Below are 144,179 nucleotides of genomic sequence, written 5' to 3' on the forward strand. Positions count from 1 at the left end.
AATGTAACTCTTGCCAAGTGTGGGCGTATCCCTCTGACTCTGTGTTAGCAGATTTTTTTCCCTTAGTCTGTTTAACCCCTAAATTGCCTGCTACATCTTTGATCTCATTTCTGGACCCAATTACCCAATATCTCTTTCACTTAACAGATGAGTACCTCTGAAGTGCTGTAACCACAATGTTTACAAACATTGTAGGTCTGGTTTAGCTCAGTTGGCTAGATAGCTGGTTCATGTTGCACAGCTACGTCAGCAGCGCAGGTTAAATTTCCGTACTGCCGGAGGTTATTAATGAAGGCTCGCGTCCTCAACCTTGCCCTTCGCCTGAGATGTGGTGATCCTCGTGTTAAATCACCACCAGTCACCTCCCGCTCTCAAAGCAACCGATGGTCATCTGGGAATATGGCAAAGTTACCTTTTACCTTTATAAACATCAACCACTTCAAATATAGTTAAGTCCATTCAAATCACCCCTCTTCACACTTGAGTGATTTTGAAGTTCTGAGCTGGAAATTGACAGCATGGGGTCCACCGTGTCAGGGCCACGCTGGAAAATACCTGCACCAAACGACGCCCTCGTGTATCTCGGCTGAGGGTGTGGAGAATCGGACTTTCAGCCCGTTAATCGGATACAAATGACCCATTTGTATGCTCCCACCTGAGCGGGGCAGATAGCTCGCTGCTGCCTCCAGCGGGAGCCTGAGCATCGGAACAGCCGCTGATTCCATTTTAGCTCAATTCTGAGCTGGAACGGGAATTCCGCTACCGGCTGAGGGGAGCAAAAAACCAAGCCCTCTGAAAACAGTCGCGAAACATCTGTAATTTTGTAAAACCTTACAATCTCCAACTGAACTCCCTTTAACAACCACCATTACTTTCAAACACTGGTCAGACTTCCAAACCTCAGGTAGTGTTAGTTGCAAGCGCACTGACTTCAAATCCTTAAAATATCAATAACCTAACAGGCTCAGCAGTTGTTTCTGAATTTTTAAAATCATCATAGAGTGAATTTCTTATCAAACGATTTCTGATAAATTGCTTTAATTCTTCAACTGGCAAATAACACAGAAAACGTGGAGTGTTGGTGTAACCTTGGGCGGGATTCTCCGACCCCCCGCCGGGTCGGAGAATCGCCAGGGGCTGGCGTGAATCCCGCCCCCGCCGGTTGCCAAATTCTCTGGCACCGGATATTCGGCAGGAGCGGGAATCGCGCCGCGCCGGTCGGCGAGCCCCCCGCGGCGATTCTCCGGCCCGCGATGGGCCGAAGTCCCACTGCTGGAATGCCTGTCCCGCCGGCAAGGATCAAACCACCTCTCTTCCCGGCGGGACTAGGCGGCGCGGGCGGGCTCCGGGTTCCTGCGGGAGGGGGGGGGGCGCGGGGCGATCTAGCCAAGGGGGGGGGGTGTCCCCATGGTGGCCTGGCCCGCGATCGGGGCCCACCGATCCGCGGGCGGGCCTGTGCCGTGGGGGCACTCTTTTCCCTCCGCCTCGACCACAGTCTTCACCATGGCTGACATGGAAGAGGCACCCCCCCACTGCGCATGCGCGGGGATGACGTCAGAGGCCGCTGACGTTCCCGCGCATGCGCGGACTTCCGCCACCCGGTGAAATCCTTTCGGTCCTGTCTGGCGTGGCGCCAAAGGCCTTTCCCGCCGGCTGGCAGCACGCCAACCACTCCAGCGCGAGGCTAGCCCCTCAAGGTGAGGGCTTGGCCCCTAAAGGTGCAGATTTCTCCGCACCTTTGGGGCGGCCCGACGCCGGAGTGGTTCACGCCACTCCATCCCGCCGGAACCCGCCCCGCCGGGTAGGGGAGAATCCCGCCCCTTATCTCTGGAAATTATTTTGAATCTATCCCATTCCAAGTCACACATCGGGTGGACTCAAACCAGAATTTGGCAAAGTTTCAGACTCAGACAGAAAACTGTTGTGTAACTCTCCAGTTGCACAGACCAATTTCCTCGCCAAACCATGAGTCTCTTCGACAAAATAAATGGGTTGGCATGGTTTGCAGTGTCACTGGTGAGTTGGGATCTTCCGAGCCAGAAACCAGCTTCAAAGAGATCAGGACGACATCTTTAAATGGCATCCCGATCTGTGCGGCTGCCTAACGGCCCCAGCCCCCATCACGCAGGCATTGGGGGATTCCCCCTCGTCCCCCATGGTAATTTTTTCCGGCATTCCTCTCCGTCTGCACACACATCGCACCAGCCCCCGGACCCCCATGACATCCAGTGCCGGCATTGAACCTCCCTCACCAAAACCACAGAAGTAGAGTCAACACTCCACCTGCAGCCCACATCATGGGCCTCTCACTATGGTCTGGCGCTGCCCCAGCATGTCCCCTTACTCTAGGCTACACTTACCTCTGTGCCCTGGAGGGATCCTCTTGACTGCTTCAGTTCTGTCCAAACCTGTTGTAAGCAGTCATGTTGGCAAGGTATGAATATTTATTAATGAGGCTGATGTGGCGGGGGTGCTGCTAATAATATTTAATTCAATGCAGATGTAGTAAAATGGGTATCATGCACTGTGTGGATGTGAATCATTTTGAGTACCCAATTCATTTTTTCCAATTAAGGGGCAATTTAGCGTGGCCAATTCACCTAGCCTGCACATCTTTGGGTTGTGGGGGGCAGCACGGTGGCACAGAGGGTTAGCCCTGCTCCCTCACGGCACCGAGTTCCCAGGTTCAATCCCGCCTCGGAGTCACTGTCTGTGTGGAGTTTGCACATTCTCCCCATGTTTGTGTGGGTTTCGCCCCCACAAAGACCTTGGTCTTTGTTACCTCGTTTTCTATACAGCTGGTGCATTTACCTCCAGCAATGGAGATGAGGATGCCAATGACTCCCACCACGAGTCAGGTAACAGTCAGAACTCTGGAAATCTGGAGGTCATGAGGGAGGGCTAACAGGGAGTCATGCACCTTACATTGCATCTGCCCTGTGCTCTGAATAATGCTGTTCGTCCAGAGACCTTCCCAAATAATATATGCCACCACTATGTTGTTTCTAATGACAACTGTCACTCTCCACATGGACAGGACACAGGTGAGAAGAGCGCCCCGCCAGCCGAACACTCACAGTACAATGCACAGACTCTGGTATCCCATTGTTGCCACTCTTGTGGTTTTGTGGCTTCAATCAACGACATTTTGGGAGAAAGAATTTAGACTGCTTTCACAATCCCGAGCAGGCTGAGGACAAGTAGTAAAAGCGATGCACTTTTAGCCCCTGAGTAGTGGGCGGGCACTAGCTCTTCTTCTCAGCATCCTTAAACTGAAATCAGGGAGAGCCTGTTGAACCGGATTCCAGCCTAGTTTCAGGTACTTTTGGTAATTGGTGAGGCACATAACTGGGTTGGTCAACAAATATCTGTGTGCTTTTTGGCATATGGTTGCAGCTCAATAAATTTTTCCCTTGTAAAGAAGCCAAGCTTTATTAAAAAATGATATTGCCCAATGTAGCTTTAAGTAATCTGTCATTTGGAGGACAAGGGAACGTAACTTCCTCCGGTAACTCTTTTATTTTACAAATCTTCCGAGGCCTTTTCTGCTCTCTGTTCCTGCTGTCATTCTTATGATGGGAGGAGCTGATTAAAAGATAAACTTTGATACTTTCTTTATCTGATCTAGGAACCCTATGGGAAGGTAATGAATTGTTTCCAAAAGAGCATCAACAGACACCTGCTACATGAAGGAAGAACTCAGTATCTAGAGCAAAGGGTCAGTTCAAACCAAGATCAATATTAAATAATTAAAATGACAACCTGTCAATCCAATCTACAGGGATGTGATTGACACCATCACCTTACAAAATTATCACCGGCATGCAGCATTGTATTTGTGCCTGTTCTTTCACCTCACAATATTTGCTGTACCCCTTTATCGTCTCTATTATCCAGCTGGATGAGTCAACTCAAGCCTCCATCCATTCTTCTCCATCCAGTCTTAGCCAGAGAATCACTTGCATTTGCTTCTCTTCCTGCTCCTGCAACATTACCTCTGGTGTCCCTACAAGTATCTACCTTTGACCCTCCCCCTATATTTAATCTACATTGTCCTTCCGCAACATAACCGGACAGCACAACGTCTGATTTCCCATATTTGCTGATGTTACCCAGCCCTACGTCATTACCATCACTATTATTTCCCTGGCGTCTCTGATTTGTCACACTGCTTGATTGACCGCCAGTACTGGATGAACAGTAATTTCCTTCAACTAAATATTAGAAAGAACAAAGCCATCTTGATCCGCACCAGAAACTCCGTTCCCTAGTCACCAACTCGATCTCCCTCCCTGGCAACTCTCTGTGTCTGAACCAAACTGTTCACAAACCTGGTGTCATGTTTGACCCCAAAATGAGCTGCAAACCATATATCTGCTCTACCATCAAGATTAAACTGAGGAGGTGGCACGGTGACGCAGTGGTTAGCATTGCTGCCTCAAGGCGCCAAGGTCCCGGGTTCGATGTCGGCCCCGAGTCACTGTCCGTGTGGAGTTTACACATTCTCCCCATGTCTGTGTGGGTCTCACCCCCACAATCCAAAGATAATAATAATAATCGCTTATTGTCACAAGTAGGCTTCAATGAAGTTACTGTGAAAAGCCGCTAGTCGCCACATTCCAGCGCCTGTTCGGGGAGGCTGGTACGGGAATTGAACCCGCGCTGCTGACCTTGTTCTGCATTATAAGCCAGCTGTTTAGCCCACTGTGCTAAACCAGCCAGATATGCAGGGTAGGTGAACTGGCCACGCTAAATTGCCCCTTAATTGGAAAAGGTTTTTTAAAAACATTGGACTGAGGAATGGTGAACAAACAGTAAACAGGGGATATGAATAAACAGATCATTTTCAGGTTGGCAGTCGTAACTAGTGCCATACCTGAAAGGTCATTGACCTTTTTACAATCTATACCAATGCCTTAGATGAGAGGACTGAGTCATATATTCAAGTTCACTAGTGATACAAAGTTTCGTGGCAGTCAAGGAGATTGCTAAAGGGATACACAAAGTGGTTGAATGAGCGGGTAAGAGCATTTGATGAAAATGTGGAGATGTATGTAGTTATTCCCTTTGGGAGAAAAAAAAGAAAAGGAGAATGTATTTAATATGTTGAGAGACCGGGAAATCTGATATTCAGAGGAATCAGTGAGTCATTGTGTAGGAATCACAGAATGTTAGCATGCACGTGCAGAGGAACACAGGAAGTACAAATAGGGGTAGGCCATTTGGCACATTGAGACTACTCCATATTCAAATAGATTGTGGCTGTCCATCCAACTCTACACCATTTCCCCCATATTCCTTGATGTCATTAGTATCCAGAAACCTATCGATTTCTGTATTGAATATGCTCAATGATTGAACTTCCATAGCCTTTCGGGGGAAGGAATTCCAAGGATTCACCACCCCAGTCCTGGCTCTAGACTCAGCAGCCAGGGATATATCCTGTCCACACCAATCCTCTCATGCTCTCTCAGAATTTTATAAGTTTCCATGACATGACCTCTCGTTCTTTGAAACTGGAGAATACAGCCCCAGTTTCCTCAATTTCTCCTCATAAAACAATCCCACAAGTCCAAGGATTAGTCTGTTGAACCTCTGTTTCACTCTCTCTATGGCAAGTAGCATTTGGGCGGAGAATCAGTTTTGATGCCAAAATAGTGGAGGGCGCCAGGTTCACGCCAAATCACAATTCTCCGGTGCCTCGACAGCGGTATCAATGCGTTCCACTCCCCATGTACAATAAACACCGTTTGCAAATCATTAGCGGGCCTGACCCGGTATTTTCCCGGGTCTCCATGAATTTCTGTCTCCACGATGGCGAGGTTCACTTGTGCTTTTAAATTTGAGAAACAGGCGTTGCGACTTGTGATTGAGAAGGAGATAGGACATGCAGAGGTGTGACCGTTGGCTGCCGGTCCTGATACTGCAGGGCTAGCGGCCGCCGATCGGTGCAGCGCGATTCCCACCCCCGCCAAGGGGAGTGGGCCTCTGCCAGGGCAGGGGGAGGTGACGGGAGGAAGGGTCGTGGGGCCTGGGTAATTCCCCATGGTACTGGAGCGGTGTACAGGCATAGACCGCCATTGCTGCAGCCAGGGAGTTAGTTAGCTCAACTGACTGAACAGCTGGTTCATGATGCGGAGCAACACCAATACTGTGGGTGGCCTGGTAGCACAGTGGGTAGAACTGTTGCTTCACAGCCCTAGGATCCCAGGTTCGATCACTGTCTGTGCGGAGTCTGCACGTTCTCCCCGTGGCTGCATGTTTCCTCCGGATGCTCCGGTTTCCTCCCACAAGTCCCGAAAGACATAGAGCAGGATTCTCCGATCGCCCACCGGGTCGGAGAATCACCGGGGGGGCGGCGTGAATCCTGTCCCCATCGGCTGCCGAATTCTCCGGCGCCGGAGATTTGGCAGGGGCGGGAATCGCACTGCACCGATCGGCGGCCGCTAGCAGCGGCCCCTCCGGCGAATCTCCGGCCCGCGATGGTGCAAGTTGCCGCCCGTTTTCGGCCGGTCCCGCCGGCGTAAATTAGAGTAGGTACGTACCGACAGGACCTGGCTGCGCGGGCGGCCTCCGGGGTCCTCGGGGAGGCGCGGGGGGATCTAGCCCTGGGAGCTGCCCCCACAGTGGCCTGGCCCACGATCGGGGCCCACCGATCCACGGGCGGGCCTGTGCCGTGGGGGCACTCTATTCCTCCGCGTCAGCTGCTGTGGTCCTACGCGGAGATGATCCCCCCTGTGCATGCGCTGGGATGACGCCAGCACACGCTGGCACTCCCGCGCATGCGCCAACTTGCACTGGCCAGCGGTTGCCCTTCAGCGCCGGTTGGCATGGTGCTAAGCCCCTTCCCCGCCGGCTGGCGCGGCGCAAACCACTCCGGTGCCGGCCTAGCCACTGAAGGTGCGGAATTTGGGGCAGCCCAACGCTGGAGTGGTTCACGCCACTCCTTCGTGCTGGATTACCGCAGAATCCCGCCCATGCTGTTTGGTAATTTGGACATTCTGAATTCTCCCTCTGTGTACCCGAACAGGCACTGGAAAGTGGCGATTAGGGGATTTTCACAGTAACTTTATTGCAGTTTTAGGACCTGCCAGGCCATACATGCCATCAAAGACTCTAGCTGATCAGGGGGACCTTATGGTATATCCACCAGATCTTGGCTAACCTGGCACTGCGTGGGAATGGGGGAGAACGCTCGCTCCTGGTGGCCGTCAAGGTAACGGGCATAGTGGCCAGTATGCGTGTCAGCATGTGGTGCAGGGTGGGGGTTCAGCCGCCTTCCGAGTGTGGGTGGGGTTAAGGGTGTGTGGAACGGGGGTTGGTGTAAGGGGCACAGTGCTGCCTACTCATCTTGGCCGCCCTGATGAGGTTGTGCAGTTTCTTCCTGCACTGCTGGCCGGTCCTGACGATATTGCACATGGCACTGACCACCTTTGTCCAGGCATGGTGAATGGCAGCGGATGCCAGCCACCTTCCCAGGCCAGGGAACTCAAACTCGATGTCCATGAAATAGGATGCCACTCTCTTCACTGTCATCTTGTTGTCCGGGATGTGTGTGTGGGGATTGAAGTTTGTAAATGCGGCTGCAGCTTGTCAGCCTCCTGCATGTCAATGGCGAACCCGATGAATCCTGCACTGTTTCCCATTGGAATCGATTGTGTTCCACGTGGCACCGGTGCTAGCCTCTCAACAGTCACTGAATCAGTCCAGGTGTGGTGCCAGTTTTGCTGTCATGGAACTCCACGAATCCTGCCCCGGCATCAACACTTCGGGCGGAATTCTCCAGCTGCGCGATCCCGGCGACCGGAGAATCCCACCCGTAGTCAATGGACTTTTCCTTTGTCCGCATCTCGCGGGACGGAAGAATCCAATAGTCTCAGGAATGGAGAATCCCAATGTCTGTCAGACTATTGCCATTACTACAATTTTGGTCCAACCAATGTTATATTGAAATTCAACATAATTTATTTGCTTCCTAATCACCTGAATTCAGTGAATTGACTACCTTTAAATGCCCCTGCTAGCCCGAGTACTTTTAATCTGTTGTAGACCTGTACCCCTGCGTCCTTTTCTCTTTGTTTTTTTTTGCATCCGCACATAAATAGAGTAGACACAAAATTGTTACAAAGAAGTTTTTATTTTGGCTCTTGTGATTTACAAATATAATGAGTCCCCAGATCATTGAACAGACAGTGGTCTATATACAACAGTCTTGGAAAAGACGGGTTCAGACAATCTTTAAAATATACATGAATGGAAGTAACATTAAGAAAACAATAGAAAATGAAAAGTCATAACTTCAATCACGGATACATTTGAAATACAAATATGATTAGTATTAAGATCATTTGTTAAAACATCGAACCTATTCAGGTCAGGTAGAGATCCATTTCACAATTATCACTTTCTCACTTCATGTGAAATGGCGGCGGCTGATTCTTTCCAATTGGTCCAGATATTCCGAGTGCCAGGTAGATTTTCTCATTCCTGCACAGCTTTATAAAGCAAGTCTGCAGATAGGTGAATCGCCGACTAATTGCTAAACCAATTTCATTACAATACATTATATAAACAGCCGCTAAATATCGGTTGTTTTATAAAATCTTCCCATCTCCAACAGTATCTGCCTTTAACAAATACCTTTACTTTGCAACTCTGGCCAGATTTCCAAACTCTGTACCGGAGGTTGTGTTGGTTGCAAGCGCACTGACTTCAAATCCTTCCTGATATTGATAACTTCGGTAACAGACACGTACGGTTAAATAGTCACTGAACTTTAAAAAAAAAAAATCATTCAGCGAATTTCTTAACAGGCCCTTTATAGTAAATTGCTATAATTCTTCGATTGACAAATAATGTTGGCGTGTCTCTAGAATTAGTTCGGATCTATTCCATTCCAAGTTACACATAGTTCTTGTTGCTTGTAGCTGTAGATCTCGTCGCGGAATACTTCGCCGAGTAGTTATTCTCGTCTTTGGGAGGGCAGGTACAGCAGAGCAGAGCCCCTCCGAGGATCAGCAGACCCGAGGTCCCCCAGCCGATGTACAAAGAAGCTCCAAGTTCCCTCCTCTGGGCGTCCGTCACCAGCGGGTTGTAGAAATCCTTGATGATGGTGTTTGCTGACCAGGACACTGGGATCAGGGTCAAAACTCCAGCCAGGATGAAGGTAATTCCCGCTATAATTGTGACCTTGGCCTTTGTTGCCTCGTTTTCTATACAGTTGGTGCATTTACCTCCAACAATGGAGACGAGGATGCCGATGATCCCCACCACGAGTGAGATAACCGTTAGAGCTCTGGAAGCCTGCAGATCTTGGGAGAGGGCTAACAGGGAGTCGTACACCTTACATTGCATCTGCCCAGTGCTCTGAACGATGCAGTTCATCCAGAGACCTTCCCAAATGATCTGCGCCACCACGATGTTGTTTCCGATGAAAGCGGTCACTCTCCACATGGGCAGGACGCAGGTGAGAAGAGCGCCCAGCCAGCCGAATACACACAGAGCTATGCCCAGAATCTGGAGTCCCATTGATGCCATTCTTGTTATTTTATGGAAACAAACTGCGACGTTGCAAGAGAAACGATTTAGTCTGCTTTCACAATCCCGAACAAGCTGAGGATGAGCAGTAAAAGTGATGCTACTTATAGCCCCCGAATAATGGGCGGGCATTCGCTTATGTTCTCAGTTTACTAAAGCTGAAACCAGGGGAAACCTGTTGAACCAGATTCCAGCCTAGTTTCAGGTACTTTTGGCACTTGAATGGACGGTCAACAAATATCTGTGTGCTTCTTAGCATCTGTATTCACAGCTCAATAGATGATCTTGCAAATACATGAATCTTTATTAGAAAATGATATTTCCGAGTGTAGCTTAGACTAACATTTAGGGGTAAAAATAAGATAAGCCACAAACAGACCTTCCATGGGCAACTGTCTTTTTAAAAAAAGTTTGAGTACCCAATTCATGTTTTTTTAATGAAGGGACAATTTAGCTTGGCCAATCCACCACCCTGCTCACCTTTTGGGTTTTGGGTTGAAACCCACACAAACACGGGGAAAATGTGCAAACTGCACACGGACAGTGACCCAGAGCCGGGATCCAACCTGGGACCTCGGCGCCGTGAGGCAGCAGTGCTAACCATTGCGCCACCGTGCTGCCCTATGGGCAACTATTTTAGGGCAAATTACATTAATGCGATGAGTACAAATGATACAGGGACACCTTTAAAAATAGCCTTACAAACATTTGCAATACAGACCACCTCTCTTCGGAAAACATTGCTGGAGTCTGCCATTGAGCAACTCGTGGAGGCAAGCACGAAACTTGGTCCAGCAACCTCTGAGGATCATCGATGATCAAACTCACAACTTGCGATGTGCCCAAAGGAAGGCTACAAATGGCCCAGATGCTGAAGTTCCCTCAAGAACCAGCAACAACAGTATGAACTGCCAGTTCTGTGGATGTCTATGCTAATCCCGCATTGGACTCTTCAGTCCTTTTTAAAAAAAGGAGGTAGGCAGAAAGCAGGTAATTATAGGCCAGTTAGCGTAACTTCGGTAGTAGGGAAGATACTGGAATTTCTCATCAAGGAAGAAATAGCAAGGCATCTGAATGGAAATTGTCCCATTGGACAGATGCAGCATGGGTTCATAAAGGGCAGGTTGTGCCTAACTAATTTAGTGGAAATTTCTGAGGACATTACCAGTGCGGTAGATAATGGGGAGCCAATGGATGTGGTATATCTGGATTTCCAGAAAGGTTTTGACATGGTGCCACACAAAAGGTTGCTGCATAAGATAAGGGTGTATGGCGTAAAGGGTAAAGTAGTAGCATGGATAGAGGATTGGTTAATTAATAGAAAGCAAAGACTGGGGATTAATTGGTGTTTCTCAGGTTGGCAATCAGTAGCTAGCGGTGTCCCTCAGGGATCAGTGTTGGGGGCCTGATAATGGGGGGAGGCTTTAACACGGTGCTGGATCCGGCACTGGATTGCTCCAGGTCTAGGACGGGTAGGAAGCCGGCGGCGGCTAGAGTGCTGAGGGGGTTTATGGACCAGATGGGAGGGGTGGACGCTTGCAGATTTGCAAGGCCGGGGGCTAGGGAATTTTCATTCTTCTCACAGGTCCATAAGGCTTATTCCCAAATCAACTTTTAATTTTGAGCATGGCGCTGATAGCGAGAGTAGAGGATACCGAGTATTGGGTGGACTTAGAGCTGGGGGAGGAGAGGGACCAGCGCCCATTGTGGCGCTTGGAGGTGGGGCTGTTGGTGGACGAGGAGGTGAGCGAGCGGGTCTGAGGAAGTATAGAGAGGTACCTGGAGGCCAACGATAACGGGGAGGTCCGAGTGGGGATGGTATGGGAGGCGCTGAAGGCAGTGGTTAGGGGAGAGCTGATCTCCATTAGGGCCCACAAGGAGAGGAGGGAGCGGGGGGAGAGGGAGAGGCTGGTGGGGGAGATGGTGAGGGTAGACAGGAGATATGCGGAGGTGCCCGAGGAAGGATTGTTGAGGAAGAGGCGCAGCCTCCAGGCCGAATTCGACCTGGTGACCACCAGGAAGGCAGCGGTGCAGTGGAGGAAGGCCCAGGGGGTGAGTTACGAGTATGGGGAAGAGGCAAGCCGGATGCTGGCGCATCAGCTTCGGAAGCGGGACGCAGCTAGGGAGATCGGGGGAATTAAGGACAGGGGAGGGAGTGTGGTGCGGAGTGGGGTTGGCATCAATGGGGTCTTCAGGGACTTTTACGAGGAATTGTACCGATCCGAGCCCCCACGGGAGGAGGGAAGGATGGGCCGCTTCCTGGACCAATTGAGTTTTCCAAAGGTGGAGGAGGGACTGGTGGCGGGACTGGGGGCCCCGATTGGGCTGGAGGAGCTGACTAAAGGGATAGGAAGCATGCAGGCGGGGAAGGCACCAGGGCCGGAAGGTTTCTGGTCGAATTCTATAAAGAAATATATGGACCTGTTGGGTCCGTTGCTAGTTAGGACCTTCAATGAGGCAAGGGAGGGGGGGGGGGCTTTGCCCCCGACGATGTCCCGGGCACTGATCTCCTTGATCCTGAAGCGGGACAAGGATCCCCTGCAGTGTGGGTCTTACAGACCAATTTCCTTGCTAAATGTAGATGCCAAGGTGCTGGCGAAGGTCTTAGCCACGAGGATTGAGGATTGTGTGCGGCAGATCATTCACGAAGACCAGACGGGGTTCGTGAAGGGGAGGCAGTTGAACGCGAATGTGCGGAGGCCTTTGAACGTTATCATGATGCCGGCGAAGGAAGGGGAGGCGGAGATAGTGGTGGCGATGGACGCAGAGAAAGCCTTCGATAGGGTAGAGTGGGGGTACCTGTGGGAGGTGCTGAAGAGGTTTGGGTTTGGGGAGGGGTTTGTCAGGTGGGTTAGGCTGTTGTATGAGGTCCCGATGGTTAGTGTGGCCACAAACAGGAGGAGTCCGAGTACTTTCGGTTGCACTGAGGGACGAGGCAGGTGTGTCCCCTGTCCCCCCTGCTCTTTGCACTGGCGATTGAACCCCTGGCTATGGCACTGAGGGAGTCGAGGAACTGGAGGGGGTTGGTGCGGGGTGGGGAGGAGCATAGCGTGTCGCCCTATGCGAACGATTTGCTGCTATATGTGGCGGACCCGGTGGGGGGAATGCCGGAGGTAATGAGGATCCTTTGGGAATTCGGGGATTTCTCGGGGTACAAGCTCAACATGGGAAAGAGCGAGCTGTTCATGGTTCACCCAGGGAACCAGGAGAGGGGGATTGGCGAGCTCCCACTAAAAAAGGCAGAGAAGAGCTTCAGGTATTTGGGGGTCCAGGTGGCCAGGAGCTGGAGGGCCCTGAATAGGCTTAATTTCACAAGGCTGGTGGAGCAAATGGAGGAGGAGTTCAAGAGGTGGGACGCGTTGCCGCTGTCCTTGGCGGGTAGGGTGCAGTCAATCAAAATGACGGTGCTCCCAAGGTTTTTGTTGCTGTTCCAGTGCCTCCCCGTATTTATCCCAAAGGCCTTTTTTAGGCGGGTCGACAGGAGTATAATGGGGTTTGTGTGGGTGCGAGGGACTCCGAGGGTGAGAAGGGTGTTCCTGGAGCAGAGTAGAGATAGGGGGGGACTGGCACTGCCCAACGTCTATGGGTACTACTGGGCCGCCAATGCGACGATGGTGCACAAGTGGGTGATGGAGGGGGAGGGGGCTGCATAGAAGAGGCTGGAGACGGCGTCTTGTGTGGGTACATGTCTGGGGGCGCTGGCAACGGCGCGCTGCCGTTCCCTCCAAGGAGGTATACCTCGAGCCCGGTGGCGGCGGCTGCCCTCAAAATCTGGGGGCAGTGGAGGCGGCACAGGGGGGAAGTTGGGCCTCGGTGTGGACCCCAATACGGGGGAACCACCGGTTCGTCCCAGGGAGAACAGATTGAGGGTTTTCGAGGTGGCACAGGGCAGGGATACGAAGGTTGGGGGACCTGTTTGTGGACGGGAAGTTTACGAGCCTGGGTGAGCTGGAGGAGATTTACGGGCTCCCCCCGGGGAACACCTTCAGGTAAGGGCGTTTGTCAGGCGGCAGGTGGTGGAATTCCCGCGGCTGCTGCCATGTACAGTACAGGACAGGGTGCTCTCGGGGGGTGGGTGGGAGTGGGCGGCAGGTGGTGGAATTCCCGCGGCTGCTGCCATGTACAGTACAGGACAGGGTGCTCTCGGGGGGGTGGGTGGGAGTGGGGAAGATCTCGGAAACTTACCAGGTGATGCAGGAGGAGGAGGAGGCCTCAGTGGTGGAGGTGAAAGGTAAGTGAGAGGAGGAGTTGGGAGAGGAGATTGAGGAAGGGACGTGGGCAGATGCCCTAGGGAGGGTGAACTCTTCCTCTTCGTGTGCGAGGCTCAGCCTCATACAGTTTAAGGTACTGCACAGGGCACACATGACCGGAACAAGGATGAGCCGGTTCTTTGGGGGTGAGGACAGGTGTGTTAGATGCTCAGGGAGCCCAGCAAATCACACCCATATGTTCTGGGTGTGCCCAGCGCTGGAGGAATTTTGGAAGGGCGTAGCGAGGACGGTGTCGAGGGCGGTAGGATCCAGGGTCAAACTGGGCTGGGGGCTCGCAATATTTGGGGTGGCAGAGGAGCTGGGAGTGCAGGAGGCGAAAGAGGCCGGTATTCTGGCCTTTGCATCCCTGATAGCCCGGCGAAGGATTCTTCTTCAGTGGAAGGATGTGAGGCCCCCAAGCGTGGAATCCTGGATCAACGATATGCGGGTTTATTAAGTTGGAGAGGGTGAAATTCACTTTGAGAGGGTTGGTACAAGGGTCCTTTAGGTAGTGGCAACCGTTCTTAGACTTCCTGGCAGAGCGGTAGACATTGGTCAATGGCAGCAGCAATTCGGGCGGGGGGGGGGCGGGTGGGTTTACTTTAATTTTGTTTCTGTTATGCACACTGGAGGGTCTGAGGGGGTGTATATACCTGTTGTGTTAAGTCGGGGTGTTAATGTTAATTTATTATTTTGTACAGTGGGGAGTGGGGGAGGGTGGGTTGCTTTTCTAGACTCTGTTTTGTACTTAACCCTGTTGGGTTCCTTTTTCATTTTGTTATTGATATTTTATGAAAACCTTAATAAAAATTATTTTTTTCAAAAAAGGGATCAGTGTTGGGCCCACAATTATTCACAATTTATATAGATGATTTGGAATTGGGGACCAAGTGCAATGTGTCCAAGTTTGCAGACAACACTAAGATAAGTGGTAAAGCAAAAAGTGCAGAGAATACTGGAAGTCTGCAGAGGGATTTGGATAGGTTAAGTGAATGGGCTAAGGTCTGGCAGATGGAATACAATGTTGACAAATGTGAGGTTATCCATTTTGGTAGGAATAACAACAAAAGGAATTATTATCTAAATGATAAAATATTAAAACATGCTGCTGTGCAGAGGGATCTGGGTGTCCTAGTGCACAAGTCGCAAAAAGTTGGTTTACAGGTGCAACAGGTGATTAAGAAGGCAAATGGAGTTTTGTCCTTCATTGCTAGAGGGATGGAGTTTGAGACGAGGGAGGTTATGCTGCAATTGTATAAGGTGTTAGTGAGGCCACACCTGGAGTATTGTGTTCAGTTTTGGTCTCCTTACCTGAGAAAGGACATAATGGCACTGGATGGTGTGCAGAGGAGATTCACTAGTTTAATCCCAGAGTTGAGGGGGTTGGATTACGAGGAGAGGTTGAGTAGACTGGGACTGTATTCATTGGAATTTAGAAAGATGCGGGGGATCTTATAGAAACATGTAACATTATGAAGGGAGTAGACAGGGTAGATGCAGCGAGTTGGTTTCCACTGGCGGGTGAAAGCAGAACTAGGGGGCATAGCCTCAAAATAAGGGGAAGTAGATTTTGGACTGAGCTCAGGAGGAACTTCTTCACCCAAAGGGTTGTGAATCTATGGAATTCCCTGCCCAGTGAAGCAGTTGAGGCTCCTTCATTGAATGTTTTCAAGATAAAGATAAATAGTTTTTTGAAGAATAAAGGAATAAAGGGTTATGGTGTTCAGGCGGGAAAGTGGAGCTGAGTCCACAAAAGATAAGCCATGATTTCATTGAATTGCGGAGCAGACTCGAAGGGCCAGATGGCCTACTCCTGCTCCTAGTTCTTATGTTCTTATTTCTTATGTCATGAGAGGATCCACAAAAGGTAATACCTTTTGCTTGGATGTACTGGAAGAATGAGGCGTCTACCAAACAGATAAGCGAGAATCCTGTTGCGAATAGCATTTGCCTTTTACAAGATGTTTTCGCACAGGGGAAGGAAAGAATCTCCAAGTGGTCTCCTCCAGGCATCCATCACTATTTGAAGGTCATGAATTGTTTCCAAAAAGGTATCAACAGACACCTGCTGTAAGTATCACACACTGTGAAATCTTGTTTCATGAGATATTTGAAGTGCTGTCCCTAATGAGAGAGAATATCATGTCTGTTTATTAAGAGCTGATTAGCAGCTGCTGAAAGGATGGGTATTGCACCATTGGCTTTGGGGCCGTAGAGCGATTCTTGATAGAATTATTTTCAACAAGATTGTCATTCATCTTAAAGAGTAGATGTATCCAGAATCAAGGTGTGGCTTTCATGGTGGGAAATGATCGGTCAACCTGATCTCTTTGGAACATTAAATTCGAGAAAAGTCCCAAAAATAGAAAGAGACCTCTGTGTGGTGTTCAGTGATGTGACCACAGTCTTTGACACAGTAAACCATTAAGGCCTGTGGAAAGTCCTATTCAAATATAGCTGCCTTAAAAACATGATCAGGATCAGCCGCTCATTTCATGATACCATTGTGATTAATGTGATGCAGAATGATGCCTCTTCAGATGCATTTGCTGTCACCAATGACACCAGGTAAGGCTGTCTAATGGCTCCAGTTTTGTTTACAATCTAGTTTTCAGCCATGCTCTGGAAGCACCAAAAGATTTAGACATATGAGCACACATTCAGTTCAGCACTGACGGCAACCTTTTCATTCTGCAGAGGCTCAAGACTTGTATAACAATTACAGGACAGCTCCTAAGTGAACTCTTGTTTGCTGACAAGTGACTCTCAGAGGACACAATCTGGAGGACATGCGAGGGACGTGGTGGCATAGTGGTATTGTCACTGGACCAATAAACCAGGGACTCAGAGTAATGCTCTGGGGATCCAGGTTCAAATGGCACTATGGCAGATGGTGAAATTTGAATAAAAACCTGGAACTAAAAGTCGAATGATGACTATGAAACCATTGTCGGTTGTTCTATTTCACGAATGCCCTTTAGGGAAGGAACTCTGACGTCCTTACCTTGTCTGACCTACATGTGACTCCAGACCCACAGCAATGTGGTTGACTCTTAATTGCCCCCTCAAGAGCAATTAGGGATGGGCAATAAATGCTGGCACAGTCTTCAATGCTCACGTCCCATGAACGAATAAGAAAAGCTATTTGATGACTGCTTTACTCAAGCTTCAGAATGCTTCGGCCTAACAATAACTCTGCAAAACACAAAGATTTTGTACCTCCTTGCTCCTGGCCATAAACTCGAAGGCCCCATAGTCACAATCAACAATACACCCCTCAACACAGTTCAAAAGTTCTGCTAGCTTGGAAATGGGGAGGACAATTTTGAGCCTGCGTTAGCTGTGCACGGGACCACCTGCATGAGTGCAAAATCCGGAGAGAATCAGAAAATGCAAATCCAACAGCGGTACTTCGCGGGATCCTGGGAGTCTCATTTTAATATATTAGCATGTGATTAACGAGCATTCATTCTTGGACATCCCCCCTCACTGAATATTCAGTGGGCACCAGCATGACATCACACCAGTGCCATTTACAACAGCTTTATATAAAAGTGAAACTGGCGACTTTATCTCTGAAAGGAATATTGGAGGTCAGCACTCAGGCAGCCATCACCCTCCAGGGTGTAAATTGCAGAGGGGATACCAGAAAGGACACAGCAGACCCAGGTAGCTTCAACTCAGGGCTGGGGGTTTGGGGGCGGTGCCAGTCGCTCCATTTCAGGGGGAGGGATCGCTTGCAGTCCTTATCTTAGCTTCATGTTGGAACCCCCAAGGTTTAAAGGTGTCTGTCAACTGGCATACAGGCGGGTGTCTGTTGTTTAATCTTCAGCCCCTGTGCATGTCATCGGCATGGGGCCCAGCAGAGTCATGTGCTCTGACATCCCTTGAGTGTCAAATCCCTGGGATGTCCCTGTCTCTGTTGCTGTGGATCATCAGCTATAAGGTGTTCACCAGTGGGTGACCCAGAAGCCAGCATACTAGCTATTCCCACTGAGGTATAAGTATCTGTGCTGGACGGTGCGTGTGACAGATGTGATGCCTCTTCTATGCTGGTCTCCAAGATGTCTCCCTCAGAACTGCTCAGGTCTGTGGTGTCCAGAGGGCGCATGGATGGTCCGGGCGGGTCAACTGTTCGTTCTGCAAGGGAAGGGTGATGACATTAGTGCATCATGGGGGATAACTAATGGGAGAAAGCTTACTCACCTGATGCTTCTCCCACTTCATGTCTGCACATGTGCGGTTCGGCTCCTTGCTGTACAATTCAAGGGTTCTTTCCTCAAAGGGCGTGAGGCATCTGAGCTCAGGCATGACTCCGGCCGGCTGTACCCACTCATGGCAGTTATGCTCCGGTTTATCTTGCAAAGAAACAGATGGGGATAGCGTAGGCAGGGTCCTCCCCGTTCAGATGCTGATGAAGTCTGGCATGCGTAGGACTTAATTGTGAGCGGGGATGTGAGGAGCAATTTTGCTACTGGGGGAACATGGAGATTGGGCGGGAGAGGGCCTCAAGGTACTTGTTTGGAACATATTGGTGACTGGGTTGTAGATCACTATGGAAGTGTTAAAGGTGTGTGAAGGGGTGCAGCGGGAGATGTGAGGAGGCAGACTTACAAAATAGGTCATTCATTGTCTTGTAGCACCATGCCTTCTTCTGCAGCGACCTGGCACTCACTAAGGCTTCTACTGCCTCTCAGGCTGGGGTGGTGACCTTGGGGATGAACGTCTGCAGGGATGCGGGTATATGATGTGCACCACCCAGGAGTTTGGTCAGGGCTCCTTCGGAGAATCTTGGCAGTGGATTCCTGTCAATCATCCCTCAACTGGATCTGCAACAAGTGCTGGGGAGGGGTTTATATGGAGCGCCCCACCGGTGACAGAGATTATGTTTTCCCGGGGTGACCGAATCAGACGCAAGTGGGGAGCGATTCACATGGTTATCAATTTTTTTTTAAATGGCATTGAGGATCCATGTTCGCTCCGGGTCACTGTCCGTGTGGAGTTTGCACATTCTCCCCGTGTCTGCGTTGGTCTCACCCCCACAAACCTAAAGATGTGCAGGGTAGGTGTTTTGGCCACGGTAAATTGCCCCTTAATTGGAAAATAATAATTGGGTCCTCTAAATTAAAAAAAAGAAATTGTTTAAAAGGTTTGATTGGGGCCGCACGGTGGCGCAGTGGTTAGCACTGCTGCCTCACGGCACCGAGGTCCCAGGTTCGACCCCGGCTCTGGGTCACTGTCCAAGTGGAGTTCTCCCCGTGTTTGCGTTGGTTGCGCACCCACAACCCAAAGATGTGCAGGGTAGGTGGGTTAGCCACACTAAATTGTCCCTTAATTTTTGAAAAAATGAATTGTGTACTCCAAATTTATTTTTAAAAAGGTTCGATTTCCTGCCGCAAGCACCTTTTGTCTCAACCGGAACCGACACTTGGCCAAAATTTTGATGATCATCCTTCGCCTGGCAAAACAGTAACTTCATTGCAGTGTTAATGTAAGCCTACTTGTGACACTAATAAAGATTATTATTAAAAAGCAGCTCGGCTTTGGAAAAAGCATGGAGTTTGTCAAAACAAAGATCAAAGTTTACCAAGTGATGATTCTTCATGTATGTGAGGAATTATCAACCTTACAAAAGGCAATTAGATGCATTCCACCATTCCATCTGCAACATCAAGTAGCATGATAAACTGCCTAACAACAAAACTCACCACTGGTTGGAATCATGAAGAAGATGGTTATGGTTGCTGGAGGTCAATCACCTGAGTACCAGGACATTATTGCAAGAGTTCCTCAGGGTAGTGTCTTAGCCATTCATTTTCAAACTCAGGGTTGCAATCCAAGGGTAGGTCGCAGGTGGATGTCGGAGGGTCGTGGGCCATTGCGAGAAATAGTGTCTAACGGCCGTGACTGGCTTTTAAAAATGCCGGCTGCGATCTGCTTTCAGAATGTCTGCCGCATGTGTGCCACTTCAGCAGTGCACAGGCCTGGAGCCCAGTGAGATAGAACGCCTCCTCCTGACGTCAACGTGCTGATCCAGGAGTGGAGTTTTTTAACAGAAACACAGAGTTGTTTAAAAATCAATGGAGTCTTCCTGCCTGGAGCAGTGGCAGAGAGCAGGTCACGTGTCCCATACACTGACGTCATGTGCTCTAGGAGAGAGAAAGATTCCTTCATTTTCCAACTGCCAGCAGTGCAGGTGTGAACTCCAGGGCCTCTGGTGAACAACCCGTGAAGAAGAAGCTGAAATCAGGGACAAAGCAGCATAAAGATGATTACTTGAGATATGGGCTATTAATTGTGCCACTGGAAATCAGGATGCAAAGCCCACGTGTGTTATATGCAGGGTACAATTAGCAAATGAAAAATTAAAATCCTTAATACTTTAAAGGCATTTCAAGATTAAGCACAGCGAGTGCGAGGACAAAGCTCTTGGGCCAGGATTCTACATCGGCTGCCGCTGAATCGGAAAATGCAATTGGGCGGGGAATCGGTTCTGACACGAAATCACGGCGGGTGCCCATTTCACATCAAATCGCAATTCTCCATTGCCTTTACAGTGGTGTCAATGCATTCCGGAATGCACGTGCAGTAAACGCCGTTGGCAAATCATTAGCGGGCCTGACCCGGTATTCTCCAGGGCCTTCGTGATTCTCTGCCTCCAATGGGCCGAATTCCCGATGGTGAGGTTCACTTGTTCAAGATGACAGTCGCCCTGAACGTCTACGCAATGGGGTCCTTCCAGTCGCCGAATGGGGACCTGTCCAGGATCTCAGAGACCTCGGTGCACAGATGCATCCGTGCTGTCACGGAGGCCCTAGACGCCCAGGTGGATCATTACATCCATTTCCATGTGGACTGAGCCCACCAGGATACCCAAGCTGTGGATTTTGTTGCCATCACCGAGATGCCCCGTGTCCAGGGGGCGATAGACGGGATGCATGTCGCCCTACGGGCATCTTGGATAACAAGCCAATCTACAACTAACCGAAGGGGGTACCACTCGATGAACATCCAGCTGATCTGCGACCATCAGATGTGCATTATACATGTCTACGCCTGGTACCCGGGCAGTGTGCGCGACACCTTCATTCTGGCGCATTCGACAATTCTTGACATGTTCGAGACGCTCCTCCTGCTGGGAGGTTGGCTCCTGGGCGACAGGGTTTATAAACTGCGGTTGTGGCTGATGACACCTATCCGGAGGCCACAGACTGATGCCCAGACCTACTGCAATGATGCCCATACAGCAACCAGGAGCGTGATTGTGTGGTGTTTCGGCCTCCTGAAGATGCGGTTCAGGTGCCTGGACCGCTCCGGAGGAGCCCTCCAGTGTGATGCTGAGAAAATCCCCCCAATCTGGCAGCCTGCTGTGCCCTCCACAACATTGCGCAGGAGAGGGGTGGTGTGCTGGAGGAGGAACGTCAGGCCTCATCCGACGAGGTGGAAGTGGGGCGGGGTAGAGGACGGAGGAAGGGTAGGACATGGTGGCAAGGGAGGCCACATGACGTGTGCGCACGGTACACTCTGATTGCCTCCAGGTTCACCAACTAGGGGTGGGGGGGGGGGGGGTGGGGGGGTGGGGCACCTGGCCAGTGACACGGACACCGCATCTCACCCCCACACACATCCCCTCTCCTGTGATACATACCTGCTGCACTACGGGGTGTGGGCCCTGGGTTGGCAGTAACACTGGTCTGGTCCATGGGATGAAGACAACCCGCTCTGCAATGAGATCTGGTTCTCCACATCGTTTGACCGTCTGAGGGTCAACCAAGACGTAGCATTAGGTTCCGTAAACAGCGTCTGACTCCTGCCCAAAGTAGCATTTTCCACCGTCCACCTGGGTGATCCCTGCATGCAAGCTGGCCATTAGATCACATGGTCCCATAAAATCCCTGGATGACGGTGGTGAGAGCGATCTATGGAGGGGGTGAGGAGCCCAGGCCACCCAACCAACCACGTCCGCCCATTTCCACCCCATTCCCCCCCATCCCTGGCCAACCCAGACCAATCCACCCTTCACACCCATCTGACAGAGCACCGAGGCAGGTTGTAACAGTGTGAACACGTGTTTAATGTGACAACGTATATACAAATTTGCGCCCTAGCTCCTATAACTAAATTGTGCCCTGAACCCATACCAACATAACTAGTGTCTAACTTTCTGGCCTTGCGGTCCCTATCGCTGCAGCTTGGTTGATCCTCAGATGGTACAGCAAAAGTGGAGGCGACCTGCTGTGATTCCTGCCCTGCGACCTGTATCCCCTTTGGCGGCCATCTTCTGGGGTGCCCAGGCCTGAATGGGCCTCCTCGGATGTCTTGGGTGATGTGGTGCCGCCCTGTTCTGCCCACCAGATACACCAGGGACAGGATGGGGAGGGTCTGAGGAGCTGCAGTGTTCCTGCACCTCCTCTGCGGGAGTCACCGGCACAGGCCCAATCACCTCCTCCTCCCTCAAGGTGCCCGATGGCTCCCGGGCTACTCCATGGGACCAGGCTCCAAGCGGAGCTATCTCCTGAGACTCCCCCATCACCTGGCACTTCCAGTCCTGGTGGCCAGCTCTGGTCTCGCCAAGGTCTGTGTGCTCCCGGCAATGGAGCACAAGGAGTTGGCCATCTCCGCCTGGGACTGCGCCACATCACCCATTAACTGTGCCACCACCTTCTGTATTTCTGTCACATCAGCCAGTGACTGCGCCATGTCCTCCTGGGACTGGGCCACCTCCCTCTGTGTCTGCACCTGCAGGTGCTGGATGCTCGTGGACAACCCCTCATGTAGTCCCTGGCTCTGCGACTGCATTTCCACAATCGATGGGACTCTCCATTCCAGAAGCCTGAAACCCACTTGGATGGCAGCTAGTCCCTGGGTTTGGCCTGCCCTCCGACCGTCCGCCCCCTCGGATGTTCCTACCTCCACCTGTTGTACCGGATCAGCTGTGTGGTGCGCATCAGATAGTATCCCAGGAACCTCTTGTCATAAGAATGTCACTTTAAGAAATGTTTGTCTGCTCATGTTACTGCAGTGGTGTCAGAGTGTGGGTGGAGTTGGGCTGTCTGTCAGTTTTTAGTTTCACTTTGAGAAACGTTTCAGTGTTGGAACTGCAGTCAGCCAGAGAAGGTGTAATGTTGTTCTCTCTGCCATGTAAAGACTATCTCTTGATTATTTGGTGAATTCAGAGTGATAACTGTTCTCAGTAGTGAATTTAAACCTGATGTGCTTCTGTTAAAAGGTTTTTTAAAAATTCTTATGGATGTTAAAAGGAAAGTAAGGATTACTTAGTGTTGTATTCTTTGGGGGTTGTATTTGAATTGATGGTTGCTAAGATGTTCACTGTATGTTTTAAAAAGGTTAACTTGAGTTCATAGAATAAACATTGTTTTGCTTTAAAAAATACTTCTCGATTTCTGCTGTACCACACCTGTACAGTGGGCCATGTGCTCCCCATACCACAATCTAGTAAAAGCCATGGGTCAGGTGAACTCCATGATACACTTTGGTGTTCTCTAAACCCTGGCCCATAACAAATTGGGGGCTCGAGGAGGATTAAAGTCTATCTATTGGGTTGGCTTTGAGAACTGAAAGACAGTGAGGGGTGAGCATATCGTGGGTGCTTTTCAGGTGTGGTATTATAGTTTAGGTAGGGAGTGAGTTGTGGACAATGGCTCTTTCAGATGCTCTGATGTTTTTGGGGGTGGAGACAGTCATACGCAGTACCTTACGGACAACGAGACTAAAAGCAGACTGTTAGATTTGGCAAAAACATTGCAGTTAACATTACCTGACAAAATGTGAAAAGATGAGGTAATTATGGCCATGGCTAAGCATTTAAAGTTGCCTGAGATACAGTCTGACTCATTGGAAATGGCAAAAATTCAGTTACAAATTAAACAAATGGAACATGAGAAAGAATTAAAGCAGCTTGAATAAAAAAGAGATAGAGAGGAAAAAGAAAGAGAGAGACTTTAAACTTCGGAAAATGGCCATGAAACATGACAGTCAGTTAAGATTGGCAGATTTAAAGGGAAATGTACAGTTTGAGGATAGTGATGAGGATAGTGAGAAAGAGCGTCAAAGTCGAAGGCTTGGTGGGGATCTATTTAAATATGTCCAAGCATTGCCAAGGTTTGATGAGAAGGAGGTAGAAGCCTTTTTCATTTCATTTGAGAAGGTGGCTAAACAAATGAAATCGCCACAGGACATGTGGGTATTACTGATTCAAACAAAGCTGATAGGTAGGACTAGTGAAGTGTTTGCATCACAACCGGAGGAGGTATTTGGGACGTATGAGGAGGTGAAAAAAGCCATCTTAGGTGCATATGAACTGGTGCCTGAAGCCTACAGACAAAGGTTTAGAAAATTATGGAAAGAATTTGGTCAAACATCCATTGAGTTTGAAAGGCTCAAACAGTGTAATTTTGATAGGTGGATAAGGGCTTTGAAAATAGACCAAACGTATGAAGCTCTCAGAGAAATTATACTTTTGGAGGCATTTAAAAATTCAATTCCTGATGTAGTGAGAACTCATGTGGAAGAGAAGAGGGTTAAAACTGCGAGGTTAGCAGCAGAAATGGCAGATGATTATGAATTAGTTCATAAATCAGCTTGGTTTCCGACATCAGTTTCAGCCTGTGAGGGATAGAAACTGGGGACATGAGAAATACTCAAGTGGTAGAGGCAAAGGTGATCTGATGGGAGATAATAAGGATAGTGTACCTCAGATTAAAAAATAAATCCAGGAGGGTGGAAAAGAAATGAAACGTTTCAAATGTTTTCACTGTAATAAACTAGGCCATGTAAAGTCACAGTGTTGATGGTTGAAGAAAACCACTGGGAAGGCTGATGTGGTGAAACAGGATAAGACATTGAGATTTGTCAAAGTGGTAAAGGAAAGCCCAAGTGAAGCGAAGGAGCTGCAAAATACTTTACAGCCTGATCAAGAGGTGATTGATCAGAAGGTGCCAGATGTCTTTAAAGCATTTACTTGTGTGGGTAAAGTTTACTCATGTGTATCAGGAGGAGCAGGTAAAGAAGTCACAATTTTAAGAGATACGGGAGCTAGTCAATCTTTAATGGTAAGAGATGAGGTGTTCTGAGTTTGGGAAGAATGTTGCCAGAAAAGGTGGTAATATGTGGAATTAAGGGTGAGAAGAGTAGTGTTCCATTATATAAGGTAAGATTGGAAAGTCCAGAGAAGAGTGGTGAAGTGGTAGTAGGAGCAATAAAGAAACTATCCTGTCCAGGAATACAGTTTATCTTGGGTAATGATATCGCTGGATCGCAGGTGGGAGTGATGCCTACTGTGGTTGATAAGCCAGTGGAAAATCAGAGAACTGAAGTATTGAAGGACGAATATCCTGGGATTTTTCCAGATTGTGTAGTAACAAGGTCGCAAAGTCACAGGTTAAGACAAGAGGAGAAATCAGAGAGTGAAGATAAAGATGAAGTGCCATTATCAGAAACGATTTTGATCAGATGGTTGAAAAAGAACAAGAACAGGTGGAGGATGAGGCGGATATTTTTAGTTAAGGAAAATTGGCAGAGGTACAACATAAAGATGTAGAAATAGAATGGATGTATCAGAAAGCATATACGGAAGAGGAATCTGAGAGTATACCAGAGTGTTATTACCGTAAAAATTATGTCTTGATGAGAAAATGGAGACCTTTACATATGCAAGCGGATGAAAAGTGGGCAGAAGTTCATCAAGTAGTATTGCCGGTAGGGTATAGAAAGGAGGTGTTGCGAGTTGCACATGAGGTACCAGTGGGAGGTCATTTGGGAGTAAGGATAACTCAAGCTAAAATACAAAAACATTTTTATTGGCCTGGACTACATAAAGATGTAGTTAAATTTTGTCAATCATGTCATACATGTCAAGTGATGGGGAAACCTCAAGCAGTGATAAAACCAGCGTCCTTAATACCCATTCCAGCATTTGAGGAACCTTTCACAAGGGTCCTAATTGATTGCGCAGGACCGCTTCCTAAAACGAAAAGTGGGAATCAATATCTTTTGACTAGAATGGATGTGTCTACTAGGTTTCCAGAGGCCATTCCAGTTTGTAATATTACAGCTAAAAAGATTGTGGAGGAGTTACTTAAATTCTTTACTAGATATGGACTACCCACAGAAATACAATCGGATCAAGGATCACATTTTACCTCAAGGTTATTCAAAAAAGTTATGGATAGCTTAGGTATAAAACAATTTAAATCAACTGCGTACCATCCAGGATCGCAGGGAGCGTTAGAAAGGTGGCATCAGACATTAAAGACAATGTTGAGGGCTTATTGTCGAGATTATCCAGAGGATTGGGATAAAGGAATTCCATTCATACTGTTTGCAATTAGGGATGCACCTAATGAGTCAACCAAATTCAGTCCTTTTGAACTAATTTTTGGTCATGAGGTAAGAGGACCACTTAAATTGATTAAGGGAAAATTGGTGAGTGAGAAATTGGAAATTACATTATTGGATTACTTGTCAAATTTTAGGGAATGATTAAATAGAGCAGGTGAATTGGCCAGACAACATTTAAAAGTTGCACAAAATGTGATGAAACGGGTAGCGGACAAGAAATCCAAAGTTCGTAGTTTTGCCAGTGGAAATAAAGTTTTAGTATTGTTACCAGTGGTAGGTGTACCTTTAAAAACAAGGTTTTGTGGACCTTATCAGATCGAAAGAAAATTAAGTGAGGTGAATTATGTAGTACGAACGACGGATAGAAGTAAAACTCACCGAGTGTGTCATGTTAATATGCTAAAAAGGTACTTTGAAAGGGAAGGAGAGCAAAAGGAGGAGGTTTTAATGCTTCTAACTCAAAGTGACGAACCAAATCCAGATGATTTTGAATTTGACATACCTCAAATTACATTGGAAAATGAGGATGTTCTTAAAAATTGGGATAAATGGTTGTGTTACCTTCCAGAGGAAAAACGGTCTGACCTGAAAGAGTTATTGTTATCACATGGGCAAGTTTGTGGAGATCAGTTGGGAAGCACTAAAATGGCTATACATGATGTAGATGTGGGAAATGCTGTTCCAATCAAATAAAATCCATATAGACTTAACCCGTTAAAATTGGCACATGTTAACAAAGAGATTGAAAGTATGCTTAAAAATGGCATAATTGAAGTGGGTTGCAGCCAATGAAGCTCACCCATGGTGTTGGTACCAAATCCGGACAGTACCCAATGGTTGTGTGTGGACTATGGAAAGGTTAATACAGTTACAAGAACAGACTCTTATCCTATTGCTTGTTGTGTCTTTACTTAATTTGTTCTGTTTTATAACCTTTGCTCTAGAGTCACCAGATTGGGGGTGCCTGTTTACAGGTAAGGGGACAGCTGATAAGTGGGAGTCTTTCAAAAAGGTGTTAACTAGGGTACAAGGTGAGATGCAAAAGAGACCAGAGAGGAAATTTCTTCACACAGAGCATGGTGAGCATCTGGAACAGGCTGCCAGAGGCAGTGGTAGAGGCGGGTACAATTTTTTCCTTTAAAAAACAGTTAGACAGTTACATGGGCAGGGTGGGTATAGAGGGATATGGGCCAAATGCGGGCAAGTGGGACTAGCTTAGTGATACCACCACGAGGTTCAAGTTCAAGTGCTGATCAATAACTCAGTACACCAGTTAGTAAGTTTCAAATCAAAACACATTTATGATACACAGTCAATCACTACTCATGCATAAAACTCTACTTACTAGACTATCTCTAACACTAAGAGGCCTATACTTAGCTTTGGAACTGGCCCACCAGGTATGGGGAACAAATGGCCTTTCGTTCGATTCTGAGTCTGTAGGTTTCAAAGCTGGTATAGACTGGTAGCTAGGAGCGCCTATCTCGAAGCGTGCGTTGACTGGAGACTTACTTGGTTGGTGCAGCTACTAGGCAGGTCACGGTCAAGGGTTGTTTCGACCTGCTGAGAGGTCCTGCCAAGAATGACGAATTGAACTTGGGGACTCTATTTTATAGTCCCTAGGGGCGTTAGGGGCGGACTCCGTACCTGGTTCCAAGTGATTGGACTAAGTTCTGATCACTTGGATCGATTTCTCCAATACTGGAGCTGTTCCCTGATCGCTGGGCGGTTCCTAAGTGTCCGTTGGCCTTCCTTTGTCTTGGCTCCTGCTGGCGCTGAGGAGTCTGGCTTGGCCTTGTTTATCTTAATTGTTTCCAATTGTTCCCGGGGATCGCTCATCAATATGTAGATGGTTGTTAGTTTCAGTGCTGTCTGGGTTCCTGCAAGTTCTGATATACAGGAAACTTTGCACCTGTTTGTTTTTCCTGCGTTTGACTGAATTTCCCTGCATTCTTAGCGGATCTCCATTTTAAAGGCGGGAAGTGGGCAACGCAGGTGGCTACAATCCGATCCCACGTTTGGAGGATTGCATTGAGAAAGTATGGCAATCAGTTTTTATTTCCAAACTGGATTTACTTAAAGGTTACTGGCAGGTACCTTTATCCGAAAGGGCGAAGGAGATCTCAGCTTCTGTGACTCCAGATGGCATATACCAATTCAAAGTTATGCCATTTGACAAAGCCTGTTTTGTCCTCTGCGACCACCTCTGGTACGCAGCCCTTCAGTCTTTTGGCCAGAAACTTTGCGAGTATTTTCACATCCACGTTCAGCAGTGAAATGGGTCTGTATGATCCACATTCTGTCAGGTCTTTATCTTTTTTGGGTATCAGTGAAATTGTGGCCTGCGCTAGCTTGGGGGGCAGGGTGCCCCTTGGCAGTGAGTCTGCGAACATGTCCCTTAAGTGTGGGGCCAGGACTGGTGTTTTACCACCACATTCTTTCATAATGACATCTGATAATTCAATTTATGTAGAGAAATTTAGGAATAATTTTTGGTGTTGTATAATTAAAAGATGGCATGGATGACAATCATTTGCTAAATACTAGACCATACCTATTCATTATCCCATATTACCTGAGAAGACCCTCCTATTTTAATTAGGTTGCCCTATACAATTTGGAAGAAATGTTTTACTGAATTTACTTTTGAAAATCTAGGGTTGGGCTTATGTTGATCAAACTGCTTGGTCCACGTATTGTGTCCAGTAAGATAATAAGACTTGGGGCCTAGTGTTCCTTGATCAGAATGTGGTCTTATCGAAACTAGCATTGTACTTTAGTGGTAGTTGTCATTGTAAGGACCCTTAGGATAGTGGCTGCTAGATGTGTGCAATCTTTATCAGCAATGTCACATCAATGTGAAGGGAATTGAACCATGCATATGCTTGGTCAACTTTGCCCTTAGAAAATGCAACTTGCGATAGCTTACTGAAAAGTAATTTTGAAATGAATTTCTTGTACCTATCCCATATAATCCTTATTCCTTTACACAGTACCCCTTACAAAGGATAGAAATGATCATCGGGACAGGTCAAGGCGTGTGCACTAAAACTTTAATCAGTTAAAGAAGGAACTTGAAATAATTATTTTTTATAATTTTCTCGTGGGCTGGGCCAGCATTTGTTACCCATGCATAATTGCCCTTGAACTGAGTGGCTTGCTAGGCCAATTCAGAGAGTACTTAAGAGCCAACCAACTACAACGCTGTGGGTCTGGAGTCATATGGAGGCCAGAACGGTAAGGGCAGCATATTTCCTCCCCTAAAAGGCATTAATGAACCAGATTAGTTACTATTACAATCAACGACATCAGACTTTTAATCCCAGATTTTTATTGAATTCAAATTTCATCATCTGCCATGGTGGGATTTGAACCTGGGTCCCCAGAGCAATACCCTGGGTCTCTGGATTACTAGTTCAATGACAGTACCATTATGCCACTGTCTCCCCTGCATTGTTTGCGCCGGTTGGATCTTTCGGTCCTACCGATGGCGAACCCCTTTCATGGGTTTCCGGCGTGGGGTGGATTCAATGGGAAATCCCATTAACAGCAGCGGACTCAGAAGATCCTGCCATCAGCCATTGGCGGGCCGCCTCATGCCACTGAGAACCACGCCGAGGGGAGGCCAGAGAATCTTGCCCAGTGTGTTTCATGACAGCAAATGTGCAGTACTAGCAAAATGTGAAGTTATACACTTTGGTGTGAAAACAGAAAGGAAGAGCATTATTTCAATGGTGATATATTGGGATGTATGGATGTAAAATAGGATTTGGGTGTCCTTGTACACCAGTCAATGGAAGTGGAGGTGCAGCAAGCAATTAGGAAGGCAAATGGTATGTTGGTCTTTATTGCAAGAGGATTTGAGTTCAGAAGTAGGGATATCTTACTGTTGTTATAGAGGGCCTTGGTGAGACCACACCGGGAGTATTGTGGGCAGTTTTGGTCTCCTTACCGATGAAAGGATATACTTGCCATAGAGGGAGTGCACTCAGCTGATACCAGGGTTGGCAGGACTGTCCTATGAGGAGGGATTGGGTCGACTGGATCTGTAATCACTAGGGTTTAGAAGGATGAGAAGAGATCTGATTGAAATGTATAAAATTCTAACAGCTGATAGACTAGATGTCGGGAGGATGTTTTTCCTGGTTGGAGAGTCTAAAACTAGGTGACACAGTCTCAGAATACAAGGTTTATATTTAGGACTGAGATGAGAAAATATTTCTTCACTCAAAGGGTAGTGAACTACAGAAGGCCAAGTCACTAAATGTATTCAAGAAAGAGATAAATAATTTTTTAGTATTTAAACAAGGTGAAAGTGATAATATGGCATTTAGATAGAGGATCAGCCACAAACATTAAATGGCAGAGCAGGCTTGAAGAGCAAAATAGCCGACTCCTGCTCCTATTTTCTATGTTTGCAAAGTTAGTCACAATTGTAGCATAGGTTTACTACCATATAGCAAGGCTCCACAAGCAGCAATGAAACAAATTGGCAAATTGGCTAGCATTTGTTGCTCATCCGAAATTGCCCCTGAGAACGTGATGGTGAGCTGCCTTCTTGAATTGCTGCTGTCCATGTGGCGTAGGTACACCCAAGTGTTTTGAAGAAGTGAAACTCTGGGTCTCTGTCTCCTCTCCGGATTCCCTTCCAGCCTTTTGCGTCCCGCAGGGCTATCGGCAGGGGTTCGATCGCTGGTGCGAACAAGAGTGTGGACAGGGGGCAGCCCTGTCTTGTTCCTCTCTGTAGCTGGAAGTATTCAGAGCTGGTGGTGTTAATTCAGACGCTCGCTTTGGGAGCGTTGTACAGGAACCTCACCCACGCGGTGAACCCCACTCCTAGCTCAAACCGTTCCAGTAACTCGAGGAGGTATTTCCATTCGACTCTGTCGAAGGCCTTTTCTGCATCCAGGGAGATGATCACCTCTGGTGTTCTCTCCCCCAGAGGGGGTCATTATTACATTCAGCACCCGCCTGATGTTCGCTGTGAGCTGCCTACCCTTAACAAAGCCCGTTTGATCCTCTGCAACCACTTTTGGTAGACAGCCCTCCAGCCTTTTGGCCAGGACCTTTACGAGTATTTTCACATCCACGTTCAGCAGTGAAATGGGTCTGTATGATCCACATTCCGTCAGGTCTTTATCTTTTTTGGGTATCAGTGAAATTGTGGCCTGCGCTAGCTTGGGGGGCAGGGTGCCCCTTGGCAGTGAGTCTGCGAACATGTCCCTTACGTGTGGGGCCAGGACTGGTGCAAATGTTTTGTAGAAGTCCGCCGGGAACCCGTCGGGTCCCAGTGCCTTCCCCGCCTGCATGGAGCTGATGCTCTCCATGATTTCTCCCAGGGACGATCTGGTAATTTTCAGCCAGACATGGAAAGAACATTTAAAATATCTGATGGAGTTATTCGATCGACTTCAGGAGGCGGGTTTGGTGGTTAACCTAGCCAAAATTGAATTTGGAAAAGCCCAAGTCACTTTCCTTGGCCATACAAATGGACAGGTCGAATGGTCACATGGGATGGGAAGACAACAGTTATTGAGGAGTTTCCAATACCCTCGACACGGGAAATAATGCGATTTCTTGGCATGCGTGGATTTGATCGAATATTGGTACCAAAAGTTAGCAATGTGGTTGCTGCACTGATGGACGTGCTGAAGAAACGTCGATAATTTCAGTGGACAGCGGACTTTCAACAGGCATTTGACTGCCCGAAAGCTGTGATAGCCATTGCTCTTGTGTTGGAGAATTACAAGGGACTCTGATCAGATTGAACTATCGTATCTGACTTTGCGTAGAGAAATGGACGGATCGTGCAAAGACCTTCTTGTTCAAAGAGACTGTCAATCGAGAAGGATTCCAGTTGGAGGAAGAAGAACTAAAATGGACTGTTATTATAAACGTTTGCCTGTTTTGTTTCGTTAAAAAAAAATGTATATTCACTGTCCATATTTCTTTAAGGAAAGTGAAAAGGTGAAAAATGAAACCCATCTTGAAGTTGATGGTTTATTTATTTTTTCTTATGGATGTTAAAAGGAAAGTAAGGATTACTTAGTGTTGTATTCTTTGGGGGTTGTATTTGAATTGATGGTTGCTAAGATATTCACTGTATGTTTTAAAAAGGTTAACTTGAGTTCATAGAATAAACATTGTTTTGCTTTTCCTACTTTTTGATTTCTGCTGTACCACACCTGTAGAGTGGGCCGTGAGCTCCCCATACCACAATCTATTAAAAGTCGTAGGTCAGGTCGGAGAATCGCCGGGGGCTGGCGTGAATCCCACCCCCGCCGGTTGCCGAATTCTCCTGGGACGGATGGGGGGTCCGTGCCCGGGTGGAGGTTGGGGGGGGGGTCCGTGCCGGGGTGGAGGTTGGGGGGGGGGGTCCGTGCCGGGGTGGAGGTTGGGGGGGGTCTGTGCCGGGGTGGAGGTTGGGGGGGTCTGTGCCGGGGAGGGGGATGGGGGGTCCGTGCCGGGGTGGAGGTTGGGGGGGGGGGGTCCGTGCTGGGGAGGGGGATGGGGGGTCCGTGCCGGGGTGGAGGTTGGGGGGGGGTCCGTGCCGGGGTGGAGGTTGGGGGGTGTCCGTGCCGGGGTGGAGGTTGGGGGAGGGGTCCGTGCCGGGGAGAGGGATGGGGGGTCCGTGCCGGGGTGGAGGTTGGGGGGGGGGTCCGTGCCGGGTGGAGGTTGGGGGGGGTCCATGCCGGGGAGGGGGATGGGGGGTCCGTGCCGGGGTGGAGCTGGGGGGGGGGTCCGTACCGGGGAGGGGGATGCGAGGGCAAGTGAGTTGGTCCACCTGGCCAGGTGACAGCCTCCAACAGTTGGACCCATGCGGTCCATGCCACCTGGCTGGGGGGAGGAGGGGATATGGGCAATGATGACATGTCGTCGTTCCCCTCCCCCCCAACCAGGCCGTCATGTTTTCCGATCATCCAGCGATGTTGGCCACCGTGGCGGCAGCCGCTCATGTCTATGTTGCCCTGGAGGAGGAGGAGGAGGAGGAGCGTGCCAGAGAGGCGGCGCAGGCTGCCGCAGAGGGACAGGCGGCAGCCGCCCAGGCTGGAGGGACACCTGACCGACAGGACGAGGAGGGGGGGAGGACGTCGCGGCCCCACGGCAACGGAGGCACCCAAGGGCCCCGTGTGTACCGGCCCCGGCAGTCATACCAGGACCTCACGGACCGGGAATGCAGGAGGAGACTCCGGATGAGGCGGGAAACCGTGGCACACATCTGCCACCTGCTGGCACACCTGTCACCGCGTGGCACTGGCGGGGGACACCCTCTCCCCGTGTCCGTCAAGGTTACGGTGGCCCTGAACTTTTATGCAACGGGGTCATTCCAGGCACCGAGTGGGGACCTGTCCGGCATGTCGCAGACATCGGTGCATCGGTGCATCCGGGCAGTGACAGATGCCCTATATGCCATGGCGCACCGCTACATCCACTTCCCCGTGGACCGGGCCAGCCAAGATGCCCGGGCCATGGGCTTCTCTGCCGTGGCCAGGTTCCCCATGGTCCAGGGCGCGATCGATGGGATGCACGTCGCCATGCGGCCACCTGCAGATAACAGGGCCGTGTTCACCAATAGGAAGGGGACCTATTCGATGAACATACAGGTGGTCTGCGACCACCGCATGATGATCCTGCACGTCTGCACCCGTTACCCAGGCAGTGTACACGACTCATACGTGTTGTCGTGGTCATCCATCCCCGGCATGTTCGAGGGACGCCATCCCCGGCTGAGGGGCTGGTTGCTGGGCGACAGGGGCTACCCATTGCGATCGTGGCTGATGACGCCTATACGGAGGCCACGCAATGAGGCGGAGAACCGCTACAATGATGCCCATGTAGCGACAAGGGGAGTGATAGAGAGGTGCTTTGGCGTGCTGAAGATGCGTTTCAGGTGCCTGGACCTCTCTGGGGGCGCCCTCCAGTATCGGTCAGATAGGGTCGGCCGCATCATTGTGGTGTGCTGCGTCCTGCACAACATAGCCCAGCAGAGGGGCGATGTGCCGCAGGCAGAGGAGGGCGGAGTGGAGGAGCAGCAGGAAGAGGCGCAGTCCTCCCCAGATGAGGGGGATGGGGGTAATGGTCAGGGCAGACGGGGTAGACACAGGCGGGTGGCTGTCCACCGTTACCGGTTGGCCCAGCGGGCACGGGACAGAATGATAGCCGCCCGCTTCACTGACTAGATGGGCGTGGGAATCGGGTAGTATGGCCACAGACCACACACCATGGCAACAGCCGACCACCCACACCCCCACCCATCCACCCACCAAGCACCCTCACCCCCCTCCCCAACCCCACCCACCCCATCCGCATGCACACCACCCCCCCCCCATTGCCGATCCACCTGCGGCACAACGGGCCGGGCTCACACAGTTGCGGGTGGACGCGTGTCTATTGCAGGCCATGGAGGGTGATGACAACCCGCCCTGCGGTGAGCTCCTGGCTCTACATCGTTGGACTATGTCTGACCCATGGCCACAGTACCACCATCCACCCGGACCATCCCTGCATGCGGCTGTGACACTGCAGCACACGGTCCCGTCCTCTGCCCGGGGGATGTTGATGGCGGCCCAGGGGGAAGGGGGCAGACTCACCTGGGGCTGAGGTAAGACCACCCCTCACACACACACTTGCGCTCAACGTACATGACACCCCCGCACGCTTTGGACAGAGCACAAAGGCAGCTTCTGTAGGTGTAACATTGACTTTAATAACCAAAGGAGTTCATGCACGTGCCCTAGCCCCTAAAACTCATCTGTGCCCTGCACCCGTGCCAACTTAGTCAGTGTCTAATTGTTTGGCCTTACGGGCCCTTTGACTACGTCTACGTGGTTCCCCAGACGGTACAGCAGAACTGGAGGTGGACTCCTGTGATTCCTGCCCTCTGACACTGGATCCCTTTGGCGGCCGTTTCCTGGGGCGTCCTGGCCTAGATGGGCCAGGCTGCGGCCCGGGCGACTGGGATGGCGAGCTGCCAGCCTGTCCTGCCCGTTGCCCACCCGATGCACCTGGGACGGAAGGGGGGGAGTCCGAGGTGTCGCGGTGTACCGGGACCTCCCCTACGGGGGAGCCGGGACGGACCACACCACCTCCTTCTCCCTCGGGGTGCCCGATGGCCCCCAGGCCTCTACATGGGTGGGGGATGCGAACGGACTGGCCATCCGACGCCCCCCCCGACATCTGGCGCTGCCAGTCCTGGAGGCCCGTGCTGGTATCGACAGGGGTCTGCAGGTTTGCAGCCATGGAGCCCAGGGTGTTGGCAAACCCTGTCTGTGACAGTGCGACGCCGGCTCGCACATGGCCACTGGCGCCGATTCCCTCAGCGATGGCCTGCAGAGACTAGGCTATGGCCTGCTGAGACTGGGCCATGGCCTGCAGAGACTGGGCTATGGCGTTGAGCGCCTCTGCCATCTGGCGCTGGCACTGGCTCATGGCCTCCTGTGAGAGGGCAGCCATTTCCTGGGCCACAGGCGCCGCCTGCACGGAAAGCCCCAGGCCTCACAAACCGTTTCCCATGTCTGACACCGTCGCACCCATTGCCTCCACCGCGGACGCCACCCGTGCGGTGTCAGCTTGGGTGGCACGCATGACCGGCACCACTCCCAGCTCCTGGACGCGGGTGGACTCCTCCACCTGCGACTGCAGCCGCCGCAAGCCGCCCGTCACCCTCTTCGCTCGTCTCCGGGTCGGTGGTTGCATCGGATCTATGTGTGGGTGTGGTAACTCCAGGAACCCGGGATCCATCTGGGCGGCAGATGTTCGCTTGGGCTGGGCTGCCCTCCGACCGCCCGGCCCCTCTGCTGCTCCTACCTCCACCTGCTGTACCAGGACGGCTGTGTTGTGCGCACCAGTGAGTGTACCAGACGCCTCATCACTGAAGTGCCCAACCGAGGTGAGTGTTTCTGCGATGGTGGAGGGTGTTGGTGACAGCAGTGGCGTTGTGTCGTGCTCTTCGTCCCACTCTGAGTCCATGGCACTTTGGGGTGGGGGTTCGTCTCCACCCATCCACTCTGAGTCACTGTCCGGTATTTTGTCTTCCTGGGTAGTGCTGTCCCGGGTAGGGGTGTCCTGGGCAGTGCTGTCCCTGGTAGTGGTGTCCCGGGTAGTGGTGTCCCGGGTAGTGGTGTCCCGGGTAGTGGTGTCCTGGGTAGTGGTGTCCTGGGTAGTGGTGTCCTCGGTAGTGGTGTCCTGGGTAGTGGTGTCCTGGGTAGTGGTGTCCTGGCTCGGATGTGACGGGGGCCTGTGGCTGCCCCCCTCGTCGCTGGGTGGTCGCTCCCGCACGTGACGGGGGTGTCGTCTCCCTGTTGCTCCAGGTCTCTCCGTCTCCCGTGGCCTCCAAGGGGCATCCTGCGGGCGTTGCATGTTGGAGGGTCCGTGTCTCTCCGTCTCCCGTGGTGTGCGAGGGGCATCCTGCGGGTGTTGCATGCTGGAGGGTGCGGGTCTCTCCGTCTCCCGTGGTGTGCGAGGGGCATTCTGCGGACGTCGCATGCTGGAGGGTGCGGGTCTCTCCGTCTCCCGTGGCCTCCGAGGGGCATCCTGCGGGCGTCGCATGCTGGAGGGTTCATGTCTCTCCGTCTCCCGTGGCCTCCCAGGGGCATCCTGCGGGCGGTCTGCATCTGCGGGGATGGGTGCCTGGACGTTTGGTCCTGCGATACACAATGAAGCATGCATGGTTAGACATCAGGCAGTGATCAGGTGATATGGGGGAGGGGGAGATAGGGGAGGGGGGATATGGGGACGGGCTGTCGGTGGCTCACTTGCTACTACGCCCCCGACCTCTGCATCAGCAACCTCCCGGTCGTCAGGTCCGCCAGCCAGTTCCAGGGCCCTTTCCTCGTGTTCGGTCAGTGGCCTCTCATCAGCGGGGCCTCCTCCAGTCCTCACATGCTCCCTATTGTTGTGTGCGCGCTTATCCTGTGGGGGGGGGGGTGGCAGGGGTAAAAGGCAACACTGTTAGGCAGGTATATGAATGCACGCAATCGGTTGCGCGTGCATTGCAGAGGTTAAGGTTAGGGCTGGATTCACTTGGGGATATGTGGGATATGGGGGAGGGGGGATATGGGGGAGGGGGGATATGGGGGAGGGGGGATATGGGGGAGGGGGGATATGGGGAGGGGGGATATGGGGGAGGGGGGATATGGGGTAGGGGGGATATGGGGGAGGGGGGATATGGGGGAGGGGGGGATATGGGGGAGGGGGATATGGGGAGGGGGATATGGGGGAGGGGGGATATGGGGAGGGGGGATATGGGGGATATGGGGAGGGGGGATATGGGGGAGGGGATATGGGGGAAGGGGGATATGGGGAGGGGGGATATGGGGGAATATGGGGGTGGGGGGATATGGGGAGGGGGGAAATGGGGAAGGGGGGATATGGGGAGGGGGGATATGGGGGAGGGGGGATATGGGGGAGGGGGGATATAGGGAGGGGGGATATGGGGGAGGGGGGATATGGGGGAGCGGGGGATATGGGGGAAGGAGATATGGGGGAGGGGGGATATGGGGAAGGGGGATATGGGGGAATATGGGGGTGGGAGGATATGGGGAGGGGGGATATGGGGAAGGGGGATATGGGGGAGGGGGGATATGGGGGATATGGGGGAGGGGGATATGGGGGAGGGGGGATATGGGGAAGGGGGGATATAGGGGAGGGGGGATATGGGGGCGGCGGGATATGGGGAGGGGGGATATGGGGGAGGGGGGATATGGGGGATATGGGGGAGGGTGGATATGGGGGAAGGGGGTATATGGGGGGGATATGGCAGAAGGGGGATATGGGGAAGGGGGGATATGGGGAGGGGGGCCATGGGGGAGGGGGGATATGGGGAGGCTCACCCTGCCTGCTCTGACGAGGTCGTTCACCTTCTTGTGGCACTGGGTGCCTGTCCGTGGTGTCACGGCCGCAGCGGTGACGGCCTCTGCCACTTCCCTCCACAGATGCCGGCTGTGGCGTGGGGCAACTCTGCGGCCGTGCCCGGGATACAGGGCGTCCCTCCTCTGCTCCACCGCGTCCAGGAGCGCCTCCACATCCCGTGACTCGAACCTCGGGGCTGAGCGGCGGCCAGCCATCCAGTCGGGTGTTGCGGTCGGGTGTTCCGGTCGGGTGGGGGGGAGCAGCGCGGCCTTATGAGCCGTCACGCCTTGCGGCGCGTATGATGCTGCACGGCGTGAACCACTGCGCAAGCGCGGATCCCGTTACGTCGCTGCTAGCCCATTTCGGGCCGGAGACTTTCGACCCATTTTTCCGACGTGACGCAAGTCGGATTTGCGCCGTTTTTTGCGCCGATTGGCGGACTTTCCGCCGATAACGGAGAATTTCGCCCCTGGTCTCAGAAACGGAGAATTCCACCCAATGTATTCAAGTTTGCTGATGATGCAAAGTAGCTTGTGAGGAAGATGCAAAGAGGCAGCATAGGGATGTAGACAGGTTGAGTGAATGGGCAAGAATATGCAATATAATGTGTGAATGTACAAAGTTATCCATGTTGATTGAAGAATACAAAAGGGAAATATTTTTTAAATTGTGAGAGACTGAGAAATGTTGATACTCAGTTGAATGTGAGTATCAAAAGGTGGCAGGCAAGTAGAAAAAACAATTAATAGGGAAAATGGTAAATTACCTTTATTACATGGGAACTAGATTATAGATTTTAAAATCTTACCACAATTATATTGGACCTACCTGGAGCCCATAACAGGAATACTGTGTATAGTTTAGTCTCCTTACCTAAGGAAGGATATAATTTCTCTCAAGGGAGTGCACCAAAGGTGGATTTCTGGGAAGGGAGGATTATCCTATGATGACCTTTAATCCCTCAAATTTAGATGAACAATTGAAACACAGATAATTCTTATGGGGCTTGATAGGGTAGATGCTGGGAGGATTGTTCGCCTGTCTGGGGAGTCCAGAACCTAAGGATCACAGACTCAAACTATGGAGTTGACCACCTCATACTGAGATACAGAGAAACTTCACTCTGGACCTGTGAGTCTTTGAAATTCTCTGCGACAGTGAACTGTGGAAGCTCAATCATCGAGTATATTCAAGACAGTAATCAATAGATTTTTGACTATTTTCCAAAAGAACAAAGAGAAATGGGAATAGTATAGGAATGTGGAGTTGAGGTGGAAGATCAGTTATGATCTCATTGAATTGCAGTGTGGCTCAAAGGGCTAATTGGCCTACTCTTATTTCTTATGTTATGTTTGTAAGATCACCTATGTCCACTTCTGCCATATTACTGTATTCTGCTACTGCCTCAGCTACTGAAAACATCAACCATTCTTTTGTTTCCTTTATGCACGACTATTCCAATACACTGGTGGCCTGCCTCCCATCTTCCATCCTGCATAAAATTAAAACCATATCTAAAACCCAATCAAACAAAGTCCAGTCAACAATCACTACTATGCCTTCTCACGACTATGTTTTCTGGCCTACATTGGCTCCCAGTCTGGCAAATACTCTATTTTAAAATTCTCATCCTTGTTTTCAAATCTCTCATTGGTTTATTGTTCTTATCTCTGTAGCCTCGGCTAGCCCTCCAGCCCTCCAGGATCTCTCTCCAATCCTGGCTTCCTATTATTCTGATTCTAATTGCTCCATCATTGGTAGCTTCATCTTCAGATGTGTAGACCCTAAAGCTCTGGAATTTACTCCCTAAGCCTCTGTATGCCTTCTACCTTATTCAAGACATCATTTTCACCATGCAATCCTGCTCCTTCAGGACCTATAAAATAAACCTTTATAATAATAATCGTCATTGTCACAAGTAGGCTTACATTAACACTGCAATGAAGTTTCCGTGAAAAGCCCCGAGTCACCACATTTCTGTTCAGGTACACGGAGGGAGAATTCAGAATGTCCAAATCACCTAACAGCACGTCTTTCGGAACTTGTGTGAGGAAACCGGAGCACCCGGAGGAAACCCACGCAGTCACGGAGAGAACGTGCAGACTCCGCACAGACAGTGACCCAAGCTGGGAATCAAACCTGGGACCATGGTGCTGTGAAGCAACTGTGCTAACCACTGTGCTCTCTTGCTGCCTGACTTGAAGGGCTTTTTATGCGTTCAGACCAACTTCAGACCTGCTTCAGACTAAAATATACCGAGATGTTAAATATAACATTACAGAAATGGGTCATTTTGTTCAATTAATTCATCGAATCATAGGATCTTACAGAAATTAAGGAACTGATTCTTCTCATCACACCTGAGCTGGTTTATTGAAAAACCTATCCACTTAGTCCCACTGCCCTGCTCTTTCCTTCTTCCCCAGCATTTTTTACCTTTGAAGTATTCATCTAATTAATTTTGAAACAAACGATTAAATCTGCTTGCACAACCCTTTATAATCAGTGCAACCAGATCAAAATAAATCACTGTGCTACTGGAAACAGTTTTGCCATGTTTTTTCTACCAAAACCCTTTGTGGTTTTGACTATCTCTATTAAATAACCCCTTCACCTCCTCCTGTCTAAGGAGAATTATCCCCAGCTTCTCTCTCCTCTTCACACAAATGCCCTGCCCATGGCAACTTCCATGCAGAGGTCCCAGTTAAAATGTAATCATTGTCCTATTGACATACTAGCACTGCGATTTGAATAAATTCATGATCTCCATCTGCTTTTGATAGGGAAAGGCTGAAATAGTGGGGAGGGTGAGAATTTGGATGAGTAAGTCACAAGCTCAGTATTAACTGGCCACTCACTTGGCTTCTGCTAGAATTAAAATCGACATCGACATTGGTGAGATTAATTTAGGATAATATTCTCTAGATACCTGACAAATGAACAGCATTGAATAACCAATCTGTTGGTACAGACAGGAGAGGAATAATAACCTGAAACACTCAGGGCGTGATTCTCCGGAAACAATTCAAGTGTGGTAGTGAGCGGGAAATGCCGCGAGCTTCCTGGATCATAGCTCAGCGAGGCCAGAAACGCTATTCAATGTTAATTGGTCCACTTAACGAGGCCCCAAGGGCTCCTGCTGCAAAAAATAATACTAATCTTTATTGTCACAAGTAGGCTTACATTAACACTGCAGTGAAGTTACTGTGAAAATCCCCTCGTCGCCACATTCCGGCGCATATTCGGGTACACAGAGGGAGAAATCAGAATATCCAATTCACCAGACAGCGGGGGCTGGATTCTCTGCAGCCCCGCGCCAAAATCGTAGCCAGCATGGGGGCGAAGAATCCACTTTCACGCCATAATCGGGCCCGGCGCCATTTCGGCGATTCTCCGGCACCCGAAGATTGGTGTGATCGCGAAGTACGCTGCGCGGCTAGGGGCCCATTGATAGAGGCTAGCCCAGCAATCCTAAGTTCCCGACCGGCTGAGTTCCCGACGGCGTGGAACTAACCACCTATTGCCGGTCGGGATGCTCGTGTGGCGGTTGCGGACTCAGTCCGCAGCTGCCCTGGTCGGGGGCGGGGGGATCGGCACCGGGGGGGGCCTTATAGGCAGCCGGGGTTAGATCCACATGCTTGGATGCTCAGGCGCGTGGCCGATCAGGCATCACATTTTCCATGTGGCTCCACGATCTGAGTCCGCCATGGTGCTCGGCGCGGCCACGGAACGCCACCGCCGTGCACATGCGCGGACTCCAAACCGAAAGTGAGGGGACCCGTATCCGCAGCTAAAGCTGCACGATTTAATCTGGGTCCCTGCTAGCCCCCTGCAGGACATTGAATTAGCTCAACATTTTTACAGGAATCTCTGGAGTAAAACTCCACCGTTTTTACGCCGGCGTGGGGACATAGTCCCATTTTGGGAGAATCCAGCCCCACGTCTTTCGGGACTTGTGGGAGGAAACCACAGCACCTGGAGGAAACCCACGCAGACACACGGAGAACGTGCAGACTCCCCACTGAACCCACAAGCCAGAATCGAACCTGGGACCCTGGGGCTGTAAAGCAACAATGCTACCCTGCCGCAAAAATGAAGACTCGCCAGCTGATTCGCCGGAACCCCGCCCAGCAACCTCCCACTAACAAGGTTGAGCACTTAAGTAGCACTTGCTCAGCCAACCCCAGCCAGCTTGCAACAATGGCGCCAAGGAGACCAGCCCCGTGATTCGGGGACGCTGGCCTGAGGAGGCTGCTAGACGCAGTGGAGGCCCGGAGGGATGTCCTGTTTCCCCGAGATTCCCGGAGGGTGAGTCATAGGGCAGCCAATGCTGCCTGGGGCGAGGTGGTGGCAGCTGTGAGTTCAGGGAGTGTGACCAGGAGAACTGGCCTCCAGTGCCAAAAAAAGGTCAACGACCTACACCGGGCAGCACAAGTGAATAGAAACCAAAGACGCCCCATCCCCACCCCCAAGGGAGCATCCACCCCCAACTCCCCATGCAACCCCAACCCTCCCTCCACCTTCCCCCCCCATCAACTCCCCCAACCCTCCCTTCACCCCCATCCCCCTTCAACTCCCCCCCCCCCCCCCTCGCAACACACCCTCCTTCCCACCACTGTAAACCATGCGTGTGACTAACAATGCCCCCTCTGTGTTCCCTCAGGAAAAGCTCTCCCATAATCACCGGGACAGGGCCCAGACAGCAGGACCTGGTGGTGACTGGGGTGGCGGAGGACAGAACGATCACTCACGCAGAGGCTGGCAGATGCCGCAGAGGTGAGGAACCACCAGGCTCCACCCGGGGTACCTGTCAAATGTGAGTTGTTACTACCCTACTGACTGACCCATCCCTCCCACTGACCACATGTCCATTCTCCCTCAGGTCCTCCAACCGACGGCGCTGGTCCATCCGGGCGGCACCCTCGCCTGCCTCCCATGAGACCACCTCGGAGGAGAGCTCCGGGGATGCCACCGTATAGTCGCGGCACAGCTGTCATCCCCACCCACCACCAGCGCAGATGCACACACCTCGGTGGGACATGTTAGTGGATAGACTTCGGGGCACAATCTGGTCAGCACCACACTACTGCTGATGCACATCAGGTGGAGGCAGGAATCCCCAAGCGAGACAGCAGTCGGAGGTCTGCTGTATCCCAGGACCCTCGGCAGAATGTCTGGGGGACATCACCCAGTACCAGGCTGATCTTGATGAGGTTCTATGGGACATGTCCCGCTCTCAGATGGACATGGCCGAGGTGCTGCAGAGCATGTCCCAGTCACAGATGGGCATTGCTGAGGTGCTGCAGAGCATGTCCCAGTCACTGAGGAGCATCGCCGAGGGCGTCGACACAATGGTGCAGACTATCGTGAGCCGCCAGGGATGAAAGAGCCAGATGATGCAGGGGCAGCTGGGGCTCAAACAATCTGCCCCTCTGTTCCACGGTGAATCCCATGGCCCAATGGGCATTGAGAGGAAGGAGGGGTTGCTGAGGGCCAGCCTGGACCCGTCCCATGGAGTGGCGACCGTGGCCACCATCTCCCCTGAGTGCCGCCCCTCTGATCAGGCCGCGTCTCACAGTCAACGCACGGGAAAGGGCAACATGGCCGCGCATGCATGACTGACAAGTGAGCCAGGGCCCCCATCCTCAAAGCCCCCAGAGGACCGCCAGGGGTATCGGAGGCCACCGGGTGAGGAAAGCAGCTCTTTCCTCAGATGTGCATCCTGGGAGACACCTAGACGTAGTAGTAGAACTAGGAGGGCCAAGTGCTCTGCGGAGAATCGTGTGTCGGCGTCGGGGCAGCGTGGCACAATTCGCGCCAGCCGCGGGGATTCTCCGGCCCGGCCCCGGGCTGAGAGAATCCTGCCCTGTGGGCGGAATTCTCCGTTTGAGAGACTAAGGCTGAATTCTCCAATTTTGAGGCTATGTCTGGAGGAAATGTCTCGATTTACGACGAGAAAATTGGCGAGTCCCCAGCACCAATGCTCCGACCAGTGAGGGGCTAGCAGCCAAGCCACATAAAACACATGGTCTTTCCTGGAGAATTGTCGGGTCCTTGACCGCGCATGCACACAGCGACAACCTGCAGCGATCGCGCCATACAACATGGTGCCGGCCGCGCGCAGATCCGATCTGCCAGATAGTGCCCCGCTGGACATCCCCTCATCACCTGGCCCACCCCCCACCAGTCCCCCCAGCCCTCGTCGAAACCCCCCCCCTGGCCAGCAGCATGGCTCCTCCCCGACTGTGACGCCGCTGGACACAGTCCCTAGTCGCCACGACGTGTTAACAAAAACTAAGAACGCCTATCCCACACCATCAGCAACTCGGCCCATCGGGGGCGGAGCATCGGGGGAGGGACTTCAGGTTACATCCTGAGGCCATCCCAACAGCATTCGGCGTACTCCTCAATGATGCCGTTTTGTAGGGGGTGGAGCATCTGAAAACAGGCACTGCCCCCAATTCAGTTGTAAATTGGGATTCTCCGCCCGATCGGTGATTACGATAGCAGCATCGGCCAATGGAGAATCCCGCCCTAAGTACTGAAGCCAGGACTCAATCGCGAGTGTTCTGCAGCCCCAAAAGTGCCGCCTGTCCCGGAGCAATTCAGGACACATTACTGGGCTAGCACCAGCAACACGTGGAACCAGTGCAATTTCAATGCATGCCGAAGTGTGAGACGACGGTGTCGGGATCAACACTGGGGAGCCTGACAAGCAGGAGCTACATATAAGCACTCCACTGCCCACACACCCTCATCCTAGCAAACAAAATGGCACTGGTTTCATTGGCGCACGCCCATCCCTTTGATGGGTCGGCTGGGACCAGTGAGTACTTCGAGGGTGGCCAGGGGAGGCACCCATTCAACCCGTGATGCTAAGTTCACAGTGGGTAGTCAGCGGCATGCGCAGCCGCGTGGCTGCCTTGCAGGCTGCAGCAATGGTGGTCTGTGCCCAGCCACCCCAACCCCACAGCCCACTTCCTGGCTGTCCCCCCCTACTCCCCCTGGCCCTGGCAGCCCCCCTGTACCCCCCTCCCCCACCCCCTGGCCAGCAGCACAACTGTCAGCACACTATAGTGATGTTGGACACTGTTTGTACCCCCTCTCTCTCCCTCAGCAACCAAGGCATTTGGTTCCCGATTTTCAATACCACAAGTGAACCTCGCCATCAGTAATTCCACCTGGCCGAAGCAGAGCATTGCAGGAGACCCAGAGAATGGGGACATTAATGATCTGCCAACAGCCTTTCCTGTACAATTTGCATGCCGGGGCATCAATGTCATTCCATTGAGCATCCGCGCTGACATCGATTTTCATCCAATGGGCGATTCTCGGCCCGATCACGTTTCACAATTCTGGCGTCGCTGGATGGAGAATTCTGCCTATGGCATTCACACATCACACATTTAAGAAAGATACAATTAAAGAGATAATGCATTTCTACAGTGTTAAGCGAAAATAATAGTTTTTTTTTAAAAGTATCCAATTCATTTTTTTTCCAAGGGGCAATTTGGTGGGGCCAGTCCACAAACCCTGCACATCTTTGGGTTGTGGGGGTGAGTCCCATGCAGACACGGGGGAAATGTGCAAACTCCACATGGACAGAGACGTGGTGTAGGATTGAACCTGGTACCTTGGCGCTGTGAGGCAGCAGTGCTAACCACTGTGCCGTCCCAGCCAAAAGAATAGTTAACAGTTCATGTGTTTAGCTTGGTTTTTTTCTATCTTAGAATTTACAGTGCAGAAGGAAGCCATTCGGCCGATCGAGTCTGCACCAGCTCTTGGAAAGAGCACCCTACCTAAGGTCCACACCGCGACCCTATCCCATAACCCAGTAACCCCAGCCAACACTAAGGGCAATTTTGGACACTAAGGGCAATTTATCATGGCCAATCCATCTAACCTGCACATCTTTGGACTGTGGGAGGAAACCCACGCACACACGGGGAGGACGTGCAGACTCCGCACAGTGACCCAAGCCGGAATCGAACCTGGGATCCCACTATAGGGATATGATAACTGCCAAAGCTCTCTTTTTATGACTTATGAATCCTTTCGTTTTTTTTGGCTTTTCTCATATTTTTTTTTTGTAAATTTAGAGCACCCGATTCATTTTTTCTAATTAAGGGGCAATTTAGCATGGCCAATCCATCTACTTCGCTCCAGAGTCCCCATCCCACCTCTGTCCCCAGTTTGTCCTCCAATTTTTATCTGTTCTCGTCCAGTGGTGTTCGAGCTCTGTCCAGTAGCTGTCCGTATATTTTCCCACATAGCCCCCCTTCTCGCTGCTTGTGCCTATCAGGTCGTTGAGTAGTGTGTTTTCTGGGGCCCCGGGGTATCCTACTGTCTCTTTGCGGAGGAAGTGTTTTATTTGGACATGTCTCAATTCCTGACCTTTTGCTGATTTCCATTTCCTCGTCAGTTTGTCCAGTGTCGCTAGTCTGCGCCCTACGTAGAGGTCCCCGACCGTCAATGTGCCCCCAACCCGCCTCCATCTTTTAAAGGTGGTATCCAGCATGGCTGGGGGGAATCTGTGATTGCTGCAGATGGGGGCCACGGGTGACATTTTGGTTATCCCGAAGTGCTGTCTCAAATAGGTCCACGTGTTCAGCGTGGCCGCTACCACTGGGCTTGTGTATCTTGTTGAGGGGGATGGGAGTGCTGCTGTGGCCTGGGCCCGGAGGGTCGTTCCTTTACAGGATGCCTCTTCCATTTGTACCCTATCTGTGTTGGGTTCTTGTACCCATACCCTCACTCTTTCTGCCGTTGCTGCCCAGTGGTAGTATTGTAGGTTCGGTAGAGCTAAGCCCCCTTTGACTTTTCCTCTTTGCAGTGTCAACATAGAACATCCAGTGGAGAAGGAAGCCATTTGGCCCATCGAGTCTGCACCGACCCACTCAAGCCCTCACTTCCATCCTATCCCCGTAACCGAATACCCCCTCCTATCCTATTTGGTCACAATTTATCATTGCCAATCCACCTAACCTGCATGTCTTTGGACTGTGGGAGGAAACCGGAGCACCCGGATGAAACCACGCACACACGGGAGAACATGCAGACTCCGCACAGACAGTGACCGAGCGGGGAATCGAACCTGGGACCCTGGCGCTGTGAAGCCACTATGCTATCCACTTGTGCTACCGTGCTGCCCACTGTCGGTTTGGCAATTCTCGGGTTCTTTCCCCCCCCCACACACACACAAACGCCATGATGAGACTGTCTATGTTTTGGAAAAAGGCCTTGGGGATGAAGATCGGGATGGATCTAAACAGGAAGAGGAACCTTGGCAGTATGTTCATCTTGATCATCTGCACTCCCCCTGTCAGGGAGAGTGGGAGTGAGCCCCACCGTTGAAGGTCTCTTCTTACTTCCTCCACCAGGCTGGTCAGGTTCCATTTGTGGATCTGTGTCCAGTCTCTGGCTATTTGGATCCCCAGGTAACAGAACCTGTTCTGGGCTGTTTTAAACGGGAGCCCCTTCAGCTCCGTCCCTCCCCTTTTGGGTTCACTGGGAATGCCTCGCTTTTGCCCAGGTTAAGTTTGTCGCCCAAAATGTTCCAAACTCTTTCAGTATTTGCAGTCTTGCCTTCAGTCCCTCATGTGGCTTCGAGACATAGAGGAGCAGGTCATCTGCATAGAGTGAAACGCTGTGGTCTCTGTCTCCTCTCCGAATTCCCTTTCTGCTTTTTGCGCTCCGTAGGGCTATCGCCAGGGGTTTGATCGCTTGCGCGAACAAGAGTGGGGACAAGGGGCAGCCCTGCCTTGTTCCTCTCTGTAGCTGGAAGTATTCAGAGCTGGTGGTGTTAGTTTGGACACTTGCTTTCAGAGTGTTGTACAGGAGCCTCACCCAGGCGGTGAATCCTGCTCCTAGCCCAAACCGTTCCAGTACCTCGAGGAGGTATTTCCATTAGACTCTGACGAAGGCCTTTTCTGCATCCAGGGAGACGATCACCTCTGGTGTTCTCTCCCCAGAGGGGATCACTATTACGTTCAGCAGCCACCTGATGTTCGCTGTGAGCTGCCTACCCTTGACAAAGCCTGTTTGGTCCTCCGCGACCACCTCTGGTACGCTGCCTTCCAGGACCTTTGCGAGTACTTTCGCATCCACGTTCGGCAGTGAAATGGGTCTGTATGATCCACATTCCATCAGGTCTTTATCTTTTTTGGGTATCATTGAGAGTGTGGCCTGCGCTAGCATGGGGGTTAGGGTGCCCACTGCCAGTGAGTCCGCGAACATGTCCCTTAGGTGTGGGGCCAGGACGGGTCCAAATTTTTTGTAGAAGTCCGCCGGGAATCCGTTGGGTCCCGGTGCCTTCCCTGCCTGCGTGGAGCTGATGCTCTCCATGATTTCTCCCAGGTCTATTGGTGCGTCCAACTCCCCCTGTCTGCCCTCCCCACCACTGGTAGTTCCAGTCTGTCTTGGAACTGTTTCATTCCCGCGTCCCGTTGTGGGGCTCGGATGTGTACAGTCCCCGGTAGAAGTTCTCAAATGCCCGATTGACCTCCTTTGATTCTGTTACCAGTCTGCCTCTGCTATCCTTAACCTGCGCTATTTCCCTCGTGTCTGCCTGCTTTCTCAGCTGGTGAGCCAATAGGCGGCCAGCCTTGGCTCCGTGTTCGTAGAAGGTCCCCTGTGTCTGGCGGAGTTGGTACACTGCTTTCCTAGTGGATAGCAGGTTAAAGTCCATTTGCAGCTTTTTCCTCTCTGCCAGCAGCCCTACGGTCGAGGCCTTGGAGTATTTTCTAGCGACTTCCAGAATGGAGTCCACTAGCTGTTGCCTGGCCACCCTCTCTTCCCTATCTCTGCTTGCCTTGTAGACGTATGAATCCTTTCTGTCACAGGTGCACTTTATACCTTAGATAGGGACACTCTTCTACAAATACTAGATAAACATTACTGGAGAACAAATAACAACAACATGTACCTATAAAGTGCCTTCAATGGAATAAAATATCCCAAGTTTCTCCACAGCAGTGTCATAAATAAAAGTTGACACTGAGCCGCATATTAGGGCAGGTGGTCAAGGCTTGTTCAAAGAGGCAGGTTTTAAGGACTGTCTTAAAGGAGAGAGTTAGAGAGGTGGAGTAGTTATGGGGGGAACTCCACAGTTTAGGCCCAAAGCAGCTGAAGGCATGGCTACTAAGCCTGGAGCAATTAAAATAAGGGAAGCTCAAGAGACTACAATTAGAATTGTAGGATTCTTGGAAGATTGTTGGGCTGGAGAAGATGAAAGTGATAGGGAGGGGTAAGGTCATGTAGAGATTCGAAAACAAGTTTGAGCATTTTAAAATCAAGACATTGCTTAACTGGGATCTAAGTGCAGGTCAACAAACATTGGACAAGTGAGGACTTAAACAACAAAGTTTTGGATGACCTCAAGTTCTGGAGGGAAGAGGGCAAATGTAGCACAGTGATTAGCACTGCAGCCTACGCCGCTGAGGGCCAGGGTTCAAATCCCAGCCCTGGGTTACTGTCTGTGTGGAGTTGGCACATTCTCCCCATTTCTGCGTGGGTTCACCCCCACAACCCAAAGATGTGCAAGTTAGGTGGATTGGCAACGCTAAATTGCCCCATAAAAAAAAATTGGGTGCTCTAAATTAAAAGTTATGGAGGGAAGAATATGGGAGGTCAGCCAAAAAAGTCTAGAAGTAACAAAGGAAAGATTGAGGATAGATGAAATAAAACAAGAAGCAAACCAGAGTAAATACGGGCCGGAATTCTCTGGTCATCAGGGTTCACTTTTCCCGCTGGCAGTGCCAGTGAATTTTGCGGCAGTGTGGAGTGGTTTCAATGGGAAATGCCATTGACAAGCGGCAGTGGATAGAAACCCGCCATCAGCGAACAGCACATGGCTAGGGAACCGGAGAATCCGGACCATGGTGTCAAATGTTCTGTCATATATCCGTGATTCTTAATGCTGGAACAAGAGAGTCCAGATCCAGTATGTGTTCAATTGCTCCCTTTCTCATCTCCTCAGAACAAAGATCTTTTTATTTTCTTAAGTTACTTAATTCATGTACTTATGCCTCTGAGAGCATTATTGCTAATCTGCAACCTCGATGGTCAAACTTCTTTTCCTACTTTTTGAGAATGCTCCGTTCTTATATTTATCTACTGATTTTAATGCTTTAGTATCCCATATTCCCATATTCCAGCCTGGTTGTTTCAGGCAATTTTCTGTGCATTTTACTTACATATTTCCACCTTTTACTCCTCTATTGTTGTAGGCCAGTTTAGCACAGTGGGCTAAACAACTGACTTGTAATGCAGAACAATGCCAGCAGTGTGGGTTCAATTCCCGTACTGGCCTCCCTGAACAGGTGCCAGAATGTGGCGACTAGGGGCTTTTCACAGTAACTTCATTGAAGCCTACTTGTGACAATAAGTGATTATTATTATTATCTGCCCAAATCAGATACTTTTGACCAGTTTACTTACTCAAAAGAGTTTGCCTAGGTGTCTTTTAATAACGAGGAAAACAAAGGACAAACAAGTATCAGTTCATCAATCTTTATTAAACCAATCAGAAAATGCTGGAAAATCTCAGCAGGTCTGGCAGCATCTGTAGGGAGCAGCTTTGACAAACGGTCATCTGGACTCGAAACGTTAGCTCTTTCCCCTCCCTACAGATGCTGCCAGACCTGCTGAGATTTTTCAGCATTTTCTCTTAGGCTTCAGATTCCAGCATCCGCAGTGTGGTGATATACATCACTGTAAGTGCACAAAGGGTTAATGTACATACACTACACCTAGCTAGACACAAGAGGGAACACCAGAGACATGACACACAGTCAACCAATAGGTCAGTAAGATAGGACACGACCAGTGGGCAGTCACGATACACACAGAGGTGACACTACCACGGAGGGCATTACACAAACCCATATAAAAGGACACATCACACATGCTCAGTCTCTTTCCAATGGAGACTCTCAGTGAGTACAGACACAGGGTTGATTGAACATCACTCCCACCACATGGATTGTAGCAGACTGGTTTGTCAGTCTGAGTAGCTATAGAAGGATTAACAGTAGCGTTGAATCCAAGTAGGTGGAGAGCACAATTGCTTCACAGCTCCAGGGTCCCAGGTTCGATTCCGGCTTGGGTCACTGTCTGTGCGGAGTCTGCACATCCTCCCCGTGCCTGCGTGGGTTTCCTTCGGGTGCTCCGGTTTCCTCCCACAGTCCAAAGATGTGCAGGTTAGGTGGATTGGCCATGATAAATTGCCCTTAGTGTCCAAAATTGCCCTTAGTGTTGGGTGCGGTTGCTGGGTTGTGGGGATAGGGTGGCGGTGTTGACCTTGGGTGGGGTGCTCTTTCCAAGAGCCGGTGCAGACTCGATGGGCCGAATGGCCTCCTTCTGCACTGTAAATTCTATGAAATGAAAACGTGTTAAAGCTATCTCCAAGTCTGAACCTTCCTTTGTCAGAGTGCACATCAAGGAAGCAGCTTATGCTACGACAAGAGCATAACAAAACACGCAGTAATTTGCTTTTAATCTTTATTAAACACACAATTTAACCCGTAAATTAACCCAAATACTAGAAATATCCACAATTCAGTTATATTACCCACAAAAATGGTTTGATTGAACGGTGGGTCCGATTCCTGAATCCTTCTGGTCCGTCGTCACGATGGTGTGTCTCACTGGCAGCTTATTCCTTCCTTCCTTCCTGGTCAGTCTTTGGATGGTCATGGTCACCTCCCACATGAGTCTTTGCTGCTGATGTGCCCTGGGTGTCTATTTTTATCCCCCCCTTCCTTCGCATCCTTTTGCCACTTCTTCTTTCTTCCTGTCAATGAGGCCTTGGGAGAGGGTCTCAGCACTCAATGGTCCAGTTGATGACCTGTTGACAGGACACCTGGGCCCGACCCAGGTGTCCATCTCCGGTAATGTGGTCTGCACTTACCCCCTTACCAAATAAGATAACGGCGGGAACTCTGGGCACCCGGACGTCTGGCTCAATCTAGGCTGCGGACAATAGGTACATATCAATAGGATGCGATGATCTCTCGATAGGCGATTGATAGGGCAGGTCCAGACATGCCCAGGCAGCCTGTCTGAATTTATATATTAGCAATTCGCCAAGTCAAAATTCCCAGCAGGCCATTCACTGGAGCTGACTGCAGTATAATTTTAAAATTCTTTCATTTTGGATATCCAATTTTAATCAGGATCGAAACGAGGCCCGATAGGTTACCACACTATGGAATGTGATGACATCTGCTTCTTTGCAAAGAGTGTATGTTAGCATAAGAAACTTCTGATACGTGTGTCACCCTACCATCAATGATACCTATAATACATAACATTCATAATTATGAAATCATGCTAACGTACGGTGTTAGAATAAGTCTAGTCACTTCCAACCTGTAATTATAATGATAATAGTAAAACCACACAAAATACCAGTTACCACTCATCCTTCAGCCGAACAAAAAAATGTCCTCAAGTCCATGAGCTGGATTCTCCGATTTGGAGACTTGGGACGGGATTCTCCCTTCTGGGGACTAAGTTCAAACCCCGGCGGGAAAACCGACGCCAGCGACTCCGGCATCAACAGCCCCCCAAGTGAGGAATTCTCACTTTCTAGGGTGCAAGGTGGACGCCAGAGTCGTGGGTACCGCTCCAGCCGGCGACGAAGGGCCGGCGCGAGTTTGCGCATGCGCGGACCGGCCAGCGTATTTCTGCACATGTGCAGGGTTCTCTTCTCCGCGCCAGCCCCCAGGCAATATGGCAGAGCCCTACAGGGGCCCAGCACGGAGGAAAGAAGTCCCCCCACGAAACAAGCCCGCCCGCATTGGTGGGCCCCGATCGCGGGCCAGGCCACCGTGGGGACCCCCCCGGGGTCGGATCCCCCGCGCCCCCCCCCCCCCCCCCCGAGGACCGCCCCCGCATACTCACCTGCCAGGTTCCATCGAGCGTGAGGTGAGTAATTCATGCCGGCGGGACTGGGCAAAACTGGACAGCCGCTTGTCCCATCGGGGCCCGCTGCCGCCCGAAAAACGCGCCGGAGAATAGGGCAGCCGGCGGTGGGGTTCGCGCCTCCCCCCGGGATTCTCCGACTCGACGGGGGGTCGGAGAATCCCGGCCTATGTGCCCACGCGGGCGTGGGAACGGTTACACAAGGAAAACTGGGGCAAAACGGCCATCAGTTCCCCGTTTTGCTGGGGGCTAGCAGGACGGCAGCGTAGAGCACCCGGTTCTAGTTGCCGATATGTCCCGGAGAATTGCCGGGTCCGTGGCCGCACATGTGCACGGCGTGGCCTGCAGCCTCCGTGCCGTGCTTCATGGCGGAGGCCGCTTACGGTCCCAGCCCACAAAATAGTCCCCCCCTTCGGCCAGATCGCGCACCCCGGACTGCCCCACCACTGTGCCCCCAGCCCCGACTAATGTCCTTACCCCGTCCGCGGATCGGCCCTCCCCCGACTGTGGAAGCACTGGACTGAGTCCGCAGCCGGCACGCTGAGTTCCCGATGGGTGAGACCACACGTGTCCCGCGCCATCAGGAACTCGACCGCTCGAGGGCGGAGCATCGAGGCCGCCGATACATGGCGCGGCGTACTTGGAGAGTACGCCACTTTGGAGGGGGAGGAGCATCACGAAAGCGGCACCGCCCCGGATTCGGTCGGGAAATGTGATTCTCCAGCCGTTCACCGAACGCGATTTCGGCATCGGCGACCAGAGAATCCAGCCCCATGTGTCTTTTCTACAGAGCTAAAGAGAGGGAGAATTTTGATGGATTTTTTACTACAATGGTCAGCAACAGGATAGTTGGGGTCATGCTTGTCAGCTGACCAAAGGTGTTTCACAAAGTGGTCACCATCTGCGTTCAGTCTCTCTAATATAGAGGAGACCACATTGGGAACAGTGAACACAGCAGACCAAATTGAAGGAGGTGCAAGTGAAATGTTGCTTCACCTGAAAGGAGTATCTGGGCCTTGAAAAATGAGGAACGAGGAGGTAAAGAGATAAGTGTTGCACCTTCTACAACTGCAAGAGAAGGTGTTGTGTGAAGAGGATGATGTGTACCAGGGTGTCATGGAGGGAACGGCACCTGTGGAATGCTGACAGTGAAGTTGAGGGGAAGATGTGCTACGTGGTGATATAATGCTGGAGTTGGTGGAAATGGTGGAGGATAATCCTCCGCAGAGGCTGGTGAGGTGGAAAGTGCGGACTAGGGGGACCTTATCGTGGTCTTCCATCTTGACCCTTTTGAAAAATATATCCAAAAATGTTTTTGTCCTTCTGCAGACCCCCCAGACCCTTACCCCCACTGTACCATCTGTCACTTGTTCTTAAGTTTTACTTTCACTGAGCACTGACCTTTATTCTCCCATCAACGCATTCAGGGGCGAGATTCTCCGACCCCCGCCGGGTCGGAGAATCGCCGGGGGCTGGCGTGAATCCCGACCCCGCCGGTTGCCGAATTCTCCGGCACCGGATATTCGGCGGGGGCGAGAATCGCGCCACACCGGTTGGCGGACCCCCCCCCCCCCGCGGTTCTCCGGCCCGGATGGGCCGAAGTCCCGCTGCTAGGTTGCCTGTCCCGCCGGCGTGGGTTGAACCACCTACCTTACCGGCGGGACAAGGCGGCGCGGGCGGGAGGGTCCTGGGGGGGGCGCGGGTGATCTGGCCCCGGGGGGGGTGCCCCCACGGTGGCCCGGCCCGCGATCGGGGCCCACCGATCCGCGGGCGGGCCTGTGCCGTGGGAGCACTCTTTTCCTTCCGCCTTCGCCACGGTCTCCACGCATGCGCCGCCCGGAGATGTCATTTCCACGCCAGCTGGCGGGGCACCAAAGGCCTTTTCCGGCAGCTGGCGGGGCGGAAATTAGTCCGGCGCGGGCCTCGCCCCTCAAGGTTGGGGCTCGGCCCCCCAAGATGCAGAGGATTCCGCACCTTTGGGGCGGCACGATGCCCGACTGATTTGCGCCGTTTTGGGCGCCGGTCGGCGGACATCGCGCCGATACCGGAGAATTTCGCCCCTGATATCTTACATTTATGCAACTATTCGCATCTTCTCATGACATTAACGCTTCCTCTGTCTTGTGACCTTCACATCATTGTTGCAATCTCTCCGAGTTCCCACTAATCAATGACCTTCTACTCTGCTCCAGCTGCTACACCCCTCTCATACAGTATATAATCCATCACATTTTCCTCTCTTTAGCTCTAAGAGGTCATACAGACTTGAAATGTTGGGGGCAATTCTCCAAAAAAAATGACTGAGTGTCACTTTGGGTGGGAAAACCAATGAGAATCTCGCCGGCTGTTCCAGCGCGATTCCCATTGCATCTACCGACACATAGGGCGGGATTTACAGTCCAACCCACCACATGTTTTCCGGTGTGAATGCAGTCCACCAGCTGGATTTCTGGTCCCGCCGTTGCCAATGGGATTTCCCTCACCACTCGGATTCCATGCGCCCTTGGTGGGACCGAAATATCGCGCCGGCATGAACAGCAGCAAATTCCACTCTTAGTCATCTTCTTGGAGATTGGGGAGACTCTCATTGAATTCTACATTTAGAATTTTTTCTGGAGTGGGGACCTAAAGACACCGGCAAGTCAGGCTCCTCAGAGATTGGGAGCCAATCTTAAAGGGTTCCCTGATTTCCAAGTTAAGTTGAAGGTCCCCCACAAACCCCTACCCATGGACATCATGATCTCCTGCAGACATGGGCAAAACTCCCAACCCTTGATGCCAGTGGGGCAACTTCCCCTCATCATTAAATGTCCACGTCAACCCCCCACAACACCATGCAGGCATGAGGGTGACCACCCCCCTTCAACCATTCTCGCCGGCATTGGGCCCCGTTCCCAAGGGAGCAAGGGAACAGATTCGGGCATCTGGATCATCATCCTGGAGAAGGAGGTGGCAAGGCTGGTCACGACGCAGGGGAATTTGAAAGAGAAAATCAAGGACTACGAGAACCGATCGAGGCATCAAAACCTATGAATCATGGGCCTACTGGAGGGGATCGAAGGTAGGAACCCCACAGATATGTGGCCCAAATGCTGGGCAATCTGGTGGGAAAGGATAGCTTCCCCAACCGACCAGAAATTGACAGACACACTGGTCACTTCACCCAAAGCCGGGGAACAGCCGAGGGCGATAATCGCCCAGGTGGTCCAGGACTGGGAATGAATTCCACGCTGGGCAAGGCAAACTAAAAACTGTAAGTGGGAAGGTCACTGGATTCGGATTTATCAGAACATGGAAGATGACCTGGCCAAGCACCGGGCTGAATTTAATAGGGGAAGGCCGTGCTGTACAAAAACGGCATACGGTTTGGGATGCTGTACCCAGCCAGCTCTGGGTCACGTTCCAAGGCAGGTAGGACTTCTTCACGGCCCCTGCGGACGCGGACAAATTTGTCTCGGCGAACGGACTAGAGAAGCGATAGTAGGGACAGTAATGAAGAACCCACAGGAAGAAACTCTTAATGCTTAATGTCTACCTTTTACATTCTGTACTGCCAACTGTGAACTATCACCATATCGACCACTTTGCATGGGATTGTACTGCATTGTCCAATTAGGGGGCAATTTAGCATGGCCAATCCACTTATCCTGCACATCTTTTGGGTTGTGGGCGCAAAACCCACGCAGACACGGGGAGAATGTGCAAACTCCACACGGACCGTGACCCAGGACTGGGATTCGAACCCGGGTCCTCAGCGCCGTAGGCAGCAACGCTAACCACTGTGCCACCATGCTGCCCTATACTGCATTGTTCTAGAGGCGAGAGAGGAAAGAGAAGAAGGTAGGAATGAGTGCAGCAAAGCGTTGGAGAAGGTGAGGGATCGGCCGACAAGACAACTAGCTCAGGGAGCGGGGCCACCACACTAGCGAGGTAGCTAGCACTATGGTGGAAGAGTGCAGGAGAGAGAGGCCGTGGTTCCCACAAGGGGAAAAGAGCCTGGCAGGGGGTGGGGAGGAGGGAGTAGACATCGGGCATAGGGGTACAAATAGGGGAAGAAACATGGGAGAGGGAGAAGGGATGGCAGCTCTAGGGTGGGGGGGGGGGGGAGGGGAAGGACAGGGGGGGGGCGGGGGGGAGGACAGGGAGGGAAGAAAACACCACAAGGGAGAGTCAAGAAAAGAGAGAATGGGGGCATTAAGTTGGCTACAACAGGCCACACATGGCGACTTGGAGTGCAGGGGCTCACTCACAGTTGGTGGCCATGTTGGGTACCGCCTGAACAAAGGGAAACCCCGGAGCGCAGGGACCCTACCTCATGGGGAGAACAGTGCCCGTGGCCATCTTGGACGGTTCCCTAACAATGGGAGTGCAGAGGCGCGTCCACCAGGTAAGTATGGTTGATCCCGCAGGAATGGGGAGAAAAAAAACCCATCAGGATAGTCACCTGCAATGTCATGGGATTTAATGGCCCAGTGAAGAGATCCAGCGTCTTCTCCCGCCTGAAAAGTTTGAAAGCTGATATAGTCTTTCTCCAAGAGGCACGCCTAAGAGAGAAGGACTGTCTGCGGGTAAGGAAGGGCTGGGTGGGACAGACCTACCATTCCTGCTACGGGATGAGAGCCAGGGAGTTAGCTATACTGCTGAATAAGGGGACGATGTTTACTTTGACAAGGATGGTTACGGATCCAGGGAGATGGTATGTCATGGTCAGCGATGGCCTGGATGGGGCACTGGTAGTCCTGGTGAACGTGTACACTCCCAACTGGAATGACACGGAGTTTGTAAAGACCATGGCGGAAATCCCCCGACATAGACACAAACCGACTGATCATGGGGGGGACTTTAACTGTATAGGACCCACGGATAGACATGTCAAAACAGGAAAGACCTCCAACAAAGCGAAAGAACTCAGCGTATTCATGGAGCAGATGGGGGCAGAGAACCCATGGTAGTTCATCCACCCAGGGGACAAGGAGTTCTCCTTCTTCTAACATAATGTTTATTCACGGATCGATTTCTTTGTAGTGGGAAAATCGGTGCTTCCAGGGCTGGTAAGAGCGGAATATTCAACGATCGTAATCTCCGACCTCGCTTCACAGAAGATGGATGTGAAGTTGGAGACAGGCCATGCCCAACGCCCCCCATGGAGCTTGGACACGGCCCTCCTGGCCAACAAGACTTTCTGCGAGAAAATATCACAGGCAATTGACGAGTATGTTACTAATTAACACATTCTCCCCGTGTATGCACGGATCTCACCCCATAACCCAAAGATGTGCTGGGTAGGTGGATTAGCCATACTAAATTGACCCTTAATTGGGAAAAAAAGAATCGGGCACTTTAAATGTTAAAAAAAAAGAGAATAAAAAGTTACTAACAACCAGAATGGGGAGGTCTCACCCTCCACGTTCTAGGAGGCGATGAAGGCTTTGATCAGGGGTAAAATCATAGCTTATAAAGCATGGAGTGATAGGGAAGAGAGGGTGGCGAGGCAACAGCTAGACGACTTCACACTGGAGGTAGACCGGCGATACTCTGAGGCCCCGGCGTAGAGCACCTGGTGGAGAGGAAAAAGCTATATGGACATTGACCTGCTCTCCACGAGAAAAGCAGTGCACCAACTCTGACAGGAACGGGGGACCCTGTACGAGAATGGAGACAAAGCCAGCCACCTGCTGACTCACCAGCTGAGAAAGCAGGCAGCCACGAGGGAAATAGCCCAGTTTAGGGACAGCAAAGGCATCTTGGTAGCGGAGCCGGATTAGGTCAATGAGGCATTTGAGACCTTTTACCGGAGGCTGTACACATCCTAGCCCCCAGCAGAGGACTTGAGGATGAAGCAGATCCTCGATGAACTGGACATGCCAGTCGGGGGGAGGATAGGAGACGGGGCCTGGAAGTACCACTAGAACTGGGAGAAATCATGGAGAGTGTCAGCTCCATGCAGGTGGGGAACGTGCCAGGACCAGACGGTTTCCCGCCGGACTTCTGCAAAGGATTCACGACACCACTGGCCCCGCACCTGTGAGAGTTGTTCATAGATTCACTGGCGAGGAGCACACTACCGCCAATGCTAGCACAAACCTCAATCTCACTGATACCTAAGAAAGACAAAGATCCAACAGAAAGCGGTTCCGACAGACCCATCTCGCTGCTAAATGCACCCTAGCCAAATGACTGGAGGACTGTGTACCAGAGGTGGTAGCAGAAGACCAGATGGACTTTGTCAAGGGTAAACAGCTAACATCAAACATCAGGCGGCTGCTGAATGTGATCATGACCCCATCCAGGGAGAGAACACATGAGGTGATCGTCTCCCTGGGCACAGAAAAGGCCTTCGACAGAGTCGAATGGAAGTACCTCATAGAGGTACTGGAGCAGGGTTCACCACCTGGGTGAGACTCCTGTACAACGCTCCATACAGCGAGCATACAGACAAATACCACCAGTTCCAAGTACTTCCAGCTGCATAGAGGCACAAGGCAGGGATGCCCGTTATCCTCTCTGTTGGTCACCCTGGCAATCAAACCGCTGGCGTTCACTCTAACGGTGGCAAAGAACTGGAAAGGGATCCGGAGAGGAGACAGAGAGCACAGAGTCTCTCTCTATGCAGATGACCTTCTCTTCTACATATCGGACCCGTGAAGCAGCATGGAAGGAATCATGACGCTCTTGAAAGAGTTTGGAGCCTTCTCGGACTACAAACTTAACCTGAACAAAGGCGAGGGGGAGGGGCAGAGCTGGAGGGGTTGCCTTTTAAACCGGCTAGACACAAATTCCGCAACCTGGGGATCCAAAATCGCTCACGGCTGGACAGATATCCACAAGTGGAACCTGACCAGCCTGACAGAGGAAGTAAAAATGGTCCCGCAAAGATGGAACACACTCCCGCTCTCCCTGGCAGGGAGAGTGCAGACGATCAGGATGAACATACTGCCCAGGTTCCTCTTGTTGTTTAGATCCATACCGATCTACATCCCCAAGGCTGAGTCAATTCACTAGACAAACTGATTATGGTGTTTGTATGGGGAGGGAAGAACGCAAGGATCCCAAAGAGAGTACTGAAGAGACCGAGATCCATGGGAGCCTAGCCCTCACAAGCCTGCATTATTATCACTGGACAGCAACCACAGAGAGGGTAAAGGGATGGATAAAGGGTCCAGAATCCGAGTGGGTGCTTATGGAGGAGGCCTCCTGCAGAGGGACCTCCCTCCTGGCCCTAGCCACAGCGGCACTTCCATCCCCACCTAATAAATATTCAACAAGCCCAGGTGGTGGCAACACTCCGGTCGTGGAACCAACTGCGACAACACTTTGGCTTAACCAAAATGTCTGACAAAGCCCCCATCTGCAACAACCACAGGTTCACACCGGTGTCAATGGTCGGCACCTCCAAAAGATGGAGACAGGACGGGGGGAGACTGACATTTCAGGACTTCTACACCAACAACAGGCTGACAATGCTCGAGGAACTGACAGCAAGATTCCAGCTGACGGGGGTGGGTTGGGGGGGGAATGAACTAAGGTGCCTACAGATCAAAAACTTCCTACGAAGGAAAACGAGGATGTATCCACAACCACCACAACAATCACTGCTAGAGGACCTATTGGACGCGGACTTCCTAGGGTAAGGGAACTGTGGTGACATGTATGGGCGACTGATAAGGGGGGGCCAACACGCAACTGGACAAGATGAGGGAGAAGTGGAAGGAGGAATTGGGTTTGAAATAGGATGGGGAGGAGATAGTGGCAGCTATGGACGCAGAGAAGGCCTTTGACCGAGTGGAGTGGGAGTATCTCTGGGAAGTGTTGCGGAGGTTTGGGTTTGGAGAGGGGTTTAGCAGTTGGGTTAAACTCCTATATAGAGCCCCGGTGGCGAGTGTGGTTACGAATCGGCGGAGGTCGGACTATTTTCGGCTGTATCGAGGGACGAGGCAGGGGTGCCCCCTGTGTCCCTTGTTGTTTGCAATAGCAATTGAACCTTTGGCCATGGCATTAAGGGAGTCTGGGAAATGGAGGGGGGTGGTCCGAGGGGGAGAGGAGCATCGAGTGTCGCTGTATGCAGACCTGTTGTATGTGGCGGACCCAGTGGAGGGGATGGTGGAGGTCATGCAGATCCTAAGGGAGTTTGGGGACTTCTCGGGCTATAAGCTCAATGTAGGGAAGAGCGAGCTTTTTGTGGTGCATCCGGGGGATCAGCGAAGAGGGATAGACGACCTACTGCTGAGGAGGGCGGATAGGAGCTTTCGATACTTGGGGATCCAGGTAGCTAGGAGCTGGGGGGCCCTGCACAAACTGAACTTGACGAGGCTGGTGGAGCAGATGGAGGAGGACTTTAAACGGTGGGACATGTTGCCGCTCTCGCTGGCGGACAGGGTACAGTCGATTAAAATGGTGGTCCTTCCGAGGTTTCTTTTTGAATTTCAATGCCTTCCAATTGTGATCACCAAGGCCTTTTTTAAGAGGGTAGACAGGAGCATTATGGTCTTTGTGTGGGTGAGTAAGACCCCGAGGGTAAGGAGGGGGTTCCTGGAGCGAAGTAGGGATAGAGGAGGGCCGGCGTTGCCGAATCTGGGTGGCTACTATTGGGCAGCCAACGTGGCGATGATCCGTAAGTGGGTGATGGAGGGAGAGGGGGCGGCATGGAAGAGGTTGGAGATGGCGTCCTGCAAAGGAACGAGCCTGGGGGCGCTGGTGACGGCACCGCTGCCGCTCTCGCCGACAAGGTACACCACGAGTCCGGTGCTGGCGGCAACGCTAAAGATCTGGGGGCAGTGGAGATGACACAGGGGTGTGATGGGAGCATCGGTGTGATCCCCGATCAGAGATAACCACCGGTTTGTCCCAGGAAGGATGGACGGGGGGGTTTCAGAGCTGGCATCGGGCAGAGATTAGAAGAATGGGGGAAATGTTCATCGATGGGATGTTTGCGAGCTTAGAGGCGCTGGAGGAGAAATTTGGACTACCCCCGGGAAATGCCTTCAGGTACATGCAAGTCAGGGCGTTTGTGAGGCGGCAGGTGAGGGAATTCCCGCTGCTCCCGGCACAGGGGATTCAAGACAGGGTGATTTCGGGCGTATGGGTCGGAGAGGGCAAGGTGTCGGCGATATACCAGGAGATGAAAGAAGAGGGGGAGGCTTTGGTAGAGGAGCTGAAGGGTAAATGGGAAGAGGAGCTGGGGGAGGAGATTGAGGAGGGGCTGTGGGCTGATGCCCTAAGTAGGGTTAATTCCTCTTCCTCATGTGCCAGGCTCAGCCTGATACAGTTTAAGGTAGTTCACAGAGCGCACACGATGGGGGCAAGGCTGAGTAGGTTCTTTGGGGTGGAGGACAGATGTGGGAGGTGCTCAGGAAGCCCGGCGAACCATGTCCATATGTTTTGGTCATGCCCGGCACTGGAGGGATTCTGGAGGGGAGTTGCGGGAACAGTATCTAAGGTGGTGAAAGTCCGGGTCAAGCCAAGCTGGGGGCTAGCACTATTTGGAGTGGTGGACGAGCCGGGAGTGCAGGAGGCGAAAGAGGCCGGTATTCTGGCCTTTGCGTCCCTAGTAGCCCAGCGAAGGATCTTGTTAATGTGGAAAGGGGCGAAGCCCCCCAACATGGAGGCCTGGATAAATGATATGGCAGAGTTTATCAAGTTGGAGAGGATAAAGTTTGCCTTGAGAGGGTCTGCGCAGGGCTTCTGCAGGCGGTGGCAACCGTTCCTAGACTATCTCGCGGAGCGTTAGATGAAGGTCGGACAGCAGCAGCAACCCAGGGGGGGAGGATGTCTTTCTTGCGGTGGGGGGGGTTTCTGGGGGGCATTTGAGCAAGAAAATACATGAATGATCCGGAAAACTGAAATGTACGGGAGGAATCCAATGTACAAAGTTCTGTCTCATGTTGACTTGCCATGTTCGTGTCTTGCTATGCGAGCTTTCTTTCTTTTGTGTTACGGGGGTGGGGGGGGGGGTTGTTTGTAAGGTTGAACATTTTGTTTAAAAAATTCTGAATAAACAATTAAAAAAAAAAAAAAAATAGGATGGGGACTCTGGAGCGAAGCACTGCACTGGGTCAACTCCACCTCCCCATGTGCGAGACTCAGCCGAATGCAGTTAAAAGTGGTACACAGAGTCCACTTAACCAGAACCCGAATGAGCAGGTTCTTCCTGGAGGTGGAGGACAATGCGAATGGTGCCAAGGATGCCCAGCCAACCACGGCCACATGTTCTGGTCTTGCCCCAGACTTGTTGGGTTTTGGACAGCCTTCTTCGAGGCAATGTCCAAGATGATGGGGGTGAGGGTGGAGCCTTGCCCAAGAGTGGCAGTCTTCGGGGTATCAGAACAGCTAGATCTCTTCATGATAAGGAGGGCCAACGCCCTAGCCTTTGCCTCCCTAATCGTCCGCCAGAGAATCCTGCTCGGCTGGCGGTCAGCAGCACCACCCAAAGCTGCAGGCTGGCTGTCCGACCTATCAGAATTTCTCCAAATGGAGAAAATTAATTTCGCCATCCGAGGATCGGAAGAGTGCTTCCACAAAACATGAGAGCTACTCACTCGGTTATTTCATGACTTGTTGGTAGCCAGCAACTAAGAAGTCAAAGAACAGGAGAGGGTAGCCACGACACGGCAAGGAAAGGGGGGGGGAGGGGGAGTGGGACGGGGGGTAGGGAGGCATGGAACCCAACCATGCCCAACAAAAGAAGCAGTATCACACCAACATAACAGGAGCAGATGAGGGAAGAAGACAAGAGAAATGACCAAGGTAGGGGGAGGGGATGCGAGAAAGGATAAGAGGAGTGGGGGAGCAAGGGAAACAGCCAGAACCAAAAAAACAATGGGGAACATAAAACAGGAATTTGCAACCACCACTGTAAGTAATGCAAGAAAAATAACGATGATGTATGTAAATCATTGAAACCGACTGGCTTACGTGAGAATACTTTTCTTTATCCTCCATCTCCTACTGTTTGTCCACATTTATCCTTGTTTTGTACACCACAAAAAAGTCGATAAAATCATTAAGGGCAACATAGTAGCACAGTGGTCAGGATGTTGCTTCACAGCTCCAGGGTCCCAGGTTCGATTCCCGGCTTGGGTCACTGTCTGTGCGGAGTCTGCACGTTCTCTCCCTGTCTGCGTGGGTTTCCTCCGGGTGCTCCGGTTTCCTCCCACAAGTCTTGAAAGTGCTGTCGGGTGAATTTGACATTCTGAATTCTCCCTCAGCGTACCCGAACAGGGGCCGGAGTGTGGTGACGAGGCTATTTTCACAGTAACTTCATTGCAGCCTACTTATGACAATAATAAAGATTATTATTAATATAAAGAAAATAACCTATTTCTTTGATCACGTTTTTGGTTGTTTTCCCTAACATTGCCTTATGTGACTTGGTGTCAAACCTTGCTTCATAACTCTCCTGTAAAGCATCTAGGATGTTTCTTTATGTTAAAGTTGCTTTTGGTGACTTCCGGTGGCGGCTATGAAGGAGTAAGTCGCACATTTGGTGGCCCCCGCTCGGGTCGGAATTTTGGACCTTTTCACTCAATCTTCTACCGGACTTGTATTGAAAAATTGATGACGGAGGCAATTGTGTACTGAATTCCCACATGTGCATGGAGAGAAGGACTAGAAGTGCTCGTAAAGGCAGAAACAGAAAGACAGAGAAGGCTTGGGCTGAAGCTGCAGCGGGAGACAGCATGGCGGAGGACCGGACCTCTGGTTTGTCGACCCAGCGGTCAACAGAGCAGCTGATGCAAGTTATTCAGGAAGGCTTTGCTGAGCAGAAATGGGACTGCTTGGACCCGATAAAAGAGTCGATTGAGCGGCTGGAGCCTAGATTGGACGCCCAAGATCAGGCGATCCAGAAGGTGGAGAAGGCGCTGGCTCAGCAGGAGGAACATCAAACTGCGGTGGAGTTGGAGGTGGGGATGCTGAGAGACCAGCAGAAGAAGCTCCTGGAGAAGGTGGAGGACCTAGAGAATAGGTCCCGCCGGCAGAACTTGAGAATCGTTGGGCTCACGGAGGGATCCGAAGGAGCGGACGTTCGGGCATACATCGCAGACATGTTTGAGAAGCTGCTGGGGGATGGGGCATTCTCCCGACCCTTGGAGGTTGTCAGGGCTCACAGGGCACTCGTGAGGAAGCCACGAATGGGAGACCCCCCGAGGGCAATGGTGGTGAGATTCCACAGGTATTTAGATAAGGAGCGCATTCTACAGTGGGCCAAATAGACACGGAGCTGTAAGTGGGACAACGGGTCTACCAAGACCTGAGTGTAGAGGTGGCCAGGAGAAGAGCAGGCTTCAACCAGATTAGGTCGATCCTTGTTAAGAAAAAGGTGAAGTTCGGACTTTTGTATCCGGCCCGTCTCTGGGTCACGTATGAGGAACAGCACTTTTATTTTGAGTCGCCTGAGGACGCGCTGGACTTCGTGAAAAGGAAAGGACTGGTGGTGGACTGAGAACTTTTGAACTTTGCTGCAATGTCCATGTTTTTTTTTCCCTGTTCTTTAAAAAAAAGTTTCTAATTTCTCGTTTTGTGGAAGCTGTTTGTAATGCCTTCCATGGTGGTTTGGGACCAGTGGCAGAGCTGAGTGAGTTAAGGTTTTCATTTACACTGTTGGGGGATGGAAGTATGCTTGTTTAGATTTTGGTGTTTCTTCTGTCGGGCAATTGTGTGGGGATTGTTTAATGTTGGAGTATGTTTGTATGAGCGGGGGGGAGGGTGGGGAGGGAACAATAGGCGAGAGACTATCCGGCACCAGGGATGGGGGCCACCAAGCTAGCTGGGCGGGCCAGCTCACGGAAGTGCAGTGGGGGGGTGTGCATATGTTTGGTTCATCAAAGGGGTTGGGTTACAGAGTGTTGTTGCTAGGGCAGGGGGGGAGGGGGGGAAATGTTCTGCTGTCGAGGGAGGGACATGGGCCAAGGGTCAGGGAGGTTGGGGGCGGAAGCTGCTTGGGGGCAGGCCAGTGGAGGCGCAGAGCATAGGCTGGAGGCGGGCCCTAAAAAGGGGATGGCTGATCGGCAAAGAGGGGGGGGCAATAAGCCCCCCCAACTAGGCGCTGATCACCTAGAATGGGCAGCACGATAGCATAGTGGTCAGCACAATTCCTTCACAGCTCCAGGGTCCCAAGTTTGATTCCCGGCTTGGGTCACTGTCTGTGCGGAGTCTACACGTTCTGCCCGTGTGTGCGTGGGTTTCCTCCGGATGCTCCGGTTTCCTCCCACAGTCCAAAGATGTGCAGGTTAGGTGGATTGGCCATGCTAAATTTCCCTTAGTTTCCAAAATTGCTCTTAGTGTTGGGGGGGGTTACTGGGTTATGGGGATTGGGTGGAGGTGGGGGCTTGGGTAGGGTGCTCTTTCCAAGAGCCGGTGCAGACTGGATGGGCCGAATGGCCTCCTTCTGCACTGTAAAATCTATGAAATGTTCGAGGGTTAAATGGGCCAGTCAAGAGGGCACGTGTGTTTGCGCATCTTAGGGGATTGAAGGCGGACGTGGTAATGTTACAGGAGACGCACCTTAGAGTAACTGACCAGATTAGATTGAGGAAAGGCTGGGTCAGTCAGGTCTTCCGCTCGGGACTGGATTCAAAGACTAGAGGGGTCGCGATCCTGATCAATAAGCGGGTGGTGTTTGAGGCGGGTAGAATAGTTTTGGATGTGGGAGGTCGGTACATTATGGTCAGTGGGAAACTGGAGGGGGTGCAGGTGGTATTAGTAAATGTGTATGCGGCAAATTGGGATGATGTGGAGTTTATAAAGAGGATGCTGGGGAAGATACCGGACCTGGACTCGCACAGGTTGGTCATGGGAGGGGACGTCAACACAGTTATTGGCCACGGCCTGGACCGGTCAAGCTCGAAAACGGGCAGGGTGCCAGCAATGGCAAAGGAACTAAAAGGGTTCATGGACGAGATTTGTGATGGTGGGGGGGGCGGGGGGGGGGGGGTTTGGATCCATGGAGATTTGGGCAGCCGAGGGTGAAGGAGTTCTCCTTCTACTCACACGTGCATAAAGTGGACTCCCGGATCGATTTCTTCATTTTGAGCAGGGCCTTACTGGCAGGGGTGGCGGACACGGAGTACTCGGCGATCACAATCTCAGACCATGCTCCGCACTGGGTTGACCTGCAGGTTAGTAAAGACAGTAACCAGCGCCCGCACTGGAGGTTGGATGTGGGACTTTTGGCTGACGAAGGTGTGTGCGAGCGGCTGAGGAAATGTATTCAGAACTACCTGCAGGTCAACGACACGGGGGATATTTCAGCAGCGATGATCTGGGAAGTACTGAGGGCGGTGGTCAGAGGGGAGCTGATCTCGATACAGGCCCATAGGGAGAAGGTGGACAGGGCAGAGACAGTCTGACTGGTTAAGGAGATACTACAGATCGATAGGAGGTATGCGGAGACCCCAAAGGCAGGGCTTTTAAGGGAACGGCGGAGGTTACAGGCAGAGTTTAGCTTGCTGACCACAGGGAGGGTGGTGGAGCAGCTGAGAAAGGTGAGGGAGTGACCTAGGAGTATGGAGAGAAGGCCAGCAGAATGCTTGCACAGCAGCTTAGAAAGAGGGAGGCAGCCAGGGAGATAGGGAAAGTAAATGACCGAGATGGGAACCTGGTTGGAGATTCAGCAGGGGTGAATAAGGCGTTTAAGGATTTCTACAGTAGGCTGTACAGGTCGGAACCCCCGACGGGGCCGAAGGGGATGAGGCACTTCTTGGGGGGGGCTGAATTTCCCAAAGGTGGACGGGGAGCGGGTAGAAGGGCTGGGGGCCCCGATCGGGTTGGAAGAGATAGTGGAGGGTCTGAAGGCTATGCAGGTGGGTAGAGCCCCGGGGCCGGACGGGTACCCAGTGGAGTTTTATAAAAGTTCTCTGGGATATTCGGGCCGGTGTTGATGAGGATGTTCAATGAGGCAAGGGAAAGAGGGGTGCTGCCCCCGACGATGTCACAGACCACGATTTCGCTGATTCTGAAGTGGGTCAAGAACCCAGAGCTGTGTGGGTCCTACAGGCCGATATCCCGGTTGAATGTGGACACCAAACGGCTGGCCAAAATTTTGTCCTCCAGGATTGAGGATTGTGTTCCGGACGTTGTTGGGGAGGAACAGACGGGGTTTGTCAAGGGTAGGCAGTTGGTGGCCAATGTAAGAAGGTTGTTACATGTGATTATGATGCCCCCGGAAGGTAGGGAGGTGGAGGTAGTGATCGCAATGGATGCAGAAAAGGTTTTTGATCGGGTAGAATGGGACTATCTGCGGGAGGTACTAGGACGGTTCGGATTTGGGCAGGGCTTTATTGACTGGGTCAGGTTGCTGTATCAGGCTCCTGTGGCAAATGTACGGACGAATAGGACAATATCGGACTATTTTAGACTGCACCGGAGGATGAGACAGGGATGCCCTCTCTCCCCACTGTTGTTCCCGCTAGCTATAGAGCCATTGGCAATTGCTCTGAGAGCCTCAAGGGGCTGGTCTGGGGGGAGGGGAGGGGGGTGGGGCGGCGGGGGGGGAAGGGGGGGGGTGGGTGGTTGTGGAGCACAGAGTCTCGCTCTATGCAGACGACCTGCTTCTGTATGTATCGGACCCATTAGAGGGGATGGAAGAAATCATGAGGATTTTAGGGGAATTTGGCCGGTTTTCGGGGGATAAGCGGAGTATGGGGAAAAGTGAGATGTTTGCGGTCCAGGCGAGGGGACAGGAGAGGCGACTGGGAGAGCTGCCGTTTAGATTAGTAGGGGGAAGATTTAGGTACCTGGGCATTCAAGTGGTGCGGGAATGGCACCGACTGCTTAAATTCAATCTGTCCCGGCTAGTAGACCAAATGAAGGACGATTTTCGGAGATGGGACGTGCTCCCGTTGTCATTAGCTGGGAGGGTGCAGACGGTGAAGATGACGGTCCTCCCGAGATTCCTGTTCGTGTTTCAATGTCTCCCCATCTTTATCCTTTTTTGAACGGGTCAACAATGTGATCTCTGGCTTTGTTTGGGCGGCAATTCCCCGCGGGTAAAGAAGATAATGCTTGTGCGGAGTCGGGGAGAGGGAGTGCTGGCGCTGCCAAATTTTAGTAACCATTACTGGGCGGCGAATATAGCCATGATCAGGAAGTCGGTGGTGGTGGGTGGGGGGGGGTCGGCATGGGAGCATATGGAGGCGGATTCATGCAAGGGCACCAGGTTGGGGACGTTGGTAACTGCGCCTCTGCCATTCCCGCTGGCACGATACTCCACCAGCCCCGTGGTGGTGGCGGCCCCGAGAGTCTGGGGGCGATGGAGGAGACATGTGGGAGCAGAGGGAGCATCGGTCTGGTCCCCAATCTGTAATAATCACCGGTTTGCCCCGGGAAGTATGGATGGGGAGTTCCGGATATGGCGGAGAGCAGGAATTGAGAGTATGGGGGATATGTTTATAGAGGGGAGCTTTCAGAGTATGAGGGCGCTGGAGGAGAAGTTTGGGTTGGCGAGGGGAAAATAATTCAGGTATCTGCAGGTGCAGGACTTCCTATGTAAACAGGTGTCAACCTTCCCGTTCCTACCGCTAAGGGGGTTCAGGACAGGGTAGTTTCCAGAGGGTGGGTAGGAGAAGGGAGGATCTCGGACATTTACAAGGAACTTATGGGGTCAGAAGAGATGCAGACCGAGGAGCTGAAGCGCAACTTGGAGGAGAGATAGAGGATGGTCTATGGGCGGACGGGTTGAGTAGAGTCAACGCGTCCGCAACATGTGCCAGGCTCAGCCTGATACAATTTAAGGTCATTCACCGGGCTCACATGACAGTGGCCCGGATGAGCTGATACTTTGGGGTGAAAGACAGGAGTGCAAAATATGCGGGAGGACCAGCAAACCATGTCCACATGTTCTGGGCATGTCCGAAGCTTAAAGGATTTTGGCAGGGGTTTGCAGATGTCATGTCCACGGTGTTAAAAATAAGGGTGGCGCTGAGTCCAGAGGTGGTGATTTTCAGGGTGTTGGAAGACCCAGGAAGAGAAAGAGGCAGACGTTCTGGCCTTTGCTTCCCTGGTAGCCTGGAGACGGGTACTATTAGCTTGGAGGGACTCAAAGCCCCCGAAGTCAGAGACCTGGCTATCGGACATGGCTAGCTTTCTCTGTTTGGAGAAAATCAAGTTAGCCTTGAGAGGGTCACTGTTAGGGTTCGCCCGGAGGTGGCAACCGTTCGTCGACTTCTTCGCGGAAAATTAATCGTCGGCAGAAGGGGGGGGGGGGTTAGTTTAGCTTAGAGTAGGAGGTTAATAAAGGTGGGAACTGTAAGGGAGGGAGACGTTTTTTGCACTATGTTTATAGTTCCATGTACATTGTTTATTGTGTTGTTGTTCCAATACCAAAAAATACCTCAATAAAATGTTTATTAAAAACAAAATTTGCTTTTGGTACATTAAATAGGCTTCAGGCGAATCCATGTCCTGATTTCTCCCAGTGCCACATGCAAACAAGTACAGGAATAGGATGAAACAGCAGATGAATGTGTAGTTGGAGAAATGGTGCAGGAGGGAGGGATTTGGATTCCTGAAACATTGGGATCAGCTCTGGCCAGATGGTGTTACATCTCCATTGAGCCAAGAATTACCTTTTGGGCTGATTTGTCAATGCAATTGGGAAGGGTTTAAACTAAGGTGGGTAGTGGGATAGGGTGAAAGTGATGGAGAGTAAGGTGACATAGAAAAAAGGTGCTCATGACAAATATCAGGTTTGAGTACAAGAACACAAATGAGAACCAAGCAGAATATAGAAAGTGTAGACATAAGGGAAAAAGGAAATAAGAGAAGCAACGAGAGAGTATAAGAAGAAACTGGCAACTAACATCAAAGGGAATACAGAGGTTTTCTAGAGGCATTTAAATAGTAAAATGGTAACAAAAATTAGCGTGGGACTGACTCGGGACCACAAAAGGAATTTGCACATGAAAGCATAGGGCATAGCTGCAGAGGTGGATTTACAATGAAACACACCGTGCCTAGGCACAGGGCCCCAATCAAAGGGAGGGGGGGAGCCCCATGCCGGACCTGGAAACTATCAGCTAGACATGGCCAGTCGACAGTTAACAGGGCATCCAATCGGAGGCTGATTACTCTGCCTTTGTTGCTGATAGGCTCAAACAAATGAGCAAAACAGCAGCAACTGCAGTGCAAAATCAGACTCTGATTGGCTGAGTCTCAAATAGCGAGAGAATGGGCCTCACCACCACAACCCAAAAAGATGTGCAGGCTAAGTAAATTGGCCAAGCTAAATTGTCCCTTAATTGGACAAAAAAAGAATTGGGTGCTCTTAAAAAAAGCATTTTTTAAAGCCACAAGGAGCTGAGCACTAGGTTTGCGCTGGCAGCAGAGCGGACCCCCGAGGCCAGCCACAGGTGCACCAAAATGCCACAAGGTGAGGCGGAGGCATGCCGACCACGGCGAATACATAGCATGAGTGAGGCAGGCTATCTTGAAGACCCGAGATGAGTGAGACTGGGATAGTATGGGGGAGGGGGGTGGGCAGGGTTAATGTGTGTGGGGAGGGAGAGTGTGCGATGTGTTTGGATGCAGACTTGCAAGGCGGGAGAGTTTGTGAAAGGGGAATGGGCAGGAGGAGAGTAGAGTGAGTGTTGTTTGAAATCCACGATCAGAATCACAGCTTCATAGTTGGAAGATGAATCACATTTTTGCAGAGTTTGAAACGGTTAAAAATGTGGGATTGACTGTGCAAATGCCTGCTCTTTGAGACACTTTAACTGACTAAAATCAAAATAAGTTTCTTTGGAAATATGAAGCAACACTATCAATTTGGCAGTCAAAAATGCAGAAAATTGAAAGCAAGGCAATAGGTCGAAACTAGCAAAAATTCAGTTTCCCATTTTACTTTAAAAATTTAAATTATTGAACAGTGCACAAGCTGAACATTCATCCTCACCCAAAAGTATGGGTGAATTATCTAATGACTTAAACTTGCTGATACATACATAGATACTTTTGTAAGGGCCACGAAGAATCCAGCACGAGTTTTAAGGATACAAAGTAATAACATTTATTTACTATAACATATATACATAACAGTAGCAGTAACTTCCCTTGCTACATACTGCTTCCTGCTGGTTCCTGAACTGGCCAGCTTATTTATACTAGGAGTTTACTAGTGGTATCTCCGCCCCCCTCATTGGGGAAGCTCATACTCCCACAGGATTGTGGGATAGTCATTTGTCCCCAGCCAATGGTAAGTAGGCAGGTTATAACAGATACATAGAAGATAGGAGCAGGAGGAGGCCGTTGCCCCTGAAGCCTGCTCCGTCATTTATCACGATCATGGCTGATCATCCAACTTTTGTTTTTAAATTTAGAGTACCCAATTATTTATTTTTTCCCAATTAAGGGGCAATTTAGCGTGGCCAAACCACCTACCTTGCACATCTTTGGGTTGTGGGGGTGAAACCCATGCAGACATGTGGAGAATGTGCAAACTTCACATGGACAGTGACCCAAAGATGTAAATTATTCAGAAGAATTGATTGTACCTTAATGGCTCAGTTTGAAAAGGAGCACTTTTGTTGGAGGTAAGTGCTCAGACACGTTTATGCCACAAACTGCTGCCTTCTTTGGGACTATCTCTAAGAGGACATGATTGTCAAATTGAAGAGTTCATTTTTTTAGCCTGCCTAAATATCTCAGTGAATTTGATGAGCTTCTCAAAGAGCATTTGAAAAGTTAGCAATATGGTGGCATGGGAAGACCAACCTTTTAACCCACAGGACCTACAATGACTTCATCACTATAATGGCAGAGCGGCTCAGAAACCAATTCACTAATGAAGTGAGAGGTGCCAAATATTATTCCATGATAGTCGATTCAACACCAAATGTGAGTCATGTGGATAAATTAACATTAATTTTCAGATATATGATCAACACTGGACGGATGGAGTTGGATGGATTTGGATTTGTTTAATGTCACGTGTACCGAGGTACAGTGAAAAGTATTTTTCTGCAAGCAGCTCAACAGATTATTAAATACATGGGAAGAAAAGGGAATAAAAGAAAATACATAATAGGGCAGCACAAGGGATACAATGCATCGGATGAAGTATACAGGGTGTAGTGTTAATGAGGTCAGTCCATAAGAGGGTCATTTAGGAGTCTGGTATCAGCGGGGAAGAAGCTGTTTTTGAGTCTGTTTGTGCGTGTTCTCAGACTTCTGTATCTCCTGCCCGATGGAAGAAGTTGGAAGAGTGCGTAAGCCGGGTGGGAGGGGTCTTTGATTATGCTGCCCGCTTTCCCCAGGCAGCGGGAGGTGTAAATGGAGTCAATGGATGGGAGGCAGGTTTGTGTGATGGACTGGGCAGTGTTCACGACTCTCTGAAGTTTCTTGCGGTGCTGGGCCGAGCAGTTGCCATACCAGGCTGTGATGCAGCCCAATCGGATGCTTTCTATGGTGCATCTGTAAAAGTTGGTAAGATTCAATGTGGACATGCCGAATTTCCTTAGTTTCCTGAGGAAGTATAGGCGCTGTTGTGCTTTCTTGGTGGTATTGTCGACGTGGGTGGACCAGGTCAGATTTTTGGAGATGTGCACCCCTAGGAATTTGAAACTGCTAACCATCTCCACCTCGGCCCCATTGATGCTGACAGGGGTGTGGACAGTACTTTGCTTCCTGAAGTCAATTACCAGTTCTTTAGTTTTGCTGGCATTGAGGGAGAGATTGTTGTCGCTACACCACTCCACTAGGTTCTCTATCTCCCTCCTGTATTCGGACTCATCGTTATTCGAGATCCGGCCTACTATGGTCGTATCGTCAGCAAACTTGTAGGTGGAGTTGGAACCAAGTTTTGCCACGCAGTCGTGTGTGTACAGGGAGTAGAGTAGGGGGCTAAGTACGCAGCCTTGCGGGGCGCCGGTGTTGAGGACTATTGTGGATGAGGTGTTGTTGTTCATTCTTACTAATTGCGGTCTGTTGGTCAGAAAATCGAGGATCCGGTTGCAGAGTGGGGAGCCGAGTCCTAGGTTTTGGAGCTTTGATATGAGCTTGGCTGGGATTATGGTGTTGAAGGCGGAGCTGTAGTCAACAATAGGAGTCTAATGTAGGTGTCCTTGTTTTCGAGATGCTCTAGGGATGAGTGCAGGGCCAGGGAAATGATGTCTGATGTGGACCGGTTGCGACGTTATGCGAATTGCAGTGGATCAAGGCGTTCTGGGAGTATGGAGGTGATGCGCTTCATGGTCAACCACTCGAAGCACTTCATTCCGACTGAATTCAGGGCCACCGGACTGTAGTCATTGAGGCACGTTGCCTGGTTCTTCTTTGGCACCGGTATGATGGTGGTCTTCTTGAAGCAGGTGGGGACCTCGGAGGGGAGTAGGGACAGGTTAAAGATGTCCGCGAACACCTCTGCCCACTGGTCCGTGCAGGCTCTGCGTGCACGACCAGGGATCCCGTCCGGGCCCCTCGCCTTCCGAGGGTTCACTTTCAGGAAGGCCGATCTGACTTTGGAAGCTGTGATAGTTGGTATGGGCTGCTGGGGCACTCGACAGCGGATTGTTGGTTACCTGCTCGAACCGAGCATAGAATGCATTCAGTTCATCAGGGAGGAGTGCGCTGCTGCCGGAGATACTGCTCGGCTTCGCTTTGTAGCTCATTATGTTGTTTAGTCCTTGTCACAATTGCCGAGAGTCTGTCTGTGACTCTAGCTTGGTTTGATATTCTCTCTTGGCATCTCGGATGGCTTTGCGGAGGTCGTACCTGGATTTCTTGTATAGGTGAAGATGTAGAACGATTTATTTGTTTTGTCCAGTTAAGATCCCTGACTTCTAAGTTTCTGGAGACAACTGTTTTATAACATATAGTGCAGGAGGCCATTCGGCCCGTCAAGTCTGCACTAACCCACTGAAGCCCTCACTTCCACCCTATCACCATAACCCAATAACCCCTCCTAACCTTTTTCGACACTTAGGACAATTTACCATGGCCAATCCACCAAACCTGCACGTCTTTGGACTGTGGGAGGAAATCGGAGCACCCGGAGGAAACCCACGCAGACATGGGGAGAACGTGCAGACTCCACACAGACAGTGACCCAGCGGGGAATCGAACCTGGGACCCAGGCGCTGTGAAGCCACATTGCTAACCACTATGCTACTGTGTTTTGGAAATCATTGCAAATTTAGGTTTGGACATCTGGCTACTGGTGCTGCCTGCCTGTGACAGATGTTTGCTACCCATGGCCTTCCCAAAGTAATAGTGTCCGGCAATGGCACTCCATTCACTGGAGACGAGTTTAAGCACTCTGTCCGAACAAATGGTATTCGCCATTTGAAAACAGCTCCCTATACCCCACCTCAAACGGGTTGGTGGAGAGAGCTGTGCAGATGTTCAAAACAGCCATGAAGAAGCAATCCAGCAGACCACTATGCCTTAGGTTGGCCAACGTTCTTCTATCTTATATGACCCCCATGCCACCACAGGCATCCCACTAGCCATCGTCTCCTGACCCAATTGGACTTCTATTTCCTGAATTTGTCGGGGAGGGTGGAGGCAAAGCAGGCCTCCCAGAGGAAACAGCATGTTTCGGACAAAGGGGACAACTCATTACAAGTGGGTGACCAGGAACTTTGGCTCAGGCCCACTCTGGTTACCAGGCAAATTGTATCAAAGTCAGGCCCAGTCTCAAGTGGGTTTGAATGGCAGGACAGTGTGGAAACATGTTTAGCACATTAGAAGTCAAAAGGGGACCACAACCCCAATCTCGGAACAATTGGAACCAGCAGGGCCAGCACGGTGGCACAGTGAGTAGCACTGCTGCCTTACAGCGCCGAGTTCCCAGGTTCGACCCTGACTCTGGGTCACTGTCCATGTGGAGTTTGAAAATTCTCCCCGTGTTTGCGTGGGTTTCGCCTCCACAACCCAAAGATGTGCAGGCTAGGTTTATTGACCATGCTAAATTGCCCAATTGGGAAAAATGAATTGGGTACTTTAAAAAAAACATAAAACAACAGCAGACAGGTAGCACCCAAAGAGAAAATTCTGGAAAATCTCAGCAGGTCTGGCAGCATCTGTAGGGAGAGAAAAGAGCTAACGTTTTGAGTCCAGATGACCCTTTGTCAAAGCACCAATGCTCTTGTAGTGGATCCAGAACAGCGGGAATCTAGGAGTTCTGAGGAGGCCCTATTGATAACCAGGACGGAGCTGGCGAAGGGAATAATCCTTTGGTGTTGGTTGAACCTCATTGACATCCTTTCACGATGACAGTGTTGGCCCCAAAGTTGGAGGAAGCCAGTTGGGGGACTAATGCGGACTACAAGACCCAGAAAGTCCCCTGACAGATTAACTTTGTGATGAACTGTTATTTTTAAAAATAAATTTAGAGTACCCAATTCATTTTTTCCAATTAAGGGGCAATTTAGCATGGCCAATCCACCTACCCTGCACATATTTGGGTTTTTGGGGGCAAAACCCACGCAAACACGGGGAGAATGTGCAAGCTCCACCCAGAGCCAGGATCGAACCTGGGACCTCGGCACCATGAAGCTGCAGGGCTAACCCACTGCGCCATCTGTGATGAACTGTTATGGACTCTCTCCCCTCGCATTTCTCAGTCTTCTTATTGTATATAGTTACTGTATATAAGCTGTTCTGTAAATATATTGAGGGACTGAGGGAGGGGGGATGTGGTAGCCTGGCCCCTTTTAGGGCCGAGTCCTCATGGTCCACATCACCAGCTCAGGGCCTATCACGCAGGAGCACATAAACCTCAACCAATGGGGAAAAGGCATGGGACCCTGGGAGCAGGGTCCTGGGCAGAGGGGACCTGAGAGTGAAGACCCATTGGGTGACTCTGTGCCTTTGCTTGTTACCAATAAACCCTTCTTCTGTTATACCAGAAGTCTCCCTAGTATTGCCTTGAGCTACCACAGCCACAATCAGATGAGCCATGATCTTATTGGATGGGAGTGCAGGCTGAAGGAGCCAAATTGCCTACTCCTAATTTGTATGTTCATATGAAAGGACAGCTGTACTTAAATATGTCACCATGAGCAGATCAAATATTTACCTCACTATCCTCAGATATAATAGAAATTGCAGAAACATTGGCCATAATCTTCCAATCCCCCTCCTTAGATACAGGAATGGTGCCAGAGGATTGGATAATTGCAAATGTTACATCCTTGTTCAAAAAGATACAAGAGTAAATTCAGCAATGGCAGATCAGTTAATTTAACCGTGGTGGTAGAAAGGCATTTAGAAACAATAATTAGTCAAAATTGACATGCCACTTGGGACGAAGGTGGAATAATTAAGGAACATCAGCAGAGATTTGTATTTATCCAAGTTGATTGAGCAATAAAAGTTGGTGTGTATTGACTTCTAATTAATGAAGTGCTACATAACAGGTTTGTCAGGAAACTCAAAATCAATTAAACAAAAGGGCAACAGCCACATAGATACAAAGTTGGCTGACTAACGGGAAACAGTAGTGACGCAAGGTTGTTTTTCAGACTGGAAGTATATAGTGGATTCCCTATGGGTGGATATGAAGACCACTAGTTTTCTTGATCAACATTAATGACATTGATTTGCGTGTGCAAGACAATTTCAAATTTTCTATAACAAAACTTGGAAGTAATGATACACTTCAAGGAGGACATTGATAGGCCTGACAAATATCAGATGAAAGTCAATGCCAGAAGTATTAAAAATGATAGGGTGCGATCTAACCAAATTGCAACAGAGTCCCGTGACAAAGTGTATTTACCCAGGTGTTTCCTGGATCCGCGAACTAACCAAATTGCAACATAGTCGTGTGACAAGTGTATTTAGCCGGGTGTTTCCTGGATCTCTCGACCCCCCCCCCACCCCGACATGACACCCAGTAACTCCCCCAAAGCCCAGTCAGCTATAAGGGAATCCGCAGCCCCCCACCTCACACACACAGGGTACTCCTGGGCCCAATCCCCACCATTGGAGAAATGCCAGCCTAGCATCCTGACAATGGCCCTTCCAGCAGACTGTGCTATCTGGGCACTTTGGCAGTGCCAGGCTGGCACCCATTTGTGGGGACCAACACTGAACGGCACTCACCCGAGTTCCCCACGGCAAAGGGGTGAAATCCCAGAGCCTTGGTAGATCAGGTGAGTGCATATTCAAGAGACTAGCTGTCTCGCTCAAAAATTCAATTTTGCCAAATAGTGATCCCACCCACAATGGGCAGGATTCAGATGCAACATCACGTGAGATTTGACATGATCGCACGAGGCATGGCAGATCCTGGAAGAGCAATCGCCCAGCATCTGCCAGTTATGCCACACCTGGTGAATCTGTACTGGAGTAATGTGCCAAATTTGGAGCAACACAAGAGGGTGCAGAAAAAATGTTCAACATGGTTCCAGTTCTGTTGGAAAAGGGTGGGTGGAACAGTGTTCTCCAGAGAGGTTAGGAGATGATTTCATAGAAGTGTTCAAAATAAGGAGGGAATGGGACAGAATTTTTTTTTAAAAATTGTTCTTATCTGAAGAGTTGAGAACCAGGACATATGGGAGGCATGGTAGAACAATGGTTAGCACCGTTGCTTCACAGCTCCAGGATCCCAGGTTCGATTCCCACTTGGGTCACTGCCTGTGCGACGTCTGCACGCTCCTCCTGTGTCTGTGCGAGTTTCCTCCCACAAGTCCTGAAAGATATGCTTGGTGATTGGACATTCTGAATTCACCCAGAATATGGCCACTAAGGCATTTTCACAGTAACTTACTCGAATTCTCCCCATGCTTGTGTGGGTTTCACCCCCACATAGAAAGATGTGGATAGGCTATGCTAAATTGCCCCCGAATTGGAAAAAAAATTTGGGCACCAAAGGCTACTTGTGACAATAATGATTATCGTCAGTCAAGGTGAATGGCAAAAATATTGAGGTAAACCTGGAATGCACGGAGTTTGATGGAGGCACATTCAATTGTCGTTTTCAAAATGGAAGCGGATAATTATCGGAATAAAAAAAAAATTGCGCAGAACTACAGGGGAAGAGTCAGGACTCGGGAGAACCAACACCGACTCAAACGGGCCGAATGTCGTCCTTGCTGTCACTGTTGCGTGATCAGTTTCCTCTCAGGCGGTTTCTATGTCTTCCACAAAAGGGGCGCCCAACAGACAATGAAGGATGTTGGTACTAGAGGTTACGCAACACAATAAACCAGATTTGTTGACCAGAACCCCCGCTTTTTTGTTTTTAAAAAAATCTCCTGTGATAGTCATATTTTCTGGAGTCATATTTTCTGGAGTGGACAGTCTTCGGTTTGATAGCTCATCCCCAAGGAAACCCTCCACCCCAACATTCTTTTGCACAGCGTTTATAAATAAAAAAGCTCCTCCTGCCCCCACGCGGAATCCTTGCAGCCCCGGGAGGTTTTTCTATGGCAGGTTTCTCCTGATATTTGAGCCCTTCAGCCCCGGGGTGGGGGGGCGTGCTAAACTAACCTTTCCTGTAAACAATGTGTGGATGTCGGTGAGGGCTCAGGTTACATCCTTAGTACTTTTACCCATTTCCACGAGAGAAAAATCACCCAAAAAGTAACGAGGGGGATGAAACAAAACCCAATTCTTCTGTATATCTTGCATTAAAGGGTTCACTATATGGTCTCTGGGTAACGCTCCCGCCAAAACAGACCCACACCAAAGTTCTAACTGCCAACTACCAGATAAGAGGCTGTCATGTGACATTTTAACCTAACAATTAACTAGTCAGAGGTAGAGTACTCGATTTCGAATGCCATGGCAACTACAGCCTTGCCGTTCCCGAAACACAGTAGTTACTTAAAAACTTTCAAGTTACAAACCACCAGGTGATAAACACTGCTTTAAGAGAAACACTTGGTTTATTGATTACGCGCGAAAGAAAATACAGCAGTAACAAAATGTTTAAAATACAGTTTAAAAATACAAAAAGGAAACATTATATAAAAGATCGGCTTGTTAATGCCGGATGGGATCATTCAGCTGACACCAAATAGCGGCAAACTGTCCAATTTGTTACATTCACACTCGACCTGAAGCAACATGGGTGTTTTTAATTAGAAAACCCGAAGCAGTTTTCCCATTTTAAAAACAGCAAAATGTCGATATTCAGGAGAACATTCCGCCAAACTTTAGAATTAGTTTTCATTTAATATTCCGCTAAACTTTAGAATTAGTTTTCATTCAACGGAATAAGCCTGTTTGAAACGCACTACAGCTTTTTTTAAAAATCAATGATGTAACGCCATGCTCGAAAGAGCTCCACAGTCCGAAATGCGCTTGACAAAACTTAGAATAAAGTCACTTCCCCCCCCGCAAAAAAAACCGTCCACCGGAATTTCAATTTACACATAGTTCTTGTTGCTTGGAGCTGTAGATCTCGCCGCGGAATACTTTGCCGCGTAGTTATTCTCATCTTTGGGAGGACAGGAACAGCAGAGCAGAGCCCCTCCGAGGATCAGCAGACCCGAGGTCCCCCAGCCGATGTACAAAGAAGCTCCAAGTTCCCTCCTCTGGGCGTCCGTCACCAGCGGGTTGTAGAAATCCTTGATGATGGTGTTTGCTGACCAGGACACTGGGATCAGGGTCAAAACTCCAGCCAGGATGAAGATAATTCCCGATACGATTGTGACTTTGGCTTTGGTCGCCTCGTCTTCTATGCAGTTGGTGCATTTACCTCCAACAATGGAGGAGAGGATGCCCAGGATCCCCACCACGATGGCAATAACGGTCAGAGCTCTGGAAGCCTGCAGATCTTGGGAGAGGGCTAACAGGGAGTCGTACACCTTACATTGCATCTGCCCAGTGCTCTGAACGATGCAGTTCATCCAGAGACCTTCCCAAATGATCTGCGCCACCACGATGTTGTTTCCGATGAAAGCGGTCACTCTCCACATGGGCAAGACGCAGGTTATGATGGCGCCCAGCCAGCCGAACAGACTCAGGGCGATGCCCAGAATCTGGAGTCCCATTGATGCCATTCTCAGTTTCTATTCAGCAAACTGCAGGAGATAAACGTTCAAGTTAATGTCTTGATCAGGAGTGAGTGCTGTGCGATAAACACAACGGTACTTATTCAATGCAAAGGGGCGGGGAGTATCGATTCAACACTGACTGCTCCTCCCCTAATTACCTCAAAACTACAAGCACGGGTTTCGGCTCCGTTTTCATTGTCTATTCCCATTGGTTTACGGACGTGCGTCAGGTTTGTTTGAAGAGATGGCAGAAGGTATTTTCCAAATCTTTGAGGTGACATGATATAGTGAGGAATAGTCATGTGCAGATTGCGTCATGTAATTTATCAATCTTTAGTGGGGCGTCCAGCTTGCCATCCATTAAGTTTGCTGTTTTTAGTATATCCTAATCCCAGTTTCTGTGGCTTGATATTCATACCAGAGTTACACCCTCGACAGATACACCGGAAGCTCCAAGGAACAATCATCGATTTAAAATGCAAAACCTAACATCAAATGCTGTGTATCCACAGCAAAAACTAAACATGTTGGAAATCGTAAGTCAAGATCTATCAGGAGAAGCGATTGAAAATATGAGGCGTAGCCTATTAAATTTGCAGTTTTCTATTTTTTTCAACAAATAAAAACTACTTTCACCCAATTATTGGACCCAATTTCAACAAAATATAAATTTAGACACGAGCGCTTCAAAACTGCTCGTTCGGTGCAGTTTATTATCTGAGATTCGGGCGAATTCATGGGAGATGAACACTAGTCCAGCTGCAGCCCATTTTACACACCGTCCCATTTTCACATCCACTGAAACAAATTTAAACTGGAAAAAGAATAACAGATTCACTGCCATCCGCATTAAAAATGAAAATTCACCTCAAGAAAACAGAGCTTACCTGTCTTGGACTGTGGGGCGGGGCGGGGGTGAAGAGAGAGAATACATGAAAGAACGGAAGGAACAGCAGAAAATCCACAAAATATAAATGAGCCGGCTATTTTCTTTTGTAAGGTCTTACAATGCACATATTGGCTGTTGCGACTGCACTTCAAATATCATGCAGTGAAGTGTTTGGAGACGTGAACAATACTATTAAAATTAAACTAAATCTTTCTCCACATTTTACGCTGTGCACTGGCTTACTCTTGTCTATAGGAACATAGGATTTAGAGAAAAGACGATCAAAGTCCACCTGGGTTACCTCATACCATCCTAATAGTCACAATAAACAATACAGGAGAAAATGACTGATCATAGCATTCAATTTGTACCGGAGTCAGCATTCTATGAGGAACTCTAGTGGAGGAGAGTGTGGAGAACCATAAGTGCAAAGTCATCCTTCTGGAGTGAGCCTTGAACCCTTATCATACTGGTCGGACAAAAATATATCTTTGCTGACAATGATTGGTACCACTCTCAGAATCATGTCAATTACTCTGTATTGATTTTACACGCCTGTCATTAGTACAAAACTACATTTGCAACTTTCTGCTCCAGACCTTTTCCTGATGCTCCAGGGAATAGCCATACATGAGTGCAGGGTGCAAAGTCAAATCAGATATCTGAGTCCACATAGAAGTTTCATCTCCCTGAAAATCAATCCCGAATCCTCTACTGAGGAGAATTGGAGGAGACAGAAGAAAATAAGAAAATAAATACTTGAATTAATCGGAATGTGGCGACTAGGTGCTTTTCACAGTAACTTCATTTGAAGCCTACTTGTGACAATAAGCGATTTTCATTTTTTTCAAATTCAGGATGTCCCAAAGCATTTTAAAGCCAAATAATTATCTTAAAAGAGTAATCTAGCAATGTACAAAACACAGTAGCCAACTTACATGCAGCACATTTTCACAAACAACTATGAGTCAATAACCAGGACATCTATGTTTGTCAACCACACCCTCTGATGTTGTGTTGCATTCATTCTGCCTTCTGACATTAATCTTCATTGTACCTACACTGTGTTCTACTTGTATTTAGGCATTGTACCCACTCTGTCCTCTAACTGTCATTGTGTGGTCTGTCCATTTATTTTCCAATTGTTATTCTATACTTTTACACACACACATATCTTGCCCAAATAGTCCAATGTAAATTCTCATGTAAATTCTCTGGGCTGGACATGGTTAAACTCCGTGTGAATCTGAAAATTTACTGAATGGTAGGTGGGGTAGAGGCCTAGTTAATTAACTCAGTGTTTGGGTCTATTTGTGCTTCAGGCAGTCACCATGCTGCACAATAGCACTGAAGCTAAAGTCTTAACCCTTTATTTAATTCAGGTAACACCTGAGTAGCTGTTACCTGCAAACTAGAAAAGGTAGGATAAATTCATGGCAACTTCATGCTGGAACAACACATGAATGCTACAATCTCAACACATTTTTTTAGTTTATAGGGGAGATGTTTGTCCTCCTGTCAGTAAACATATCAACACTCACTATCAAAGATGACAAAAACCTCAAACGAACCATTGTTTGCAGCAAACTACCCAGTCTTCAGAACAGTGACCACGACACCACACAACCCTGTCATGGTAATCTCTGCAAGACGTGCCAGATCATCGACATGGATACCACTATTACACGTGAGAACACCACCCACCAGGTATGCGGTACATACTTGTGCGACTCGGCCAACGTTGTCTACCTCATACGCTGCAGGAAAGGATGTCCCGAAGCGTGGTACATTGGCGAGACCATGCAGACGCTGCGACAACGAATGAACGGACATCGTGTAACAATCACCAGGCAGGAATGTTCCCTTCCAGTCGGGGAACACTTCAACAGTCAAGGGCATTCAGCCTCTGATCTCTGGGTAAGCGTTCTCCAAGGCGGCCTTCAGGACCCGCGACAACGCAGAATCGCCGAGCAGAAACTTATAGCCAAGTTCCGCACACATGAGTGCGGCCTCAACCGGGACCTGGGATTCATGTCACATTACATTCATCCCCCACCATCTGGCCTGCAAAATCCTACCAACTGTCCTGGCTTGAGACAATTCACACCTCTTTAACCTGGGGTTACCCCATCTCTGGATCTGTAAAGATTTAATCACCTGCTAATGCTCACATTCCTAGCATTGTTTGGCATCTTTGAATTTGTCTATATATGTGTTTCTGGAACAGACCTCTTCATTCACCTGAGGAAGGAGCAGCGCTCCGAAAGCTAGTGACATCGAAACAAACCTGTTGGACTTTAACCTGGTGTTGTAAGACTTCGTACAATAACAATTTGGATAAGGTACTTGGGGGAGGGGGGGGGCGGTAGCCAGCCTGTATATCCCCCAGGCTAGGTTTGCTAGAAACACCCTCTGAAGGGAAGAGGTAACAAACAATATTAACAAGAAAATAAAAGCTTAACACCAGGAGAGTGCAGAATTTGGCGAGGTGGTCAACAATCTAAGTTAATAATGAAGGTAATATGTAATAATATGTGGATATCTACTCTCATGTGTATCTGTGTTTTTGTGATTCAATAACTCCATCACTGTCAAAGACACAGGAATTTCCATTAATGTTAAAAGAAGATTGAAATAATTTAGGAACAGTATGGAATAAGAACCAGTCCCATAAACAATATTATAAACGATGTTATCATGGACCAAACTCAAAGCCCAAACTCCTGAGAGACAACTGGTGACATGTAAATCTCCAAAGGGCGGAATTCTGCAATTTCATGAACATGTCAACACACCTATATAAAATTCCTCTGCTGTTTTAATATAGGGATTAACCTGTTTAAAAGAGCTATGATCATACACTTGATAAACTTTCCACAAAACTCCTCCCCCTTAGACTGTTGAGCGATGTTAAGCTACTCTTTTGAGCCAATTATTGAAACTTTAACTTGTGTAAAGAAGTTGTCATCAAGAATCATCCCATCCATGGAATCATCCAGATGGCAGGTCAATGTCCCCCTGCTATGTTTCTCACTGCATCTGGTAACATTTTCTGCAGAACTCTATCAAAAAACAAATCTTATGCTTTTTGTTATGTTTGCCTTTTTGGTTTCTGTATTTCTGACTATTTTCATAGTTGTGCCCTACTTCTCTGTGTCCCAAAGATTATTATTAGTTGCTCTGATATCTAAATCAAATTTATAATGTGCCCAGGAAATGACCAGTTTATTGACAATTTCTATACAATTACTTTATGGATTCTCCTATCTCAGAAAGATTTTGGCTTAGGTTCAAACCACTGAAACAAAATTAGACAGTAAAAGAAATTAATAATAGCAACACTGTACCCTTTTTAATCAGTGCAGCTAATTTAGTTAGTTTCTCATGTAGTATAAAAAGAATAAATAGTTATTAACTGCTGCCCTAAGTTAATATAAAAGTAATATTCTCACATGTGGTTCTTTCTTTTCTTGCACCTGATTAATTATTAATTAACTATTTGTTTCAGGCTGTTTTGATACTGAGGAAGGTGGAACATAGACTGCAAGGATTCAGATAAGGATAATGGGAGGGATGGCTATTGGCTGTGCGGCAATGACATGCTCAAGGACCTCAGAGAAGAAAGGGGGGTTGGAGGTTGGACAATGATTGGCGAATCAGCTGAATAGACAATCTTAATCATAGTGATAAAGACGTCTATGAATATTTTGCACTTGTTCTCGGAGGTGAGAGTGAATGGGACAGAGGAGCATATAGTTAATAGCAGGGAAAAGAAGCTGGGTAATCTTTGTGTTGCAGAGAGATCCTGGAATAATGAGCAGGTTTGAAGAGATGAGCAGAGCCCAATCAAACTTGATGCAACTCAGGCAGATCTGGTGATCCACGGCTAAACCAGTTCTCTGTCAGAGATGTACAAGTTCGCACCTGTTGAGGGAGCAAAGATTTTTTCTTTTTAATTTAGAGTACCAAATTATTTTTGTCCAATTAAGGGGCAATTTAGCGTGGCCAATCCACCTAACCTGCACATCTCTGGGTTGTGGGGGCTAAACCCAGCAAACACGGGGAGAATGTGCAAGCTCCACATGGACAATGACCCAGAGCCGGGATCGAACCTGGGACCTCGGCGCCGTGAGGCAGCAGTGCTATCCACTGTGCCACCGTACTGCCCTAAAGGAGCAAAGATAAGGTTGGCAAAGGGGGCAAGGACATTGAATGTGGATGGGAGAGAGTGAAAGAGCAATTAAACGGCTGCAGATATTTGGCGGTAAATGGAACACCTAAGACTAGACATTCAGCAGCTTGAAAATTTTGTAAAACCTGTGGTCAACATAGAAGGAAAGGAGGTTGGAACGGGAAAGGGTGTGAGTGGTGAGAGAAAGTGTTGCCTGATTAAGATGGTGGAATTAGAGAAGCCATGTGAGTTGACAAGGATGAGTACTATGAATACAGGCAGGAAAGTTTAAAGGAGGGCAGGAGAGAAGTGAAATCAGAGGTTAGATGACATATCTTGAGATGGAGGTTGAAATCATTGAGTGAGGAGTCACTTGAACAGAAGTTGAAGAAGGAAAGGGTAAGAGGAAAAACCACAGTGATAATTAGTGATAAGGTAAACAGTTCACTGTGTCTGTTTAAGCTGAGTAGGTGCTGGAATGGCCTGGCCAGGTTAGAAGGCTTCAGTAAAAGGCTAAATGTCAACTCCATGAGTCAAGGTTTTGTTAAAGCCATGATGTCACTGTGATCATCCACAATAAGTTTTGTTTGTGAGTGAATGAACATTCTGGAGGGAAATTGCAGAGTGGCAATGATTATTGAGTCTGGGAGGCCAGAGTTGGGTGGGTTGAGCAGGATATCAAGGAAGTTGGCAAGATTAGACTCCACTGGTGACAAGAGAGGAGGAAATATTGCTGCTGATAGTGGGGCAAAGACAGGTGCCCAAATGATCTCTTTGCAGAATGACAATAGAGTCACTGAGAGCAGCTTTGTTCTCATCCAAAGGCGATTCAAGCCCAAGTGGGGGCAGCTGGAGAACAAGATGGTTGGGAAACAGTGAAATTTGGTATTGGAGATTAGAGAATGGGAAAATTAACTGGAAGTTTAGACATGAAAAGTGGCATGACTGGGTGGCCAGGTAGGAACAGAAGAAAGGTCAAAGGTAGATTAAAAATGGAGTTATCAGTAATGGACTCAGATCTAAAATGGGACCTTTAATGCACATACAAATGGTTACTGAAGAAAGTCAAGTTCCATAGACAGGACAAAGATTAGGATGGATATGTCCTGGTTTTAAACAGAAGATTAAAACTTGATGCAGAGTTCTTGAAGGGTTGTAGGTATCAAGCAGGGTATAGATATAGGGCGATCCAGGTCTTTAAAGCAGAATAGTACAGAGAAAAAGAAAAATCTCAAAGTGAAGCAGGCTCCACAACTCCAGGAGTATATCAGAAAAACAATGCAGGTCAACATTGTCATTCATCTCTCCTGGCTTTCTTCTCTCACAGCGTTATTAGTGTCTGGAATTCGGAGGACAGCACGGGGCGCAGTGGGTTATCACTGCTGCCTCATAGTGCCGAGGTCCCAGGTTCGATCCCGGCTCTGGGTCACTGTCCGTGTGGAGTTTGCACATTCTCCCCGTGTTTGCGTGGGTTTCACCCCCACAACCTAAAGATGTGCGGGGTAGATGGATTGGCCAAGCTAAATTGCCCCTTAATTGGCAAAAATGAATTGGGTACTCTAAATTTAAAAACAAAAATAATGCTTGGCATTCTGTACCCCAGCAAGCAGTGGAGGCTGGGCCATTGAATATACACAAGGCTGAGTTGGATAGTTTATTGTTTGTCAAGGATTATGGAGGATGGGTGGCACGGTGGCGCCATGGTTAGCACTGCTGCCTCACGGCGCTGAGGACATGGGTTTGATCCCAGTCCCGGGTCACTGTCCTTGTGGAGTTTGCATATTTTCCCTGTGTCTACGTGGGTCTATGCCCACAAACCCAAAGATGTGCAGGCTAGGTAGATTAACCACGCTAAATTGCCCCTTAATTGGAAAAAAGAATTGGGTACTCTAAATTTATTTTTTAAAAAGGATTATGGAGGACAATCAGGGAAGTCAAGTTCAGGACACATCAGATAAGCCATGATCTTATTAAATGAGTGAGAAGGCTCAAGAGCTGAATGGCCCACTCATGTTCTTATGTGTTTGTTTTCCAAATATTTATTTTGAGAAGAATCTTGAGATGCCTTTGAGTTAAAGGTGCTGTAGCCATGGTTCTTCTTGTTGATTTTCTGCCTGTCATTATGATTTTTTTTGTGCAGAAGGTGTGCACCAATACCACAAAGCTCTTGGGAAAGCTAGGTCTGAGAGCTGTATGGAGCAGGTCCAGGATCAGGTTCAGCTTAGCATCAAGATGCAGGAAGTTACGATGGTCTGTATGTCTAGAGGAAGGGGATTGATCAGCCGTTATTTAGACCTTTATTCATCCTTCAGGCATTCTGCAGAGGCTGTGTTACTTCCCCAGTTTTGTTGTTTCACATATATTCCTTTTTTTCACATGTATGTACACATCAGACTCAGGTTTGTCATAATTGCTTAATAGTCATGGTTACCACCTTGAAGCGTGTTTATCTGCTGTCATCTGTGTGCTTGCATCATAAAATTCAGGAATCTGCGTGGTTGTGAAGTTGTCATTGTCGAGCTATGAAAACTCCATTAATAAGGTATTGTGGTTGGGTGGGGTTGTTTCTGATCAAGAACTAAGTCATTGTTGTCTCTGGCTGTAAATTGTTTGCAGGTTAGGTAACTTTGGGTGTCTAAGAGTTTATGTATTGCAGAGCTCACGGGTAAATTAGTGGTTGGATTAATTGTGCATAGCATGCATCTGAATTTCCGCTTTGCATTGCTATAGAAAGAATTCCTCCATCAGCATGGGCAGCACAGTAGCACAGTGGGTAGCACTGTTGCTTCACAGCTCCAGGGTCCCAGATTCGATTCTTGGCGTGGGTCACTGTCTGTGTGGAGTCAGCACATTTTCCCTGTGTCTGCGTGAGTTTCCTCCGGGTGCTCTGATTTCCTCCTAAAAGTCCCGAAAGAGGTGAATTGGACATTCTCAACCAGCAGATCAGCTCTTTTCTTGATCACTGACTCTATCTTCAGCTGTTTCATCAACGACTGTCCCTGCACCATAAGGTCAAGTGGGGATGTTCACTCATGATTGTTGTGTTAAGTACCATTTGTGATTCCTCAGATACTGAAGAAGTCCATGTCCATATGTAACAGGATTTGGACAACATTCAAGTTTGATCTGATAAGTAGCAAGTAACATTCAGGTCATACAAGTGCCAGACAATGACCATCTCCAGAAAGAGAGAATCTAGACATTCAATGGCTGAATCCCCCATTATCAACATCCTGGGGGTTACCAGTGACCAGAAACTGAACTAGTCTAGGCATATAAATACTGTGGCTACAAAAGCAGTTCACAGGGTGGAACTTCTGTGGTAACCCTCCTCCTGACTTCCCAAAATCAGTTCACCATCTACAAGGCATAAGTTAGAAGTGCGATGGGATGCTCTCAACTTGCCTGGATGAGCGCAGCTCCAATAAAGCTTAAGAAATGCGATATCATCCAGGCCAAAGCAGCCGCTTGATTAGCACCCCGTCCACCACCTTAAATATTCATTCCCTCCACAGAGGCAGCAGTTGGTACCATACACCATATAAATGCACTGCAAGCCTCCTTCAACAACACCTTCAAAACCCACGCTATTTACCACCTCGGACAAGGGAAGCAGATGCATGGGAACACCACCATCTGGAAGTTACTTCTGAGTCACACCGCATCCTAACTTGAAATGATATCATTGCTCCTTCATTGTCTTTGGGTCAAAAATCTGGAACAGTCTCACAAACTAGAGGATATACCTAAACTGAAGGGCAGCATTGGTTCAAGAAGGCTGCTCATCACTACCTTCTCAAGGGCAGTTCTCTCGAATGGGCAACAGATGATGATTAAATCCCTTGAAAGATTTTTAAAAAGACATCTATGACCTTGTTGCCAAAGACATCACACCCTGCAGCACTGGTTGCCATTACCTGTTGGCTGCCAATGTCACTGTGGCCTTCTGGCTCTTTCCAAGGATCCCCATTGGACTTTAGTGGCATCTTACAGGTGGGTAGCACACTACTCCATCTTGCAGATCACTTAAACTCTTTTCTGCCAGAAGCGGACAGTGCAGCTATATCATGACAGATGCAGCTTTGCAGGGACAGGACAGGAGGGCTTTGGGTTCCAGCACCATCACAGGATACCCAAGTGCATAACATCATCGCTGGCACCCTGTGGCCATGAAGGCATTCAGTGACTAGCCAGTCAGATTCATCAGTAGGACAGGCTTCCTTTCCCTCAGCGTTCAACTGGTCTGTGACAACAGGAAGAGCTTCCTCCATGTTGGTGTTCATTTTCTTGGCAGTTGCATGACTCCTTTGTCCACTGGCAGTCCAAGCATCCACAAATCTTCACTCCAACCCCAAAGTATGAAGATGGATCCTGGGGGACAAGAGAAATTCCTTGAAGAGATTGGTAATAACCCCTGAATGTGTGCCCCAGACAGAGACATCAGGGCAATTTGCTAAATGCCTCTTTCTTCAGCGGTACATCCCGGGGGTTGAGAGTATGGCCTCTGATGTCTTCTAGGTCATCAACCTGAAACATTAAGTGTTTCTCTCTGAGCAGAAGCCTGCCTTGCTGACTATATTCAGCATTTTCTGCTTATATTTCTGATTTTCAACATTTGCAGTATTTTGCTTCCTCAAAAAACAGTTTTTTTCATCCTGATAGGAGGATGAGAAATTTGAGACTTGCATTTCCGTGAAGTCGCTGTGACTTCCTCTCTGTGCCAATCCCCTTCCCTCGGAGTCAGGTTGCTGGGGTTTAATAATAAAATTTGTATTTCAAAGTTTCCCATAAAGCTTTGTTACCTGTTTGCTTTCTTATTCTGTAATGAATCACTCAAGGGTGGCTGCTTCAAAGAAGTCAATAAATAACAATTTAGCTGTGGGTTGGAGCCTGAAATAAATGAAACTGGGACCGACAGAACCGGTCCAACAAGTCTGTGGCTGACAAAGAGACTCTCAATGTGAAGCAATTTAGAGTGGTTCAGAAAAACTTGAGCCTGAATTTTCAGGATGGCGGGCACCTCTCAGCCCTGGCCATCAGAAGAGTCGACTGGGGAACACATCCCGGCCAACTCCAACACGTCTGATGCCATTTCACGCTCTATCGAGCATTGATTGGCAGAAGGTGGGACTTTCTTCACCAGGAGAAAGTGCCCCCTTGGAGAGCTGCCAGCCAATCTGATTGGTTGAATCAGAAGAGATACTGTAACTAGCTGGCTGAAAGTTAGTCCCAGCAACTGGAGGAAAAGTAAACGACAGTGGTTGGGGAAATGCAAGGACGATGAGGTGCAGGGGATGGGAATGCCTCGTGGGATCACCAGGGGGTGATCGGGTCTCGAACGATAGGTCAGAGGGGAAGGAGGTCCAAAGTCACTTGACTCTGAGGGGAGGGCACCCCCAATCAGAAGGGGGCCTCTGATGGAAATGAATCCTCCCCCCCCCTTCCGTGCCTTTCACTCCCAAGATCAACCTTAGTTTATTTCCAGAATTGGCTGCCTTTGTGGAGTGTGCACTTTCTCCCCATGTCTGCGGGATTTCCTCCAGATATCCCGGTTTCCTCCCACTGTCCAAATATGTGAAGGTTAGGTGGATTGGCCATCCTAAATTGCCCTTTAGTGTCCAGGGATGTGCCGGTTAGGTGTGGTTATAAGGTTGCAGGGATGGGGCGGAAGCTGGTTAGGGAGCTCTTTCAGAAGGTCGGTGCAGACTCAATGGGTCAAATGGCCTCCTTCTGCACTGTAGTTGTTCTATGATTCTACCAGGCAATCATCAGCCTAAGAATTGACACTGGGCAGGAAAGGGCCCTTAAGTGATCAATAGATGGCCACTTAAGGGTTTTAATTGGAGCAATGCCAGGCTTTCCATCCAAGGCTGTGTTCACCCGTCTCAGTGTAAAATCACATACAGGTTCGACGGCAGGATCCCAAAGGAAATCTTTTCCATGTCATTTCCCACTCTCCTTTCCCGCTTCAGAACCCAAATTTTGGCCTTAGTGTGGTACACAACAATAAAAGCATAGAATAGCAGGAACCATGGGTGGGATTCTCTCACCCCGGGGCCAGGCCGGAGAATCACCGGGACCGGTGCGAATTGTGCCACGCTGCCCTGACGCCGGTCCACCGATTCTCCCGAGAGCGGAGAATCGGCATCATAGGCGCTGGCGTGGCGCCGGTCATGATCCCCCCCCCCCCCCCCACCGCGATTCTTGACCCGGGGTGGGCGAAGCGGCCACGCTAAAAAAGCCAAGATCCGCCGGCGCCGTCCGTACCTGCTCTTACCCGGCCAAACCTTGGCGTGGTGCATCTGGGAGCGGCCTGGTGGGGGCGGACTGGTAGTCCAACCCCCAGGGGGGCCTCCGCTGTGGCCTGGCCCATGATCGGAGACTACTGATCAGCGGGCCGGCCTCTCGGGCTGGGGGCCTCTTTTGTTCCGCGCCGGCCCCTGAAGTAGCCCTACGCCATGTTGCGTCGGGGCCGGTGCGGAGAAGGGAGCCACTGCGCATGCGCAGGCCCGCGCCGCCCATTTGACGCCGGGGATCGGCAGCTGGAGCGGCGTGGGTTGCTCCAGTGCCGTGCTGTCCCTCTGTAGGGGTCAGAATTGCTGCTCCTGAGGCCATGTTGACGCCATCGAGAAACGCGATGGCGTCAACACATAGCCTCAGGATCAGAGAATCCCGCCCCACGTTCTGGGGGAGGGGGATCAGGTGTATAGAGTCGGGCCCCCACTCACGAATACAGATTGGGGAAAAGGCAGGTTTAAGTGGATTTTGTAGTCAGACAGCAGGAATATGACAGGCCAAATGACCACCATTCAATAATTCTATTATTCTATTCATTATAAAGACTGATAATGCTGGGAATACTCAACAGGTCAGTCTGCAGCTATGCAGAGAATCAATGGCTGGAATCATCTGTTCCGGAGTCTAAGTTCAGTGGCGGAGCGGAAGGCGGAGGGATTTCCTCTGGCAGGAACAGGACTGCCGACCACTGGAAATCTTGCATTGGTCAGTTTATTAATTATGCCTCCAGTGCATCTCGTGACGGGGGCCGGACAGTAAGTCGTTGCCCTCAGTTACCTTGTGGGGTAAAAGTATGATGTGTTAGGCAGGTTGGTTCGATGTGGACTGCACTCGATGCAGGGAAGTTAGAAACAGACGTCTAACACAGGAGAAGATCCAACACTGTTATATTCAACTCGAAGAACTGCTGTACATATTCAACTGTGGGTTTACACTATACTGATCTGACTTGCGACCTGTTAGTAGCCTGACCAGACTTACTAGCTACCACATGGTGTTTGTGCTTGCTAGCTCGTGGACTCTGACTGTCTCAGTAGCTGGGTCCCAAGAGACCGGGAAATCTAGTGCCCTCTGTTTTTATAGTGGTAGTGTCCTGTCTGGTGATTGGCTGTGCTGTGTTGTATGCTTACTGGTCATCCTATGTGTCAATCACTGCCTGTCTGCATCTCATTATATACATGAGTGGATATTATGACATCTCCCCCTTTTTTTTTGAGTTAAATAAATACTGAGGTGCGTATATATATATAATATATGTATATATTATATATGCCTGACTATATACAAACGGTGATTGAACAAACGTATATACATGGGAAGGTGTCAATAGTGCAGATACATGGCAAACTAAGCAATATTTACAAGAGTTAAGTCGATAGATTCAGTCACAAAAATTTACAAAAGTTAAGTCTACAGATTCAGTCTTTGTGGCGGGCGACGAATTCTTGTCGATCGCCGCAGAGGTGGATCAGGAGCAGCCTGCACGTGGAGAGGTGGGATCGCTGCCATTGCGGTGGTCACGTGGGCCGGCAGGACCGCTGGCAGATCGGTGGCCTTGTGGCAGGGTACGTCCGGAGGAAGCATGATAGCCGGCGGAGCACTGCGGTCAGGTGTTGGGCGTGGAACTCTTCGCAGTGCCCGTCTGTTGCGCCGTAGCAGAGAGCCATCAGCCATGCGAGCAATGAAAGACTTTGGGGCAACTTGTTTGACAACAACAGCTGTGGCTGACCAACCGCTCTCAGGCAATTGGACGCGAACATGATCGGCTGGAGCCAGCTCAGGTAAATCCGTGGCATGAGCATCATATGTGGCCTTCTGTTGGGCCCAGGACTGCTGCACTTTTTGTAGTACCGTGAGGTGGTCAAGGTCTGGAACATGGATGGCTGGAACTGTGGTCCTCAGAGTGCGATTAATGAGCATCTGCCCTGGAGACAACCCAGTGGACAGTGGGGTTGCCCTGTATGCCAGCATTGCCAGGTTGAAGTTGGAGCCTGAGTCTGCAGCTTTGCACAGCAACCGCTTGACAATATGGACCCCTTTTTTCGGCCTTCCCGTTTGATTGCAGGTAGTGGGGACTGGAGGTAACGTGACGGAAGTTATAGGGCTGTGCAAAATCAGACCATTCTTGGCTGTAAACGCATGGACCATTGTCGCTCATTACCGTGAGCGGTATCCCATGCCTGGCGAACGTTTCTTTGCAGGCTTTGATGACCGCCTTCGACGTGAGGTCGGACAGTTTCACCACTTCTGGGTAACTGGAGAAGTAGTCGACCAGGATTTCGTAGTCACGCCCCTTGGCGTGAAAAAGGTCGACCACCTACTTTGGACCGCGGAGAGGTCACGATCTCGTGCTGTTGCAGTGTTTCCTTGGGTTGAGCCGGTTGAAACCTCTGACAGGTGGGGCAGTTGAGGACCGTGTTGGCAATATCCTGGTTAATGCCCGGCCAGTAAACTGCCTCCCGAGCTCTGTGTCGGCATTTCTCGACTCCAAGGTGAACCTCATGGAGTTGACCCAGCACCATAGCCCGCATGCTTTGAGGAATAACGATCCTGTCGAGTTTCAGAAGGATTCCCTCCACAACCGTCTTTAACATTAAAGAATTGGGGACATTGTCCCTTCTGCCAGCCATGGGTAAGGTGCTGCATCACACGCTGCAGTAAAGGATCCTTGGCCGTTTCCTCACAAATTTGGACAACCCGTTCGTCAGAGGCTGGGAGGTTGGTGGCACACAATTGCACTTGCGCTTCTATGTGGCAGATGAAGTCACTTTGTTCACACGGTGTGGTGATGGACCGGGATAGGGTACTTGCAATGATCAGCTCTTTGCCTGGCGTGTAGACAAGTTCGAAGTCATAGCGGCGGAGTCGAAGAAGAATTCGCTGTAACCGAGGTGTCATGTCATTCAAATCCTTCTGGATTATGTGGACTAGAGGCCTGTGGTCCGTTTCCACCGTGAATTTTGGCAGGCCATAAACGTAGTCATGAAACTTGACTATTCCTGTCAGGAGACCCAGACACTTCTTTTCGATCTGGGCATACCGTTGCTCAGTGGGCATCATGGCCCTGGAGGCATATGCCACTGGAGCCCAGGATGAGGAGTCATCTCGCTGGAGGAGCACTGCCCCATTGCCGTCCTGGTTTGCATCAGTTGATATCTTGGTTACCTTGGTTTGGTCGAAGAACGCTAGAACCGGGGCTGTGGTGAGCTTTGCCTTCAGCTTACGCCATTCCGCTTCATGTGTGGGCAGCCACTGGAATTCCGTTGACTTCTTGACGAGATGGCGGAGGGTCGTGGTGTGGGATGCCATATTGGGAATGAATTTTCCGAGAAGGTTGACCATCCCAAGGAAGCGGAGGACTGTCTTCTTGTCCTCCGGGGTCTTCATGGCATTGATTGCCAAGACCTTGTCGGCGTCTGGCCGCACACCCTGCCACGAGATGTGGTCGCCTAGAAACTTTATATCAGATTTTCCAAATGAGCACTTGGCCCTGTTGAGCTGGAGATCATGCTCATGAATTCGCTGGAAGACCTGCTTGAGGCGAGCGATGTGTTCCTGGGGTCTGGTGGACCAGATGATCACGTCGTCCACGTATACTCGTACCCCCTCGATGCCCTCCATCATCTGCTCCATGATGCGATGAAACACTTTGGGGGCAGATATGATACCGAAAGGCCTGCGGTTGTAACAGTAGCGGCCGAACGGGGTGTTGAATGTGTACAGCTTGCGACTGGACGCGTCCAGCTGTATTTGCCAAAAACCCCGGGAGGCGTCCAGCTTAGTGAAGAATTTGGCATGAGCCATCTCATTGGTTAACTCTTCACGCTTCGGGATCAGGTAGTGCTCCCGCATGATGTTGCGGTTTAGATCCTTGGGATCAATGCAAATGCAGAGCTCCCCTGATGGCTTCTTTACGCAGACCATGGAGCTGACCCAGTCTGTTGGCTCCGTGACCTTCGAGATGATGCCCTGGTCTTGGAGGTCCTGTAGCTGATTTTTTAGATGATCCTTGAGGGGCGCCGGCACCCGGTGTGGTGCATGGATTACAGGGGTGGCGTTCGACTTGAGCAGTATTTTGTATCAGTACGGGAGCGTGCCCATTCCATTGAATACACTGTGGTACTGCGTGATAATGTCATCTATGTCGGCTTGCAAGTTTACATCAGGCGAGGTCGTGCTCGGTGACGATGAAATGATGTGGACTCGCTGAACCAGGTTCAGGAGCTTGCAGGCTCGAGCACTGAGCAGGGATGCTCTGTCAGGTCTGACGATTTGGACGATTTCAAATTGTAACGTTGCCTTGATCGCCTTGTTGGATATCCCTAGTTGACACGAGCCACTGGCAGCTATGGCATTGCCATTGTAGTCAAGGAGCTGGCAGGCCGGTGGAAGAATGCTTGGTTGGGCCCGGATGATGTTGAGGTCGGATTGTGAGATCAGGTTCGCAGACGCGCCGGTGTCCAGTTTAAATCGAATGCGAGCCTTGTTAACTGTGAGGACAGCACACCACTCGTCGTCCGGATCCATACTGAGGATCGAGAGGCATTGCGCAGGTGTGGTGGAGGCCAGCTCATGTGTGGTTATGATGCCCACCCGATATGGAGACTTGAGGCAGTCCGCATCAGGGTCCGTTGGGCTGTCGGGATCAGAATCTGGCATGCCTTGTTGTATCGAGCGGATACTTCTGCGCCGCAGCTGGGATCGCTGGCTGTTGAGCGGTGGAGCGGATCTGCAGAGGGCTGCGTAGTGGCCAAACTTGCCACACTGGAGATATCGGCGTCCTCTTGCCGGACATTGCTGCTTTGAGTGGGCGGAGCTACAATTCGGACACATCATGACGCTGATGTCAGCGCGATCCATGCGCCATCGCGCATGCACAGTGCAGTCGGCCGACGTACGCACCTGTGCAGTCGGGTTTTCGGTCTCGTCGTCCACTCGGTTGTGGCGCGCATGCGCAGGGATCCGAGAAAAGCGCACAAAACTGCCACTCTCCTCGATGCTCAGGCCCTGCATCTGTGCAATAGCATGCACCCTTTCTGCCTCGTGGAAGGCCAGCTTTGCAGTTTCTGCCGCCCTGATGTGGGAGTAACGACTCTTGGCATGCTCATGGACAACGCACGTCTCAATAGCGACAGAGAGGGTCAACTGTTTGATTTTAAGGAGCTGCTGCCGCAGGGAGTCGGAGTGGACCCCGAAAACAATCTGATCCCGGATCATGGAATCAGCCGTCGAGTCATAGTTACAGGACAGCGCTAGGATGTGGAGATGGGTTAAGAAGGACTGAAAAGGGTCATCCTTACCCTGAAGGGGCTGATTTAGCACACTGGGCTAAATAGCTGGCTTTTAAAGACCAGACCAGCGGGCCAGCAGCACGGTTCAATTCCCGTACCAGCCTCCCCGAACAGGCACCGGAATGTGGCGACTAGGGGCTTTTCACAGTAACCTCATTGAAGCCTACTTGTGACAATAAGCAATTTTCATTTTCATTTGATTTCAAGCCTCTGCTGGAAGATGTACCGTTCAAAGCTCTCATTCACCTCAATGTCGCAGTGGCTGTCGAACTTCAGCAGGACTGTTTTGAATTTCGCTTTGTCTTCGCCGTCGGCAAACATAAGCGAGTTGTAGATATGGATGGCGTGGTCCCCCGCAGTGGAGAGAAATAGCCCGATCTTCCTGGCATCCGATGCTGCCTCGAGGTCGGAGGCCTTGATGTACAAGAGGAACTTTTGCTTGAAAATTTTCCAGTTGGCGCCGAGGTTGCCGGAGATGCGGAGTTGCGGAGGAGGCTGGATGTTTTCCATTTCACCGGATGGCTGCTTGCTGGTCAATGCTGATTCACTCGAGGTAGGTCCGTCAAGATCAATATCACTCTGGTACCATGATGTGTTAGGCAGGTTGGTTCGATGGGGACTGCACTCGATGCAGGGAAGTTAGAAACCGACGTCTAACACAGGAGAAGATCCAACACTGTTTTATTCAACTATATGAACTGCTGTACATATTCAGCTGTGGGTCGACACTATACTGATCTGACTCGTGACCTTGTAGTAGCCTGACCAGACTTACTAGCGACCGCATGGTGTTTGTGCTTGCTAGCTCGTGGACTCTGACTGTCTCAGTAGCTGGGTCCCGAGAGAACGGGAAACCTAGTGCCCTCTGGCTTTATAGCGGTAGTGTCCTGTCTGGTGATTGGCTGTGCTGTGTTGTATGCTTACTGGTCATCCTATGTGTCAATCACTGTCTGTCTGCATCTCATTATATACATGAGTGGATATTAGACACCGTATTTAAAAGGCACCTGGATAGCCAGTCAATCAATGCAAGCCAGTGCTTCTGTCCAGCTGTCCTTAGTGCCCCAGAAAAGAAAGCAACGTGCAGCCCACAGTTCACCAAAATCTCCCTGGAGATTCTCCTCCAAACTAAGCAGGAAAGACAGGAGGTGCTGTTTCCCAGAGATGACTGCAGGAAGCCTTCCTGTGTGTCAATGGCAATCTGGACAGAGGTCACAGCCCATGGGACCCAGCATAGAAACACCCATCAGTGTTGGAAGAGGGTGAACGATCTGCAGAGCTCCGCTTGGGTTCGTGGATGTCAACTCACTGCAGAGTGACACTCCTAAGGGCATCAGTAAGTACATCAGGATGTCAGACAGGAGTTTAGGTTGCAGGAGTCAGCAGCAGATAGAATATGTTCGCTGAATGTGTACCAGCCACTTTATGCTCTCAATGTTCTCTCAGTTGCAGAATATCCTGTTTGTTAATCACTTAACAGGCAGGGCTCAGGAGATGGCAGAGGCACACATTGTCCTAAACTGCTCATGCACCCATTGGCTGACAAACAATTCTTCTGTCTTTCTGTAGATGAACACCCATGACAAGCAGGGGCGGTCTGAGATGGAGGCAGAATTCCAGACATTCGAATCCTCACCCCCAAGGAGGAGGAGAGTTAAGTGGGGACTGTACGTCCGATCTGCAGTTGTCCGATGCATCCATAGGTTAATACATCGCTTTCATTAATTTGGGGGGGAACTTAATTCTGGTGAGCGTGCCTTTCATTGAGCATGCATGAGATGCTAATGCATTCAAAACAACTTGGAGATATTGTTCATGAAGATTAAAAAGCTCGACCCGCCTTTAACCCACCTTTGAAATCCCAAGAACAGAATTCCTTAAGTTCAACCTGACATCAAGAATATAGGCCGGGATTCTCCTCTACCCCGCGAGGCGGGGGAATCCGGCGTAATGGAGTGGCGTGAACCACTCCGGCGTCGGGCTGCCCCAAAGGGGTGCCTCCGCACCTTTAGGGGCCAAGCTCTCACCTTGAGGGGCTAGGCCCACGCCGGAGTGATTTCCGCCCCGCCGGCTGGCAGGAAAGGCCTTTGGCGCCACGCCAGCCGGCGGCGAAAGGACTTCGCCAGGCGACGCATGCGCGGGAGCGTCAGCGGCCGCTAACAGCATCCCCGCGCATGCGCAGTGGAGGGGGTCTCTTCCGCCTCCACCATAGTGAAAACCATGGCGAAGGTGGAAGAAAAAGAGTGCCCCCACGGCACAGGCCCGCCCGCCGATTGGTGGGCCCCGATCGCGGGCCAGGCCACCGTGGGGGCACCCCCTGGGGCCAGATCGCCCCGCGCCCCCACCCAGGACCCTGGAGCCCGCCCGCGCCGTCTGCCCCCGCCAGTAAGGTAGGTGGTTCAATCCACGCCGGCTGGTTGACAGTGGCGGGACTTCGGCCCATTGCGGGCCGGAGAATCGCCAGGGGGAACCCGCCGACCGGTGCGGCGTGATTCCCGCCCCCGCCGATTCTCTGGTAGCGGCGAATTCGGGACACGGCGCGGGCGAGATTCACACCAACCCCCGGCGATTCTCCGACCCGGCGGGGGGTCGGAGAATCGCGCCCATGATTTAGTCTTTCTGCCAAATTAAGTTCACCTGCCCATCAATCAAGCTTCCCACTGCATGCGGGACCGAAAGATTCTGCCCAGCCCAAGTTAATGTTTCAAGTCCATGACCTTTTATGTCTCTCTTTCTCTCTATGCCTTGTGATCACAATAGAGCAAGGGGAAGAGGCAAGCCTCAAGAACAACCTCCACCAGAGCTGCGATGAGTTTTTAAGCAAGTACAAAGGCAGCGAAAGGAAGGTGGGGGAGAGCAAAGGTATTTGTCACTACAGTGGTAATCAAGTCCTCTGTCAGAAGTGTGAAAGTTGTTGATGGTTTGAGATTTGTGTTTGATAATTCCCATTCAGAGATCTCACTGGTTCCACTCAATACTGACAGATGTGAAATTGAGGAGGGGGGGATGGGGGGGGGGGGGGAGAGCTGCAAGTGCTGGAATTCTGAAACAAACCCGGAAGGTGCTGGGAATACGCAAAGTTCATTAACATCCTAAAAGAGAAGAAGATGGATTCATCCTTCAAGTATAAGTGCTTTGCTATAACATTTCACATGTGAGGGCAGCACGGTGGTGCAGTGGGTTAGCCCTGCTGCCTCACGGCGCCGAGGTCCCAGGTTCGATCCCGGCTCTGGGTCACTGTCCATGTGGAGTTTGCACATTCTTCCCGTGTTTGCGTGGGTTTCGCCCCCACAACCCAAAGATGTGCAGGCTAGGTGGATTGGCCACGCTAAATTGCCCATTAATTGGAAAAAATGAATTGGGTACTCTAAATTCACAAAAAAAAACATTTCACATGTGAATCTTTCCGATAAAGATCTATACTTAAAATGGTAATTGACCTCAGAAGTGTAGGAATCGACAAAATCACATTAAAAGTATGAGCTTAACGTGAGGATGAACCATTTTAGTCCCCAGCCTTATTTGAAGGAAAAGCTGGGAAGTGGTGTGGCAGGACTTGGTAACAACCAAAAAGACGCTAAAGGAAGAGAATCCACAGAATCCTTTCAGTGCAGAAGGAGGCCATTCAGCCGAACAAGTATTTTTAAGATGGAGCGCCATGGAGTCATTGCGGAGCCTAGACGGACGCTCCAGTTCATCCTGACTCACTAAGGTCCTACAGAAAAAGTATATTTTTAAATTTGCCTTGACCTCTTCTGTCCACTCTGCGATGCTTGCTGTTTGGCTTTTAGCACTCATTCCCTGCAAATGTTTTGCATCCAGTACTTAAAATGCTAATGTGGCACTAATGATGTAATTAGACCCATATTTTCCAATGTTTTTTTAAATTTAGAGTACCCAATTCATTTTTTCCAATTAAGGAGCAATTTAGCGCGGCCAGTCCACCTACCCTGCACATCTTTGGGTTGTGGGGACGAAACCCACGCAAACACGGGGAGAATGTGCAAACTCCACCCAGACAGTGACCCAGAGCCGGGATCGAACCTGGGACCTCTGCGCCGTAAGGCAGCAGGGCTAACCCACTGAGCCACCGTGCTGCCCCTGGATTTTCCAATGTTAAGGAGTGGGCAGCTATCAACTTGCCTGTTCTCAAGTAACTTAAGATAGTGTGGGTGTGCATCAGGAATTCTGCTCACCCACCTCCACATTCTTAACCTTATCCTTACCTTTTCCACTGGGTGAGGGTGGGGGAGGTACAATTGATTGCAATGTATTCAAACATGACATTTGGCTCTCATCAGAATTTCAGCAGCCATTGATGTGTTGGGTATGCCGGGTCTGCGAGGACTGCGTTTACTGCAGCAGTGAGAGAGACAGGCTTCCAACACTTGAAGAAATGTAACTTGATTTTATTGAACTCTTAACTATCATACATATTTAACTGTGGGTTGACACTATGCTGACTTGACTGGAGACCTGAGTCTAACCTGACCAGACTATCTTACTACCATATGGTGTATGTTCTAGTTGCTGCTCACGGGCTCTGACTCTCTCAGAGGCTGGATCCCAGGAGAGCGGGAAAACTAATGCACTCTGGCTTTATAGTGGTCGTGTCCTGCCTGGTGATTGGCTGCTGTGTTCTGTGTGTTCACTGGTCATCCTGTGTGTCAATCACTGCCTGTCTGTGCACCATCATATACCTGTGTGTGTATGACATCTCCCTCCCTTTTTTTTTTACCTATTTAAAAAAATGTGTGTTGGTCAATAAATAGTGAGTGTGTGTGTGTACAGGAGCCTGACTATATACAAAGTATGCTAACGTATTCACATGGGAAGGTGTCTAGTGCAGATAGAGGGCAGATAACAAATTAGGAAGAAACAATATGTACAGATGTGTAAACAGATCACGAGGTAATGCAACATTCAGTCTATAAATTCAGTCTCTGTTGCGGGCGAACTGCCTCCAATGTAGAGGTCGGTAAAAGAACTGGCAGATCAATGGCCTCGTGGAAGGGTGTGTCCTGAGGAACTAGCATGCGAGGCGGGACATCACGTTCAGGTGGCAGGCGTGGAAGTAGCCGCAGTGCCCGCCTATTACGCCGAAGAAAGGAGCCATCATGCATGTGAACGAGGAACGATCTGGGGGCCACTTGCTTAACCACCACAGCCGTGGCAGACCAGCCACCGTCAGGTAGCTGAACACGAACTCGGTCAGCAGGAGCCAGAGCAGGGAGATCTGTGGCGTGGGCATCGTACGCCGACTTGCATTGAGCCCAAGACTGTTGCATCCTCTGCAGGACCGGAAAATGGTCAAGATCCGGGATGTGGATAGCCGGCACCGTCGTCCGTAGTGTGCGGTTCATTAGCAGCTGTGCTGGGGACAGGCCAGCGGACAGAGGAGTCAACCTGTAGGCTAACAGTGCCAGGTTAAAATCCGAACCTGAGTCAGCAGCTTTGCACAACAGTCTTTTAACAATGTGGACCCCCTTTTCAGCCTTCCCATTCGACTGGGGGCAGTGGGGGCTTGAAGTGACAGGCGTGAAATTGTACCGCCGGGCAAAATCCGTCCACTCCTGGCTGAAGAAACAAGGGCCATTATCAGTCATCACTGTAAGTGGAATGCCATGACGGGCAAAAGTCTTTGCATGCCTTGATGACCGTTGCTGATGTGAGGTCAGTCAGTCTGACCACCTCGGGGTAGTTGGAAAAGTAGTCCACGAGGAGGACACCAGTTCATGCGGCTGTAGAGTCTCTTTGGGCTGAGCCAGCTGGAACCTTTGACACGTTGGGCAATTGAGGACCATGTTGGCGATATGCTGACTGATGCCTGGCCAATATACTGCCTCTCGGGCTCGACGGCGACACTTTTTGACCCCCAGGTGACCCTCGTGGATTTGGCCGAGGACCAGCTCTCGCATGCTCTGTGGGATTACTATCCTGTCCAGCTTCATTAATATGCCGTCCACTACTGCTGGATCGTCCTTTATATTATAAAACTGGGGGCACTGCCCCTTTTGCCAACCAGCCGTGAGATGTCGCATTACCCGCTGGAGTAAAGGATCTCTGGCCGTCTCCTGACAAATTTTCACAACCCTTTCATCAGTGGCCGGAAAGTTGGATGCACAAAACTTCACCTGAGCGTCTATCTGACAGACAAAGTCCGACTGCTCACACGGCGTGGTGATGGATCTAGAGAGTGCGCCGGTCACAATGAGCTCTTTGCCTGGGGTGTAGACCAGGTCGAAATCATAGCGGCTGAGTTTGAGGAGGATACGTTGTAGCCGTGGCGTCATATCATTGAGGTCTTTTTGGATGATGTGAACCAATGGCCTGTGGTCTGTCTCGACCGTGAATTTGGGGAGTCCATACACGTAATCATGGAATTTGTCAATCCCTGTGAGGAGGCCCAGGCACTCTTTTTCAATCTGAGCGTATCGTTGCTCAGTAGGTGTCATGGCTCTCAAGGCATATGCGACTGGGGCCCAAGAGGAGGATTTGTCCCGCTGGAGGAGTACTGCCCCAATGCCAGCCTGGCTCACGTTGGTGGAGATCTTCGTCTCCTTGGTGGAGTCGAAAAACGTGAGTACCGGGGCCTTGGTGAGTTTCGCCCTGAGCTCACGCCACTCTTGCTTATGAGCGGGGAGCTACCGTAAGTCCGTAGTTTTTTTGACAAGGTTGCGGAGAGCTGTGGTGTGTGATGCAAGGTTGGGGATAAACTTCCCAAGGAAATTGACCATCCCTAGGAAGCGGAGGACCGCCTTCTTGTCCTCCGGGGTCTTCATGGCGTTGATCGCCGACACCTTGTCTGCATCTGGCTGCACACCGAACTGCGAAATATGGTCGAAGGAACTTTATTTCTGCTTGAACGAATGAGCATTTAGCTCTATTGAGTCGGAGGCCATGCTCGTAGATCCTGTGGAACACCCGCTTGAGGCGATCGATGTGCTCCTGAGGAGTTGTGGACCAAATAATGATATCATCGACGTACACTCGCACCCCCTCGATGCCCTCCATCATTTGCTCCATTATGCGGTGGAACACTTCCGAGGCGGAGATGATGCCAAAGGGCATCTGGTTGTAACAGTAGCGACCGAACGGGGTGTTAAATGTACACAACTTTCGACTGGACGCATCCAGCTGTATTTGCTAAAACCCCTTGGAAGCATCCATCTTCGTGAAATCTTGGCGTGAGCCATTTCGCTGGTGAGCTCTTCTCGTTTAGGTATAGGGTAGTGTTCCCTCATGATGTTACGGTTCAAATCTTTGGGGTCTATACAAATGCGAAGTTCCCCTGATGTTTTTTTGACACAGACCATGGAGCTAACCCAGTCCGTGGGTTCAGTGACCTTAGAAATGACGCACTGGTCCTGGAGGTCTTGCAGCTGGTGCTTGAGGCGGTCCTTAAGGGGTGCCGGTACCCGACGCGGTGCATGAACCACGGGTGTGGCATGCGGCTTCAGCAGTATCTTGTATCGGTAAGGCAGTGTACCCAGACCTTCGAAGACGCTGTGGTATTGTGCTATGATGTCATCTAATTGGGCATAGAAGTTGACATCTGGCATCACTGTGTATTGGGCAGTTGAGCAGATTTGCACAGGGCTGCGTAGTGGCCAAGCTTGCCACACTGGAGACAACGTTGAGATTTCACGGGACATTGCCGCTTTAAATGGGCAGAGCCACAGTTGTTGCACATCATGGCGCCGACGTCAGGACGCTCCGTGTGCCACCGTACATGCGCGGTGCGGTCGAACGATGTGCGTACCTGCGCAGTTCAGTCTTCAGCCTCGCCGTCCCCTTGGTTGTGGCGCACGTGCGCAGGAGCCCGGGAAAAGCGCACGAAATGGCCGCCCTCATCCAGACTCAGGCCCTGGAGCTGTTTTACGGCCTGCACCCACTCCGCATCGTGGGGGCCTTGCCGCGCTGTCTCTGCCGCCTTGATATAGGAGTACCGGTTGTTAGCGTGCTCGTGGAGGACGCAGGTTTCGGTGGCGATGGTAAGGGTGAGCTGCTTAACTTTAAGGAGCTGCTGGCGAAGGGGATCGGAGTGGACCCCGAAAACGATCTGGTCGCGGATCATGGAGTTAGAAGTGGAGACGTAGGTGCAGGACTGCGCGAGGATACGGAGATGGGTTAAGAAGGACTGAAAAGGTTCATCCTTACCCTGAAACCTCTGCTGGAACACATAGCATTCAAAGCTCTCGTTGACTTCGATGTCACAGTGGCTGTCGAACTTCAGCAGGATTGTTTTAAACTTTATCTTGTCCTCGCCTTCTGCAAAGCTGAGGGAGTTGAAGATGTGGATAGCATGGTCCCCGGCTGTAGAGAGGAAGAGAGCGATCTTCCTGGCATCCGATGCAGTTTCGAGGTCGGTGGCGTCAAAATACAGCTGGAACTTCTGCTTGAAAATCTTCCAGTTAGCACCGAGGTTGCCGGCGATGCGGAGCTGCGGGGGAGGGCGGACGCTGTCCATGTTACCGGATGGCTGATCGCTGGTCAAAGGCAGACTATCTCAAGTTAGGTCCGTCAAACTCGAGCATAACTCACTGGTACCATGATGTGTTGGGTATGCTGAGTCTGCGAGTCCTGCGTTTACTGCAGCAGTGAGAGAGACAGGTTTCCAACAATGCAACTCGATTTTATTGAACTCTTAACGATCATACATACTTTAACTATGGGTTGACACTATGCTGACTTGACTGGAGACCTGGGGTTAACCTGACCAGACTATCTTACTACCACATGGTGTATGTTCTAGTTGCTGCTCATGGGCTCTGACTGTCTCAGAGGCTGGATCCCAAGAGAGCGGGAAAACTAGTGCCCTCTGGCTTTATAGTGGTCGTGTCCTGTCTGGTGATTGGCTGTTGTGTTCTGTGTGTTCACTGGTCATCCTGTGTGTCAATCACTGCCTGTCTGTGCACCATCATATACCTGTGTGAATATTATGACAGTCATTTCATTGAAAAAAAAGGAAATGCAGCTGCTGAAAATCTGAAATAATGGGGGAAAAGGCAGGGGAATGGCACTGGGTGCATTACTCATTCGGAGAACCGGGCCAGATACAATGGACCAAATGATCTCCTGAGGTATAACTATTCTATGAACAACTGAAAATGCTCGATATATGCAGGGGATCAAGCAACCCCAGTGAAGCAGTTACAGTAAAAGAGTGAAGGGGAGGAAATGGACAAGAGGGGAGGTCTTTGATAGGGCTGAAAACTGAGGAGTTAATCATAGAATTATCATAGAATTTACAGTGCAGAAGGAGGCCATTCGGCCCATCGAGTCTGCACCGGCTCTTGGAAAGAGCACCCTGCCCAAGTCAACACCTCCACCCTATCCCCATAACCCCGTAACCCCACCCAACACTAAGGGCAATTTTGGACACTAAGGGCAATTTATCATGGCCAATCCACCTAACCTTTACATCTTTGGACTGTGGGAGGAAACCGGAGCACCCGGAGGAAACCCACGCACACACGGGGAGGACGTGCAAACTCCGCACAGACAGTGACCCAAGCCGGAATCGAACCTGGGACCCTGGAGCTGTGAAGCAATTGTGCTATCCACAATGCTATCGTGCAAAAGGAATATTGCTGCAGGAAAAAGGGGCTGGTGGGCAAGCAAAGAAACAGATGATGTATCTGGAGGAAGTATTTTTTAAAAATAAATTTAGAGTAGCCAATTATTTTTCTTTTCCAATTAAGGGGCAATTTAGCGTGGCCAATCCGCCTAACCAGCACATCTGTGGGTTGTGGGGGTGAAACCCACGCAGACATGGGGAGAATGTGCAAACTCCACACAGGCAGTGACCTAGGGCTGGGATTTTGACCCGGGTCCTTAGTGCCGCAGTCCCAGTGCTAACTACTGTGCCTCAGATTTGCAACCTTGGTTGCACATTTGACCCTGAGAAGAATTTCCAACTTCATAATCATCCTATCACAAAGACCTCTTATTTCCACCTCTGTAATATTGCCCACCTTTTCTCCTGTCTCAGTTCATCTGCTGCTGAAACCCTCATACATGCTTCTAAATTCTACATTCGATAATTTTAAAGCATTCCTGGCTGGTCTCCAACACAGGATGATCAAACACCCTGGGACTGTCCTGGAAATTACCCTCTTGATCTGTGTCCTGGGTGTGGACTTCTCCAGGACAGTCTTTGTCCCAGATTTCTCTCCTATTGCTGCTGCCCGATCATGGTTCGTTTCTGCACATGCACAATTCAGATCTCTCACACTGCACATGGGCAGACACAGCCATGAGGGAGCAGCACCACAGCGCTGGCCAACACCACTTTCTAACCAGCTTTGACAGGTATAAGGGTGGGGTTGGGGGTGTCTGGGAAGGGAGAGATCCGGGATACTGACTGCACTGAGGCCTTGCTTGGGGGCAGGTGGCTATCAAAATTTGGTTTCTGCAGTGATAGCAGTAGCCCTTCCAAGCTGAGTTGTGGGGGGTATGTCTAGTAGGTCCAAGGTGTGTCCAACTGGCTTGAGGAGGAGGGGAGAGGGGGAATCCAGGAAGGGGAAGGATGGGGGTATCTGAAAAGGGGGATTTGGAGGATGGCGACTGTCATAACCCCCATGAGGACCACAGGGAAACCATTGTTGATCTTCCCATGGGTCTCGTGGTATACGAGCTTCCCAGGTAGGGGGGCAGAGGCCACCCAGTTGGAGCTCGTTTGACCTACAGATAAAGCCGGACCAAGCAAGGGCTGGATTGGGAGAGAGTTACTGCCATGGGCAGAGTAGTTCAATAAATCCTTGTTCCACTACTGCTGGCATCCTCAGTTACTAAATTGGTGACAAGGACAAAGGAGACTCCAGACTCGCTTGTGGAACTGCTCCGGACGATTACTATCCCAGAACGTGTGGACATGAACATTCAGGATGCCACTTTTCGGTAAGCTAGAAACCTTTGATGCAGGCCTGGAAGACTGGAGCCTGTATGCTGAAAGGCTAATGGTATTTTAGGGGAAGATCATTAGAAAGTCATCCTCCTGACCATCTTTTGGAATTATAAAGAGTCTCACATACCCAGCTGCACCAGACTCTAAATCGTTTGACCAGCTGGTCACGTTGGTAGCTGAACATAACCTTCCATTAGCATGCAGCAGTATAGCTTTAACACAGCGGTGCGGTCTCCAGGTGAATTGGTCACTGATTTTTTGACCTGCCTAAGGCGACTGGCAAAGCATTGTGAGCTTGGACCGACCCTCTTTGAAAGGTTGAGAGATAGGCTGTTTGTGGGCTAAAAAACACAGCCACTCAGAGGATGGCAGAGCCCACCTTAGATTTAAAACAGTCCATTGAACTGTCACTGTCCTGTGAGCACGCAGGAGCTGTAGGAGTCCATGGACTATGGTGTCCATTGTTTGGCCCGTCCTTTGTTTCTAACTCCCACTGCATAAAGGGGCTAGATCACCTCTCAAAGATCAACCCAGAGGCAATTCCGCAACTACACCAAGCACTCGGGAGCCACCGCTGAACTTTGGGATACCTCCCCTCAGGACGAAGGGGAGAGCTGACCACACCGCCAAATGTGTGGTCGGAAGACACGTGATGGCCAGAACTCCAAATGTGGGACAGAGAATGCCATCCACGGCAGCCGCCGAGATCAATGTGAGCCAGGGCATTGCACGTGACCCCTCCAGGATGAGGACGACTGTTAGATGCAGTTGAAATGTGTTGTGTTCCTGAAGGTAGCGCTGATCTGGATCACATTACAAGTAAATGGTCATCCTGTAGTGATGGAAATGGGCACAGGCGCTGCCACCTACATCGTGGGCCATCAGACACTTCGCCGCCTTTACGTAGGGATCATGCTGCTGATGTTGCGCAACTCCAAGGAGAGGTAAGTGACTTGTACCGGCAAGCCATTGAGCATCGTGGGACCACCATAACTCCAGTAACACAGGGGCAACAGCTGGTCCGGCTTCTCTTGGTTGTGGTACAGAGACTAGGGTCTAATTTTCCATGATTGGTTGCAAATCCTCCGTTTCAACTGGCAACAAATCTCTCGGATGGGCACTGGGAATCTGTATGACATTTTGGGCAAATACCCCAAAGTGTTCCAAGACTATCTGGGTAGGATAAAATGGATCAAAACCCCTAACATCATGGATCCTGGTGCTCAGCCCCGGTACTTTAGGGCGCGGTCTCTCCCCTATATGCTGCTTGCCAAGGTTGACATGGTGCAACAGCACCTGAAGGACCTGGGCATCATGCGCCCTGAACAATTTGCAGAGTGGGCCGCATCCATGGTGCCAGTAACGAAGCCCGACAAATCTGTCTGACTTTGCCAGGATTACAAACTCACAATAAAAAGAGCTTCATGCCTGGACCATGTCGACATTGGAAGATTCGTACGCAAAACTCGCTGGAGGGTGTTCCTTTTCGAAACTTGACATGAGTGACACCTATTTGCAGGTGGAGCTAGATCCAGCATCCAGTAATTTGGGACCATAAACACCCAGAGAAAGCATTTTGAATGCACCCGCCTCCTGTTTGGGGTTTCATCTGTCCCTTAGAATTTCCAGCGTAAAATTTAAGGTATCCTGCAGGGTCCGGCGAAGGTGGCCGTCTATCTAAATTAAGTGCTCATCACATGCACCATGGAGAAAGAGCATATGAACAACCTGCAAGAAGTACTCAAGTGGGTGCCCAACTGAAGAAGAGCAAGCGTGGATAGGGACGGTCGATACCCAGTGGAGGTCAAGGTTCGGGCATTAAAAGGAACCCAGACCCCAAATAACACCACTGAACATCAGTCGTTCCTAGGCTTGGTAAATTATTATAGAAAGTCTGTCCCCAACCTGGCCACCTAATTGACTGCACTTCACACACTGTTGAAGAAAGACCAGAGATTCTGGGGTACCTCCAGTCGGGGTAAAAGAGCATCTGTCGGGGGCAGTATGGTGGTGCAGTGGTTAGCACTGCTGCCTCACGACGTCGAGGGCCTGGGTTCTATTCTGGTCTTGGGTCACTGTCTGTGTGGAGTTTGCACATTCTCCCCCTGTCTGCGTGGGTCTCACCCCCACGACCCAAAATGATACATGAATTGGGGTACATGAATTGGGTACATGAATTGGCCATGCTAAATTGCGCCTTAATTGTAAAAAAGGAATTGGGTACTCTCAAATTTAAAAAAATAGCCCCTGTCGTCCACACAGCTCCTCACTCACTATGATCCAGCTCGGCCACTAATCCTAACATGTGATGCCTCCCCTATGGAATTGGGGTAGTGCTGCCCCACCGATGGGATGGTGGAATGGAACACTCCATCATTTTCACCTCGAGGACCCCGGCCGACACTGAACTCAAATCAAGAAGGAGAGCCTGGTGTTAAGATTTGGAATCAAGAAATTCCACCAATATGTTTATGGGAGGCACTTGTCTATTGTGACAGACCTCAAGCCCCTGTTCGGCCTTTTTAGGGAAGATAAGGTAATCCCACCCATCACTTCAGCCAGAATTCAGCGTTGGCCGCTTCTACTCGCCGCATATAAATATTTGTTTCAACACCGCCCGAATACGCAGATTGTCCATGCCTCTGCTCTCAGTCATCTACCATTGCCCATAATTCCCCATCCCCGTCGGTGGCAGATTAAATGGTTGCAGCTCTTAATTTTATGGATATCTTGTCAGTGGCGGCTGCTCAGGTGCGAACATGGATGCAGTGGGATCCGAGACTGGCAAAACTCCACCACATGCTTTTAAGCGGTGGATTGTAGGGAACCCCTCCTGTAGCCCTACAGCTCCTTGCCCAGAAGCTCTCAGAGCTCCGCGTGGTGGACGGTGTCATACTGTGGGGAGCTGTGGGCAGCACGGTGATGCAGTGGTTAGCACTGCTGCCTCACGCGCCAAGGTCCCAGGTTTGATCCCGGCTCTGGGTCACTGTCCGTGTGGAGTTTGCACATTCTCTCCGTGATTGCGTTGCTTTCGCCCCCACAACCCAAAGATGTGCAGGGTAGGTGGATTGGCCACGCTAAATTGGCCCTCAATTGAAAAAAAATGAATTAGGTACTCTAAAAAAAAATTTTTTGAAGGAAAAAAAAGAATATTGTGGGGAGTTCCCGTAGTCATCCTGCTGCAGGGTTGACTTGACATGTACAAAATGGCGTTGACGGTGTCCAGGGCCACAGTCGAAAAGCTCCGGTGCTTGTTCAGCACTCATGGAATCCCTGAGGTCCTGGTGATGGACAATGGGATGCTGTTCATGAGTGAGGAGTTTGCCACGTTTGAAAAATGGAATGGCATCTAGCATACCAAAACACTCCCATACCATCCTGCATCTAACAGAAAGGGTGGTCCAGATTTTCAGAAGGAGCAAAAAAAAAACAAACCATAGGCTCCAGGGACACACGACTGGCACAGTTCCTTTTTAAATGAACACAATTGTTCATTACACAATGCCACACGTGATAATGTGGATAGCTCCTGCAGAACTGCTGAAGGGCCGTTGACTTAGAACCCAGTTTAGCCTCACATCTCTGAACCTCGGCGGGAAAGTGGTGGTGCAACAGAAGGCGCAGAAGCATCACCATGACCGGGGATGCCAGGGTGGCAGTTTCACTTGTGGGACACGGTTATTGTGTCTTGCCACACATTGTGTTTTTAGCCCTAATACGGTGGACAAAGAACTGCGAGTCGACTTCGTTTTAATAATAATTATCTTTATTGTCACAATTGACTGGGACTCACTTAGTGCTCGGGGTTTGGATGGGGCAGAGTTTGCAAAGTGTATCCAGGAAGCCTTCTTGGTGCAATATGTAGATAGTCCAACTAGGGAAGGGGCAGTACTGGATCTGGTATTAGGGAATGAGCCTGGGCAGGTGGTTGAGGTTTCAGTAGGGGAACATTTTGGGAGTAGTGACCACAATTTCCCAAGTTTTTGGGTACTTTTGGACAGGGATGAAGGTAGCCCTCGTATTAAGGGGAAAGGCAAATTACGATAGCATTAGACAGGAATTGAAGAATTTGGATTGGGTGCGACTGTTGGAGGGTAAATCAACATCGGACATGTGGGAGTCTTTCAAGCGACAGTTGATTAGAATTCAGGAAAGTCACGTTTGGTCTAGAAGGGAGGGAACAGTCAAAACCCTGAGGAGTATAAAGAAAGTAGGAAGGTACTGAAGCAGGATATTAGGAGGGCTAGGAGGGGGTCATGAAAAGTCTTTGACAAGTAGGATTAACGTGAATCCCAAAACTTTTTATTTGTATGTAAAAAGCAAGAGGGTGGCCAGGGAAAGGATTGGACCGCTTATGGGCAGTGGGCGGAATCTATGTGTTGGGCCAGAGGAAATGGGCGAGATACTAAATGAATTCTTTGCATCAGTGTTCACTAAAGAAAGGGACTTTGTGGAAGTTGATTCTTGAGTAAGGTGTGTGGACAATCTGGATCATGTTAACATTGAAAAGGAGGAGGTTGTGGGTCTTTTAAAAGATACTAAGATAGATACGTCTCCTGGGCCCGATGGAATTTATCTCAGAATACTGAAGGAAGCAAGGGGGGAAATTGCTGGGGCCTTGACTGACATCTTTGTATCCTCATTGGCTACAGGTGAGATCCCAGAGGACTGGAGAATAGCAAATGTGGTACCGCTGTTTAAGAAAATTTGCAGGGATAATCCTGGAAACTATAGACCAGTGAGCCTCACGTCGGTAGTCGGTAAATAATTGGAGAATTCTCAGGGACAGGGTTTATACCCATTTGGAAACAAATGGACTCATAAATGATAGACAGCATGGTTTTGTGAGGGGGAGGTCTTGCCTCACTAACTTGGTCGAGTTTTTGAGGAGGTGACAAAGATGATTGATGAGGGGATGGCGGTGGATGTTGTTTACATGGACTTCAGTAAATAAAGCCTTTGACACAGGTACCTCATGGCAGACTGGTACAAAAGGTGAAGTCACACGGGATCAGAGGTGAGGTGGTAAGATGGATACAGAACAGGTCACAGAAGGCAAAGGGTAGCAGTAGAAGGGTGTTTTTCTGAATGGAAGGTTGTGACTCATGGTGTTCCACAGGGATCTGTGCTTGGGCGTCTGTTATTTGTGGTGTACATAAACAATTTGGAGGGAAATGTAGCCGGTCTAATTAGTAAGTTCGCGGATTACACCAAAGTTGGTGAAGTGGCAGATAGTGTTGAGGATTGTCAGAAGATACAGCAAGACATAGATAGGTTGGAGATTTGGGCAGAGAAATGGCAAATGGAGTTTAATCCGGACAAATGTGAGGTAATGCATTTTGGTTGGTCGAACATAGAGGGGAAATATACCGTAAATGGTAAAACTCTTAGGAATATAGAAAGTCAGAGAAATCGGGACGTGCAGGTCCACAGATCTTTAAAGGTGGCAACACAAGTGAACAAGGTAATCAAGATAGCATACGGAATGCTTGCCTTCATTGGACGTGGCATCGAGTATAAAAACTGGCAAGTCATGCTCCAGTTGTAAGGCCGCACTTGGAATATTGTGTACAATTCTGGTCGCCACACTACCAGAAGGATGTGGAGACTTTGGAGAGGGTGCAGAGGAGGTTTACCAGGATATTGCCTGGTCTGGAGGGTGTTAGCTATGTGGAGAGGCTGAATAGACTCGGACTGTTTTCATTAGAAAGACGGAGGTTGAGGGGTGACCTGAAAGAGGTCTATAAGATTATGAGGGGCATGGATAGAGTGGATGGGCAGGCACTCTTTCCAGGGTGGAGGGGTCAGTCTCCAGGGGGCAGAGGTTTAAGGTCCGTGGGGCAAAGTTTAGAGGAGATGTGCGAGGCAGGATTTTTGCACCGAGGGTGGTGAGTGACTGGAACGCGTTGCCAGGGGAGGTTGTGGAAGCAGATACATTAACAGCATTCAAAAGGCATCTTGACAAACACATGGATAGGATGGGTATAGAGGGATACGGCACAAGAAAGTGCTGAGGGTTTTGGCAAAGGTTGGTCTCATGACTGGTACAGACTTGGAGGGCCGAAGGGCCTGTTCCTGTTCCGTATTGTTCTTTGTTCTAGGCTGACATTAACACTTCAATTAAGTTACTGTTAAATGCCCCTAGTCGCCACATTCCGGCACCTGTTTGGGTACACAGAGGGAGAATTCAAAATGTCCAATTTACCTAACAGCATGTCTTTCGGGACTTGTGGGAGGAAACCAGAGCACCCGGAGGAAACCCACGCAGACACGGGGGGAACGTGCAGACTCCACACAGACAGTGACCCAAGCCGGGAATCGAACCTAGGACCCTGGAGTTGTGAAGCAACGGTGCTAACCACTGTGTTACCATGGTGCTGTGTTATTAGTACAATAACATTTATTCATTCACATAATTAATATTAGTTACGACAGTTACTTTTACAGAACGATCAAGATTCAAACTTAATGCTGGACTTTGACTTAATTTTGAGTGACTGACAAGTACCCAAGGAGATATTGGCCTGTATCCATCTGTTGGTCTCTGCAGTCTTCTCGGTATGGTCAGGTCTTTGGGCTGATCCTCATCTTCTGGGTTCTTCCTTCTTCTCCTCTGGATTGTCCAGGGTCGTCCTTCACAGTGGTTGGTCTCTAGAGTCGCCACTGCTGGTGTGCCTTGGGTGCCTGTTTTTATCCCTCCTCCCTTTTGCAATTTCCCCTGACATCCTGCCAATTGGGTCTCAGAAGGGGTTCACAGCACCCAATGGTCCGATTGGTGACTTGTTGACAGGACACCTGAGCCTGCCCCAGGTGTCCATTGCTGGTGATGTGGGCTGCACATAACCTGTTGCCAAATAAGGTAACGAGGTGACCAAAAGTCTGGCCCGACCAGGGCTTTGACAATGGGTTTGTGCGTATAAATAGGGTGTGATGATCTCCTCACCGTTGATTGACGGGGCAGGCCCAGACATGTTCTGGCAGCTTGTCTGTTGGTTGTGTATTTGAACTTGGCAAGTTCGAATTCCCATGGTGCTGTGTGCTGAAATGTCTGTGGTTTGGTTTAAAGTGCCCAATTCTTTAATTTAAAATGCTCAATTTTAATCTGGCCTAAATCTAGGCCTAGGTTACCACACGGTATATGCCCGCAACTTTGGGGATGGGGCACTTTAGCGCTGATGAGAACCAGTACCGGTCTCCTACAGAGTTAGGATTCAAGGGAGAGTTCAACAGAAGCATCTGGACCACCTCAAGAAGCTGGAGCCTGCTCTACACAACGCCCAACCAGCAGTATTTATGTCCTCTCTGTGCCAGGAACTGCCCTTCAGCCAGATGATCCAACCGTCTATATCCCAGCCTCCGGATCAGTGGGATGAGGATGACTCCAGCTCAGATGTATCCGTGAAGAGGACGATGTTGTGTATGGGACCAAGGGGCAGCACGGTGGAACAGTGGATTAGCCCTGCTGCCTCACGGCGCCGAGGTCCCAGGTTCGATCCCAGCTCTGGGTCACTGTCTGTGTGGAGTTTGCACATTCTCCCTGTGTTTGCGGGGGTTTCACCCCCACAACCCAAAGATGTGCAGGTTAGGTGGACAGGCCACGCTAAATTGCCCCTTAATTGGAAAAAATGAATTGGGTACTCTAAATTTTTTTTTAAAGTGTATGGGACCAAGGTCCAAGCGATAACACTTCGGAGGTTGGCCAGAAAAAGGCGGTTGACGAACTGATACATACCTCCCGAAGCAGAACCTCCCGAAGCAGAACCTCCCGAAGCAGAACCTCCCGAAGCAGAACCTCCCGAAGCAGAACCTCCCGAAGCAGAAACTCCCGAAGCAGAACCTCCCGAAGCAGAACCACCCGAAGCAGAACCGCCCGAAGCGGAACCTCCCGAAGCGGAACCTCCCGAAGCAGAACCTCCCGAAGAAGAACCTCCCGAAGCAGAACCTCCCGAAGCAGAAACTCCCGAAGCAGAACCGCCGGAAGCAGAACCTCCCGAAGCAGAACCTCCCGATGCAGAACAACCCGAAGCAGAACCTCCCGAAGCAGAACCTCCCGAAGCAGAACCTCCCGAAGCAGAACCTCCCGAAGCAGAACCTCCCGAAGCAGAACCTCCCGAAGCAGAAACTCCCGAAGCAGAAGCTCCCGAAGCAGAAACTCCCGAAGCAGAACCTCCCGAAGCAGAACCGCCAGAAGCAGAACCTCCCAAAGCGGAACCTCCCGAAGCAGAACCTCCCGAAGCAGAACCTCCCAAAGCGGAACCTCCCGAAGCAGAACCTCCCGAAGCAGAACCTCCCGAAGCAGAACCTCCCGAAGCAGAACCGCCGGAAGCAGAACCTCCCGAAGCAGAACCTCCCGAAGCAGAACCGCCGGAAGCAGAACCTCCCGAAGCAGATCCGCCGGAAGCAGAACCTCCCGAAGCAGAACCTCCCGAAGCGGAACCTCCCGAAGCAGAACCTCCCAAAGCAGAACCTCCCGAAGCAGAACCTCCCGAAGCAGAACCTCCCGAAGCAGAACCTCCCGAAGCAGAACCTCCCGAAGCAGAACCTCCCGAAGCAGAAACTCCCGAAGCAGAACCTCCCGAAGCAGAACCACCCGAAGCAGAACCGCCCGAAGCGGAACCTCCCGAAGCGGAACCTCCCGAAGCAGAACCTCCCGAAGAAGAACCTCCCGAAGCAGAACCTCCCGAAGCAGAAACTCCCGAAGCAGAACCGCCGGAAGCAGAACCTCCCGAAGCAGAACCTCCCGATGCAGAACAACCCGAAGCAGAACCTCCCGAAGCAGAACCTCCCGAAGCAGAACCTCCCGAAGCAGAACCTCCCGAAGCAGAACCTCCCGAAGCAGAAACTCCCGAAGCAGAAGCTCCCGAAGCAGAAACTCCCGAAGCAGAACCTCCCGAAGCAGAACCTCCCGAAGCTGAACCTCCCGAAGCAGAACCTCCCGAAGCAGAACCTCCCGAAGCAGAACCTCCCGAAGCAGAAACTCCCGAAGCAGAAGCTCCCGAAGCAGAAACTCCCGAAGCAGAACCTCCCGAAGCAGAACCGCCAGAAGCAGAACCTCCCAAAGCGGAACCTCCCGAAGCAGAACCTCCCGAAGCAGAACCTCCCAAAGCGGAACCTCCCGAAGCAGAACCTCCCGAAGCAGAACCTCCCGAAGCAGAACCTCCCGAAGCAGAACCGCCGGAAGCAGAACCTCCCGAAGCAGAACCTCCCGAAGCAGAACCGCCGGAAGCAGAACCTCCCGAAGCAGATCCGCCGGAAGCAGAACCTCCCGAAGCAGAACCTCCCGAAGCGGAACCTCCCGAAGCAGAACCTCCCAAAGCAGAACCTCCCGAAGCAGAACCTCCCGAAGCAGAACCTCCCGAAGCAGAACCTCCCGAAGCAGAACCTCCCGAAGCAGAACCTCCCGAAGCAGAACCTCCCGAAGCAGAACCTCCCGAAGAAGAACCGCCCGAAGCGGAGCCTCCCGAAGCAGAACCTCCCGAAGCAGAACCTCCCGAAGCGGAACCTCCCGAAGCAGAACCTCCCGAAGCAGAACCTCCCGAAGAAGAACCGCCCGAAGCGGAGCCTCCCGAAGCAGAACCTCCCGAAGCAGAACCACCCGAAACAGAACCTCCCGAAGCAGAACCTCCCGAAGCAGAACCTCCCGAAGCAGAACCTCCCGAAGCAGAACCTCCCGAAGCAGAACCTCCCGAAGCAGAACCTCCCGAAGCAGAACCGCCCGAAGCGGAGCCTCCCGAAGCAGAACCTCCCGAAGCAGAACCTCCCGAAGCAGAACCTCCCGAAGCAGAACCTCCCGAAGCGGAGCCTCCCGAAGCAGAACCTCCCGAAGCAGAACCTCCCGAAGCGGAGCCTCCCGAAGCAGAACCTCCCGAAGCAGAACCTCCCGAAGCAGAACCTCCCGAAGCAGAACCTCCCGAAGCAGAACCTCCCGAAGCAGAACCTCCCGAAGCAGAACCTCCCGAAGCAGAACCTCCCGAAGCGGAACCTCCCGAAGCGGAACCTCCCGAAGCAGAACCTCCCGAAGCAGAACCTCCCGAAGCAGAACCTCCCGAAGCAGAACCTCCCGAAGCAGAACCTCCCGAAGCAGAACCTCCCGAAGCAGAACCTCCCGAAGCAAAACCTCCCAAAACAGAACCTCCCGAAACAGAACCTCCCGAAGCAGAACCTCCCGAAGCGGAACCTCCCGAAGCAGAACCTCCCGAAGCGGAACCTCCCGAAGCAGAACCTCCCGAAGCAGAACCTCCCGAAGCAGAACCTCCCGAAGCAGAACCTCCCGAAGCAGAACCTCCCGAAGCAGAACCTCCCGAAGCAGAACCTCCCGAAGCAGAACCTCCCGAAGCAGAACCTCCCGAAGCAGAACCTCCCGAAGCAGAACCTCCCGAAGCGGAACCTCCCGAAGCGGAACCTCCCGAAGCGGAACCTCCCGAAGCGGAACCTCCCGAAGCAGAACCTCCCGAAGCAGAACCTCCCGAAGCAGAACCTCCCGAAGCAGAACCTCCCGAAGCAGAACCTCCCGAAGCAGAACCTCCCGAAGCAGAACCTCCCGAAGCAAAACCTCCCAAAACAGAACCTCCCGAAACAGAACCTCCCGAAGCAGAACCTCCCGAAGCGGAACCTCCCGAAGCGGAACCTCCCGAAGCGGAACCTCCCGAAGCGGAACCTCCCGAAGCGGAACCTCCCGAAGCAGAACCTCCCGAAGCAGAACCTCCCGAAGCAGAACCTCCCGAAGCTGAACCTCCCGAAGAAGAACCGCCCGAAGCCGAACCTCCCGAAGCAGAACCTCCCGAAGCAGAAACTCCCGAAGCAGAAACTCCCGAAGCAGAACCTCCCGAAGCAGAACCTCCCGAAGCGGAACCTCCCGAAGCGGAACCTCCCGAAGCAGAACCTCCCGAAGCAGAACCTCCCGAAGCAGAACCTCCCGAAGCAGAACCTCCCGAAGCAGAACCTCCCGAAGCAGAACCTCCCGAAGCAGAACCTCCCGAAGCAGAACCTCCCGAAGCAGAACCTCCCGAAGCGGAACCTCCCGAAGCGGAACCTCCCGAAGCAGAACCTCCCGAAGCAGAAACTCCCGAAGCAGAAACTCCCGAAGCAGAACCTCCCGAAGCAGAACCTCCCGAAGCAGAACCTCCCGAAGCAGAACCTCCCGAAGCAGAACCTCCCGAAGCAGAACCTCCCGAAGCAGAACCTCCCGAAGCGGAACCTCCCGAAGCGGAACCTCCCGAAGCAGAACCTCCCGAAGCAGAACCTCCCGAAGCAGAACCTCCCGAAGCAGAACCTCCCGAAGCAGAACCTCCCGAAGCAGAACCTCCCGAAGCAGAACCTCCCGAAGCAAAACCTCCCAAAACAGAACCTCCCGAAACAGAACCTCCCGAAGCAGAACCTCCCGAAGCGGAACCTCCCGAAGCGGAACCTCCCGAAGCGGAACCTCCCGAAGCGGAACCTCCCGAAGCGGAACCTCCCGAAGCAGAACCTCCCGAAGCAGAACCTCCCGAAGCAGAACCTCCCGAAGCTGAACCTCCCGAAGAAGAACCGCCCGAAGCCGAACCTCCCGAAGCAGAACCTCCCGAAGCAGAAACTCCCGAAGCAGAAACTCCCGAAGCAGAACCTCCCGAAGCAGAACCTCCCGAAGCAGAACCTCCCGAAGCAGAAACTCCCGAAGCAGAACCTCCCGAAGCAGAACCTCCCGAAGCAGAAACTCCCGAAGCAGAACCTCCCGAAGCAGAACCTCCCGAAACAGAACCTCCCGAAGCAGAACCTCCCAAAGCAGAACCTCCCGAAACAGAACCTCCCGAAGCAGAACCTCCCGAAGCAGAACCTCCCGAAGCAGAACCTCCCGAAGCAGAACCTCCCGAAGCAGAAACTCCCGAAGCAGAACCTCCCGAAGCAGAACCTCCCGAAACAGAACCTCCCGAAGCAGAACCTCCCGAAGCAGAACCTCCCGAAGCAGAACCTCCCGAAGCAGAACCTCCCGAAGCAGAACCTCCCGAAGCAGAACCTCCCGAAGCAGAGCCTCCCGAAACAGAACCGCCGGAAGCAGAACCTCCCGAAGCAGAACCTCCCGAAGCAGAACCTCCCGAAGCAGAACCTCCCGAAGCAGAACCTCCCGAAGCAGAACCTCCCGAAGCAGAACCTCCCGAAGCAGAACCTCCCGAAGCAGAACCTCCGAAGCAGAACCTCCCGAAGCGGAACCTCCCGAAGCAGAACCTCCCGAAGCAGAACCTCCCGAAGCAGAACCTCCCGAAGCAGAACCTCCCGAAGCAGAACCTCCCGAAGCAGAACCTCCCGAAGCAAAACCTCCCGAAACAGAACCTCCCGAAACAGAACCTCCCGAAGCAGAACCTCCCGAAGCGGAACCTCCCGAAGCGGAACCTCCCGAAGCGGAACCTCCCGAAGCGGAACCTCCCGAAGCGGAACCTCCCGAAGCAGAACCTCCCGAAGCAGAACCTCCCGAAGCAGAACCTCCCGAAGCTGAACCTCCCGAAGAAGAACCGCCCGAAGCCGAACCTCCCGAAGCAGAACCTCCCGAAGCAGAAACTCCCGAAGCAGAAACTCCCGAAGCAGAACCTCCCGAAGCAGAACCTCCCGAAGCAGAACCTCCCGAAGCAGAAACTCCCGAAGCAGAACCTCCCGAAGCAGAACCTCCCGAAGCAGAAACTCCCGAAGCAGAACCTCCCGAAGCAGAACCTCCCGAAACAGAACCTCCCGAAGCAGAACCTCCCAAAGCAGAACCTCCCGAAACAGAACCTCCCGAAGCAGAACCTCCCGAAGCAGAACCTCCCGAAGCAGAACCTCCCGAAGCAGAACCTCCCGAAGCAGAAACTCCCGAAGCAGAACCTCCCGAAGCAGAACCTCCCGAAACAGAACCTCCCGAAGCAGAACCTCCCGAAGCAGAACCTCCCGAAGCAGAACCTCCCGAAGCAGAACCTCCCGAAGCAGAACCTCCCGAAGCAGAACCTCCCGAAGCAGAGCCTCCCGAAACAGAACCGCCGGAAGCAGAACCTCCCGAAGCAGAACCTCCCGAAGCAGAACCTCCCGAAGCAGAACCTCCCGAAACAGAACCTCCCGAAACAGAACCTCCCGAAGCAGAACCTCCCGAAGCAGAACCTCCCGAAGCAGAACCTCCCGAAGCAGAACCTCCCGAAGCAGAACCTCCCGAAGCAGAACCTCCCGAAACAGAACCTCCCGGAACAGAACCGCCGGAAGCAGAACCTCCCGGAGCAGAACCTCCCGAAACGGAACCGCCCGAAGCGGAACCTCCCGAAGCAGAACCTCCCGAAGCAGAACCTCCCGAAGCGGAACCTCCCGAAGCAGAACCTCCCGAAGCGGAACCTCCCGAAACGGAACCGCCCGAAGCGGAACCTCCCGAAGCAGAACCTCCCGAAGCAGAACCTCCCGAAGCAGAACCTCCCGAAGCAGAACCTCCCGAAGCAGAACCTCCCGAAGCAGAACCTCCCGAAGCAGAACCTCCCGAAGCAGAACCTCCCGAAGCAGAACCTCCCGAAGCAGAACCTCCCGAAGAAGAACCGCCCGAAGCGGAGCCTCCCGAAGCGGAACCTCCCGAAGCAGAACCTCCCGAAGCAGAACCGCCGGAAGCAGAACCTCCCGAAGCAGAACCTCCCGAAACAGAACCTCCCGAAGCAGAACCTCCCGAAGCAGAACCTCCCGAAGCAGAACCTCCCGAAGCAGAACCTCCCGAAGCAGAACCGCCCGAAGCAGAACAACCCGAAGCAGAACATCCCGAAGCAGAACCTCCCGAAGCAGAACCTCCCGAAGCAGAACCTCCCGAAGCAGAACCTCCCAAAGCGGAGCCTCCCGGAGCAGAACCTCCCGAAGCAGAAACTCCCGAAGCAGAACCTCCCGAAGCAGAACCTCCCGAAGCAGAACCGCCCGAAGCAGAACCTCCCGAAGCAGAACCTCCCGAAGCGGAACCTCACGAAGCGGAACCTCCCGAAGCAGAACCTCCCGAAGCAGAACCTCCCGAAGCAGAACCTCCCGAAGCAGAACCGCCCGAAGCAGAACAACCCGAAGCAGAACATCCCGAAGCAGAACCTCCCGAAGAAGAACCTCCCGAAGCAGAAACTCCCGAAGCAGAACCTCCCGAAGCAGAACCTCCCGAAGCAGAACCTCCCGAAGCAGAACCTCCCGAAGCAGAACATGCCGAAGCAGAGCCTCCCGAAGCAGAACCTCCCGAAGCAGAACCTCACGAAGCAGAACCTCCCGAAGCAGAACATGCCGAAGCAGAGCCTCCCGAAGCAGAACCTCCCGAAGCAGAACCTCACGAAGCAGAACCGCCCGAAGCAGAACCTCCCGAAGCAGAACCTCACGAAGCAGAACCTCCCGAAGCAGAACCTCACGAAGCAGAGCCTCCCGAAGCAGAACCTCCCGAAGCAGAACCTCCCGAAGCAGAACCTCCCGAAGCGGAACCTCCCGTTTCCCTGTCACCCCTGTGCTCACTGATCTACTGTGGGTCCCAGTCAACTTTGAAATGTTTATCCATTTTTCAGACCCCCCCCCCCCAATGCCTTGTCCATCCCTATCTCTGTAATCTCCACTAACCCCAGAGCCCTCCAAGATATCTGTGCTCCTCTAGTCCTGGCCTCTTGTGCATTCCCAATCAGAATCGCTTCAATTAATGGCTGTGCCTTGAATTGTCTAGGCCCCAAACTCTGGAATTCCCACCCCACACCACTCTGTCTCTCTACCTTACTTTCCTTTTTTAAAACACTTCTTGGACTTGCGGTGACAGGTATGTACTGAGCGGACGCAGGCAAGGTGGCTCTTCTCCTGGAAGTTGGAATTTGGCACTTTGAATCCCAAAATAAGCTACTAAATTTGCAAAAACCTCCCCACTCTCCTTCAAGTTCACCACAGTAAAATGCCTGCAAACAATTCTGGAAGTCAAAAAGACTGCAGGATCAGTAAGGACCTGGAAAGACAGGACGAGGCAACAATGAGCATGCAGAGTGAGATGGATCTTGTCGCACCCGAACCGGCACATGCTGGACTAACCATCGATAAACGAGCGTATGGACATCCTAACACAGGAGCCCTAAAGCAAAGAGATGACACCAAACTAGAGATGATGTTAACGGTGAAGGCAGCAGTCGTGGACGCCCTGGCTCCCTTCAGTATGGCGTTCGAAAAGACAAAGCAACGGCTAGAGACACAGGAGACAACCACCAGGGAGCTGGAGAAGGCAGCAACTGACAAGAGCGACTGGATTGCTCCTTTAGAGATGGAGATGGCTAGGAAAGGGATTGCTTAAAGGGAAGGTCGAGAACCAGGAGAACCGAGCACGTTGTCAAAATCTCTGCATTAGGGCTTACCGGAGGGTATCGAGGGCAGGAACCCATGGAGTACCTGGAACAGATGCTGGGGAAACTGGTTGAGGGGGAAGAACTACCCCAAACCCCCGAAGGTAGACTGAGCCCACGGGTCACTTTGACCGAGGCCTAAAACGGGGGAGCAGCCCAATTTATTTATTTTTCCAATTAAGGGGCAATTTGGTATGGCCAATCCACCTACCCTGCACATCTTGAGTTGCGGGGGTGAGACCCTTTACAACCTTCTACTGGGAGCTGTGTGCCTCGGAGCCCCCGGAGTGGGACTTAAAGATGAAGCAGTTCTTCGGTGGACTGGACATGCTGGTCTTGGGAGATGATAGTGGATGGGGCCTGGAAGCACCATTAGAACAGGAGTCATGGAGAGCATGAACTCCATGCAGGAAGGGAAGGTACTGAGGCCGGATGGATTCCCAGTGTACTTCTATAAAACATTCACGCTAGCCATGGCCCCACACTTGTGGGAGATGTTACTAGACTCATTAGCAAGGGGTACCCTGCTGCCAACATTGGCTCAGGCCTGGGCAGCACGGTGGTGTAGTGGGTTAGCACTGTGGCCTCACGACGCCGAGGATCCAGGTTCGATCCCGGCTCTGGGTCAATGTCCGTGTCGAGTTTGCACATTCTCCTCGTGTCTGCGTGGGTTTCACCCCCATAACCCAAAGATATGCATGGTAGGTAGATTGGCCACGCTAAATTGCCCCTTTGTTGGGAAAAAATAATTGGGCACTCTAAATTTATTTTTAAAAACACTAAAAAAAACACCACAGGTCTGGATACTTCTGACTGCACAGAGGCACAAGTCAGGGAAGTCTACTGTCCCGTTATTGTTTGCCCTGGCAACCCAGCCGCTAACGGTCGCCCTCAGAGTGGCAAAGGAGTGGAGAGATATCCAAAGGGGAGACAGGGAACATAGAGTCTCACTTTATGCAGATGACCTGCTCCTCTACATCTTGAACTCCCTGGCCAGCATGGAAGGAATAATGAAACTCCTGAAAGAGTTTGGAGCCTTCTCATGTTACAAACTTAACCTGAGTAAGAGTGACATCTTCCTTTGAACTTGCAGCGGGGAGGAGCAGAGCTGGAGGTACTGCCGTTCAAACTGGCCCAGACCAAATTCCGCCAACTGGGGATCCAAAGAGCCACAACTGGACACAGATCCACAAGTGGAACCTGATGAGTCTGGTGGAGGAAGTTAAAAAGGACCTGCAGAGGTGGGTCACTCACTATAAGAGAGAGTGCAGATGGTCAAGATGAAGGTGCTACCCAGGTTCCTCTTCCTACTTAGATCCCTCCCGATCTACATCATCCAAGGCCTTTTTCAACACAATTGATAAGTTAATCATGACGTATTTGTGTTGGGGGCGGGTGGAGGGAAACTGCAGTTCTACCACCAGGCAGCCACCACAGAGAGAGTAGGGGTTGGGTCAAGGAACCGGGGGCGAGGGCAGCACGGTGGCACAGTGGGTTAGCCCTGCTGCCTCACGGCGCCGAGGTCCCAGGTTCGATCCCGGCCCAGGGTCACTGTCCGTGTGGAGTTTGCACATTCTCCCTGTGTTTGCGTGGGTTTCGCCCCCACAACCCAAAAATGTGCAGGCTAGGTGGATTGGCCATGCTAAATTGCCCCTTAATTGGAAAAAAATGAATTGGGCACTCTAAATTTATTGATTTTTAAAAAGGAACCGGGAGCAGAGTGGGTGAGGATGGAGGAAAGTTCCTGTGCAGGAATATTCCACGAACGCTGGCCACAACCGCACTACCATCCCCCCAGCCAGATACTCCAAAAGCCCAGTGGTAGTAGCCACACTCCAAACGTGGAATCAAATGAGGCAAAACTTTGGACTAAACGAAATGTCCACCATGGCTCCTATCTGTAATAATCATAGGTTCACCCCCGCAACAATGGACGCCTCCTTCACGAGGTGGTGGCAGGATGAGGGGAGCCAGGACTGATGGTTGGAGCCATGTACACTGACAGTACAGTAGGGACCCTGGGGGAACTCACAGAGAAGTTTCAGCTCCTGAGAGGGAATGACCTGAGGTACATACAGGCCAAAAACTTCCACCACAAGGAGACGATGACGTACCCCCAGATACCAGGACATAACTAGTAGAATGACTACTGAACACATGCAACCTAGGGGAGAGAACTGTGCCGACATCGATGGACAACTGGTAGAAGAGGTACGCTCACCTCTGGATGAGTCAAAGAAAAAATGGGAGGAAAAACTAAACAGGGAGATGGGGGATGTGGGCGGAGTCTGGATCGAAGCACTGCACAGGGAAAACCTCACCTGTTAGGGCTGAGCCTAATGCAACTAAAGGTGGTGCACACCGAACAAGAACACCAATGAGTGGGTTCTTCCCAGAGGTGGAGGACAAATATGAATGGTGCCAGGGAGGCCAGGCCAACCACACGCACATGTTCTGGATGTACTGCAGACTTGTTCTGGATGTACCGCAGACTTGTTCTGGGTGTACCGCACACTTGTTCTGGGTGTACCGCAGACTTGTTCTGGGTGTACCGCAGACTTGTTCTGGATGTACTGCAGACTTGTTCTGGGTGTACCGCAGACTTGTTCTGGGTGTACCGCACACTTGTTCTGGGTGTACCGCAGACTTGTTCTGGGTGTACCGCAGACTTGTTCTGGGTGTACCGCAGACTTGTTCTGGGTGTACCGCAGACTTGTTCTGGGTGTACCGCAGACTTGTTCTGGGTGTACCGCAGACTTGTTCTGGGTGTACCGCAGACTTGTTCTGGGTGTACCACAGACTTGTTCTGGGTGTACCGCAGACTTGTTCTGGGTGTACCGCAGACTTGTTCTGGGTGTACCGCAGACTTGTTCTGGGTGTACCGCAGACTTGTTCTGGGTGTACCACAGACTTGTTGGGTACTGAACGTCCTTCTTTGAGGTCATGTCCAGGGTTGTGGGAGTGAGGGTGAAGCCATACCCACTAGCAGCAGTCTTCAGGAACAAGGCTACATACTGACTTTCCGATCTGGCGGAATTTGTCAGGCTAGAGAAGATAAAGTTCGCCATCCGCGGGTCAGAAGAAGGCTTTCACAGGACATGGAAGCCATTCATCAACTTGTTTCAAGAACTGTTCGTGGCCAGCTATCACTAAGGAGGGGCGGGGGGGATGACACAGAGCACGTCACGGAATGGGGGAGAGTGTGCGAATGCACCCAAGAGAAACATGGGAGACAGACAGAAGGGAGGAAAACAAGAGACTGGTTTGCTGGCAAATTAATGCCAGAAGCACAATGTACATCAACCCCTGTGTATATGTGTTTTGGCCAAGTCTGGCAATGTAAGGTCTGCAAGAGAAGTACTTTCATTAAGGGGGGGGGCTATTGTTACAGTTGTTGGTTGGATCTTTTTTTTTGATATATTGTTGGTTTTGTTTGGCCCTTTGAATTTGTGATATAAAATGTGAAGAGCTCAATAAAAATTTTAAAAACACTTCTGAAAACCTACCTCGTTGACCAAGCTTTTGTTAATTTAACCTAATATCTCCATAAGAGGTTTGGTGTTATACTTTGTTTTATTATGCTCCTGAGAAGGACCTGGTTACAAAGGTATGCAGGTTAGGTGGATTAGCCATGCTAAATTGTCTCTTAGTGTCCAAAAGGTTAGGTGGGGTTACTGGGTTATGGGGATAGGGTCGAGGTGTGGGGTTAAGTAGGGTGCTCTTCTACGGCGCTGAGGACCCGGGTTTGAATCCCGGCCCTGGGTCACTGTCCGTTTGGAGTTTGCACATTCTCCCAGTGTCTGTGTGGGTTTCGTCCCCACAACCCAAAAGATGTGCAGGGTAGGTGGATTGGCCACGCTAAATTGCCCCTTAATTGGAAAAAATAATTGGGTATTCTAAATTTTAAAAAAAAGTAGGGTGCTCTTTCCAATGGCTGGTGTAGACTCGATGGGCCTCCTGGCCTCCTTCTGCACTTAAATTCTATGGTTCTATGATTTCATTACTTTAAAGGTGGTGTATGGATATGAGTTGTTGTTGACTGTTCAGGGGCAGCAGTTGGGAAGGTTGCTTTTTTAAAATTCACCAGCCTTAGTGAATCTGCTGATTATTTTGGTTAGTATTGATCATTGCCCAGGAGCCATCAGCAATAACTTAACATCAGGGTAATATAAAAGCAGCTGCAAGATATTTTGGGATGGTGAGTCTAGCACTGCAATAACTAGGGTTCTCACCTTTCCAGGATTGGTCTGCAGTTTCCAAGAATTGACTAAATTAGACAATTTACACTATTTGCACTGAGTGCTGAATTTGGTGCATTTGAGTGCGAGAGTGAGAGTTCAGTGACTGAGGGAGTATAAGGCTTCATTTTTATCTAAAGTCTAGTCTTTTTTTTATTTAGTTAATTAACTTAAAAGTTGCTGTTTGGTTTAGGAGGAGGTGAATTTTCAATCCGCTTTAAACAAAGCTTCTACTTGTAGGCACTTGCAGCTGGAGCGTGTTAATTAGTTAATTGGATTAGGCCAGTTTTCAGAGGCTAGATTCACAGTATAAAAGTGATCCCCTACAGTGCAGGCTTTGTTTGCACTGAGTGCTGAATTTGGTGCACTTGAGTGCTATAGTGTGAGTTTGGTGACTGAGTGAGTGCTGAATTTGGTGCACTTGAGTGCTATAGTGTGAGTTTGGTGACTGAGGGAGTTAGGTGAGGAGGGAGTAAGGTGCTCCTTTCATTTTGTTTCCTACATTTCCGCAAAGAGTGAGAAGAGAGCCAGGGGTTTACAGAGAGTGCAGCTGACTGGGAGCAGAGTCGGAGGGCGGAGATCCAGTTGGTCCACAGGGCAGCTATATTCTGTAAGGTAAGAGGGGATGGAGGCTAGGCCAGTTGCATGCTCCTCCTGTAGGATGTGGGTGGTGAGGGATACCACCTGTGTCCCCGCTGACTATACCTGCGGGAAGTGCACCCAACTCCAGCTCCTCAAAGACCATGTTAGGGAAATGGAGCTGAAGTTGGATGAACTTCGGATCATCCGGGAGGCAGAGGGGGTGATAGAGAAGAGTTACAGGGAGGTAACCAAACCCAAGGTACAGGACAAGAATAGCTGGGTTACAGTCAGGGGAAAACAAACAAACAGGCAGACAGTGCAGGGATCCCTCGTGGCCGTTCCCCTTCAAAACAAGTATACCGTTTTGGATGCTGTTGGGGGGGGGGGGATGACGTACCGGGGGAAGGCCCTAGTGGCCAGGCTCTGGCACTGAGTCTGGCTCTGCGGCTCAGAAGGTAAGGGGGAAGAATAGAAAAGCAATAGTTGTAGGAGATTCAATGGTTAGGGGAATAGATAGGAGATTCTGTGGTCGCGAGCGAGACTCCCGGTAGGTATGTTGCCTCCCGGGTGCCAGGGCCAGGGATGTCTCGGATCGTGTCTTCAGGATCCTGAAGGGGGAGGGGGAGCAGCCAGAAGTCGTGGTGCACATTGGTACCAACGACGTAGGTCGGAAAAGGGGTGTGGAGATAATAAACAAGTTTAGGGAGTTAGGCTGGAAGTTAAAAGCCAGGACAGACAGAGTCGTCATCTCTGGTTTGTTGCCGGTGCCACGTGATAGCGAGGCTAGGAATAGGGAGAGAGTGCAGCTGAACACGTGGCTGCAAGAATGGTGTAGGAGGGAGAGCTTCAGGTATTTGGATAATTGGAGTGCATTCTGGGGAAGGTGGGACCTGTACAAGCAGGACGGGTTGCATCTGAACCAGAGGGGCACCAATATCCTGGGAGGGAGGTTTTCTAGTACTCTTCGGGAGGGTTTAAACTAATTTGGCTGGGGAATGGGAACCGGATTTGTAGTCCAGCAACTAAGGCAGCTGATATTCAGGACGCCAAAGCATGTAGTGAGGCAGTGGGGAAGGGAACACTGACAAAGGAGAGTACTTGCAGGCACGGAGATGGGTTGAAGTGTGTATACTTCAACGCAAGAAGCATCAGGAATAAGGTGGGTGAACTTAAGGCATGGATCGGTACTTGGGACTACAATGTGGCGGCCATCACGGAAACTTGGATAGAAGAGGGGCAGAAATGTTTGTTGGAGATCCCTGGTTATAGATGTTTCAATAAGATTAGGGAGGGTGGTAAAAGAGGTGGGGGGGGGGGGTGGCATTGTTAATTAGAGATAGTATAACAGCTGCAGAAAGGCAGTTCGAGGAGTATCAGCCTACTGAGGTAGTATGGGTTGAAGTCAGAAATAGGAAAGGAGCAGTCACCTTGTTAGGAGTTTTCTATAGGCCCCCCAATAGTAGCAGAGATGTGGAGGAACAGATTGGGAAACAGATTTTGGAAAGGTGCAGAAGTCACAGAGTAGTAGTCATGGGTGACTTTAACTTCCCAAACATTGAGTGGAAACTCTTTAGATCAAATAGTTTGGATGGGGTGGTGTTTGTGCAGTGTGTCCAGGAAGTTTTTCTAACACAGTATGTAGATTGTCCGACCAGAGAAGGGGCAATATTGGATTTAGTACTTGGTAATGAACCAGGGCAAGTGATAGATTTATTAGTGGGGGAGCATTTTGGAGATAATGACCACAATTCTGTGACTTTCACTTTAGTAATGGAGAGGGATAGGTGCGTGCAACAGGGTAAGGTTTACAATTGGGGGAAGGGTAAATACGATGTTGTCAGACAAGAATTGAAGTGCATAAGTTGGGAACATAGGCTGTCAGGAAAGGACACAAGTGAAATGTGGAACTTGTTCAAGGAACAGGTACTACGTGTCCTTGATGTGTATGTCCCTGTCAGGCAGGGAAGAGATGGTCGAGTGAGGGAACCATGGTTGACAAGAGAGGTTGAATGTCTTGTTAAGAGGAAAAAGGAGACTTATGTAAGGCTGAGGAAACACGGTTCAGACAGGGCGTTGGAGGGATACAAGATAGCCAGGAGGGAACTGTAGAAAGGGATTAGGAGAGCTAAGAGAGGGCATGAACAATCTTTGGCGGGTAGGATCAAGGAAAACCCCAAGGCCTTTTACACATATGTGAGAAATATGAGAATGACTAGAGCGAGGGTAGGTCCGATCAAGGACAGTAGCGGGAGATTGTGTATTGAGTCTGAAGAGATAGGAGAGGTCTTGAACGAGTACTTTTCTTCTGTATTTACAAATGAGAGGGGCCATATTGTTGGAGAGGACAGTGTGAAACAGACTGGTAAGCTCGAGGAAATACTTGTTAGGAAGGAAGATGTGTTGGGCATTTTGAAAAACTTGAGGATAGACAAGTCCCCCGGGCCTGGCGGGATACATTCAAGGATTCTATGGGAAGCAAGAGATGAAATTGCAGAGCCGTTGGCAATGATCTTTTCGTCCTCACTGTCAACAGGGGTGGGACCAGGGGATTGGAGAATGGCGAATGTCGTGCCCCTGTTCAAAAAAGGGACTAGAGATAATCCTGGGAATTACAGGCCAGTTAGTCTTACTTCGGTGGTAGGCAAAGTCATGGAAAGGGTACTGAAGGATAGGATTTCTGAGCATTTGGAAAGACAATGCTTGATTAGGGATAGTCAGCACGGATTTGTGAGGGGTAGGTCTGGCCTTACAAGTCTTATTGAATTCTTTGAGGAGGTGACCAAGCATGTGGATGAAGGTAAAGCAGTGGATGTAGTGTACATGGATTTTAGTAAGGCATTTGATAAGGTTCCCCATGGTAGGCTTATGCAGAAAGTAAGGAGGCATGGGATAGTGGGAAATTTGGCCAGTTGGATAACGAACTGGCTAACCGATAGAAGTCAGAGAGTGGTGGTGGATGGCAAATATTCAGCCTGGATCCCAGTTACCAGTGGCGTACCGCAGGGATCAGTTCTGGGTCCTTTGCTGTTTGTGATTTTCATTAATGACTTGGATGAGGGAGTTGAAGGGTGGGTCAGTAAATTTGCAGACGATACGAAGATTGGTGGAGTTGTGGATAGTGAGGAGGGCTGTTGTCGGCTGCAAAGAGACATAGATAGGATGCAGAGCTGGGCTGAGAAGTGGCAGATGGAGTTTAACCCTGAAAAGTGTGAGGTTGTCCATTTTGGAAGGACAAATATGAATGTGGAATACAGGGTTAACGGTAGAGTTCTTGGCAATGTGGAGGAGCAGAGTGATCTTGGGGTCTATGTTCATACATCTTTGAAAGTTGCCACTCAAGTGGATAGAGCTGTGAAGAAGGCCTATGGTGTGCTAGCGTTCATTAACAGAGGGATTGAATTTAAGAGCCGTGAGGTGATGATGCAGCTGTACAAAACTTTGGTAAGGCCACATTTGGAGTACTGTGTACAGTTCTGGTTGCCTCATTTTAGGAAGGATGTGGAAGCTTTGGAAAAGGTGCAAAGGAGATTTACCAGGATGTTGCCTGGAATGGAGAGTAGGTCTTACGAGGAAAGGTTGAGGGTGCTAGGCCTTTTCTCATTAGAACGGAGAAGGATGAGGGGCGACTTGATAGAGGTTTATAAGATGATCAGGGGAATAGATAGAGTAGTCAGAGACTTTTTCCCCGGGTGGAACAAACCATTACAAGGGGCCATAAATTTAAGGTGAATGGTGGAAGATATAGGGGGGATGTCAGAGGTAGGTTCTTTACCCAGAGAGTAGTGGGGGCATGGAATGCACTGCCTGTGGAAGTAGTTGAGTCGGAAACATTAGGGACATACAAGCAGCTATTGGATAGGCACATGGATTACGGTAAAATGATATAATGTAGATTTATTTGTTCTTAAGGGCAGCACGGTAGCATTGTGGATAGCACAATTGCTTCACAGCTCCAGGGTCCCAGGTTCGATTCCGGCTTGGGTCACTGTCTGTGCGGAGTCTGCACATCCTCCCCGTGTGTGCGTGGGTTTCCTCCGGGTGCTCCGGTTTCCTCCCACAGTCCAAAGATGTGCAGGTTAGGTGGATTGGCCATGATAAATTGCCCTTAGTGTCCAAAATTGCCCTTAGTGTTGGGTGGAGGTGTTGACTTTGGGTAGGGTGCTCTTTCCAAGAGCCGGTGCAGACTCAATGGGCCAAATGGCCTCCTTCTGCACTGTAAATTCAATGATGATCTATGATTAATCTAGGACAAAGGTTCGGCACACCATCGTGGGCCGAAGGGCCTGTTCTGTGCTGTATTTTTCTATGTTCTATGTTTTAAATGAAAATCAGATCGCAACCTGTTGTTTCCGATGCAGGCGGCAGGCGCACCTTTTGCAGCTTGCTAATTTAAATTATTGTAGCAAGCAGCCACCACAAAGAGCACTGCTGAGGACTGAGATGGGTTGCTCAATCATGAGAGGTTACCACAATTTAAAAATACCCTGCTCTACTTATAGCTATGCTGTACCTCTAAAAGAGGAACGGCTAGATTCTCCATTTCTGAGACTAAGTGTTTACGCTGGCGCAGGATTTGTGGACTTATGTGACAGCAAAACTAGTGCCGCACCGGGACTGATTCAGCGACTTAAGGATCTGGCATTGGCGCCACGTGGAACACAATTGATTCCAATGAGAAATGGCGCCGGGTTTGCGATTGACACTGGATTGACACTGACAAGCTGCAGCCGCATATACACACAATTCACTCCCCACACGCATGGTGTGCAGCCTTCCATGTCTGCCTGGGCTCCATGTCCTGTCCATCCTCGCCCTCCCCCGCATCCTCCTCATCGGACGAGGCCTGGTGTTCATCCTCCTCTTCTAGCTCGTCGGCTAGTGCTGTCCATGCTCCACGGCATGCACCTAGTGCCCCCCATAGAGGCTTCGGTGGGCGTTGAACTTGGGTACGCGCTTGACGCCCCACCGGAGGGTGGTGGCTGGAGGTGGTATGGCGGAGGGCAGAGTGCGCGAGTGCGAGCACCCATATGGTCGATGTCACTCTGCTGAACCAAGGCCAAGGTGGGTGATCAGTGGAATACACAGCAAGAATGCGGCCTTGCATGCCACAGCAATGGCGGTTCATGCCTGGACACCGCCCCAGTCCCGTGGTGGGTCGCCGCAGCCACACGTCCGTTCCCCCGTCGCCCCCCACCCCCGGCCCTGGCAGGGCCTCTCCTTCACCCCAACCAGCCCAACAAGTGTTGAGCCAGACAGCCCACGGTCGTGCCTCTCTGTGTCCTACCTCCTTTCTCTCCCTCATTAGCTGCAACGCTGGTTTCCATATTTTTTAAACCAGAAGTGAACCTCCCCATCACAAATTCCGTCCGGCGGAGGCAGAGAATCGCGGAGGTCCTGGAGAATACCAGGTTGGGACCACTAATGATATGCCAACAGTGCTTACTGTACACGCGTTCTGGAATGCATTGACCCCGCTGTTGAGGTGACGGAGAATTGCGATTTGGCGTGAAATCATCGTGCGCCACGGTCTCAGCATAGGAACTGATTGTCCGCCCAATTGCGTTTCCCAATTCTGCTGTTGGCCGATGGAGAATCCCGCGCAAGGTGCTTTGTGCCTGGAGCAGGTGTTGGAAGCTGTTCTAAAAATGATTTGGACATGGGATTTAATAATACAAGAAAACAAGAATTACGTGCAGGAGTGGGCCATTTGGTCCATTTAGGCTGCCTAGCCATTCAATAAGATTATGACTGGTCTGATTGTGGCCTCAGGTCCACTTTATTGTCTGCCCCCATAACCCTTGACTCCTTTGTTGATCAAAAATCTATCAAACTCTGCCTTGAAAATATTCAATGACCAGCTTCCATTTCTCTCAGGGGAAGAAAATCCCTCAGACTAAAGACCCTCTGAGAGAAAATAACTTCTCATTTCTGTGATATAACGACCCGCCCCTTGAGGGGAAACTTTAATCAGGACACAGAGAGTCAGGGCAGCACGGTGGCACAGTGGTTAACATTGCTGCCTCAAAGGGCAGCATGGTGGCGCAGTGGGTTAGCACTGCGGCCTCACGGCGCCGAGGTCCCAGGTTCGATCCTGGTTCTGGGTCACTGACCGTGTGGAGTTTGCACATTCTCCCCGTGTTTGCGTGGGATTCGCCCCCACAACCCTAAAATGTGCAAGCTAGGTGGATTGGCCACACTAAATTGCCCCTTAATTGGAAAAAATGAATTGGGTACACTCAATTTAATTTAAAAAAACATTGCTGCCTTGGCGCCAAGGACACAGGTTCAATCCACCAATCCTGCACATCTTTGAGTACTGGGGGTGAGACTCATTAAAAAAAAAAAACGCATTTTATTCAAACTTGTATCAAAGTAGGTTACAGCAAATAAACACCCCGGGAAACATTCTTCCCAACAGCCCCCCCGCCCCCCCCCCCCCCGACGAACAGCTCCTCAAACACGGCCACAAACATCCCCCACCTTTTCTCAAACTCCCCTGCTGAGCCCCTTAACTCATACTTTCTCTTCTCTAACCGCAGAAAGGTGTACAGGTCACCCAGCCATGCTGCTACCCCCGGTGGCGATGTCGACCGCTACCCCATCAAAATTCATCAGCCAGTACGGAAGCGAGACCCCGTGTGGTAGTCTGTATTAAGGGTATTACGGTACCTATGTTGGAGATACCGCGTATTAGAGGTTCCTTAGGGGAGCTCTGCCTGCTGGCCCCGTCCAGCAGGCTGGAGTATAAAGGTCTGTGCTTTCCCTGGCTGCAGCCATTCTGAACTGCGCTGCTGGGGAAGCATCTGGTGTAATAAAGCCTTCAATTGCTCTACAATCTCGCTTCTGTGGTAATTGTGTGATCGTGCATCAATTTATTACACCAGATTTTAAAGAATGGAGCTCCGCATCAACCGGAGTGTCTACAACTCAGCCCCCACGCGGCAAACTCAGCGGCTACTTTTGAACACTGGCAGGCGTGTTTCAACAGCTACATCAGGACGGCCACGACTCCACCCTCGGAGGACCAGAAACTGCAGATTCTCTACTCGAGGGTGAGCCCAGAAATCTTTACGCTCATCGAGGACGCGGCTGACTTCAAGGACGCTATAACTCTGTTGAAAGGACACTATATTCACCCAATGAATCAGGCGAACGCCCAACGTCTTCTGGCCACCTGTCGACAAATCCCGGGGGAGTCGTTGGACGACATCTACCGCGCATTATTAGTCCTAGGTAGGAACTGTAACTGCCAGCAAGTTTCGGCTAGCGACCACACTGAACGTTTAATCCGGGACGCTTTTGTTACTGGCATGCTGTCCACGCAGATCCGCCAGCGGCTGCTAGAAGGGGATACGCTAGGTCTCGGGGATACACGGAAACTCGCAAGCTCTTTAGAAGCCGCCGCCCGTAACGCCCAGGCGTATGCCCCCGACCGCGCGTGGACAGCGTGGACCCCACCACGGCCGACTCTAATGCATCCCCCAATTCGCCACAAGCGTGTGCCGCGCGGCAGCCAGTCAACCCCGGGGGGGCCCAGATGCTACTTTTGCGGGCAAGCCAAACACCCCCGGCAACGCTGCCTGGCCCGATCCGCAACGTGCAAGGGCTGCAGTAAAAAGGGGCACTTCGTGGCGGTATGCCAGGCCTGGTCAGTCGCCGCTGTCTCCGCAGGCGACCCGGGCTCGCCGGCATCTCTCTACCCGCAAGCCGCGTGCAGCCCGTGGGCACCGTCTTCTTTGATCCCGCAGGCCGCGTGCAGCCCATGGGCGCCGCCATTTTGCCCACCGCTGGCCATGTGCCAGTGCACAAGTGGACCGACTCAGGACCCTACACAATGACCTCTGCCACCCGGGGGTCACACGTTTCTTTCACTTCATCAAAACCCGTAACCTGCCCTACTCCATCGAGGAGGTCTTGACCGTCACCAGAAATTGCCAAATCTGTGCAGAGCGCAAGCCGCACTTCTACCGGCCAGAGACAGCACATCTGGTGAAGGCTTCCCGCCCCTTTGAGCGCCTCAGCATGGACTTCAAAGGACCCCTCCCCTCCACCGACCGCAACACGTACTTCTTGAACGTGATTGATGAATACTCTCGGTTTCCTTGTCTTCCATAGGAAGTCCTCCTCCGGGACCTCGCTCCCAACATGGCTGGCAGCTCCCAGACCCATCCTGCTCCGCAAACACGAGCGGATCCACAAGTCGGACCCGTTGGTCGAGAGGGTCCACCTTCTCTATGCTAACACGCAGAATGCCTACGTGGCGCACCCCGACGGCCGTCAAGACACGGTCTCCCTCCGGAATCTGGCACCCGCTGGATCCCCACGCACGGCCCCCTCCACCCACCCTCCCACCAGCGCACCTCACCGCAGCCCCCTTCCCAGGAGGATCCGTCCTCCCACTGGTCCCACCCGGGGGTGATGAAGCTGAGGACGACACGCTCCCGGAGTCACGGATGCCCGAGCCGGCGCCTGCCTCACCGCCGAGACTGCGACGATGGCAGAGGACAACCAAGGCCCCCGATCGACTGATAGCTTCAGTATAATCGTTAAATGTAACTGTAAATAACTGGAACTTGTGTAAATACTGTACCACCAACTGGTACCGTCATGATAACTACCACTGTACAATGCCTTGCCACCACCCCCACCGGACTCTTTTTTAACAGGGGGTGAATGTGGTAGTCTGTATTAAGGGCATTACGGTACCTATGTTGGAGGTACCTCGTATTAGAGGGTCCTTAGTAGAGCTCTGCCTGCTGGTCCCGCCCAGAAAGCTGGAGTATAAAGGTCTGTGCTTTCCCTGGCTGCAGCCATTCTGATACGGCGCTGCTGGGGAAGCATCTGGTGTAATAAAGCCTTCAATCTACAATCTCGCTTCTGTGGTAACTGATTTTACATCACCCCGGAGATTGACTTCCTGGGGAAGACAAATAGACGGTCGTGAGTGGCCTCGTTCGTGGCTGTGCAGAGGAGCGACCGAATGGAGTGGAGCGCGTCGGGGAGGACCTCCTGCCAGCGGGAAACTGGGAGACATCTAGACCGTAGGGCCAGAAGGACGGCCTTCCATATTGTCACGTTCTCCCTCTCCACTTGTCCGTTTCCCAGGGGGTAATAACTCGAGGCAATACCCTTACCGAGCAGGTACTGATGCAGCTCATCGCTCATAAAAGAGGAACCCCGGTCACTGTGAACGTAAGTGGGGAAACCGAATAGGGCGAAGATGCTATGCAGGGCCATAATGACAGTGGCCGCGGTCATGTCAGGACATGGGACGGCAAAGGGGAAACGGGAGCACTCGTCAACGACATTGAGAAAGTACACGTTGCAGTCAGTGGAGGGGACGGGCCCTTTGAAATCGACGCTGAGGCGCTCAAAGGGTGGGAGGCCTTCACCAGATGGGTCTTGTCTGGCCGATAGAAGTGCAGCTTGCACTCTGCGCAGACTTGGCAGTCCCTGGTCATGGCCCTGACCTCCTCGGTGGAGTAGGGCAGGTTGCGGGCCTTGATGAAGTGGAGAAGCCGGGTGGCCCCTGGGTGACAGAGGTCATTGTGGATGGCCCAAAGTCGGTCATCTTGCGTGCTGGCGCATGTGCCGTGGGACAGGGCATCTGGGGGCTCATTGAGCTTCCCAGGCCGATACACAATTTCGTAATTATAGGTGGAGAGTTCGATTCTTCACCTCAAGATCTTATCATTCTTGATCTTGCCCCGCTGTGTGTTGTTGAACATAAAGGCTACCGACCGTTGGTCGGTGACGAGGGTGAACCTCCTACCAGCCAGGTAATGCCTCCAATGCTGCACAGCTTCCACAATGGCTTGAGTTTCCTTTTCGACAGAGGAGTGTCGAATCTCGGAGGCGTTGAGGGTACGGGAAAAGAAGGCCACGGGCCTGCCTGCCTGGTTAAGGGTAGCGGCCAGGGAGACGTCTGATGCATCGCTCTCCACCTGGAAGGGGATGGACTCATCCAACGCATGCATCGCGGCCTTGGAATGCTGCCATCGTCAGGGGAAAGATGGTGGCTTTGATAAGTGGGCGGGCTTTGTCCTCATAGTTGGGGACCCACTGGGCATAATATGAAGAACCCCAGGCATCTTTTCAAGGCCTTGGGGCAATGGGGAAGGGGGAGTTTCAGGAGGGGGCGCATGCGGTCGGGGTCGGGCCCTAGGACTCCGTTTTCCACGACATAACCGAGAATGGCTAGTCGGGTTGTGCGGAAACGCATTTCTCCTTGTTGTAGATAAGATTAAGGGATTGGGCGGTTTGGAGGAACTTCTGGAGGTTAGCGTCGTGGTCCTGCTGATCATGGCCGCAGATGGTGACATTATCCAAGTACGGGAACATGGCCCGCAGCCCGTACTGGTCAACCATTCGGTCCAGCGGTCTTTGGAAGACCGAGACGCCGTTGGTGACGACGAAGGGGACCCTGAGGAAGTGGAAGAGGTGGTCGTCTGCCTCAAAGGCAGTGTAGTGGCGGTCTTCCGGGCGGATCGGAAGCTGATGGTATGAGGACTTCAGATCTACCGTGGAGAAAACCCGGTAGTGTGCAATCTGATTAACCATATCCGCTATGCGGGAAAGGGGGTATGCATCGAGTTGCGTGTACCGATTTATGGTCTGGCTGTAGTCTACACCCATCCGGTTCTTTCCCCGGTCCTGACGACCACCACTTGGGCTCTCTAGGGGCTATTACTGGCCTCGATGATCCCCTCCCTCAAGAGCCACTGGACATCCAACTTGATAAAAGTCCTGTCCTGGGCACTGTACCGCCTGCTCCTGGTGGAGTGTGTTTACAGTCGGAGGTGAGGTTCATGAAGAGCGAGGGAGCGGCGACACATACGGTGAGAGGGGGTAGGGGTCCGCCGAACTTCAGGGTCAGGCTTCTGAGGTTGCACTGGAAATCTAGTCCTAACAAGAGGGGAACGTAGAGATGGGTGAGGAGATAGAGTTTAAAATTGGCGTACTCGGCGCCCTGTATCGCGGGGTTCGTGACACAGAACCCTCGGATCTGCACTCAATGTGATCCAGAAGCAAGGGAGATGTTTGGGACGTGGGGGAAATCTGGAGGGAGCAGCGCCTTACCGTGTCTGGATGGATGAAGCTCTCTGTGCTCCCGGAGTCAAACAGACAGGGCGTTCCGTGGCCATTGACCCGGACGATCATCATGGAATTCTTGAGGTGCTTGGGCCTTGACTGGTCGAGAGTGACTGCGCTGAGCTGCGGGTAGCCGGCGTGGTCGGTGGTAGCGAGCTGGTCCCAAGGTGGCGGCCAAGATGGCGGCCCCCGTCGGTTACACATGTCGGGCGGCGTTGACTATCGCGGCCAAGGTGGCGGCCCCCATGAGTCGCACGTAGCGGGCTGGATTGAAGATGGCGGCCAAGATGGCGGCCGCCATGAGTCACACGTGTCGGGCGGAGTTAAAGATGGCGGCCCCCACTGATAGCAAGAGGCAGATGATGCGTCAGAAGGGGGCGGTACCGGCAGGCACGCAGCCACGCTGTGGGGTCTATGGGCCTGTGAGTCCGTGAGTCGGGCCTGCGATTTTGGAACTTTGGGTCGGGCCAAGCAGACTTTGGCAAAATGTCCTTTCTTGCCGCAGTCGCTGCAGGTCGCGTTCCGAGCTCGGCAACGCTGCCTGGGGTGCTGGTTCTGACCGCAGAAATAGCAAGACGGCCCTCCGGGTTGGGCGGGCAGCCGTGCGGCACAGGCCTGGGACACCCTCGGGTCGGGTGATGGCCGTGCCTCCGGCGCCCACGAGGAAATCGCGTGGTCGGAGGGGAAAGCATTTAGGCTCTGGAAGGCTGCCTCTAATGAGGTGGCTAGTTTTACCGTCTCTTCTAGGTCGAGGGCGCCCTTTTCGAGCAGGCGCTGTCTGACATAGTTGGACCGGACTCCAGCCACATAGGTGTCCCGGATGGCGAGTTCCACGTGCTGCGAGGCCGTGCCGTCCTTGTAGTTACAGTTCAGGTCGCGTAGATATTCCTCCAGCGATTCCCGGGGCGTTGACGACGTGGGGTGAGGAGATGCTGCGCGAACACTTCGTTCACCGGCCTCACGTAATGTCTTTTCAGGATCGCGACCGCGTCTGTGTATGTGGTCGCGTCCTCGATTAGTAAAAAGATTCTGTGGCTCACCTGGGCATGGAGGAGACTCAGCTTGTGTGCCTCGGTGACGGCAGGCAAGGAGGGGGAGGCGAGGCAGGCCTCAAAGCAGCAGAGCCAATGTGAGAAGATTCCTTTGGCTTCAGCAGCCTGTGGGTCGAGTTCCAGTCGATCAGGTTTGAGGGCGGCTTCCATTGCGATATCTTAACTTATTAAATTGATGCGACCATCAATTCACACGAGACGATTAGTAGAAGTGAACAGTTGTTTTAATAAGCTAGATCTGTGCCTGCCTGCGACTGCTCTGTACTGAGTGCCGCCTACAGGCTGCAGGTTTATATACCACCCCTGAGGGGGCGGAGCCACAGGCAGAGCCCACAGGGGCATTAAGATAATACAATACAATACAGTGGTGAATTACAGTAGCAATATGTTCACTACAGGTTTTAGGGGCAAAACCCACGCAAACACAGGGAGAATGTGCAAACTCCACACGGACAGTGACCCAGAGCCGGGAAGCAGCACTGCTAACCACTGCACCACCATGCTGCCCCATGGGACTGTTGTGAAACTAAAATTTACCCAAGTGACTGCAGGTTGTGTGTGCTCTGCGCTCCTGCTTTTAGTTGCGGAACTGCTTGAAGATGAGAGTTTTGTTTGCTGGCTGCCTTTTCTGCTTCTGAAGCCTACAATTTGGCAAAGGAAGGCTGTGACCAAGCCTACTACTAATCTGAAGAAGGCGAAGAGGTGCTTTCTCATTCCTCTGCTACGCATTGAGTTACTGAGGCTCAGGGACTGACTGTTCCTGTTTTGACATTCTGCTACTGGAAGCTGTCAGAGGGGGAGAGAGGAGGAAGACCAGTTACTGCTATGCCTGGAGCTGTGTTTCTGCTTGCAGCTCCACTTCTGCTTTTTTATTCCTTTTTAAAATAAATTTAGAGTACCCAATTCATTTTTCCCAATTAAGGGGCAATTTAGCTTGGCTAATCCATCTACCCTGCACATGTTTGGGTTGTGGGGGCGAAACCCATGGGGAGAATGTGCAAACTCCACATGGACAGTAACACAGAGCCGGGATCTAACTTGGGACCTTGGCGCCATGAGGCAGTAGTGCTAACCACTACATCACCATGCTGCCCTCCCTTCTGCTTTTTTTGACCTGGAGTGAGGCAAAGGGAAGATTCTGGCTAGCCTACTACCGGGCTGAAGATGTGGGAGGGTTTTCTTTTGCAGTTTGTTGATATCTTCGCTGGAATATTTTATTCATTGATTTTTGACTGTGACTGGAACTGTATGTTACTTGTTAATGAGACCAGATGCTGGTACTGAGCAGTGGAGGTGCGGCAGTCCGATTTGGCTGTGCAACTCGAAGGTTGTGCTGAGATGCCTTTTTGGAGTAGTGGTGACTTTTTGTGTTAGTGGCTATCTGCTGCTCCTGGTTTGGGAGCCATGGAGGTTGCTGGGTTTTTTTTGTTTTTCATTGTACTGTTGTTGGCTTATGTTTAACTGGTGGGGAATTTTATGTTTGATGTTGTGTTGTTTATTGTTTCTCGCCTAGCGGCTGTATGCTCGCCAGTTGTAGCCCCTCCTGCTCAGTGGCCAAGGATTTGGCAAGCTACCTGTGCTGGTGAAGGGGGGGGTGGGGTGTTCACTGTCTCACTACAGCCTTGCTCCGTGCCACCATTGGGTGCCTTTCCACTGCTGTGGGGCTGCTCCTGGGGCCGGCGAGGGGGTGGGGGTGGGTGCAGGGGGAGAGGCTTGCTGGTTTGGGTACTGGTGGCTTTGTTTTCTTATTGCTTGTTTACTGGGTTTGTTTATGGTATGAAGTTGGTATTTTCATTGGACTGTTGCTTGTTTTGTGGTTTCTGTGTTTGCTCTGTATTTTGCCTTGACTTTTGTATGATGAACCTGTTCTTGGACTGGCCTGTGTCCCCTCTTGAGAGGGGAGTGGTGTTTTCTCTCTCTCTCTTCTGCCGTGCCAGGCGGCACGGTGGCACAGTGGTTAGCACTGCTGCCTCACAGCTTCAGTGACCCGGGTTCAATTTCAGCCTCGGGTGACTGTCTGTGCGGAGTCTGACTTTCTCCCCGTGTCTGCATGTGTTTCCTCCGGGTGCTCCAGGTTCCTCCCACAGTCCAAAGATGTGCAGATTAGGTGGATTGACCATGCTAAATTGCCCCATAGTGTCCAAACGTTACGTCGGGTTACTGGGTTTGTGGATAGGGTGGAGGTGTGGGCTGAAGTAGGGTAATCTTTCCAAGGGCCGGTGCAGACTTGATGGGCCAAATGGTCTCCTTCTGCAAACCCTGTGCCCTTTGTTGGTATGTCCTTTTCCGGTGGACTGTGCATCTCATTTTCACACATGCACACTTGTTTTTTTAAATAAATATTTTTATTAAAGGTAACTTGCTTACATACATAGAAATATCCGATAACCAGTGTGGAGTTTGCACATTCTCCCCGTGTTTGTGTGGGTTTCGCCCCCACAACCCAAAGATGTGCAGGGTAGGTAGATTGGTCACACTAAATTGCCATTTAATTGGAAAAAGTTAATTGGGTACTCTAAATTTATTTTTAAAAAGAAATATCCGATAACCAGACATCCACAGGAACAAAAAATCATTGCCCACAACACTCTCCACCCCCTTAGTTTTCCTCCTCTTATCTCCCCCAAACCACTGACAAAATCAGAAACAAACCCCTTACACCCTTACACCCCCTTGATTAACGCCTTAATTCACATTAAAGAGGCTTCTGCCTCCGTGTGAACCCCTTGTCTACCTCCCATAAGGCGAACTTGACCTTCTCCAAGTGCAGGAATTCTGCCAGATCGCTCACCTCCGCCTTTGGCGGCTCCGAGTCCTGCCAACACAACAAAATCCATCTCCGGGCTATCAAGAAGGCAAAGGCCAGGATATTGGCCTTTCTCCCCACCTGGACTCCCGGATCTTCCCACACTCCAAATATTGCCATGTCCGGACTGGGGGCCAACCTCACCCCCAGAATCTCAGACATAACATCTGTGAATCCCTGACAGAATCCCCTCAGCTTTGGACACCCCAGGACATGTGTACGTGATTTGCGGGCCCTCCCGCACACGTCTATCCTCGACCCCTGTAAAGAACCAGCTCAACTTTGTGACCGTCATGTGGGCCCTATGCACCACCACATTCTATGAGGCCTAACCTCACGCATGACGAGGACGTGTTCGCCCTCCATAGGACTGCCTTCCACGTCCAGTCCCACATCTCCCCACCCAACTCCTCCCCCCCATTTGCGATTGATCTCCTCCACCAGAGCACTATCCCTCTCCATCAGCTCTCCATAAATGTCTGATACTTCACCCCCCCCCTTCTCCCCCCCCCCCCCCCCCCCCCCCACCCCCCGCCTCACCCCTATGCCATCCTCTAACAAAAGCTTATCTTGTACATTCTCCCATGTCTGTGTGGATTTCACCCCCACAACTTCCAAAGATGTGCAGGTTAGGTGGATTGGCCACGCTAAATTTCCCTTAATTGGAAAAAATTGGGTTCTC

At 50.7% G+C, this 144,179-nt stretch overlaps 1 protein-coding gene across 1 annotated transcript; it reads right to left on the reverse strand.

The window, feature by feature from the left end:
* Positions 1–8,118: 8,118 nt before the first annotated feature.
* On the reverse strand, positions 8,119–80,973 carry LOC140386738 (claudin-4-like). The gene is made up of 2 exons (XM_072469376.1): positions 80,376–80,973; positions 8,119–9,538 (listed from the first exon to the last, which is right to left on the reverse strand). Exons 1-2 carry the CDS (start codon positions 80,864–80,866, stop codon positions 8,902–8,904), a joined length of 1,128 nt encoding a protein of 375 aa, XP_072325477.1. The 5' UTR covers positions 80,867–80,973; the 3' UTR covers positions 8,119–8,901.
* Positions 80,974–144,179: the final 63,206 nt, after the last annotated feature.

Source organism: Scyliorhinus torazame, chromosome 12 (genome assembly GCF_047496885.1).
Source record: "Scyliorhinus torazame isolate Kashiwa2021f chromosome 12, sScyTor2.1, whole genome shotgun sequence".
NCBI classification, from domain to species: domain Eukaryota; kingdom Metazoa; phylum Chordata; class Chondrichthyes; order Carcharhiniformes; family Scyliorhinidae; genus Scyliorhinus; species Scyliorhinus torazame.

Coding starts and splice junctions, on each gene's coding strand:
- LOC140386738 (XM_072469376.1), bottom strand. CDS start 80,866: ATGGCATCAATGGGACTCCAGATTCTGGGCATCGCCCTGAGTCTGTTC. Junction 9,539..80,375: donor AGGGAACTTGGAGCTTCTTT/GTACATCGGCTG, acceptor TAAAATAACAAG/AATGGCATCAATGGGACTCC.